Genomic DNA, 119,885 nt, shown 5'->3' on the forward strand with positions numbered 1-119,885 from the left:
GGCTACAATAGTTGCATTCTTCCTGCCCCAAAATTCATGCAAAGAACAAAACTGGAGCTCCTCCATCGTCATTGTTGTGGCCTCGAATGAAAGCCTTGTCACTAGGGCGGGGGCGGGAAGGACCTGGAGCGCAGCAGTAGTGACAGCATCTGAATTCCCTCCTCTGCCGTCGATTGGTTGAAAACTAGGAGGCAGCGGCCAGCCCCCTGCGGCTCGACTCGCTATTGGCTGGGAAGGGGTGGCAATCAAGGCGGACCGAGACCACTGCGCTCATTCCAGTTCTATGCGGCCGCTGGGGTCCTGTTGCGCTGTCGCCTCCGTAGCCTGGGTCCCTCCGGCCGTGCCTCTCCGCCGGGGCATCCTCCCCGACCCCGGGCGCAGACACCATGGTGAGTTCTCCCAGCCGGGCCAGGCTGAACCCACAAACCGCAGCCGGACCGGGCCTGGAAGCCCAAGCGAACCGAGCGCGCCACCGGAGCTTGGCGCTGGGGCCCGGGGAGCGCACCGCTTGTCGCGGGAGCACCCTCGCCTTTTGCCCGCGTCCGGAGCAGAGGGGATGGGAACGCCGGGGGTCGCGGCGGGGGGGGGGGGGGGGGCTGGGGGTCCCCCGTTCTGCACCGCGCCGTGCTTTCCCGAGCTCGGGAGGGGGACGTGCCGCCGAGACGCGGGGCTTTCCCGGCTCCGGCGGGCCCTGCGGGGGAGGGAGGCTGAGAGCCGTGGTGTGGGGGGTGCAGGGTTCGTCCCCTCGGCCGTGCTCTCCCGCTGTCCAGCCTGCCTCCTTGGCCGTGACAGGTGAGCGGGGGTAAGAAGGGGGCGCGGGTGTGGGGTGGGCGGTGATGGAGAGGATCTGCCCTCTATTGGTGGCGTGGGTGGCGACCCAGAGACCCCCCCTTTTTAGCGGCGAGTACCCCCGAATAGATTGGACCCCAAGTTAAAGCAGCCCAGGGGCAGTGCGTGCACCTCCACCCGTCCCTGACGCCCAGGCTCCCCTCTGTCCCCACAGTACGGGTTTGTGAACCACGCGCTGGAGCTGCTGGTGATCCGCAATTACGGCCCGGAGGTGTGGGAGGACATCAAGTAAGTGACTGGCCCCTCGAGCTTGGGCCCGGCTCTAGCGCCGCGCGTGGAGGGTCCCCGGGAGGGTGGGGAGGGGGGGTCCCCCCAGGAGCTGTCCCCGGCTCCTCGATTCATTCTCCGCTTCCCGCTCCTGTCGCGGACGCGCATCGCAGAGCTGCCTCCGCCCGCCGCTCCGGGCCGCAGCTGCGCTCCCACGCCCCGGAGCCGGGACCCCGAGAGGAGGGGCCGCCGGGGCGGGAGGGGCTGGGAGGGCGGGAGCCGGGGAAGGAGGGAAAGGAGCCTCTGGGTCAGCGCGGCCTCCGGATCCGCCCGAGCGTGGGAACGCGCTGCCCGCGCTGGGCGCTCCCAGGCTCCGCAGGCCCCGCGGCTCCCACGCGGACAGGGGCCCCGGGGACCACAGCGGCCTCCGCCGCGTTCAAGTTCCCAGAGGCCTTAGAACTAACGGAAGACCCGGCTCCTGTAACGCGTCCGCACCGCGCAGACATGAGCAGAGTGCACGAAGCCTTTTCACTGTGCTAGAACTTGAGACTATTTCTTGAGCAACTGCGACTCTCACGTGCATTTATTCATTTTGAAATTAAAGTGGAATTGGAATGTTTGCCCTTTCATTTTCCTCAAATACCCCCCCCCCACACACACACACACACACACACCACTCACACCCTTTCTGCTTCGACTATGGTGGAGGCTGTCAGTTGTAGGAGAGCATCCTAGTTTCGGGTTAGAGCTGTGAGCCCAGGACTCCTGATGTGACGGAAATACCAGACACCTGCGAGTTTAAACCTGTTGAAACGATGGGATGGGTGTCTCTGTGGCCTTACTGAGCATTTCAGTTTAACAGGGGCCTTTCCCTTTGTCCTAGTGAAATATGCATTTAACTTATTGCGTGGATGACCAAAACCAACTAGCTACAACAAAACCGTATTTATGGATTTTCGTATTGGAACAGCCATCTAATCTGTCACATTAAATGGAGGCGGAGGGCGTGGTTACCTGGGGGGGGGGGCAAAGGAGAACACGTTGCTATTATATACTCGTATTTTCTGTCCTCCCTGAGTTTAGTATATCAAGTAGGTGATGCGTTCATGCTATTCCCCTCCCCCCCCCAATACGTTATAGTTATTAGCAATTAGGCTTATTATACAGTTACACGGTAGGGATTTTTTTGTAAATACGTTTCCATGGAAATGACCAGGGTTAAATATGAAATACTAGAATGCAACTTTTCCTTCTCTTGGGTCTGTATCAATGAGCATTGTTTCACCATCCATAAGCCATATTTATGTTACCCAGAGAGCACACCTACATATTATAAACGGAAGTGGAGGTTTGGCAATTATGCAGTTAAATCAAATGAGAATTTTGACACTAAAGCTTATTTTGAGATTTGAATTTTCTGTGAATCCTATTAATGCCTTCAGAATTTTTATTTTGCTCAGTGGACAGGTATATAGAAGATATCTAGAGCAAGATTTTAAACAACGTAACAAGTATAGGAGTATTTTTAAGCCGTTTTCTTTGTAAATTTATGAAAACATGATGCTTTCTCATGTGTAAGTTACAAATTCCCAATTTTTCTGGTGGATATGCTATGACAATGAATATATTTAGAATTTTGAGAGCACAATAAAATATGGCTATATGGTTAAACAGTTGTTATGCATTTTAACCAGATTTAGAATGTATCCTACCCATTATCAATTTAGATTACTGTTAAATACAGAGATGGAAAATTATACATCATAGAGAAATGTATCAAACATTTTTTAAAAATTAAATAATTAAGTTATTTGCTTGTATTGCCTATGTTTTTCCCAGAGAAGGTAAAAATATCTAAAAATATACAAGTACACTGATGTGATAACTTAATTCTGCCAAATCACTAAGAATATTGGTACATTCTACTTTGAAAAACTATTAATTTTAAATTAAACATCAATAATTTAATGCCCTAAATATTTCAATGGAAATGACCAGGGTTATCTCTAAATAGCTTTAAACAGTGTTCTTAATCTATTCAAATGTTGACAATTTAAATTATTCCAATACCTTTTTATGATAAAATGAAACAAACCATATGGGTGTTTTTTTAAAACATATACTTTTATCGATTTCAGAGAGGAAGGGAGAGGGAGTGAGATAGAAACATCAATGATGAGAATCATCGGCAGCATCCTACACGCAGGATGGAGATCACCGGGTCAGGTGCCCTGATGAGCAATCTAACCGTGACCTACTGATTCATAAGTTGATGTTCAACCACTAAGCCACACCGAGCTGTTTCTTTTTTTAAATAAAATTATCTCCAGGATTATGTGCCCTTAAAAAGGAAATACCATTAGTTAAACTAGCCTTTGCAATCCAGGTGTTCATTTTGATTCTTTTTTTTCCCAAACGCACTTTTTGATGGAGCCCATCTTGTCTTGGGTACAGTTTAGTATCAGGACCAGAGCACATAGTTCAGGGCACTGAAGCAGGTCATTGGTTTCCTCAGTTAGTACCACTGAGGGATTATTACTCAGAGCTCCCCAGAAGAACATTGGCCTATCCAAACAGATTCTCACTGCCGAGGGGCAGGTGAGCAGTTGGAGGAATTTAATTTTAAAATACTCCTTGGGGAGATTCTGATTCCCTTCTCCAGACCTCACCCTCAGCTCTAAGGAGGATCACTGTAGTTAGTGGTGCAAGATACTTTCAGTTTCAACTTCTTATGAAAAACTGAATATATGAAAAAATATTGTTTTGTCTCATTAAGTACCAAACTCTTCTATCTTCATTTCTGGTCTGTGAGAAACTGTCTACATTGATGTTTATAAAATTTACATCATACTTTTTTGATTTAGTAGGAAATGGCTATCCATTCTTCATGAGAAAGGATGCCAAACATTTAATGGCAAATAAAATTCTAAGTAACAGATTCCAGACAGAAAGTTCTAAGTGGATAAGAGCCAAAAATGCTTCATTGTAAACTCAGCATCTACTTACACTCCCAACAGTGTAACCATTTCCCAAGAACTTTAAATTCCCCTTTTTAAGAAAAAGCTAAATAGTCTAGATGGCGGGTATATAGTGAAAGGTCTGATAGTAAATATTTTAGGTGCTGGAGGCCAAGAGTCAATATGGAGGATATTATGTAGATGTCTATATAACTATTAAGATGTAACCATTTAAAAATGTATAAAACATTCTTTGCTCTAAGGCTAGACAAAAACAGGTAGCGGGCTGAATTTGACCAACTGACTATAGTTTGTCCACCTCTGATCTAGACCATAAATACATGTTACAAAGCAGAAGAGATATCTGAATCTACTTCAAGTATTTTGTTGGTTTCCTTTCACTTTTCAGATGGCCCTTTTTGGAAGTCATGGTTCCTAAGGGAAGAGAAAAACCAATCTTTATTTCAGAAAAAAACATGAAGTCAAGATATACATATTAGAACAGTACCTAAATACTTGATTTAATCAGCTATGTTATCCTTTCATTAGCCCTGGCAAAACTAATCATTGGATCAAATCACTGGATTTGATTTTAGGTTTTTTAACTTCACTGGAACATAAAGATGGATTCAAATAAGAAAAAAAAATCTAGGGTAATTAAATGTCTATTAAAAACAAACAAAAACACCTTTGTAAAAATTATTTTGCCTAGAGTTGAGCAGACCAAGGAACAACTACTGACTTGAAATGCCTAAGTGCTACACAGTGTATTCATTAGCCCTTCTCTGTTTTACTGAAATATCAGAGATAAACATTGGGATCAAAATTTTGGTATGAGATTTGAAAATGATATAATGACATTGATAGTTGATAAATACTGGAGTAATTTCCTCTAGAATCTGTCCATCATCATCTTTGTATAAAGATTACATATATATTTAGTATGCTTATATCTAATTGACCTATAGTAAGACAGGCATTCATTGATTTATTCATTGATTCATTCATTCTTTCGTTCTCTAGTTAATCTTATTTTTAAAGAGCATAGTCTGTGTGTTGGACTTGGAAGGTGGAAAAGTGAATGATATAATCATGTGGGAGCACTTGGTCCTCGAACCCACACACACTTCTGAATCCTGCACACAGCGCCAAGTGTCAGAGCAAGTTTGTCCTCGAACCCTGCTCGCTGTGCTAACTGTTGGGAACTCAGTCCCTCCTTCATTCTCTGCTCGCTGTGTCGTTGTCAGGTCCACAGGACCTGATCCTGCCCAACTATGCCAACTATCGGGTCCGAGCCCCTCTGCCAGGGGCTGGACTTTCTTGGATGCCAGGTGGTAGATGAAGAAGCTGTGAGAAGTTGTTGATGTGTAAGAGAGTCTTTATTGTAGGAGCTAGTGGCCATGTAGCCATTGCTAACGAGAAGCCATTAGACAAAACAGTTCTTCAAAGTAAAGTCGCATATAGCAGGTAGCCACACACCGGCTAGGTAACAATACATCTTTCCCACATAGCAGTAGCAGCCTCTGTACACACAGCAGCAGCCTGCCTTCCATAGGAGCAGCCTCACCAAGCAGCGGCACTGGCTGGTCAGTCACAACTCTATACTATTTAGACAAAAGAGGCTTCTTTCCAAATAGTGACCTCAGTCTTTTGGGTTCTAGGAGGGCACACTTACGCAGTGTACATATAGATTACCGTGGCCTTGCTCTTGCACCTGTGTATAGTCCTTGGACACCCTGATTAAGATTCCTACACTCAGAGTGGCCTTGAACATCCGGCATACTCTGAATAGGGTCCCCACAAATCATTACCTTCAAATAAAGTCTAGAAACATCTGAATATTTTTAGTCTTATTTTTTCTTGATTTTCCTGTCTGTGACTCAAACATGGTAACATTTGACTGTTGGATAGCATATACTGATCTTCTGGTTTTGACATCATTGTATGTACTTGAGTATGCTAATGGCAAATGAGTTGTTATGGTTCATGTAAGCAAACATTTTGCTATAAGCTAATTATGTGATTTTCAAAGTTTCTTAATCTTCCCAAGCCTCAACAGTATAAGGAGTAGATAATACCTACTTTATAATGTTGTAATATGTTGAATAGTGCTAAACACAGATCTTGAAAAATAACATTGATAAATGGTACCTATTATTTTTTATTTTATCCTAGAACCAAAGTGTTTCAACTCTTCACTTCCCCAGATCACATGAAACATATGAAGCTCTCCTTTAAATAGCAGTAGCTCATTGAAATGCATATACTACACCAGTGTAAATGTTCCTTCATCACTCTAGGAAAAGTAGCAACTTCATTGTCATTTTCACTCTTTTTTATTTCCCTCAACTCCTATTTATTGTTTGAAAATGCAGCATATGTTCTCAGTATTCATTTTATCAAAACAAATGAATGAAACAAAATAGTACACTGTGTTTTAACCAGATTTTTATATTCATGAGGCTAAGTAAATTGCTATACCCTTGCACACGTAGGTTTTAATATATTAGTGGTACTTTATAGAATAAATGCTGTTCAATATTTCCAAAATTCTTTTCTCTGTCATTTCAGTTGAGTAGTACAATGCCCATTTGAAATAGGAAGGGCCTTTCTAGCACAGTCCCCCGCCCCCACCAGCTTAGTTTAAAGTGGACGATGTGTAGATTTGGTACATTTATACACTGTGAAGTGACTGCCACCATAGCATTAACTGCCACCACCATCCTGCCACAAAGTGACCATTTCCTTTTTGGGGTGGGAACATTTAAGATCTACTCTCTTAGCAACATTCAAGCATATGATACATTATTATTAGCTACTAGAAGCCCTTTTGTGCACGAAACTTGTGCTTGGGCGGGGTGGGGGGGGGGGGGCTCAGCCTGACCTGTGCCCTCTCGCAGTCCGGGAGCCCTTGAGGGATGTCCTACTGACAGCTTAGGCCTGCTCCCCGTGGGCAGTAAACATCAGCGCTGCTGCAGAGGCAGGAGAGGCTCCTGCCATCGCTGCTGAGCTCGCCAGCCATGAGCCTGGCTTCTGGCTGAGCGGCACTTCCCCTGTGGGAGTGCACTGACCACCAGGGGGCAGCTCCTGCATTGAGCATCTGCCCCCTGGTGGTCAGTGTGCATCATAGGTACCGGTTGTTCCCCAGTTCCGTCAATTTGCATATTAGCCTTTTATTATGTAGGATAATCAACTTGGTAATCTTATAACTGGTTGTCTGTACCCTTTGAGCAATAGCTGCTCATTTCTCCCACATCCAAGCCTTGGTCACTGTCACTCTCTGTTTCTCTGAGTTTATTCTTATTAGATTCCACATACAAGTGAGCTCAGTGTTTTTTATTTTATTCAATTTTATTTATTAAATGTTTATTAATTTTAGAGATAGAGGGAGGGAAAGGGATAGAGAGATAGAAACATGGATGAGAGAGAAACATCCATCAGCTGACTCCTGTACACCCCCTCCTGAGGATCAAGCCTACAACCTGGGCATGTGGGCTTGGTCCCCTGGTTTATAGGTCGACGCTCAACCACTGAACCACACTGGCCGGGCTCAATTTTATTTTTATTTTTTTAATGATAAAGTCAGCTTTATTATTGAAGTCAGTACAATCCAGCTCTTTTGGTGCCATTTACTGGTCCTTTTAAGGTAGAAATAGGAGCTAATGTAGTATACATACAAAAATGAAACCATATTAATTTTTGTACCCAGAAACTTCCTCAATACAAATAAACAAATCAATATTGAGATTTTTAAAAATAGGTAAACTGGGTAATTGTTAGGATCAAGACCTTTTTTTCCGTAAAAAGATAGGCCAGTTAGCCTGAAAGATGAAAGAAGACACAGTACATTAGCTGATAAGTACATCACCAGTACATCACTAACATTTGAAGTTATTCTTTTAGGTAAAATTAAATATCTGACTGTAAACTCTTCACATACCTGCCAGTGAGCACTTGCAGAGGACTCTCTCAGAATCTGGGCCATGTCTGGTGAGAAGTATGGAGCCCAGGTGATAAATCTGGTCTTATCTCAGGGTTTTACTTTGATGATCTGAGGCAACCATGGAATTCAAGCGGGATCTTTGTTTTCCTAGCATTCTGCAATTTTTGAGAATTAAAAAGAAAATCATAGATGCATGTTATTGGGTGGGTCATTAAAATGAGCACCAGAGGATAAATCAGAAAATCTGTATTCTCCTTAACATACCCAGACCTAATTATGGCCAACATTAACTGGACATCGGTGTAGTTTGCAAGGAACAAATGTCCTTTTGACTCTTTCCAGAGCAAATGTTTCTCTTCACGGTGTTGGAAAGTGATGGTTCTGGGTGGATACTCTGTGGACGTCAACAGGAAAACACTTAAAGAGATCTGTATAGCTGGCCCAGTTCAGAGGCTGACAACTCAGAAGACCTGAGTACTTGCAGCTTTTCCATTTGCTACTTTGCCACTTTGTTCATTAAAAAGGAAACAGTGGGGGAAATGGTGCCTTTGTTTATGCCTAGCAAAACTGAACGCTTTTTTTCTATATCAAAGAGATTGAGATTAAAGAAGTTTCTACTCCAAGTAAAGGTAAACACTCAGAAGTATTTATTACTTGTTACTGCAGCTTTGCTTTTATCGTGTAGTCTGATCTACTTGCCCATCATTATTGAATCATGAAATATGAAATTGTTGCTTTATTGAAATTATTTGTGGTCAATCTTCAAGTCACTCAAACCTTTCAGTCCTTATGTCCCAGTCACTGTCAGCACTGTAGCCTCATGGGCCAGTTCTCTGTTCCTTCTGCACACTGAGTTTTTACGTGTGTTAGGATAACAAGAGCCTGAGCTTAGATGGGTCTCCTCTTCACTCTCCCCACCCTTCCCATTAACTTAAATACGGCTCAGCTCTGAGATGGCAAAACTAATGTTATTTCTTAGGGGAAGCCTTCCTTTACCTCCAAAACTGTACTTCCGTCTCACTGTACCTGCAGCAGTATAGAATTAGGTTATTTCTACTGCTTGATTATCTCTCTTGTCTCACTAGCCTCTAGCCTCTATGAAACTATTATAACTATTGCCTAGGAGAGCGGATTTGCAACCTTTTGCATCTCATGGCACACATAAACTAATTACTAAAATTCTGAGGCACACCAGAAAACATGTTTTTTGGCGATTTTACAAAAAAATAGGTATAGTTTTGACTCATTCACACCAGATGGCTGTTGTTGTGTTGGCTGTTGTCATTTTTTATTGACAATCTAAGGGAAAAGAGGTCAATGTCCCTGATTAAATAATTGGGTGTTGCATGTTTTAAAAATTCTTGTGGTACACTGTTTGAAAATTGGTGACTTAGGGGAAAGCACCCCCCCCCCTCTCTCTCTCTCTCTCTCTCTCTCTCTATATATATATATATATATATATATATATACACACATATATGTACATATGTATATATAATGAATGTACATGTGCTCTATTCTCTGGAAATTAAAATGTGAAAGGTAATTCATATACATATATATATATATATAACACTTACCATATGGTTCTACACTTAATTCTCACAATAACCACCATATGAAATAGATGTCTATTATTCTCATTTTCTAAATAGGGGAAGTGAAGCTTCAGTACTTTAAAACTGTCTCAAACCACTCAGCTATTAATCATCAGAGAAGGAATGTGGACACAGATAGGCTTGTAATGGTCATATTATGTGCTTTCCCCCAAAGAGCAGGACCTATGACCTTCTCCTTTCCAAAGACAACCAGTTGAGCATGAAGATGGACAACAAAGATGTGTGTTGGTACCACCCGTTTTTGTTTTTGTCTCCCCTGAACTTTTCAAGAACTTGCACACGTTATTTTGTCATATTTATTTATTTATTTAATTGGTTTCAGAGAAGAAAGAGGGATAGAAACATCAATGAGAGTATATTGATCAGCTGCCTCCTGCATGCCCTCTAGTGGGGATCAAACCCACAACCCGGGCATGTGCCTTGATTGGGAATCCAACTGTGACCTCCTGATTCATAGGTCCATGTTCAACCACTGAGCCACAATATTTTTAAAAATATATATTTTATTGTTTTTTTACAGAGAGGAAGGGAGAGGAATAGAGAGTTAGAAACATCAATCAGCTGCCTCTTGCACACCTCCTACTGGGGACGTGCCCGCAACCAAGGTACATGCCCTTGACCAGAATCGAACCTGGGACCCTTCAGTCCGCAGGCCGACGCTCTATCCACTGAGCCAAACCAGTTAGGGCTGCTTATCATATTTTTAAAGGTGGTTTTATTCACCAACTGGCACATCTGCTATAGGAAATCAGAGCCTCAGAAATTTTGAGCAATTTGTTTTATTTTTAGAAGAGCTGTGACCGGATGTACTCAGGAGGCGAGTTGACAATGAAATGGGTGGCTAATAAGCAAATTCATTTGTCTGCTGAAGCTACTGAAGAGGGCTAATTTGAAATGTTTGTGCATATGGTTTCAAAAATTCAAGCCATTACTAATGAAACTCTCACGTGGTAAGCTGAACACCGTCAGAAAAAAATGCAATTATATATCAAGAGTAATGTTACTTTGCCAAAACCCATGTCACTCATGCAAGCATTTACTGTTACTGTTTACAGTCCTTGGATGAGCAAACACATTGAATCGAAAGGACTGACCTTTACCAACTGAAATAGGACCCAAGCAGGAAGCCATTGCTGCATGTGAAGGGCCTCGCTCCTTGGCAGCTCTCTCAAGCCAGAGTCCGCCCTCCAGGGATTCAGACTCACTGGGAATCATTGGATTGGGTTATTGAAAATTCAGAGCCATTAATGCTTCGCACCCACTCACAAAAAATATATATACACATTTTTAATTAAGATGTTGCATATAGTTATTATCTGTGTTTTATATTGGTAGATTTTAATTTTAATACTAGTTGGACACAAACCAGCATTCATGATGTCCTTTACAGCTTACTACAATGGAACATCCCAAGATTTATTAACAAGATGACACCTACATACAGTCTTTTGTAGGACATGCTCTGTGATAAGGGTTTTTAAAGGATCAGGACCCCTTTGAACTGTCATTGGTCAGGTTGATTGTGTGATGTCTGTTGACCTTTTCTGCCCGAGACCACACCCTGTTCTGAGACCCCTTTCTCAGATGTCTGTATTCAGGATCTCCCACTGCAGAATACTCATTTTTTTTCATACTTCCAGGGGAAATGTATTTACCTCAAAGCCAGCAATCCATGTAGAATACTAAACTTACTTGAAAAGTGTATAATAGCTGGAGCTCAGGTTCAGAATATTAATTCAGTTTTTGTACATTCACATTTTGGAGTTAAGGAATATCTCCTTAAGTAAAGAGTTGTTAGAAATGTTGCCTGGGTATTTCCAACAAATTGTATATCTTTTTAAAAAATATTTTATATGTGTTTATTGCTTTCAGAGAGAGGAAGGGAGAGGGAGAGAGAAATAGAAACATCAAGGATGAGAGAGAATCACTGACCAGCTGCCTCCTGCACCTGGGCATGTCCCTGACCAGGATCGAACTGTGATCTCCTGCTTCATGGGTTGATGCTCAACCACTGAGCTACACCAGTCAGACTATACCTTGTTATTTAAAAATAAATAAATAATAGAACAATATTTTGACAGTAATATTTGATTGTTTGAATTTTAGTAGGGACTTTGGAAACTCATGGGGGAAATATTTGTAACTAATTCATTCATTCACTTATTTTAAAACATGCATGCATTAATTGAATGCATGCATGTTCTACTCCAGGCACTTGGGTTAGGCACCAGTGATTAAAAAACCAAACATCAAAAATCATGAATCAAAATCACAAAATACTACCATACTACCACACACACACACACACACACACCCCTTTTGGGGGGAGGGTAAGTGGTGCAAATAAATGATCAGTTTAAACTAGAACAAATAACCCTCTAAAAGTAACTAGGAAATGAATTGCTACTTGGAAATATTTTCATGTATAAATAGTTTTTAAACAGTTATTGTACATACAAATGTATAGAATGCAATTATTTGCCGTTTTTCCCCTAGGTGAGAGTTTGTCTTCAATGACCACGTGGCCTGGAATTCTATTGTTTATTATTCCGTTTGCACTGTACATTCTGTTTAGTTTAATGTATTAAATCAAGTCTCACTAAACTGTTTATTATAATATCTCCAATTAGCTTTTCCTCTGATAAGGGAAAAAGATGACGAATGGGCTACGGAAAGAAGGGAAATGGGTCCTGAAAGATTATTAAGTCATAGAGGTCAATTTTACCTCCTGAAGTCTTTGCTCGGATGCTAACTTCTCCAGGCAGCCTCCATGCTGACTACATCTAGCATTGCATCCTGCCCCTTGCTCCTAGGTCCTGCTCTCACCCCTTTATCCTCATCTACTTTCTTTTGTAGCATCTATCACCTCATCATAGGTTATAAAATTTGAGCATATGTTATGCTTATTGCTTATTGCTTGTTTCTGCCAGCTAAAATGTAAGCTCTGTGAGGACAGGGAAATTCATTTTGTCCATTGGTATATTTAAAGTGCTTAGAATGGTCCCAGGGCATAATAGATGCTCAAATATCTGTGGCAAAACTCCTTTCCCTGAGGTGGAGTGTGGAGTGGGGGTGGTGGAGGGCATTGGTGGGAAAGAATAAAGAGTGACCCAAAGCTCCCAAAGATTTTAAAGATAAATATAATAAACAAGGAATCCTAAATATTTTGAATAAGTCATTGGAATTCAGTGTGAAAGTTTTAGTGGAAGTGATTATGTCCTTTCATGTCCTACTGTTTAATTTATATTTCAGCCTCCCTCCAGGGAGCATGTTGGGTTGATCAGTTCAGGAAGCAAAGCTTAAAAGATAAGGGAGCTTATTTTATTAAAACGAAAGCTAGGAAAGGAAGGGTGCCTTGACTCATGGCTAGGGGAATAGGAAGCGGCCATTCCTCTATTTTATTTAGAAGGACTTTGCATTCTGTTTGTACGTCATTTACCTAATGGGTGCTCTGGATTGGTGCTTCCAAGAAACTGAGACTGTTACAGAAATGTATGTCATTTGATTTATCCCAACTGGAAGAAACAGAATAAGGCACAGTGAGAGCATGAACTAATTTGTACTTTCTTATATATTTACTTAAAATCAATTTATATTTTATTAGGATGCCCTAAATCAGAGGCTTTGAAATTTCAGTCTGCAGAGCAGTGCTGTTTCATAACAAGATATTAGTGACAACGTGAGAAAAATTAGTCTGTCCATGTCCTTCAGATCGGCAACTCCATTTCCAGGCATTTATCCTATTTTACACAGAAATCTAAATTGTTCGCTGCAAAACATTCATCACAACATTGTTTGCACTTGTGAAAAATAAGAGCAACCTAAATATCTACTAAAACTTTAATATGTGTATAGAATACACTTTTATGCAGTCAAGGTAGAGAAATATATTTAAAAATAAACGATGTCTATCAAATAGTAAGTCAAGCAAGGGCGTTTGAAAGCAGTATTATCTAGTGTGTGTTATTTATACAAGTATATCCGAGCATGAACAAGTTGAATATAATATTAACAGTGGGAATCTCAGGATAGTGGAGGATTTTTAAAAAGTTTTTTCTTATACAAACGGACCCTGACTTACCATGGTCTGACTTAAGATTTTTTTGACTTTGTGATGGAAGGAAAGCAGTATGCATTCAGTAGCAACCACATTTCGAATTTTGAATTTTGATCTTTTCCCAGGCTAGTGATGCTGAGCAGTGGCAGTGAGCTCAGCCAGCCACGCGGTGGCGAGGGTGAACAGCTGCTACTCTACAGTGCACTGTGTTGCCAGCATTTTCCAGATGCTGTAGCCCATAAATTAAATGCGATATTCAACACTTTATTATAAAACAGGCTTTGTGTTAGATGATTTTTGTCCAAATGTAGGCTAATGTAAATGTTCTGAGCACATTTAAGGTGGGCTTAGGTTAGGTGTGTTAAATGCATTTTCAACTTAAATATTTCAACTTATAGTTTGAACTTATGATGTTTATTGGGACACAAGCCCATCATAAGTCAAGGAGCATCAGCATTTTGTATTTTTATACAAATAGAAATTAAATGCATAAGGTATATAATAGCATTTATCAAAAGATAAGTCAGTGTTTGTAGATTGTTATGATTTGCAGATATTTCACTGACTTTGAGTATTAAAAAGATTTGAGGTTTTTGAAGATGTGTTTGTGTATGTGCAGCAAAAGGGAGAAGGATTTCACATCAAATTTTTGAATATATAGATATGGGAAGTACTATGGTCATTAGTAATATATATAATTTTTCAACTGCTTAGAACATACTTTTGCACTTTATCTCTTTACACTTGTGGAAGGTGGGTTATATAATTGCTCCCATTTTATAAAAGAGGATTTTTAATGCTCAGGTGCTTTATTTGATTTGTTCAAGTTCATTTGGATGGTGGGCTCTGAAACTGAAATTTCTGTGCCTACAAAATTATGCTTTTTTGTTGTCGTTTTCCCCCCACATGCACTGCTATGCATAACTGCCAGCAAATAAATGGTATGCTCTGAAGGACACAGGGTTTTTCAAGACCATCTCCATCCCACCTGCACCTAAGACATGCCACTATTTGGAACTGTTCCCTTGAGCAGACATTGGTAAAGCCACGGGCAGCAGCTGTGATGGCATAGCTTCTGAGGAAGAGAAAGTGGTTGTGACTCCGTGTGGCCGGCCTTGGCAGCATTTAAGGAGCTATTTCGAGCTACTGTGTTGAAAGTTTACCTAATAATAGTGGCTAGTTTCTCTCGTATTCTCCTGGCAGCGTACAAGAATTTAGAAGATTTGGACTGAGAGTCAGAGATTGATATCCAAGCTTCACGTATTTTTGTGAATTTAACATTGGAAACGGTATCTGGGAAGTTGTCATTTCTCTTCTACAGCTGGCAATATTTTGGACAATAGATTTTCCTTCCCCTTTGGACACTAGTTTGAGAAAAATAATCCAAATCCTATCAAAATAGATATATGTATACACTCATGACAACTACTAACAGTTACTCTAAAGCCCTTTCATTAATACTGTGTATATTTTGAGCTACTGTATGTAATAAGCTAAGGAGATGTTAGGAGTTGTTTTGAGTACACGTGGCACTCAAACTTTAGTATGTTTAAAGCACAGCTCTTTATCTTACCCCCCTGTCCACCTCCAACAGTCTTTCCCAATTTAGCTACTCTCTGAATTGGGACAACATCTGTCCAGTTGCTCAGGCCAAAACCTCAGTGTCATCTTTGTGTCCTTTCCTTCTCTCACACCCTCCATCCAGTCTCTCAGCAGATCATGTTGAATTTGCCTTCAGAATATATCCCAACATGGACCACTTCTCACTCCCTTTTCTGCTTCTGCTCTGAACCAAGTCAGCAGCATCTCTTGCCAGAATGTTGGCAGTAGCCTTCTAACTGGTCTCCTTGCTCTGTGCTAGACCCTTTGGTCCAGTCTCAACGCAGTAGCAGGATTGACCCCTTTAACCAGGTCTGCTAGTCTCAGTGCTCATATCAGAAGTGCCAGGACCCTCCATCTCTTTCAAGTAAATGCCAGAGTCATTCCAGTGTCCAACCTCATGTTACCTCTCTGGTCCGTTCCCTTACAGCGACTCTGCCCTGCCTTGTTCCAGCCCCAGCCTCTGCTGCTCCCACAACTCCCCAGGCTGCTCCTGGCTAGCCCTTTGCATGTACGCTTCCCTCTGTCCAGAACCCACTTCCCCGCTGGCTCATGGCTCACTCCCAGAGCTCCTTCAGACTCCACTCAATTTCCGGCTACTCAGTGAGCTTCCAGTTATTGTACTTGAACCCCTTATCCCACTAGCTGGCTTTATTTTTCTCCAAACTTACCATTATATTTGTCACTTATGAATTTTATGCCCCTTCTGTCTGCCCTCCTGGGATATGAATGTTCCAGATAATCAGGTATTTTTGTTTACTTTACTAAACACTGTATTCCCAGTGCCTAGAACAATGCCTGACATATATAGGGACTAAACAAATATTTGCTAACTATTCATTAAACCAAAAGTTATTTCTTGGTTATATTTAATATCAGGTGTTGGATTGAGTGTTAAAGTACTATAGAAATGTTAGCCCTGCTAAAATATACTTACCTATGTTCTTTTAATTTGGAAAGGGGGATGTGAAATAATTTCCTCTTGACCACCAGATTTTTAAGTACAGCACATTGATTTAAACAAATTTGCCAAAAAGAAGTTATATTTCAGATATAAAACCATTATTTATACAATCATTGTAATTACAGCACCTATTCTTTTATTCCAGCTTTTTTTCCTGTCTCTCTCATTTTTGTTTTCCAGAAAAGAGGCACAGTTAGATGAAGAAGGACAGTTTCTTGTCAGAATAATATATGATGATTCTAAAACTTATGATTTGGTTGCTGCTGCAAGCAAAGTCCTCAGTAAGTTGAATATGACTTTCCTTTGGCCAAGTTACACATAACAAGTGAAAAGGAATCCATGGTCCATTGTATAGTGACTAGAGGCCTGGTGCATGAATTCGTGCACCAGTGGGGTCACTTGGCCTGGCCTGTGGGATAGGGCCGAAACCAGCTCTCTGACATCCCCTGAGGGGTACCGGATTGCGAGAGGGTGCAGGGTACATGATTGGGGTGGGGGAGAGACGTGAGAGGTTAGCCAGCTGGGAAGAACTGTGGGAGGGCTCTAGGGCATGTCTGGCCCATCTCGCTCAGTCTGGATCGGCCAGACCCCAGCAGCAAGCTAACCTATTGGTCGGAGCGTCTGCCCCCTGGTGGTCAATGCACATCATAGCGAGCAGTTGAGTGGCCTTAGCATATCATTAACATATTACATTTTGATTGGTTGAACGGCTGACCGGTCAACCGGACACTTAGCATATTAGACTTTTACTGGTATTATATAGGATGAACAGAGATGAAGGTTATGCATTGCACAACCCTGATGGGGAAGACATTTATGTATAATGTTAGGCTCAGGCTATGCTCAGTCTATTTCTCCTTTTATGAACTCTTTAGAGAATAGAGGCACTCTCTGCCCCTCCCCACAGAAAGCCATATATTGGGGAAGAAAAAGCAAATTATTGCTTCTTAATATAATAAGTTCAATAATATAATAACAGGTTACTATGTCAACAGCACAGAATTGCACAAGTGTAATAATTACATTGTGGAATGCAGAATATATGATTCCCAAATCTGTTTTATAATAAGTTTGTTAGCTATTAGCTATTGGTAAAAGAAACAGGAAATCGATCTATGTCAGACAAAACTTATGCAATGAAGGCAAAGTTAAAACAATAAATATCTTTATAAAAAAAGTCTTTCTGAAAGTAGTGTCTCTTATTCTCAGAGTACTTGGATAGAATAGAAAGAAGCCTTTAGCTTTGCCAAATATAACTAGTAGAGCAAATACTATCTATTGCAGAATATAAGAATTACAAAGAAAAATGGCAAATTGTTAATAATAAGAAAATATCCAATCTCATTTGTAATCAAAATTGAAACAAGTATGATGTTTTTCAGATAAATTTGTCAATTTTTGAAAATTAAATATCTAGTGTAGTCAAGGATAGAGTTTAAAAGTAAAACAGACGCTTAAAAATATTTAAACCCTTTAACAATTTTTCTGAAGGAAATTATTAGTGTTATTTGCATTAAGATTTATGTGCTTTCACTTCAGAGTTACTTATAGTATCAAAAATTAGAAAAACTTACATTTTGAATAAGGGGATTGATTAAATAAAATGTTGCATATCTATGTTGGGTGAGATAGTGATTGAAATTACAGAAAAAGTCTTAAATTTTTAATAAATAATAATTGGATATAAACAAAAAAGCAGGATATTAGGGTACATCCTATATGCAACCAACTTATTAATATTTGTATTTAGATAAAGAAAAATCCTTTTGTACCAAAATATTATCATGTGCATTCTGGATGATTTTCAGGATCTTCCTGTATTTTTCAGAAAAAAATAAGTTCTAAATTAAATATACATTTAAAAATGCTTAAAATTAATTAACTAGTTTGTCATGGAAGCTGAGAAACTGATTGCTTTGCTATTAAGTACAAATGTACAGTGTTAGCATAGTAATATATTGTCTTCTCAGATTTCATTGTATTGTCCTGGCCAGAAATTTTTCATGTGATGTAGATTCACTAGGCACAAAAATTGAGGATCTTTAACATTTTGTTGTTATGCACTTATCTTCCTTCTTCCCATTAATATGTTTTTATATGTCTATGTATAATATTTTTTGTTTTTATTATTCTTTCAAACCTATAAAATAGATCTCAACGCTGGAGAAATCCTCCAAATGTTTGGGAAGATGTTTTTTGTCTTTTGTCAAGAATCTGGTTATGATACAATCTTGCGCGTCCTGGGATCTAATGTCAGAGAATTCCTACAGGTAAGCGATTTGAGGTCTTGTTAAAAGCGCTGAATTCGTGATTCTTAAACATAGATTCTAGCATCCTGTTGTTCAGCCAGCTGCATGAGAGGGTCTTGCTGCTGAAATGGAATCAGTGACATTTTTTTTTCCAATTCAATAAAATAATAGTTTTTAGGTCTTGAATACATTTTTAGCATTTTTGCTTCATATTTTTTCTTTAACTTTTGATTGCTATAAATACGCAAGTTGTACATGAATGTCCTTTGAAAAACTCATCATGGCCTATTGTGGTATATCCAACTGCCTTTTAAAAAATGTTTTTATTGATTTCAGAGAGGAAAGGAGAGAGGGAGGGAGAGAGAGAGAAACATCAATGATGAGAATCATCGATGGGCTGAACCTTGCACATCTCCTACTGGGGATCGAGCTTTTAACCCGGGCAAATGCCCTGATTGGGATCAAACTGTGACCTCCTGACTTACAGGTTGACACTCAACAACTTTGCCACACTGGGCAGGCCCAACTGCCTTTTTTTTTTTTTTTTAATGGTCATATTTGATACTAGTTTTGGTTTTATGTAGGCTCTCTAACATGGTCTTATTTTTTTTGCAAAGCATTCCTAGTTTGTATAGCATTATTCAATAGTATGTCAGTATCTATGACTTCCTACCCGGAGCTTGTTGTTTAGGAAAAAACGTGCTGGCTTTCAGGTGCTCTGCCACCAAAGCAAATTTGAGAACCATAGCTCTGAGTTACATATTAATTAATCTACTAGAGAAAGGGAAGTAAGAGACCTTGCAAAGGCAATTTCAGGTGCAGGACAAGATAAAGAACGTCACCAAAGGCCTTCGTCTTATGTTCTTGCTAAAATTACCTTACAAGATTTTTACTAGTGAAGCACACATTCGATGAAAGACTATTTTTGGATTGTCTGTCCTATTTTAAGCAGAGGCCATTTGTGAGACCTTCTTCTTGATGTGTTAATGTTGAAAATTATGTGGTTGTTTGTAAAGGATATTTCCAAACTGGCTGCTGAGAGCCGCCAGATCTTGCTGGAAAATGATGTCAGTGCAATAGTAGCTGAACCGAAGCCCAGTTTTGTGGGAATGTAAACGACTTCCAGTCCAGCTGCATTATTGATTTAACAGCCAAAATAAGAACTTCGGTGCTTAATCAAAATGTCTGTTGTTTACACAGTGACATTTTTCTTATAAACTTAAAACTGCAATAAATCAAGATGGAAACTGATTTGCGATCGCCTGCCACAGGTTTACCTAACTACTGGTGTCCAAAAACGCTGCCACTTCCAAATGGAGTGGCTGCCAGGAGATGTGTAAATTAAACGGGAACAGGCTGTATTTCAATGAATTATGTTAAATGGATTCAAGGGTGATATTTGAAAGTATTTTAAGACTTTGGATTTTAGAATCCACCTTCCATTTTTTTAATACTGTCACCTTATCAACAAAGTCTGAACTTGCATTTTCCCCATCTTAATTCCATCTTGCTCTCAGTGGTCACATTTACATAGCACAACAAATGTTCCAATTGTTTTTGTTGTACTTTGGCTCCTGGTGGCCGCCTGCTCAGGTCGTCATGGTGCCATGAGAGAGCAAGCCGCCTCTGGTATGTTCCTCTCTGTTCACAAGAGGATAGCCAATAGCTACATGGAGCTGGTGTTTGGAGAGTTCTACCACTTTTCTTCATTGCCCTGTCTCTCTCATGACTCCTCCAATCTCTTCTCCATTCTATGACTTGAGTGATTTTTCTGAAATGCAAATATATCTCATCATACCATTAAAAAAAATTTTTTTTTCTTAAACTCTTCAGTGATTCCCCATTGCTCATTGGGAAATGTCAAAAATAGTTAAAATGATTGAAACTACTTACATTCCCTATACATTCTGCCTCTTCCCTTTCTGCAGCCCAGCCAAATATAACTTTTTTTTTTTAATCTTGCTCTCTTTATCTTCTGAGCTTTCGCATCTGCTCTTTCCTTCATCTGGAACACTGTTCATGCTCCTTTTCACCTCGATAAATTCTGTTTATCCTGCTGGTCAAATTACTTCTTCTGGGTCATTGGCATTTCTCATGTTTTCGTAGTATATTTATTTTCCCAGCCTAGTGGTTCGCATACTGTATTATCACTTCCTGTTTGTTGGGCTGGAATGTAAACTTCATGAAGCCAGAGACCATGTATAATCTCTTAATGATGGTATCTCCACAGATACAATCTGTCTATCTGGGAAGAAATTTCTTTTCTTTTCTTTCTTTCTTTCTTTCTTTCTTTCTTTCTTTCTTTCTTTCTTTCTTTCTTTCTTTCTTTCTTTCTTTCTTTCTTTCTTTCTTCCTTCCTTCCTTCCTTCCTTCCTTCCTTCCTTCCTTCCTTCCTTCCTTCCTTCTTCTTTCTTTCTTTCTTTCTTTCTTTCTTTCTTTCTTTCTTTCTTTCTTTCTTTCTTTCTTTCTTTCTTTCTTTTATAAAGATGCGCTCTTTGTGTAAAAATAGGAAGCAAATATGACCATAGCTCAAGATTAAATGTTTTATTAAGAATAACAAAACCCCCTTTCAGATGAAACTAAAACTTTAGTTTCTTTAGGTAACTTTATTTAGAGAAAAATCATAGATTGAATATAGAGGATTAGACAGCCACACATTAGACTGATTTCCTTGAGTCAGAAGCTTTGAGTATTGGCTATCATTGATAAGATAATATATGGCTTTTGGGAATGAAACCCAAGTCAGTCCACAGCAGTGCTACCAATTCATTTTTAGTGGTATTCCGTTATTATTCCATTATATTTTCTTTACCTACCCAGTGATTTCACAGAGGTGAAATGAAATTGAAATAAGCATCGAAGGCTGCCAATGCAATCTGAGAGAAGAGTTTAAATTATGGGCCTGTTTAAATATGCATAGAAATCTCAGTTGTATCATACTACAGATATTCTGTCAGAGTTTGCTGGGAACACGGGCTCGTTCAGTGGGCAGTTTCACCCATTTCCTCAGTTCATATATGTGGGGGTTCCTCTGGCAGGGCCTCTGTGCAGCCTGCAGTGGGATTTCCAGGTCAGGACAGCTCCAGGCTTTGGCCTCCAGAACACAAGGCCGTGGCCAGCCCACCAGGAACAATCTGGGATTGAGGACCAATCTAAAATCTTAACTGTTTGTCCGAAGTGTTATTTTGGGAAATGTGAGGATTTTCCTGAACAGCTGTGAAATTCTAATACTTCCCTAAATTATTTACAGTGCTTCTTAGAAAAAAGTGCTCCATTCATTTTATTTTTAACTTTTGGATTTCCAAAGGCCCTGTTTTTTTCAACATCCAAAATGTTAATTTCTGTAACCTGCAGTTTTTAAATGGACAAGTGAGGACTTTAAAGGAAGATAAGTATTTGAGTAGCTGGTATATATTTTCATAATATTGATTGTCAAATATAGTATTATATAAGTGGGATTTAAGAGCTATAGCATAAGTGAAATATTTTACACAGAAAATTCTATAATCACTTGCCCTTTTTCTTTAAAATATTTCTCTTGAGAAGATGGTAATTATAGCTATATGTAATTTCAAAGTGTTATTATTTAAAGAATTTTAGTAACTGGTATAATTTCTTTTTTTTTTAAATATATTCTATTGATTTTTTACAGAGAGGAAGAGAGAGGGATAGAGAGCCAGAAACATCGATGAGAGAGAAACATCGATCAGCTGCCTCTTGCACCCCCCCCCACTGGGGACGTGCCCGCAACCAAGGTACATGCCCCTGACCGGAATCGAACCTGGGACCTTCTAGTCCACAGGCCGATGCTCTATCCACTGAGCCAAACCGGTTTCGGCTATAATTTATTTTTAAAATTGGGCCTTACATTATTTCTTAAAAGAAAAAGAAAAAAGATTTTCTGTATCTTTTCAGTGGGAGGGCTATTTCTCAAGGAGCAGCTCCAAGGAGAAAAGTCAGGAACAGGAGCGTTAAAGGGTGAACTTCCTTACTCTGACCTCATGCTGCCCACACCCTGACCTTGGTGCTGACCATCCTATGGGGTTGGGTTTTCCACTTTATTTAGGTCTTGCTTGCTTAAATTTCTCATGTTCGAATTCTAAGACGACTCCTTTCTTATAAAACTTAAAATATTTGTCAAATTACATGACTCTCACAAGTAAATGTTGGTGTTGGTCTTGTTTTTTTAGAAGTGTGAGGAATAAAAAGAAAGGAAATGTTGTGTCCCATCCTTTTTCCTTAAAAAAAAAAAAAGAGGTTTGCAAGGTCTGATCTTAAGATTTCTTCCAGATCTAAACACCAGTGATGTTCTCAAATAACAGATAGCTCCTGCTTTCCCATCCTCTCAGATTCTTAGAGACTGAAACATCTCTCTGTCTCAGAACTTTCAAAGCAAGGTCTTACTCTGCCCTCTTATGTGGATTTTAGGGATTTTTTAATTAAATGCCCTGGAAGCAGGAAAAAGAAGTAGCTAAGTTCTAGAAATTTTGCCTCTGTAATTATGTATGCACTCATTTTTGCCATGCATACTACAAAGAAAATTTGCATTTAGGTAGAAACATTCCGAGATCTTCGAACATGTAGAACTTCAGTGTTTCTCAGTGGAAGGATACATTCTCTTTGGTTGCCTACATCTGTGGAATGTGCTACATGGAGAACTCCATGCAGTGTCCCGGGATGCCAGCACTCGTTTTTCATCTGCAAATGATAAGTGCTAGGTGACAAGATGAACTGGACTCATGGATCGGAGGAAAAGTACATTTATTTTGCTTGTCAAAAAACCAGTAAAATGATATCAGGGCATTAAGAAATAAAATGAAAGCCTCAGAGTAACTTTTTGGCATCGTGAGGCAAAAAAGATAGTGGGCCTGCTCTCTAGCCTTTCCCGTGTCCTAACTTCATGAAGCTGAGAAGAATGAAGGGGACGCACATTTGAGGTTTTCTTTATTGATTCTTGGGAATCTACTTGTGCTGGGATATATGTGTTCACTTTTGTTTCCTTATGTTTAATGTGTATATTTCCCTTTTAAAAATTTTATTTTTTCCATCACCATTTATCCTTCTAATCCCTCTTCCACTTCCACCCACCCTCCACCCCAGCCATCACTGTTGTTCATGTCCATGAGTTCTCTCTCTCTCTTTTTTTTTTTTCTCAATCTGCCCCCCCCCCCCAATAATGTATATACTTCTTTGTAATGTGTATAGTTTTTTCTTTACCTGTTTCCATGGTATATTTAAAAAAACAACAACAACACATGCAATACCAGTCTTAATATGAAACTTTCATTCTCCAGAATACATTGCTACAGCCATGTGGATGAACAATTAGCTTTGTATAAATCGTATTATAAAATGTAGTCAAGGTTTTATCCAGGCTATTTTGAAAATCTTTTTTTGTGGCCTTTGATGTGGCTGCAAATGATTCTAGTCTAACTATGGTGAAGATAAATTTTAAGCAATGTAAGTGTACTCAAATGAAAGTAATTTAATTTTTAATCACAAATTCCATTTCTCATGTTAGACAGGGTGTGGCAATCACTTCAATTTTGAAAGAGTAAAACCAAGTAAGGAAAGCTGTAACTTAAGAAACCCCAAGAGTGTTTTTCTGTTAGATGCTATCTAAAGAAAATCAATATTGCATTAAGTGGTGTTAAACCTTCCATGTTGCAGGAAAGCACTTCACTTGTCCATTTAATTAACAGTAAATTCAATAAAACAGTAAATCTCTGGAGGGTTGGTTACCGCAAAGACTAAGAGATGAACATTCTGATTTCAAATGTTTTGCTTTCCCACTTGTTTTGAAGCAATAAATTAATCAACATACTATTAGCAACATTTATACCTTTATTTAAATAAAAATGGCTCAGCATTTAGGCTGAAGTGCCTATCTTTTTTGTTTGTTTGTTTGTTTTGTTTTTATTTTTTTAAATGAATCTTTATTGCTCAGATTATTACAATTTTTTCTCTCCCCCCGCCCCTTAGCTCCCCTCCACCCAGTTCCCACCTCACCCTCTGCCCTTACCCACCCCCCCACTGTCCTCATCCCTAGGTGTATGATTTTTGTCCAGTCTCTTCCCCCACCCCCCACTCCCCTTTTCCCCCGAGAATTATCAGTGCACTCCCTTTCTATGCCCCTGATTCTATTATATTCACCAGTTAATACTGTTCATCGGATTTTCTTATTCACTTGATTTTTAGATTCACTTGTTGATAGATATGTATTTGTTGTTCATAATTTTTATCTTTATATTTTTCTTCTTCTTCCTCTTCTTAAAGAATACCTTTCAGCATTTCATATAATTCTGGTTTGGTGGTAATGAACTCCTTTAGCTTTTTCTTATCTGTGAAGCTCTTTATCTGACCCTGCAATTCTGAATGATAGCTTTGCTGGGTAGAGTAATCTTGGTTGTAGTTTCTTGCTATTCATTACTTTGAATATTTCTTGCCATTACCGTGTGGCCTGCATAGTTTCTGTTGAGAAATCAGCTGATAGTTGTATGGGTGCTCCCTTGTAGGTAACTAACTGTTTTTCTCTTGCTGCTTTTAATATTCTCTCTTTGTCTTTTGCTCTTGGCATTTTAATTATGATGTGTCTTGGTGTGGTCCTCTTTGGATTCCTTTTGTTTGGGGTTCTGTGCGCTTCCTGGACTTGTAAGTCTATTTCTTTCACCAGGTGGGGGAAGTTTTCAGTCACTATTTCTTCAAATAGGTTTTCAGTATCTTGCTCTCTCTCTTCTTCTGGGACCCCCATAATTCTGATGTTTGTACGCTTGAAGTTGTCCCAGAGACTCCTTACACTATCTTCATATTTTTGGATTCTTTTTTCTTTTTGCTTTTCCGGAGGAGCGTTTTTGCTTCTTTGTATTCTAAATCTTTGACTTGATTCTTGCGATCCTGTAGTCTGCTTTTAGGTCTCTGTATAATATTTTTTATTTCAGTCAGTGTATGCTTAATTTCCAGTTGATCCTTTTTCATATCCTCGAGGGTCTCATTAAATTTATTGGCCTATTCTAGGAAATTCTTGAAAAACCTTATAACCATGGTTTTGAACTCTATATCCAGTCGTTTGCTTTCCTCCATTTCTTTCATTTGTGACCTGTTTCTTTGTCTCTGCATTTTGGCTGCTTCCCTGAGTTGATGGAGTGGTTTTGTGTGCTAGGTGTCCTATAGGGTCCAGTGGCTCAGCCTCCCAGTTACCTGAGGTGGACACTCTTGGTGTGCCCCTTTATGGGCTGTGTGTGCAGTGTTGTTGTAGTTAAGCCTAGATTGTTGTTAGTATCACTGGGGGAAGTTGACCTCCAGGCCAATTGTCTGTGAGGGTCAGCTGTGTCTATGCTGGGAGAGCTTCTGTGCTCAGCTTGGATGGGGCTGAGTCTCAGAGTGGAGCAGACAGCCTTGGTTTCTCATCAGCCCCGCCCTAAGAGGCCCCTGTGTCTCAGTGTTCCGTGGCAATGGTTGCACACACCTCTGAGGGAAGGCTGCCCTCGAGTTTCGCTGCTGCCAGACAGTCCAGTTTCTCCCTGAATGAGTCTGGGTACCCAAAGTCTCACCCGGAACTGGAGTTCAGTGAAGTTGGGAGGTTTTGTTTCCCTCCTGAATGAGAAATCTAGCCGTGCGCTTGCTGCCCGCCCTCTCCACATCCCACACCTCCTCACCTCTGCCTTCCGGGGCTCCCCTGAGTCTCAGTGTGCTTTTTCCTGACAGTCCAGTTTCACCCCGTATGAGTCTGGGTTCCCCGAATATCACCTGGAAATGGAGTTCAACGCAGAGGGGAACCTTTGTCTCCCTCCTGTTCGAGTAAGCCAGCCGTGTATTCAGCCACCCGCCCTTTCCACACGTGCGGGTCTCCTCACCTCTGTCCTCCACAGCTCCTCTGAATCTCAGTGTCCTTTTCTCTTTCCTTCTAGTTGTAGAATTTCCACTCAGCCAGCTTTCCGGTGGTTCTGGATGATGTCTGCTTTGTCTTCCAGTTGCAGTGTTGAAATGTTGTGCGAGGCAGCAGTATAGGTGTTTACCTATGCCGCCATCTTGGTTTCTCCCTATCCTTTTTTTTTTAATTTAAATTTTGTAAAAATTGATTTTTGAGAGAGAGAGAGAGAGAGAGAGAGAGAGACTGAATTATTGTTCCATTCATTGATGCATTTGTTGGTTGCTTCTTGTATGTGCCCTGACAGGAGGTCAAACCTACAACCTTGGCTTCTCAGGATGATGCTCTAACCAACTGAGCGACCCAGCCAGGTCTAAAGTGTCTATCTCTTTGTGACTCGTGACGTAGCTGCATGTAGAAATGTGCTAATATAATATGAACAAGATGAAAATGGATGATTATGAAAATGATATAGGCATATTGACTTATGATATAAATACTTTAAAGAGGGAAAATTAAAAAAAATATTATTAAAATACATTTTTCAAATTATTGGTTGACTTATCTTTTTTTTTTCCTTTAAAATGAGCCACTACACAGTAGCTGAACCCGAAGACATTAAGTAATTACCTAAATGCAGCAACAAGCTCAATTTTGACTTTGTGGGAAATGGAGATAAGTAAAAACTCGGTCATTTTTTTCCCTCACCATATTTTCTCCCATAAATTTTTGTTGTTGTTGTTGTTAATCCTCCCTCGAGGATATTTTTCTATTGATTTGTAGGGAGAGTTGAAGAGAGAGGGAAAGACAGAGAGAAACATTGATTTGAGAGAAACACATTGATTGGTTACCTCGTACATTCGCCCCAACCAGGACCCAGGCCTGGGAGAAGCCTGCAACCAAGGTAGCGTCCTTGACTGGAATCCAACCCGGAACCCTTTGGTCTGCAGGCCAACGCTCTATCCACTGAGCCAAACCAGCCAGGGCTCTCATAACCTTTTTGCAACATCAGCAGATGGGATCTGGGTGGGTTATGTGTTCAGGTCTTCCCTTCTCAGAAAAGAATTACCCTGAGGAGAACTTGTCATAGGAAGAACCCTTCGTACTACTTAACCAAGTAAAATAGTTTTGGGACTCAAGAGGCTTGTAGTTTATATATTAACTTCTAATACTTAGTGTCTGTCATATTTTACATGACAATAGCAGCCCCTACAGGCAATGGTGATGAACTGATGTTTTGCTGAGGTCTTGGAGGCCTCTCTCCACACTTGCACAAAAATCTCCTACATGTCAGAACCTGGAACAGAGTATCATTCTCATGCCACCATCTCTTTGACCTTCTGTCATTACACTTCTCTGTCCCAGTAACCAGGAAAGGGTCCTGGCTTTTAAGGTCTCAGTCACTCATATGATTAGCTGAGTCCACCAGGATCATTCTTCCCAATTCAAGATCCACAACCTTAATCCCATCTGCAAAATCTCTTTTGCCAGGAGAGGTATCATATTCAAAGGGATTATTAGGGCATGGAAATTTGGGGAAGCACTATTATTTTCCTTACTGCACCTGGGATGTGTTTGTGTTTCATATACATCATTTTAGTTATCTCCATTTTATCAGAAAAAATCAAGTCGTAGAAAAATTGGGTAAGCTGCTATGTTACCATGAAATGATAGTCTCATGCGAATATAGCTGCCCCCAAACCTATAAATACGTATATCTTTGCTTTAGCCCTAACTGTGTTTCTTTTTTTTTCTGCTTCAGGCATTCTTGTTATACCCCGCTCGTTTATTTATCTTTTCTTAAAATGCATTAACTATTAATAGCCACGGATGTTTGTTTTAATTACTCTACTTGAGTTTCAAGTTCTCTGTGGTTCTTGCCTTACAGATGTCTCAGTGCAGCAAGGGAGGGGCGTGCTGTGTGAATGTTTACTCACTAAGCTCAGATTGAGCCTTCTGTCTTTATCTTGCTTTCCAGGAGTCAGCTGCCGTTGTGGGAGCATTATTTATTCATCAGCATTTCCTCTTCATTGCAGAACCTCGATGCTCTGCATGACCACCTTGCTACTATCTACCCAGGCATGCGTGCCCCTTCCTTTAGGTGCACTGATGCCGATAAGGGCAAAGGACTCATTCTGCACTACTACTCAGAGAGAGAAGGACTTCAGGATATTGTCATCGGCATCATTAAAACGGTAGCTCAACAAATACATGGCACTGAAATCGACATGAAGGTAATGATTAGCAATGGCGACACCTCTAAAGAGAGATGGCAGAATATTAAACGTGATGCTCAGTGAATTTACCTTTAATTCTTACAGCTAGTGGACCTCACAGAGGCATATATAAACCATAGCACAGGCATCACCAGAAATCTATGCTTGGCCTTGGAATGCAAGGATATACAGGAATACAGGCTATTTTTTCCCCCTTTGTCTCAGCAGATTTTTCTTTTTATACATTGCTTAATTTAGTTTGCATTCTCTGTGAGCACACAGTAGCTGAGAAGCAGGAGGATATGTGACTGGCTAAGCTGTGTTCTTCAGAATACAAAAAAAAATATATATCCTCCATAACACAGACAGTCAAATTCTATGATAATATAAAATTAGATATTATATTACTGTGCATTGTTTCCTTGTAGTCTTTTGTCTATCCCTGAAATGTCATTGGAATATCTTATTTTGTGAACTAAAAGTTTTGCTTTTAAAAAAAATTAGATTACTTGTTGAAAGAAACCAGCTTTCATACTTTAAAAAGGTGTTGCTATTGATGATACAGATTGTTAGTTTTAGGTGAGAATTTCAAGATATGAATACAACCCTATATAATAAAGAGCAAATATGCTAATTAGACTGGACGGTGGAATGACCTTCTGGATGACCTTCCAAACGACCAGTGGATGGGGCAGCAGGGCCACGAGGCAGCCGGCCTGCCAGGGCCGAGCCCCTGTCTCTCCAGTGAGCTGCTTTTTGTGTGCTCAGCATATTCAGCCCAAATAGCCATTTTTCAGTGGCCCCAAATTTGAGAAAAGTGGGGAGAGGAATACCCTATTTCAGCCTTATTTTTTAATGTATCTTAACCAACTTGGATTTGTAATTTTATATACTTGCCAATTGATGGGTAAAAAAAAAATGGCATTGCATGTATTTTTAAATATGTGCTTCTATTATTTTATTTTTGTCTGCAAATATTATTTTTAACATGTTAAATAATACTACGTGTATAGTTTGTAGGTCATCCATTATAGGAGTGTGCCAGGCTGAGAGGCTAAGCGCACCAGGATAAGAAATTGCTTTTCCTCCAATTCTACCAGAGTCTGTACAGGCTGAGAGGGGACTGGTAACAGAGTCGCAATTTTGCTGTGAATAATTATTCAGTCTTCGAATTTCATAAATAGATGTCCAGACAGTGTTTTCTATTTTAGGCATGTGTAGCATTTGCACACATTACATTTTTAAAATTAACCCTCTAAATGCAATTCCCAAAACCAGTTTCTTAGGTACGTAGGCCTTTTTAAGTAAATTGAAATGCAGACAATTAAGACCATTTTCCCCTTTGACATCCAGGTTATTCAGCAAAGAAATGAAGAATGTGATCATACTCAATTTTTAATTGAAGAAAAAGAGTCTAAAGAAGAGGATTTTTATGAAGATCTTGACAGATTTGAAGAAAACGGTACCCAGGACTCACGCATCAGCCCCTATACCTTCTGCAAAGCCTTTCCTTTCCACATCATATTTGACCGGGACCTAGTGGTCACTCAGTGTGGCAATGCCATATACAGAGTGCTTCCCCAGGTAAACGACAGCCCACTTCTTTGGGGACTGAGACAAAAGGCCATAAAGGTGCTATTGTTACATGTGAACATTCATTTATGTACCTTTCTACTGTGTCTTAGGTGATGTGCAGCACATTGTATATTACATAAATTGTTTAAATGTGAGCATAGTACATTTAAACATAATGCTACCTTTCCTACAACAGGCTTTTTCTTTTCTTTTTCTGTTAAAAGCAGGGCAAGTGCTGCCCTGGCTGGTTTTGCTCAGTGGTTAGAGCGTCAGCCATGGACTGAAGGGTGAAAGGTCTTGGGTTCAATTTCTGGTCAAGGGCATGTACCTCAGTTGCAAGTTCATCCCCACCCCAGTCAGGGCATGTGAGGGAGACAACTAAGTGATGTATCTCTCACATGAATGTTTCTCTCTCTCTCTTTCTTCCCTCTCTCTCTCCTTTCCTCCCTTCCTTCCACTCTTTCTAAAAATCAGAGGAGAAAATATCCTTACATGAGGATTAAAAAAATAAAGACAAGGCAAGTGGGAATGCTATACTTTTTAAAAATGAGATAACGGATAACTTTCTAGTAATAATCAACTTTCACTTATTTATTCATTGAATAAATATTCATTGGATGTCTACTATCTGAAAATAGTTTTCAAAATCAACCTTTGACATTTTTAGGGAAAATAAGAGAATTTAAAAAACACTAAAACGGCAGAGCTTATCATGGGACTTGGTAGAAAAAGCGTCAAAGGACAACAGTTGAGGAGATGATGAGAATCTGCGTTTGATTGGCCCATTTGTAAAATCCTTCCTTTCTACTCTACCAACTTTTGGAGTTATACATGACATATATCCAGAAATATTTTTTACTTGTAATTAAAGAGCCTTGATAGTCCAGGATTAGCCCAAACGGGATCAGGCATAAACCTATAAATCCAAAAGCCTTACTGGGCTCTTACACTGGCTCTGGCTCTCGCTCATTATGAGCTGAGGTGTTACTTGGCCTGTCTCTGCCCTTGTCCTTTAGAAGCAATCTATAACTGTTTCCTATTATTATTATGAACTATTTCTTGATAAACTGTGTTTGATGATGGTCTTTATATTTAAATTTCATTTTAAGCCATTGGCATTTAATAGGTCATGCTACATTTTCAAAGAGAAATTTCCATTCTCTGTTGAAAATACTTCTCATTTCTTTGAGCTTATATTTGAATATTAGTCATCTGAATCCATATTAGGTTTTATGTTCATGAAACTATTTGATGTCCATTTAATCACCGAGTTGCATAAGTCAAGATATGAGTCCATAGTTGGGGTAACTTTCCTACAAAATAATATATTTCTGTGCTTATATGTAATTGAGCTGATTAATCTAATATATAAAATAAACATTGTTTTAAATAAGTGTCCTTTTTCTTTTTATCTACATTTTAGCTCCAGCCTGGCACTTGCAGTCTTTTGTCTGTCTTCTCTCTGGTCCGTCCTCATATTGACATTAGTTTCCATGGGATCCTTTCACACATCAATACGGTTTTTGTATTGAGAAGCAAGGTAAGCAAGATATTGTTTTATTAAATGTGAGTAAGTAAGGTGTGTTACGTACTAGAAGTGTTCTGGGGGGGGGGGGGTGAGGGTGAGGAAGTAGCTACTATGCCATTCTAGAAGATGGAAGAGGTATAGTGAGATCAGAAGCAAACCTCAAAAGGAGTCCTATTTCAAAGGCGACACTGTTGATTTTTTATTTTCCCAAGAAGCAATGGGACTCTGTCACCTGGTCAGAATTAACAAAAGTAACTGTTGAGAATGCCTCGGTGGGACAACCCCGCTTCACATATTAAACCAACATCTTTTAGTCCCAGTATAGCTACGAAGTCCTATTTTAGAAGTCAGAAGAACTGATAAAGACTTTTTTTAAAACTTTACCCACTTCCTTAAAGTGTCTGTTATTCTTGGCTCCATTTTTGTGATGGAAATAGGAGTGATAAAATATTCATTCAGTTGATACTTTGGGATTGATAGAGCAAAGGTGTCCTGAAGTACACACTTCATCCTTCTTACAGCCTTCCCAAAGGTCCTGTGTACACATACTTTATGTATTTGGAACTATTCCCAGTTGCTCTGTGAATGCAGGGGTGAGAGGTTTTTTGTTTTTTGTGTTTTGTTTTTTTAAGACAGGGTATTATGTTGTAGCCATACTGGAAAATGAGAAATAATCATGGGAACTTTAAGTAAATATGTGAACAATAGTATACCTACTGGCTTTCTGTGCTCAGAGAGAATTAATTCAGTTTTTTGCAGTGTTTGTAAAGAAACCACTATGCTTATGCCCTGGCAGAGCTCTGGTGAAATCCCTCCTTTGTTCTAATTGGTGCACTTATTTTCCCTTAAGGTTTGGTGGGAAATGAGGTTTATGTGTCCTTCCTTTTGCTGAATTGTTAGATAGGGAGAAAGGCACTAGTTAACGGTTATGTCTTGCCTTTTCAAGGAAGGATTGTTGGATGTAGAGAAATTAGAATGTGAAGATGAACTGACTGGGACTGAGATTAGCTGCTTACGTCTCAAGGGTCAAATGATCTACTTACCTGAAGCAGACAGCATACTTTTTCTGTGTTCACCAAGGTAATGCTTTTTAGATTAATTATAATGCATATACTGGTAAGAACCCATCTTTAGCTAACAAAGGATTTCAGTAGCATTTTATTCAATCATGTCTGCATATTCTGAAGTGTAAGTCGATTTTATAGTGTACCTCTCAATAACAAAGATAATGTCATTTAACATTCGTAATAAACTCAGATGAAATCATGTATTCTATTTTATTTGCCATGTCTTAAACAATTTGCTGAGTGTTTCTGCCATTAGATCATCCTACAGCTATTCTGCAGTTAGCTAATTCTATAGCTTTGTGCCTTCCAAAGGGGCATCAAGCAGAAAAGTAATTCCAAAAGCATCTAATATTATGGCATAAATAGTTAGTATATTTGGTTCCAAAAATGCCTTTAAAATTGTTTCTGGATTTGAACTATTTATATTTAAAATATTTAGTTACTTTAATTGAGATAAACCACTGAAACTACTATGTTATTAAGTTGAAATTTATATTATTTGTAATGAACATCACAGGGAAGTAAACCTGTGGGTTGGTGTTTTCCTATTTTGATAAAGCATTTTACTAAAAGATGCATGGGAATTCAGAATACAAAGACAAATCAAAACTTGCTTTAGAATAGCAGAAAAAGAATGTGAAACTTTTCGTTAGGTTATATTCCTGTATTTATAGCTTTCCATACCCCAAGTGTATGCACATAGTTAGTAATACATTCAAGGAAGCATGTTTTGGTGGGTTGTTGGTTAAAACTTTTATTTAAAGTCTACCATGATCATTTTTTAAATTTAAAGATACTGTCAAAATTTCTGAAAATTCTAATGAATTTTGTAACAATTTATTTTAATATATTAATATGGTATTGAAGGCTATGTAAGACTAATGATGATTCCTGCCCCCCCCCCCCCACAAGAATATATACCATGAAAATAAAAAAGACTTTCCTGGCTGTGTGTCTCAGTGGTTGAGTGTCGACCCATGAACCAATAGGTCACTGGGTTCATTCCTGGTCAGGGCACATGCTCGGGTTGTGAGTTTGATCCCCAGTAGGGGGCATACGGGAGGCAACCAATTGATGTTTCTCATCCATGCTTCTATTCCTCTATCCCTTTTCCTTCCTCTCCCTAAAATTATCAATAAAAACAGATTTTAAAAAAGACAAAACTAGGGAACATAAACTTTATCTTTTTATTAACAACTTTCATTGGTCTAATTATATAGGTATCTGCTATCAATATCGTTTTTTTCTTCAGCCTCTTTCTAAGTAGAGCTTTCGTAGTCTGAGAGCTTCTCAATAGGAACAGTTTCTATTCATGGTGATAAAGGTTTCTATGGAAACAGAAGCAGACAATTTGGAGTCTATTTCCTAAGTGCCATCTGCAGAAATTGGTTGCATAGTGACACACATGCAGATTGTTATGTGGTGCCAGTCCCTGTGTGAAGAAAGACTGCTCACCTTGAACTTTAAGAAAGAGACCAACTAAGAGCAGTTCTACTTCTAAAAGAATTTCAAAAGAATTAGTTGAAATTTAGAAAAAAATGTTGATAGTTTGTCAAAATAATAAATATTTTTAAAATAAATGAGACATAATTTGATTGTTTTTAACTCAGTCTGAACATTCATAACCATTCATTTTTTAAATATATTTTTTATTGATTTCAGAGGAGAAAGGAGCGGGAGAGAGAGATAGAAACATCAATGATGAGAGAATCATTGATCGGCTGCCCCTGCACACCCCCTTACTGGGATCGAGCCCGCATCCTGGGTATGTGCCCTTGACCAGAATCGAACCTGGGACCTTTCAGTCTACAAGCTGACACTCTATCCACTGAGCCAAACCAGCTAGGGCCATAACCATTCATTTTTATTTTAAGTTTATAATCTTTTTTTTTTTCTTCTCTGCTTATGGACAGGCCTATACCAGTTATCAGATTATCTGGCCTCTTTCCAGAGAGGTCTATTTCTGCAAGTGAGTTTCACTTACATATCCATTTTAACAAAATCTAAAGTGACCATGTGCTTCATTAGTAAACTTTTTGATCATTTTATATCTCTGTGTTGGCATGCTAATTTTTGCTTTTAAATATGGACATTTTAGCAATCCTTAATTCTTCAGTAAAATCTCAATTATGTCATCTTAGAGAAATTATTATTATGAATTTCCAAAAGTAATTACTTTGCATTTAAAGAATTCATACCAATAATGTAACCCTAAGATATTTTAACCAGAAATTAAAATTTTTTAAGAAAAAATTTTTAAAAAGCTACTTCTCATTTATCAGATCTTCACTGAATCAATAAATATTATGTTGTTTCTAAAAATGACTTAAGTTGCAAAGATGCATAAAATTCAGCAATTTATATACTGATTCAAATAAATGAGAGAAATTAGTCCCAGGCTACAAAGTTTCAATTGTAGAAGGAAAATAAATTCCAGATACCAGGGCCTCCCCTTGGGTTACCAGGGGGCGTGGCCGGCCTGCAAACCACCACAGGCCCCTCGCTCAGGCCGCCCCACACCCCAAGGGAACCCCCACCCTTATCTGTGACACCCTTCAGGGCAAACCAGCTGGCCCCCACCCGTGCACCAGGCCTCTATCCTATCTAATAAAAGAGTACTATGCAGATTGATCATCACTGCAACACACAATATAGCTGCCCCCATGTGGTCAAAGATCCTGCCCCCATGTGGACGCAAGATGGCCACCACAAGATGGCCAGCAGGAGAGGGCAGTTGGGAGGCACCCGGCCTGCAAGGGAGGGCAGTTGTGAGGGACCAGGCCTGCAAGGGAGGGCAGTTGGAGGTGATCAACCCTGCAGGAGAGGGCAGTTAGGGGTGACCAGGCTGGCAGAGGAGGGAAGTTGGAGGAAAACAGGCTGGCAGGGGAGCAGTTAAGCATCAACCAGGCTGGCAGCGGAGTGGTTAGGGGGTGATCAGGCTGGCAGGCAGAAGCGGTTAGGGGCAATCAGGAAGGCAGGCAGGCAAGCAGTTGGGAGCCAGCAGTCCTGGATTGTGAGAGGGATGTCCGACTGCCCGTTTAGGCCCGATCCCACCAGGATCAGGCCTAAACGGGCAGTCGGACATCCCTCCAGGAGTCCCAGATTGGAGAGGGTACAGGCTGGGTTGAGGGACAACCCCCCGCCGTGCACGAATTTCGTGCACCGGGCTTCTAGTCTATAATAATAAAAGTGTAATATGTTAATTAGACCTGACGTTCTTCCAGATGAAGCTGCGGTGGTGGGGGCCTTGCCCCTTGCACGAATTTCGTGCATCGGGCCTCTAGTAAATACATAAAATACTTGTAGAAGATGGGTCATAAATCTGGTTGTAAACTTTTAATCATCATGTCTGAAAGGGAAAAGCAACCAGTCACAGGAGTCGCAGAATCCATAGGAAGAAATGAACAAGTTTCTCAGAAGAAGCACACATATCCCTGTTAAAGAGAGTAAGGATCAATTTTTTTCATCTCTTGATAATGAGGGAAAATGTGATAATAAATCACAGCCTTGTGTTAAATACTTGAGCAGGTTGCATAGGGCAAATGTCTACATTATCTTTCAATTTAGGCTAATAGCATTAAAACTGCAATTTGGCAAAAATGCATTTTAAATTCACTGCTCTGTGGTAGATTGTGAAATCTCTAGAAGAATGAATAATGATTCTTTGTATAATTCTCCAGTTTTTTTTTCTCTTCAACCTGAGAAGCTTTAGAATATTAGGAGATGGCAGGAGTATACTCCCTGACAGCAATCAACATTGGTATTGTCATGTGGGTGAGTTGGAATGATTGCACCTCATTTCTCTGTCTAACAGTGTGATGAATCTGGACGATTTGACGAGGAGAGGCCTGTATCTCAGTGACATCCCTCTGCACGATGCCACACGGGACCTCGTTCTTTTGGGAGAACAATTCAGAGAGGAATACAAACTGACCCAGGAGCTGGAAATTCTGACAGACAGACTGCAGCTCACGTTAAGAGCACTGGAAGATGAAAAGAAAAAGACAGACACGTAAGCCTCTAACCTTGCACGACTGCTAGGTATACTGTGACTCTATTACAGTGAAGATTAATAGTCAGACTAACAAGGCAGGAGAGCCCTTATAGCTCCAGAGCAGTAGATAAACTCTCCCACATCACTTAAAATGAAATTATGCATACAGAAATAAATCAGTCTCAACGGTGGTGGGAATATGTCTTCTATTTTTACAATTCAAGCTGAAAGAATAAATGCCAATACATCTCTCTGAAAATTATGACAATAATTCAGATGTTTAAAATCCAACTATCATGCATTCTTTCCTTTATATAAGAAATATGTTTTGAGCATCCTCTGTGTGCCAAGGGCTGGCCAAGTTCTGAGGGTTACACTGCACACGGAACTTAGAGTTGGCCATTATATTTTAAAAGATTTCTTTTCTTGGACTGAATTATTTTAGAGCTCAGTTGATATGAATCTGACAGATTGTAATGTCCTCTGTAATGACAACAATTATAGCTGTAAAGGCAAACATTATCCAAAAAAATGGAAGTATAAAGCTATAATTATTTTTCTATGAATGGTAGATGAAATTAAGAAATTTTGGGCAAGTAGCATTAAAGTAGTAGTTTGTTTTCAGTAATTCATTTAAATACACATCAGGCATACTACTTGGCCTTGCTCACATATACTAATGGAAGGCACTAAGTCACTGATGTTCATAAGATATTTTACCCAGGGCCTTGTATGTTCATTTTGAATGTTTATATAACAGGAAGATATCTTATTGGAGAATTGAACTCCTCTGTTTTACTTCTATAAGAGCTGTTCCACTCTATCTGAGCACTTAGAATCTTGGTAGCAGCATCACTTTCTATGCTTTTTTTTTGTTTTTTTTTGCATTGATAAATGTGTAGTTGCCCATGGATGGATGCTGTGCCCTCACATAAAAACATCAGTTAGCTATATTTATTCATAGCGTGGATGAAACAGAGAATGCCATTTAATGCTTGTATTTTTCCACAGCTTCCTAATTCATTGTCTTGGCCCTTGTATAATGCAGGTGAAAGCTGGGTTTATTTTTTTTTTGAGACCACTTAACATCCTCACAGTCCTAAACCGAACCCCTTAATCTATTCAGGTATTTTGAAAAATTCAGAAAATGCATGAGACAGACAGTTCACATTCCTTCCACTGCTTGAAAAACAACACAAACTATGTTTTTTTGGTCTGTGGTACAACGTTATCCATGAAAAACATCAAATTTTGTGGAGCACGTAAGACAATCCTTAGGACAAAGCTTCAAAGTCAAGTTAGCATTCTGCTCTGGCTGTTATATTAGAAAACCACCCAGGTTTAGTGTTTTTATTTTTTATAGACATTTGTTTCTCAAGGTGATTTAATTATAAACCCTTTACTATTTCTTTTCTTTAAAGCCAAGTAGTTCTATTCACATTTCATATTCAAATATAGCTTTAAAATAGTTTATGAAATTTTCTCTGTTTGAAAGTTAAAAATGAAAGACTGGGGAAATGCCACGTAAGCTAGGAAAAATAATGTGAGCTCAGCTCCATGCTGTACACTCAATGTAGCACATGATGCCCTCTGACTACAGAGAAGGAAAAGCAAGGAGGCTTCCTTTTTCCCTCTGAGCCCTCCTGCGGGAGCCCTTAGACTCCCTGGTTTCTGTTTCTTTCCCTGTGAATTCATCAGAGATCATCCTTCTCCTTTGTGTTTCCCACACTTTCCCCTCAGCAGGGTCCCTGAGGCCATTGTCGCAGGCTCCGTATTGACTAGAGAAACAAAATATTTTCTTGTCTAGACCAAGGTTCACATGTACTGCCAGTTTCTTCCACGGAAGAGTGAGGGATGAAGGCGATGGGAGAGAAATCTGCTCCTCTCAATATGGCTTGACAACAACGGAAATCAGTTTCTCATTCCAGAGAGAGAAGCTGCTCCTGGTGTTGTGCTGGTCAGACCGTGTTTTCAGGGCTGGCCGTGACAACTGCCACACGGTGACCATCCGAACAGCAGAGTCAGAACACAGGACTGGAAATGAAAACTGACTTTTCTTTGCTTGGTCTAGTGTTTGCTTGGCTTACTTTGATTTGTTTTGAATTGGTTTGACCTTGGGGAATTGTATGTACTTAAAAATCAAACAAATGATTGATACTGTCTGTATGTCTTGTTTTGACATAAAAACAGCTAACATTTGATGCTAGCTGTAGAGGTTTCCCTATAAGAATCCAGGCCTTTACAGAGCAAATGATATCAATGTTCTATGAAATGGTCAATAGAAGCACTACACCTAGTCCCAGCATTCCTTACCATGGCTTTTTCCCAATCCCACTGAACAGGTTGCTGTACTCCGTCCTTCCTCAATCTGTTGCCAATGAGCTGAGACACAAGCGTCCTGTGCCTGCTAAAAGATATGACAACGTGACCATCCTCTTCAGTGGCATCGTGGGCTTCAACGCGTTCTGTAGCAAGCATGCCTCCGGGGAAGGGGCCATGAAGATTGTCAACCTCCTCAACGACCTCTACACCAGATTTGACACACTGACTGATTCCCGGAAAAATCCGTTTGTGTATAAGGCAAGTCCTGACCTTATGGTGATGCAGTGCTGTCAGACCCTGCCCGCTAGGGGCACTCCATTCAGTTCTCGGACTAGAGCCTCCGTAGATAGGAAGCCTCCATGTGTCCCATACTTACCATTATCTTAAATAATCACCTCTTGCTATAAAGCAAGCGTGGCAAACTCAAAGGCTAACACGGGCCAAATAAACGAGGCCTGTGGCCCACGGGCCACGAGTTTGACATGCTTGCAATAAAGCATTCTCTTTCTTGTAACCAAAATGCATGGAGCAGATGATTCCCCAGTTAAAACATAATGTTCAGCAGCTTTCTGGCACTCACATGAACAAATTTGAGCACACGTGATATAAACATATATTTTCACTAGCGTTCCCGTTGCAGGAAAAATCCTGCAATAGGGTTTCCTGCTGCACTCTACCCCACCCTGCCTGCTCTCCTCCCTTGTCCCCCACCCCACGATCTCTGCCAGCCCCCCTGCTTTTCTAACTTCTCCGCCAGCCCGCTCTCCTTCCTTCTCCCCTGGCCCCGCCTCCGCTCCTCCCTTCTCCTCCCCCCGGCTTGCTTGCTTCTCTGCAGCTTTGCTCCCTTCTGCAGCTCTTGGCTTCTTTCTACTCTGTTGCGATATGCAAATTAGCCGCCATCTTTGTTGGGGTAATTTGCATATTCGTCCTGATTGGTTGGTGGGCGTGGCTTGGCTGGTGGACGTGGCTTTGGCGTAGCGATGGTGCGGTCAATTTGCATATTCGTCTATTATTAGATTAGATGCTCTGTACAAGACATTCTTGCTGAAATGTATACTAGTAAATGCTTTGTACGGTAAAGAAGTCCTGGAGCGTGAGGCATGTGCTGCAAGTTTAGACAGCATCAACCTGAAGATAAACATTCACATGGCATTTCTGCCCTTGGTTTCAATGAGAAGCAATGATAATATTGGAAAAATGAAGTCAGTGGAATATTGCTTCGTAAAGGAAAGAATGTTAACTACACCATCCACGGGCATCTGGAGTAATATAAGTGCCACGAGAACTATTTATTTTATAGTCGTTTTCTGAGCTTCAGTGTAGCAGCTGGTGAGCAAATCATACAAATAAATGGTTAAGGACCGTGATAAATCATTGAACTTCAGGCAGTGGCTCTTGTGCCATTAAACTCTCACTGCTTGGGTGTGTTTGCAGGGGAGGGGAAATAAGGCAATACGTTGTTTTACTGAATTATAAGGGTATCTGAGGTGCGACACCAGGACTTACAAGAGGAAAAATAATGCTGTGGCTACTCCTGCCGGTCATCAAAGACCTCAAATGCCATGTGTGTAAATTTCAAATAATGACAAAGTTTCAGGTTGTTGTTGTTAAAATTTTTACAGAACTAAGAGGGAGGAGAGTTTAGAGTTATGGATAGCCTTGGACAAGTAATTTTTTGTATAGGAATAGCAAGTGAAACAGTCATATTTATGCTAACCAATAAATATCTAACTGTCTGTGCTACGTTAGGTGGAGACTGTTGGCGATAAGTATATGACAGTGAGTGGTTTACCAGAGCCGTGCATCCACCATGCACGGTCCATTTGCCACCTGGCCTTGGACATGATGGAAATTGCTGGCCAGGTTCAAGTAGATGGTGAATCTGTTCAGGTTAGTAAATAAAATAAATACCACACTAGTGGTAGTGGACCTCTGTAGACAACCGATTCATATTCTTTTTTAAAAATATATATATTTTATTGATTTTTTACAGAGAGGAAGGGAGAGAGATAGAGAGTTAGAAACATCGATGGAGAGAGAAACATCGATCAGCTGCCTCCTGCATACCCACTACTGGGGATGTGCCCGCAACCAAGGTACATGCCCTTGACCGGAATCGAACCTGGGACCTTTCAGTCTGCAGGCCGACGCTCTATCCACTGAGCCAAACCAGAAAGGGCCGATTCATATTCTTGACCTGTCACAAATTATGTACAAGGATGGCTATCTTCATAGCAAAGACTGAAATATTTTAAATAAGTATATGACAGTGAGTGGTATTACATTTTTTTCATAGAGATGGCAAATCTCTCCACTTATCTGAAATTAGTCTACCCCGTGTACTGACAGTTATGAGAATGAGATAAAACCTCCTGTCCCTTCTGTTGTTGTTTTTTTTTCTTTTCTTTTGTTTTTCTTAAAATCTCTTTCTTGTGTCTCATAAGTTGCAGAGTCACATCTTTGAAATCTTAAGTCTTTAGAAAGGGAATGTTTCTCTTGGAAGACGGATTTTGTGAGGGTTTTTATTTTTGTCTGTAATACATTTGGAGTTTTTGTAGGGAATTCTTATGATTTTTGTACAGTGACTCTACATTATTCTGTAATACAAAATAAATAACTATTAGTGAGTTATTGTTTAAAGTTACTGAAGCAAAGCTTTGATTTCCGCAGATAACAATAGGGATACACACTGGAGAGGTAGTCACAGGGGTCATAGGCCAGAGGATGCCTCGCTACTGTCTTTTTGGAAATACTGTCAACCTCACCAGCAGAACAGAAACCACCGGAGAAAAAGGAAAAATCAACGTGTCTGAATATACGTACAGGTAAGAGAACGCGTCTGGGTATTTACTGATTTGAAAGGAAAATGTCTGTTTGCACGTGGGTTTCACTTTCTGAGTGAATTTTTTACCTTTAAGCAGTTATCACCTTCACTCTTAGGACTGTTTAATTTGTATTTGAGAAGATTGCGTCATTATTCTCACTTTAAATGTTTTCATATCATCTCAGAAATTCCAGATATGATCATTGCTCCTAAAATCTTGAACTACCTTTAAGCACAATTTTAGTGTGTGGTCCTTGCTGTCTCCATAACTTTGGTACATGCCACTTCCTCTCTCCATGCAACTATATTCTCTAATTCTCTCCCTACTCTCTGTCCGCTGTCTTTCAGATGTCTTATGACACCAGAAAATTCAGACCCACAGTTCCTCTTGGAGCACAGAGGCCCAGTGTCCATGAAGGGCAAGAAAGAACCAATGCAAGTTTGGTTTCTATCCAGAAAAAATACAGGGACAGAGGTATGACTAATCAGAGGCTAATTATTTTTTTTCAAGACAGTTTATAAAAATGTGGAGGTAAATCTTAATCACTGAAAACATGTTTCATTTGAAAAGAATTCTTGTTTCCAGAATTGAACTTTTAAGTAAAGTAGCCAAAATACTGCACTATCAATGAGCCAGTTAGAAAATAAACACAGCATCTCCCTCATAAATGTATACACACTTTAACAGCTGATAGCTCAATTTTGAAAATGAAATGTATTCTAATAAACACCATCTTTATCATTATTCAAAATCTGTGTATACATTTTTGGAGACACCCTATACTTCTTAAGGGATACTTTGCGGTTGCTGGCTTTTGAAATTAAAACCAAAATCACTAGATAGAGAAGACCTGTTTTTTGTTCTTCCTCTGTCATCTGGCTCAAACACAACTGAGATGAGTGGGTTGTGAGGGGAATCCCCTGGCCTTGTTTCCTCAACTCAGAGAGGAAGGGAGAGAGAGAAACATCAATGGTGAGAGAGAATCATTGATCGGCTGCCTCCTGAATGCCCCCCACTGGGGATGGAGACCGCAACCTGGGCATGTGCCCTGACGGGAAATCAAACAGTGACCTCCTGGTTCATAGGTCGATGCTCACCACTGAGCAACACCAACTGGGCAACCATGAGGTTTTAGATCCTTCTAAGGGTCAAGGACCTCCCGGTGGAGTGTTTGGGGGGAATCTTTGGCAATTCTGGTTTCTTGGGTGTTTTACCTACAGAGAAGAGTGATTTATACTTTTCCAGAATGTAAATGATTTTGTAGGGAAGCTTTAGGTTCGTGCTAGCACTGGGGTTGTCCTCCAACCGGAACCCACGTGCTGGAGTGGACCTCAGAACCCTGGCCCCAGACCTGAAATCCCATGACTGCCAGTGAGCTGCACACATGCAGGTCAAGCCCAGCCTTTCCCACTCGCAGTGTGTGGCATCAGAAACTAGTTGGACACTCTGTTCCCCTATTGATGTATTGGTTCTGTAGAAGGGGTGAGACCACTTGATTACATTTCTTTTCCTGTATGTATACATCCCCTGAAAATGCTTTTAGAGTATAACAAGTCCTGAAAGGAATGGAATGCCAAGTTTTAAAATATTTATCTTTATCCTCTTTCAGCTGTTTTTACTTTAAATAATTTACTTCTGGGGTTGGCATGCTTACTGATGTTTTCTGATAAGTTTAACTGTACCTCAAGTATTGGTCCTTGTAGCTGGGTGGCCCTCTTTCACCCAGAGTTATGGTGGGAATGCTTAGAAAAACGGTAGACAGGAATGCAGGTCCCCCACTCTTATAGAAAACGATTTTTTTGAGAGGTACTGTCAGCTTTATCATCACTGAAAATGAATCCCTTGTGTCTTCCACTTTCCAAGGAAACAAACCAGGATGACAACTGAATCTTGGACTGCGGGAGGAAGACTGGGATTAGGTTCCGGTTATCCCATAACATACGGCAAGCCTAGGAGCAGTTGTTACCTACGGATACAAATTCTTGTTTTGTCTTTTTCAATGATCCCAAGCCTTTCTCTTAGGTATGTCTTTCACTACTCATTACTCAACTTGAGCTCTGCTTTGGATTCTTTTCAAGGTTTAATACATTATCTAAAGTTCGGCTTTAGATGTGGATGATATGTGCTTCATGTGTCTAAAATCTACTACAAGTATTACTCAACATGGTAATTTGTAAATGGTAAGCACCCAATCCATATTTGTTGAATTTAGTTAAATGAAACTGAACAGTATTTGGCCTTGTGTATACAGACCATGGTTGACCAAATCTGTTTCATGCTTCATATATAAGTATATGTATATTTTAATGACTATAACATATAACAAACTTTATATCATGATGGTGTATAGCATTATAGGAATCATTTTCTAAAGGAGTGGATTGTAAGTTTTAGGGAGAAAAAAATGATTTATTTTCAGATTCCCAAAGTAAGGATTAGTATATCATGCTAAGAAAATAGGGACTATTTTGAAGTGTGTCAATTTCCCTTCAGAAATATAGAACACACATGTCTGCTGTTAAAATATTTGGTTGCTCATTCAAATCATGTGGCAATTACAATTCCTGTAAAATGCTATTGTTTGTATTGTATGTCTTGTATTAAACCTCATTAAGTACACACAGTGGTCACAGAAAGCTGCACTCTTCCCCAGCGAGCTATTACATTAGCGTGGGATACAGGACTCTAACCACTTCCAAGAATAAAGCTGGGACACTCGGTCAATCAGAGCCATTCCTGGCCTTTTATTCTCAGAAATGAACTTCTTTTTCTTAGTTTAGAAGGATGTGATTATATCGAGGGCACCATGTTCAGATAACTTAGTTTAATTGCAACATAGGATGCATTCCTATTGGAATAATTGGCCTGTTCTTAAATGTCTCCATAATTTATTAATATCTATCTTTACAAATTGTACTGCAACTACTTTTGTGTAAAAATGTTTGTCTTTAAATTTAGTATTTCATATCAACACATCGATATATGTATAGATGTTCCATGTTAATGTGTAAAAGAATCTGCAATAAATTATTTTTTCCACTTGTCTCTTGACAGTTTTTACATCAACAAACATGATATGGATGTTGTCATTTTATTAATGCTATTTTTGTACATACATTTTATGATTTTACCTATTATAAATATAAAATCAATTTAGACTCATTGCTCTTATAAAGTTTAACGCTCCTCTTAGATAGGCATATTCTAAAATGTGATTTTTCTTTAGAACTGACAAAATGACAGAAATAAGACCAGATCTGGCAAGGGGCGGGTGAAGGAGGGAAGGAATATACAGGTTAATATGCAGTGACAGCAGCTCTTGAAGTGCTCACAGTCTTTTAAGGAATGAAAGACACATATATAAATAATAAAAAATATGTGATATTCATATATTTGTAGTGATAAAACATACATACTCAAGATAAGGAAAAGACTACATAGAGAAGGAGCGAGGAGAGGGAGGACCGGGTGGGGTGAGAATAGGAGAAGATAGGGAGGCCAGTTGGATTTTATGGTGCTCTAGTTTAAAGATGAATTAGTGCCATAGAAGTAAGGACCTGCATCAGTTCGTAGCTGTGGATGAATAAGTGGCCACATACTAAACGTGACAAGCTCAGGGGAGGTATGGCAGGCCTTATAAATTCAGAGACTGAAATTAACCACATAGGATGGTATGAACATAAAAATTCCTACCTAAAGGTAGGGCATGGAGGGTAGTCACATCTTAGGCCTGTAGCTTCTTTGACAAAGGTCTGTCTTTATCTAAGTGAACCTGTATACTGTGTTTTTGCATCTAAAATAACATACCTTTGAAATGTCAGAGTAATCTTTTCCTAATGCTTGGGGCACACCCACCTCACCAGAGCAAGAGGCCACAGAACCCCTTATTGTTATCTTGTTCCCAGAATACCACCCCCATGTGCTGTAAATGTTCATTGTTAAGTATCCTATACCCACCATGTAAAAGAAGTATTTGTCTCTCCATTTTAATTTTTATCCAACCTCAGTGATTACTTTGCTTTGCTTTCTCCTGCCTCCCTAATCTACCACCAATGGATTTCATGTATCCCTCCTAAATCTCCTCCTTTGATTCTAATCCTATATAATAAAGAGGGAATATGCAAATTGACCATCACTCCATCACAAAGATGGTTGCACCCACAGCTGAGGCCAAGGTCCCATAAGGAGCCTTAACCAGCAATCAGCAGGGACCTGAGGCTATGCCCTCCCCCGCCCCTGTGGGGCTTGACAGGGAACCTCGGGACATGCCCCCTACCTGGCAGGGCTTGACAGGGGACCTCAAGGTGCGCTTCCCGTCCTGGTGCTGGGCGAGGGGACCTGAGTCTGCACCCCCCTGACTGGCAGGGGTTGAAGGGGGACTTCAGGCCATGCCTCCCACCCAGCAGGGCTTGACAGGAGATCTCAGGCCATGTCCCCCCACCTGGTGGGGCTTGATGGGGGACCTCAGGCCATGCCCCCCTGTCCTGGTGCCAGGCCAGGGGGCCTGAGGCTACGCCCCCTGCCTGGTGGGGCTTGACAAGGGTGGGACTGGCCACATCTGGATCTAGCCCAATTGGGGGGGGGGGGCAGCCGGGTCTGGGTCTCACGCGATTTTGAGGCACATGTGGGTGGGCAGGGACTTGACTCTGGGTCCCATGGTGCGCCCCAGACTCTGACAGGAGGAAGGTTTTCATATATATTTTACTAATTTTCTTTCATCTCTGACACTTCTATTATAGAGAAAGGGCAAATAGCAATATTAAATTATTTCCTCTAATTAATCCCCTTTTAATGTGCACAAACTTCGTGCACTGGGCCACTAGTGTATAAAATAAGCTGCAAATGGCCATTCTCCAGAGTGTTTTCCCAGTTCTTTGAGATTTTGCTTCCCAGCAATTGTGGTCATTTGGCTCAAATAAACTCTTGTTAAGACATTTTCTTAAACTGGATGTTCTTTGGTCCACATGGCCTACACGCAGTGTCTCTAGTTTCCTGTGTAACTCTCATATGCAGATATATTCTATGCATCAGGTTTGCTTTGCATGAAGCCGTCTTCCTAATTTCTAAGTTTAGTGAACACCAATCAGTCTGTTTCAATGGCCCCAATGACTACTGCATGCAGGCTTAAAAAAAGGTATTATTCTCTTTTTATTGTTTCTGTGAAATTCTTTCCCAAACATTTTTGTGTGTGAATATTTGAAAACAAAGAAAAGTTAAAGGAATTGCACAGGGTGCAACCATACACCTACCACTAGATTTTATAATTCTCAAAAATTCACTGTATTCTGACAATTTCATTTTCTAGCTTTCTGTAGTCTGCTGGATTCAAAATTTTTTGAGATACAGTTCAGATACTATGAAAATCTCTTTTTTTTAAGGTGTCCAATTCAATGGTTTTAGTATATTCACAGGGTCATTCAACCACCTAATTACAGAATATTTGCATTATTTCAAAATGACATCCTGTACACATTACCAGCCACTCCAAATTAACTGCTTCTCTCAGCCCCTGACACCCACTAATCTACTTTCTGTCCCTAAGAATTTGCCTTTTCTGAACATTTTATATTGTGATATTGTCACTTGTAATAAATTACAACATATTTGGTCTTCCTTTCTGTCCCAGTTTCTGACACAAGTTTCTAAAGCCCCTGGAGTTTCCTAAGTGATGAAAATGACAAAGATCTATTTTGTTATACTAATGATGACTTTGGAATGCGCCTGAGGATGGGGGCTGGTTTCCAATGGAGCCACTCTTGTATTTAGAGGGTTGGAACTTCCAGTCCTCCCAACCCCCGCCTCTGACCTCCAGGGAGGGGAGAGATGTTGGAGGTTAAAACCATTACCAATGGTCAGTGATCTAATCAATCATATCTGTGCAATAATCCTGTATAACAAAAGGCTAATATGCAAATCAAAAGGCAGAAAGACCAGTCCATATGTTGTGCACTGACCACCAGGGGGCATACGCTCAATGCAGGAGCTGCCCCCTCTCCCATCTCGCTGTTCCTGAGTTAATAGGCTTTTAAGTAAGCAAACTATTTCTCTGAGCTTGTGTGCCATTGTAGCAGATTAATCAAGCCAAAATTGGGTGTTGTGGGAATCTTAGATTTGTAGCAGGTGGGTCAGAAGCACAGGAGATGACCTACACTTGCAACTGGCCCCTGAAGTGGGGGCAGTCTTCTAGGGCTGAGCTCTTCAACTGTGGAATCTGATACTATCTCCTAGAACACTGATTTTCAACCAGTGTGCTGCAAGAATTTTAAAACATGCAATATGTCTGGCAGTGTGGCTCAGTGTTTGAACATCAACCTATGAACCAGGAGGCAATCGTTCAATTTCCGGTCAGGGCACATGCTTGAGTTTCGGGCTCGATCCCCAGTGTGGTACATGGGAGAGGCAGCCAATCAAGATCCTCTCTTATCATTGATGTTTCTCTCTCTCTTTCCCTTCTTCTCTGAGATCAATAAAAATGTAATTTAAAAAAACATGCAATACCTGACTATTTAATCAGGGACACTAACCTCTTTTCCCTTAGATTGTCAAATAAAAAAATAACAACAGCCAGCACAACAATAGCATTCCAGTGTGAATGAATAAAAATTATACCCTTTTTTGTCAGATTGGCAAAAAAAAAATATATTTTTTGGTGTGCTGCAGAATTTTAGGAATTAGTTTATGTGTTCCATGAGATGAAAAAGGTTGAAACTCGGTATCCTAGAAGATAGTGTCAAAATTGAGTTGATTTGTAGGAAACCTAGCTCATGTCATGGGAAGTGTTTGGTGGTGTGTGTGTGGCGGGGGTGGGGGGTGGGGGTGGGGGCGGGGGGAAGCCCACATTGTAAATGGGTGCAGAAAAGTCATTACTTATCTGCTTACCCCTAAGTATGTTTTTCTTCCTGCAGCCCTCACTAAAGACTCATAGAACCTCTGGGAGGCAGCAGAGAGTGCTGTTTAGAATGCACATGGAAAAGAACAGGGAAAGACACAGGGTGTCTCCTAGAAGTGCATTTCACCATCTCTGTTCCCAACTGACCAGCACTTCCTGTGCTGGTCAATCCATCTCTTCCATCAGCTCCCAGGTTCAAAGGAATGTCATAAAAATAATTATCTCTTTTGTCCATTTGTGTAACATGAAATTCATTCACACATACCTAGTTCAGAATTTCACCCAAATATTTCCTCTGAAATCTTAGGAAGCCATGTACACTTGTTAAAACGGGCACTTTGTAATAGAAACGATTTGGACAGAATAATTGTAGGCAAACTAAGTTTCATGTAGTTCATGTTAGAAGCTATACAACACAAATATGAGAGTACTGTTTATTTACAAGGAGAAAATTGAAGAACCCCTCATTTTGCATTAATAAACCAAACCAAAACAAAAAAACACAGGGCAGAGAGCAAAGGACCTGAGTCCAGTTCTGGCAAAGCCAGCCCCACAGTCCTGACAAGTCCTTTACCTTCTTAAGATTCAGTTTCTTAATCTGTATAAAAGGAGCTGGCCAAGAGGTTATCTAAACTTAATTCTTGCTTCCAAATTCCATCATTTTTTTTTTGGTAAAAATCCCAGTGAAGCAATGGTATGACTTTGGCCTGGCCTTTTTGAGAATACTTAAAAAGACAAACTAAACTCTGAACCATACTCTTTCTAATAGTCCAGGAACAATGAGCAGATCAAGTGAGGGATTTTAAAGCTAACTTCGAAGAAATAAATCTGGGTGGGGCAAGCACCTGGTGAAGACTTTTGACTCTAAGCTAAAATCACAATGACTAATCCAGATTAGCATATAAGAGCCTTAATGTATGTGTTTCTGTTAAACATTGGCCCTGTAATGTTTATTTAATTATGTTTCCTAAGTTTAAATTTCTTTATAAAGAGTTGTGTTCTTGATTCTCTAAAAATAAGGGGAGAAAATGTACCTCTATTTTAAGTAGCCATCCTTTCAAATAGAATATAACCTCTTAAAACGAAAGACAGGAAGTGTCAGTATTACAGAGATAACTTTTAAATTAGTACTAATATAATTTATTGCCCATTTTTTATTAACTTACAAAACATCACCCTTAAAAAAAAAAGAAATCCATAGTTAAGACATGGAAACAATTTAGGTGTCCATAGATGAATGGATAAAGAAAATGTGATACAAATATACAACAGGATATTAGTCAGTTTTTAAAAAGAAGGAAATCCTGTTATTTGCAACAACACAGGTGGACTTTGAGGGCATTATATTAACTGAAATAAGTCAGACGAAAAGACAAATACTGAATGATCCAAGACAGTTGAACTCTTAGAAACAGCAATTAGAAGGTGGTTATCAGGGTTGTAGGAAATGGGAAGATGTCAGTCAAAGGGTCTAAACTTTCAGTTATAAGATGAATGAGTTCTTGAGACCTAATGTACAGCAAGATGACTTTAGTTAATAATAGTGATGTGTTATACCCATGAAATTTGCTAAGAGGGTAGATCTTTAGTGTTCTCATCACTCACATAGAAAAGGTAACTATGTAAAGTGATAGATGTATGCATTAGCTTGGGTGTGGTAATCTTTTTGCAGTATATACATGTCAAAACATCACATTGCACACCTTAAAAATATGCAATTGTTGTTTGTCATTTATACCTCAAAAAAGCTGGGGAAATTATTATAACAACTTAAAAAATAAATTAGAACACCTCTGTAAACACCTTCTCTTTGGTGTTTTTCTGCATGACACAAACAACCTTCAATATAATTTATATATACCCACGAATATAATGCAATCATAAAGTTGGGCAACCACAGCACCAAAATCTGATATTGTGAGTGCACACGGTCTTGAATGCATTAGTACAAAGAATATAACCAAAGGGATTTTGGTTGTTCATGTGTAAAAATTATTACAGTGTAAGGCCCGGGCTAAGACAGCTACTGATTCTTCTGTTTCTGGGCAGTTGAGACTCTGAATGTACATGAGTAGGCTGGTCCATGAGGAGTCAGGGGTTCATATTGTGGAACCCGAGACAAGGGGAAGGCAGGGCCCGAAGGAAGTATCATCAGTCTCAGGAAGTAGGTAGAAATCAAATTTACCAACTGACAAGAAAGCCGAGTGGGCTGTCAAAACAAGCCAGTAACTGGGAGAATCAGCGGCAGGAAAGATTTGGAAGTTAAGTGTGCCTAGAGTCCAAATCCTTGTGCAGGGTGCCCGTTTGTGGGTGGAAAACATGTTTATGAAACATATTTGTGTAATGACTTTGTATCCTCAATTTTACGCATAGAATAGGATATTAAATAATGGGGTGTTTGTAATTCTTTTATGCATTAGGATAACTATGCTTTCCTCCAAAGCAATGTTTTTTAAGTCTATTTAGAAAATTGCAAGGATGGTCTATCAGCATGGTTGAATAGACATATAATGTCAGACATAAATGCAAGTCACATGTGATGTAAATCTTTAAATTTAAAAGTATCTAATAGCCAACTCTTTAAAAAGTAGAAACAGGTGAAATTGATTTTAATAATATGTTTTATTTAACCTAATGTATCTAAAATGTTGTAATTTCAACATGTAATCCATGTAAAAACTATTAGTGAATCATTTTACATTCTCCTTTCTAAAATATATTTTTATTGATTTCAGAGAGGAAGGGAGAGGGAGAGAGAGATAGCAACGTCAATGATGAGAGAGAATCATTGATCAGCTGACCTCCTAGTTCATAGGTTGATGGTCAACCACTTAGCCATGCCAGCCAGGTTTATTTTACATTCTTTATTTCGTCCCAAGACTTTGAAATCCAGTGCATGTTTTATACCTGAAGCACATCTCAATTCAGACTAATGTTATACGATAAACATTTTAAGAGTTTATTTGAGTGAAAATCCATTCCAATCAGGCAGCACCATACTGGACGTGGTTCTACCAACAGGAGCTCAAGAGAGACTTTTAGAGTGAGGAAATTATTGATTGGCTACAATTTAAAAGCCTAGGCTGTTTGTCATTGGTTATCTTGTTTCAATTTCTGAACCTTGAGGCATTTACAAGCTTAGATTTGGGGTTGTTTATGTAAGCCACACTGGCATTACAGCTACATTAGTCTAATGGCTTTTTTGTTTAATGAATTTAACACCAGCCACTTTTCTAGTGCTCAATGGTCACATGAAGCGGATGGCTATCATTGGACAGTTCAGGTCTAGATATACAGGTAACTGATTAGATCTTACATAAAAAATGAGTCATCTTAGATATTTTATTGTTTTGTTTCTTCATCAACACGTTGAATCACACCTTGCTATTTCTAAAAACAAAATAAGAAAGGTATCTGAATAGTTGAAAATGAAAGTGGTCATTGATAAAGAAATAGAAGGTATATGCTTATACTTTTTATTTGAATTTATTATGTATTAGAGGCCCAGTGCACAAAATTCATGCATGGGTAGGGTCCCTAGCTGCTGCCGGCCACCTGACAGGGCCTCCCTTCCCCAGCTGCTGGCCTCAGGCAGGGGCCTGCCTTCATTCCACGCTGCCCCCTGGTGGTCAGCGCACATCATAGCCAGCGATGGAACTCCCAATTGGTCGAACTCCAGAGGGGACAGTTTGCATATTAGGCTTTTATATATATATATATATATATATATATATATATATATATATATATATACATACATATATATATATATATATACATATATATATATATATATAGTTTTGAATAAAGCATTTATTCTAAACTTAAATATCTTGTACATATATAGATGGTGATTAAGAAGAGTAATAAAGGAAAATGAATTCTCAGGAATTTTTAGGAAAATATTTAAGGAAAGGAAATTAGCCCTTTTTAAATGTTATTAACATTAGCAACTTAATGTCTTGAGATTATAAAGGACCTTGCATTTTCACTTGACAATTCTTTTGCAAATCCTGCAAAAGAAGCAATTATGAAGCTTTAAGCAGCCCTTATTATCTTTTGACAATGCTAAGAATCTTTATAAAGATTTAACTCATCATTCAGTAACCTCCCACATTCCATTTCTCCTTTTCATTTGTATTTTTTTAAAAGGTTGTTCTTTCTCTGTCAACCCAACCTAGTATGTTTGCAGTTGACAGGAATATTAGAAAAGCATTAACTAAAAAAGAATTATGCAAAAGATGACTACTAGAGATTTTGCACGCTTGTGTACACATGAACAATTATAACTTGATTTGTGCTTAACAGAATGTCCCAGAACTTAGTGGGAGGAAATGTTCCTACCGTACAACATGCCCTTCTCTGTGAGTTTACCAAAAGTTCCTTCCAATTTATGAACTTTTAAGATTTGAAATTCCTTAATACGCTCTTTGCAGTTCTTAACATGTAAAAGCCTTTTAAAAAAAGAGTTCTTTTAAAAAAAATAATGTTAACAACACTACCATAAAAATTACAAAACTCCTTTTTAAAGTGTACATCTCTTTAAGTGTACTATATAGTAACTGCTAACCGAACTTAGTGAGCATGAAAAACTCAAGATAAAAGGTGACCAGAACTCCTGCTGCCCTTCAAACTCCCAACAAAATCTCTATCACCAGATGGCAATTGGGGAACAATACTAACATTACCCGGTGCCCCCACGTGCCCAACATTGTTTTAAACATATTGCATATGATTAATCCTTGTAGCAACCCATTTAGTAAATAAATACTCATTATCACCTCTATTTTACATAAAAGGTCAACTGCAGTACATAAGTTTGGGTAACTTGCCAGTCAAAGAGCTGGTAACTATCTATGCACACAACTAATGTCAGAGCCTGTGCTTCCAACCAGTATGATCTGATCTCTCAAATTACATGCAAGCCAGCGGTTTTCAACCCTTTTCATCTTATAGCACACGTAAGCTAATTACAAAATTCCATGGCATGCCAAAATATATATATATATATATATATATATATTTTGCCTATGTGACAAAAAAAATAGGTGTGATTTTAATTCATTCACATCGGATGGCTACTGTTGTGTTGGCTGTTGTCATTTTTTGATTTGACAATCTAAGTGCAAAGATGTCAGTGACCCTGATGAAATAGTCAGGTATTGCATGCTTTAAAAATTCTGTGGCACACCGATTGACAACCACTGATGTTGGCAAGGCAGTTGTCAAGTGTGATTTGACATTAGGTGATTGAGCTTCAGGTAACAAAATTCTAGTTAGACAAATGGTCAAGGAGTATAAAGGAGATATAACAGGAGGTTTTGGCTCTAGGTCTCATGAGGCCTGAGGTCCAAAACAGGTCTAGCAAGGAGAATATGATAAAACTTCATGTGGGTCACAAAGTGGCAATCATAAGGAGAGAACAAGAGGACCCATACAGTATTATAGTCGGGGAAATGTCTTAATAGTATTGGGCCCATCTATATATAAAAGGCTTATATGCTGCCTGAAAACCAGATTGGCCATAGCGTTACCAGATTGGCCATAGAGTTTCCAGATTGTGGGATTGGTTGATTCCAACAGAGAGCTCCGATGGGCTGCAGAAGTAGAGAAAGAACGTCATTGACTACGTAATCCTTAAGGCACCAGCTGAAAGTGCTGGCTCTCTGGATGTGGAGGAAACATAATGATTTTACTAGCTGTTTTTATTCATTTAAACCACCTAGATTTCCCCATTGGTTTCCTCTACTTTCACCACTAGCACATGTGTGTGCACATACATGAGTGTATGTATTTTAGAGAATCTGTAAGATGTTATTAACCAGATTTAAATGGTAATTGTATGGACCTAAAAAAACACACAAACAAACCTAAATCACATTTAGATATAGAGATCTGGATTTTAAAGTTTTGAAAATTTAAAGAGACTCAGTAAACTGGAATTTCTTTTACTTTTTATTTTTCCTTAGCATAGTGAAAATCAGCCTCCTATTTGTTTACTTGTCTCTGAACTCCATAATAATATCTTCACTTATTTTGCTTTTTCATAAGATTATAACAGGATATTTGGAAAATAGATGCCAAAATGTCTTGATCTCTGGGCTTTAAAAAAGAGAGAAAATGCCAGGTGAATCTCTCACTCAGGGTTGCCCAGGTGCTGGCTTTCAGTGTTAGAACTCACACGTGACACCGTCTGAAAGGCCTCATGGAAGTAAACACAGAACCCTAGCAAACACCAGGTGCTTAGTATCTGTGGGGATGCTGACTCAAAAACTTCCTCAATTTTTCTTGTTATATTTTCTCTTTTTGTTTTAAAGGTATTTTAAATTAGGTAAAATTTGTATTATATCCTAAAATTTGTATTATATCCTATATTAAACATAGGAAACAAGGGACAAAAAGGCAAAAATTTCAAAGTTTTTAAAAAACCAATAGTTTGCTAACGGATTTTTATATGTAATTAGTATGTTGCATATAAAAATATTTGCTTGTATCCAACCTTTTCTTTTTGTCCGAAGGAAAACAAAACCCTGCTGACCTTCATTCTAAAATTAAATTGTAAATTTTAGTTATCCATCATCTTCCTCAAAATTTTAAAATGTGATGACCGGAGTTTGCCAATTTACTCTTTATCTTTCCTTGGTGATTTTTGCAAATGTTTGCCATGAGCAACCACCACTGTAAATGATAATATAAAGCATATTGTCCTTCTAGTTCTCACTCAGAAAATTAAGAATTACACATTATTTACCTGGGATTGTATATCTTTATCCACATTTTAATGAATGAATTTAAATGGACTTTTAAATTATAATCTACATGATTACAATGATGTTAATCATTAAAAAACAATTTAAAAAATTTTCCCCTTTTTAAATTAAAGTACTAGTAAACTAGATAAAAACAAAGCCAAAAATATCAACATTTTAACATCACTAACATTAAATAATATTATTTTCATATTATAAAAAATTACCATTTTTTCCCAGCATAAGTTATTTATGCTGTCAATAGACTGAAAGCAAGCCCTAGATGGTTTGGCTAAGTGGATATAGCATCGGCCCTTGGACTGAAGGGTCCCGGATTCGATTCTGGTCAAGAGCATGTACCTCAGTTGCAGGTCCCACTCAGAGAGCATTATCTTATCATTCTACCATGATAAGATAATGTCAATAAAAAAATAATATGAAGGGATTAGCTACTTGGGGAGAGAAGAAAAGAATCTGCAGAGTCTGAGTAATAGATCTAAAGTAAAGTCAAACTAATTAACTAACAGATCCCTGGAATTAAACTATTCCATATTTTTAGCTCAGAGATTCCCTTTATAAAAGTACTATAAAATATAGTTGGAGTAGTATGTTACCCTCTACTTAGTATAAGCTCAGTATGATAGAAAATTTTCTCTTTCTCAAAATATGCTCAGGGGAAAACACTATATGGGTAGAATATATTTTTCCATTTACATTTTTTGTATTAAATATTACACACTTTTGCATGGTCCCCTTTGTGCTCAATATTATATGTAATCATTTCCCCATGTCCTTAACTTTTTTAATGCAGTGGATATATATTCTCTGCATGAAATTCATCTTGTGGATGTACCATGATTTTCTCAATCAGATCAGCATAGCCAGGCTTTAGCTCTTGGAAGCTGGGCGAATTGAGTAATGAGATCCAGCCCATTTTTCTGGTGTGCAGGTTACCTACCGAATGCAGCCTTGACTACGATGAACTGGGATCTGTTTATTCAGTACATGTTGACATCCCAAGATGTGCCAGGCTCTGGTGTAAGAGCATGGGTTCAATCAATGAAAAATGGGCAGACTTTGTTTTCCCCTGGGAGCCCACATTTTAGTAGGAGAGAGAAACCATATATTTAATATAAAAGTAAATGAAATGACAGAGGGTGATGCAGTCTATGGGAAAAAGATAAAGAACAGAATAAGGGGATTCAGGAGTGGAGGAATAGGGGTGGGGCTGCTTGCAATTTGAAATTAAAGTTGAAGTTGGAATCAAAGTGAGGAGAGTGAACAAATAGCACTGGAGTGATGTGAGGAAATTGTGCAAATATTTGAAGGAAGAGCAGCCCACGAGGGCATGGACAGTGTTTGGAAATGTGGTAGGTTCACGTGACATGTGTTTCAGAAACCAGAAATGTAGTACACTGGGAGCCATCAGGCCTTCTAGCACTGCCTATTTTCTTCAGCTGTGAAAAAAATGCATTTCCAAGGGACTCTGATACAGTTCATAATTATCCTTTGACCCAATGAAATAGATAGATATTTAAAAATATCCATCATGCATTGTTACCTTCAAGCATGAAAACTTTGCTTTTATGTAACTGCCTGTTCCCTGTCTCCTGGTCATGGCTTTTAATGATTATTATTTCATTAAATAGCTGATTCACAATTTATTTATAATTCTTCTCTTGTTGGATATTTGGATTAATTCTAATTTCATATGATTATAAATAATGCTACAATGGCATCTCCACTTATAAATTATTGGTTTCTTTGCTATATTTGTGGCAAATGTTTTCCCAGTTTCTTGGTTGTTATTGAAAGTTCTTTATCATATTTTTGCCATACAGAATTTTTATATTGCTAAATATATCACTTTTACTTCGACCATCTGAAAGCTGTATACATATTTCCTTATATTGTCTTTTACATTTTATTGTTACTTTTTTGCATGCATCTTAATTTATGTTGAATTTATGATGGTATATGATAAGAAGAATTGGAACTTGTAAAATCAAATAACTGCCTTCAATTCAAGTAAATATGTATATTTACTTTTGGAGATTTTTGAATATATTTTATTATAAATATAGATAATATAAATATATAATATACCTCATAATATCAAATATAAATTATATATATCCTAGAGGCCCGATGCACGAAGATTCATGCAAGAATGGGCCTTCCTTCCCCTGGCTACTGGCACTGCCTTTGCTCCTGCTGAAGCTGCCTTTCTGCCTTCCCACACTGCCCAGAGGCCCAAAGCTTCTGGGAAGGTGCAGAATGCCTGCATCATCGCCATGGTGATGCAAGAGTCCTGCCCCTGCCCCGGGCCGCTTGGCACCTGCATATGCAAATTAACCCACCATCTTTATTGGGTTAATTTTCATACTCACTCCTGATTGGCTGGTGGGCATTGCGAAGGTACGGTCAATTTGCATCTTTCTCTTTTATTAATGTAGATATGTTTATATCTCCAAGAGTAAAATTGCTGGGTCATAATTATTTAATTTGACTACATATTTGCATATTGATCTCTAGAATAGTTGTACCTGTTGATATTATTATCACCAGCACATGATTATTCCCCTATTCTGTGCCAATAGTTGGCACTGCACAGCCTGTTTTTCCTTTCTATCTCCAACCACCTTATTTAGGACACTATAGGGCTATTTCTCAATTTGCTATAGGGATTACCTTGGATAAGACTTCAAGGATTCCTATAATGTGACCAGTGTCTTTTTATCTAAAAGGATTTCCAATTCAACTTAGTTCCCTTCCACTCCCTAAAATCTCCTTAATGTTTGCAAACACACTATGCAAATTCGCACCTCTAAGACTTTGTTTCAAGCTTCTTCTATGCTAAAGGCCCAGTATTCTTCTCACTACTTATCCAACTTCTCCCAATCTGGTCTGCAAGATTCGATTCTGTTTTGATATCCCCAAGAATGTGAAGAGTTATTTCTCTTCACCATCTCTGAATTTGTATTTTGTTTAATAAACATTCTGAAACTTAATCATATGTGGCTTTTCTCACTCTCTCAAAACAAGAATGACCTAGTGTATTTTGTTGTAAGAAAGATCCCTTTGGGCTCCAGAGGATAAGAATAGCTTAGTCCTGGCCATATGTTTCTCACTGGTTAGAGCATAGGCCCACACCGAAGGGTCTCGGGTTTCAATCCCTGGTCAAGGGCATGTATCTGGGTTGCAGGTTTGATCCCTGGCCCGTGTGGAAGGCAACCAATTGATGTGTCTCTTTCACATCTCTCTCTCACTCTCTCACTCTCTCGCTCTCTCCCGCTCTCGCTCTCCCTCTCCCTTCTTCCTTCACTCCCTCCGTTCCTCCCTCTCTGAAAATCAATGGAAAAAATATCCTCTGGCAAGGATTAATGACAAAATAACAAAAGAACAACAAAAAAGAATTAGCCTAAAGGTGGTTTTGATTTGCTCTTAATAGGACAGAAATGTTGTCAGTGCATTAGAAAGATATATAAATATATTCCGGACAATTGGATGGCCACTGGTAGAAGTAATATTTAATTGAATTGTATACTGTGGTTTGTTAACAAATACAAATTTTAAATATCATTTAAAGTAGACATTTGAGTCATTTGAGCTAATCCTTTGTTTACTTACAGTCTTCTTTCTAAGGTTCTAATTAATGCAGATGTGTAAGACCTCATGAAATATTGGATTTTCATAAAAGTTGTTAGATACTTTTGTGGGAATAATCACTGATGACATTGTGGAAATTATTGAATAACTTTTGCAGTACTTAATCTTCTTTGTTATTAGCTCATAACTCCTAACTTTGGAAAAATCTGTTTCAATCAATTCTAATTGTCTTGGAGATTTAAATACTTTCTCTTCTCAAGCCACAACAAAATAACCAAAAATGTTGGCCCATACCTATATTTACTTTAATCTATCTCTGAGCCATGCAATACAAGCTCCATCATGTCAAAAAGAGATAGAGTTTAAGCAGGTCTCTCAGGACACTCTGTTGACTTTTGACATTACAATCTCCTGAGCAGCTTTAGTATTTCCTGAGTTCAATCAAAGCTACACAGATACCTGGTCATAATTTTGTAGCTTCACTTTAATTTTTCATAATTTCTTGTTGTCTAGAGAGCATCGTCACTTCCATCTGCCTCTTAATGCCCACTCAATTCTTTTTGTTTTTAAATATGTTTTTGTTTGTTTGTTTTGTTAATCCTCACCTGAGGATATTTTTCATTGATTTTTTAAAAGAAAGAATGAAAGGGAGGAGGAGAAACAGAAAGAGTGAAACATCCATGTGAGAGAGATTCATTGGTTGGTTGCCTCCTGCACATGCCCAGGGATCGATCCTGTAACTGCAGTGCATGCCATTGACTGGAATCAAACCCTTGACCCTTCAGTCTGTGGGCCCATGCTTTATCCACTGAGCCAAACTGGCTAGGGCTTACATATGTTTTTATTGATAATTTTAGAGAGAGAGGAAAGGAGAGGGAGAGAGAAAATATGGATGTGAGAAACATTAATTGTCTGCCTTCTGCATGCCCCTACCTACTGGTGATTGAGACTGAAATCCTGATGGGAATAGAAGCAGCAACTTTTGGTGCAGGGGATGCAACTCAAACAACTGAGCCACACCAGCCAGGGTGTCCACTGAATTCTTATAGAAAAAATAAGATACCTATGCATATACATAAGATTGGAAAACACACACACACACACACACACACACACACATACACCAAAACACTTAAAAGTATCACATTATAATCTAATGGAGAATATAATATAATGGGTAAATATGAATTCTCATATACTACTGTTGGCTGTATAAATGGGTACAGCTATATCAGAGAGCAATTTGGCAATATATAGTCAAGGTAAAAATGCATATATCAAAAAATTCCAGCAATTTCACTTGTAGGAACAGAACCAAAAGGAAGTGTGCACAGTTTCATTGCAAAGTCTTTGCTGTAGATAAACTATTAAAACTATGTACACGTTTATTAGTTGGGAAAAAATGAATAAATAAATGATGGAATATTCAGTATTTTGTGCAGCAAATAAACTATATCTTCATGTGTTAGCATGAATATACAAAAAACATGGGAAACAAAAAAGCAGGTTTCAGACTAATATATACAGCATGGTTCAAAATGTGTAAAAATCTGAAAAATATGGCAAAAAATCTGAATGGTCGGTATGTTATTTTATTATTTTCTCAAATTTTTCAATTTTTGAATATATTTAACAATCAAAAAGAAAAGTATCAATTGCATACCTAATTTTCTATGTTGATTTCTATATACAGTGTTCAATTTTCTTATTTAACTATTGATTTATTACAATGTTTGAGTAATTTTCAGAAAAAAATGCTATACTAATAAAATACCTTACTATATTTAGATTTCCCAAGAACTAAATAGGAATTGAAGAAGCTGGGGAAATGAAATGGAGAAGGCATAACCTTAAAGAATGGGAACGATTTAGGAATTTAGATGAAATAGAAGGATGTTGCTGTAAAAGAGGAGACCTGACAACAGTTATTGAGGAACAAATTATGATGGTAAATTTGTGGGACAGAAGAAGAACTGCGTGGGATAAACATGTTGGGACATAAGTTTAAAAATGGTGCTGAATACATGAGATGGTTAGCTTATAAAGGGCGATAAAAAATTAGAAACTGTGATATGATTTGGGATAAGAAAATTTCATGACAAAAGAAACATTTAATTATTCTGGCAATATTACTATGTAGTTAATTGTTGAGAAGAGGTCATAGCATTCCAGGTATAAAGGCATGGATTAGGGTTTTATCCACAATTGGGATTTCAGGGTCTTGAGGTACAAACATTCCTCATTTGACTGAATACAGTCAGATTACACTGGCCTCCTTCTTATGGCACTAGCACTTGCTTATAATCAAACTTGCGAACATCCAAAGATTTTCAAGAGTTATTCTCATGTTGCGGGGAAGGAAATGAGATCCAGCAATAATTGCCAGCATGAATTTAGGGTTTGAATTCTATGACTTGATTATTATTTTTTAAAATATATTTTTATTGATTTCAGAGGTGAAGAGAGAAGGACAGAGAGATAGAAACATCAATGATAACAGAGAATCATTGATTGCCTCCTGCACCGCCCTCCTCCCCCACCCCCACTGGGGATAGAGCTGGCAAACCAGGCATGTGGCCTGACCAGGAATTGAACCCTGACCTTCTGGTTCATAGGTCAATGCTCATCTACTGAGCCAGGTTGGCCGAGCTGATTATTTCTTAAATATGTTTGATAAGGCTTCTGGATAATTCACCATTGATTGAATATTCCTAGAGGCTGTAAGTTGGTTGATTGTCTGAGGGGTAATGAGGAGGACATTGCAACATTTGAATTTCCTTTCTAAATTTAATGAATACATACAGGTATTTGGAGAAAATGATAAATAATCTGTACTCCCACTATACTACAGATTTAACTTTGTTTTTTAATAGACTTATTTTAAGTATTCATCTGTATGGGAAACAGATAAAGGTCCTGCCCCTCCAAAAGTCAGTTATACAATAGAACTCTTAGGACAAAATAAATAAAATTATGTTGAATTTTAGTAAAATCAAAATTTCAAAAAATTTATACTGCACAAGTTATGTATGTTATTTCCTGAATAAAAAACATATCTTGTCTTCTCATATACAGTTTATTTATCAGTCTAATTTACATATTTAGTCATAAAGACTGTCTTTTCTATTATAAAAACATCTAATCATTTTTAGAAATTTATGAAATGCCCACTATATAATCTCTACTGTTCTAGGTGCTGGGAATTCAATGATGTATTCAGAATAAGACAGTGCCTGTTTATACATATCAATTTATATTAATACTAGGGGCCCGTTGCATGAAATTCATGCACTGGGGGAAGGGTCCCTCAGCCCAGCCTGCCCCCTCTCACATACTGGGAGCCCTCAGGGGATGTCCTACTGATGGGTTAGGCCCGTTCCCCATGGGGAGCGAGCCTAAGCCGCAGTCTGGCCTCCCTTTGTGGGAGGTGACTGGGCTGATCAGGGGAAGGCACCAGCCCCATCACCTCGCTGCTGCAGCCACTGCCAGTCACCGCAGCCACCAAGGTGTTTTCATCAACACGAACTCCAGTCCCTTCACCATGAAAAAATGACAACTTTCCTTAGGCATTTTCAAGATGTGTCTTTCATAGGATATAACATTACTTTCTTTTTTTTTTTTATCCTCACCTGAGGATATGTTTCCATTGATTTTTAGAGAATGTAGAAGAGACAGGGAAAGACAGAGAGAAAAATCAGTGAGAGGAATACTTTGATTGGTTGCCTCCTTCCTGCATGAGCCCTGACCTGGGCCCCAGCCAGGGAGGAGCCTACAACCTAGGTACATGCCTTTGATCAGAATCAAACCCAGACCCTGCTGTCTGCAGGCTGAGGCATTATCCACTGAGTCAAACCGGCTAGGGCAGGATATGACATTTCTTAGCTCTCCAGCAGAGGACCTTCGTTTTTTTCTCCAGAAGTGTGGTGGAAAAATCCTAGATCACCTTTTTGGATTCTTATACCCAAGTTATTAAGAATATTACCAGTGGCATACAGGGAGCTTAGCCAATGAGCAGTCAGAAAAAGTGTTTCCAGCCTAAGTGCCCATCAGCAGATGAGTGAATTAAAAAACTGTGGTACAACTCACAATGGAATACTACACTGTGGTAAAAAAGAAGGAGTTCTTACCATTTGCAACAACATGGATGGAGATGGAGAGCATTATGCTAAGTGAAATAAGCCAGACAGAGAAAGATAAATATCACATGATCTCACTCATTTGTGGAATATAATGAACAACATAAACTGATGAACAAGAACAGATCCAGAGACAGAGAAACATCAATCAGAACGTCAAACCTCAGGGACGGTAGGGGACAGTGGGGGTAAGTGGGAGAAATCAACCAAAGGACTTATATGCATGCATATAAGCCTAATCAATGGACACAGACAACAGGGGGGTGGGGGCATGAATAGGAGGTGGGGGGTAATGGGGGAATAAGGACACATATATGCTACCTTAATCAATAAAGAAATAAAAAAAAGAAAAAAGAAAAGAAAAGAAAAAAAAGAAAAGGTGTTTCCTCTGTAGTTCACACCGACTGCCTCCAATCATGGGCTCCGCCCCTGCCAAGGTCTAAAGCCTCAGGACCTGGGCAGGGGCCCCCCAGCTCCCTCTGATCACCGGCTCTGCTCCTGCCCAGGCCCACCAGCTCCCTCCGATCGCCGGCTCCACACCTGCCCAGGCCCAAAGCCTCTGGCCCAAGCTTGGGGCCTGGGCAGGGGATCCCCAGCTCCCTCACATTGCTGGCTTCACCCCTGCCCAGAAGCCCCCTGGCTCAGGCCCTTCCCAGGTTGCTTAGGACCCATGCGGGGCCTACCTCGGTGTGACCTGGGTGCCGAGAAAGTTCCCGGGACCCAGGCTGCTGGGCGCCTACATATGCAAATTAACTGCCATCTTTGTTGAGTTAATTTGCATACTCACTCTGATTGGCTGTAGGTGTAGTGGAGGTACAGTCAATTTACATGTTTGTCTATTATGAGGTATTACTAGAGGCCCAGCGTGCAATTGAAATCGCACAAGGAGGTGCCCCACCTCCCACCATGCGAGGAGGCACCCAGCAGGCCCACGGCAGTCAGGCTTTACTGGCACCGCAGGCGGCCGGGACCCGCCCCAGGCCCTCCCTGCCATCTTGCCTGTGTCCGCTCTGGGGCTGTCTGAGCCGGCGCGGTGGCTCAGCCAGCCCCAGGAACCCACCGGCTCCCCTGCCTGTGTCCGCTCCAGGCTGCCAGAGCCACCACGCCGGCTCGAGCAGGCCCCCCCCCACCCCCCCTCCCCCGCTCCGTCTCTGTCTCCGTCGCTACTCCTGGCCTCACCTGTGCGCATAACCTCCTCTTGTGTGGTTGTGACCTGTTACGGCATCCCAGCCTAATTTTCATATTACCTCTTTATTTATATATATAGATATACATACATATAGAGATAAAAATATGTGTAAAGAGATAGACATTTACAATGAGTTTTATTTAGTCCACAAAACTATAATAAGGTTACATAACAATGAGTTAGTCATGCATAAATCTGAAAATATTACAAAGAAGAAAGCAAAAGTTTTTGTCCTAAGTGAACATCAGCATTCTTCTATGTTATTTTTATTCCCCAGCTGATTCTGAGGTGGATGAGGCCCTGGGGTCATTTCAGGTATCTTCAGCAAAAACAAAAGGCATATCCAGTAGAAATTGGTGAATATATATTCAATAATTTCTATAATTGTAATCATACTGGCCCCACAAAATAGGCCCAGTTGGCCACCAACATCTGCTGTAATAAAACCAATAAATTGAGCCAGTCATGTTTTATTTTTAATAAAAATGAAATTAAGCATCATTAGAATTTAAATTTTTGAGGCTAATAAATTAATCATAATTATTATTGATATATGAAGATGAGTTAATTGTATTATTTTAAGTTTGGTATAAGTAAAGTCATAGCAATTAATAGTCTAGAGAATTGAATAAAATAATATTCATATAAATCTTTTCAAAAAGGAGAGAGGAAAAGCAAACATAAACCCCGTATCCAAAATATAACTCAAAGACTTTGGAGGATATTAATACAAACATAAAATATTCTCAACAATTACAAATATTTCTCCATGTGTTAAATGAAAAGCAGAAATGGGACATTCAGATGGCATTATTGGGCAATGATGTTTTCCATCAACATAAATTTCTACACAATTTGTGACTTCAAGTATCCAAATTATTTTTAAGCATTAATAATATTTATTTACACTAAAATATATTAACACAGCACTGCCATTTTATTAAAAATATTATAAATCCATGTTTGTCTTTATTGTATGTGCTTTTTTTATTGTGATAAAATCTACATTTTAATAGCATAAATTTTACTATTTTAACCATTTTTAAGTGTACAGTTCTGTGGCATTAAGTACATTCACATTGTGCCACCATCCATCTCCAGAACTCTTTCATCTGCTCAACTGAAACTCTGTACTGCTTAAACAATAAACTCTTCATCCCAATTTTGTCTCTATGAATTTGACTTCTCTTTCCTTTTCAAATAAATTACACCATTCATCTTTTCCTCATGGCCTGGGCCATTCTTAGGCTCATGCAATGTTTGTAAAGTGTGATAATGAAGTAAGTGTAGGCTCGCCCAGGAGCTTTGAGGGATTTCCTCCCTATTCAGGGGCTCTGCTGCCAGTGACTGACTGCTGTCATTTGACCTGACTCCCATAGCCTCTTTTTTCTCTTACTGACTTCCCTCTAATAGGCAGCAAGATCTAGGAAATTGGCAATTCCGTTTGTTAAGGACTGTATGATGAAGCAGAGTGAGCAGACAGTGGTGGCAACTTAAATGTTAAATTTTGCCAGCGCGGGATCTTTTCAACTCACTCTGGGTAGGGTTCTCTATGGAGGTGTGAGCTGCGTGACATTCTACCCTGATATTGGATGCTGAACACTCTACAATAGTCACTTGCTGAGGAGAGGGTGGGATATCTGAAGGGAAAGAAAGATGCTGTGTGTGACTATGAGATAATGAACACCAGCCTTTTTTCTGTGAAAGCCCAGGTGAGGTTTGCAGGAGGTGTGTCCTAGGAGTGGAAAAGTGTCGGGTTTAAATGGTAGATGAATGACAAGCACTACGGATTTTTCTCCCATTGATAAGCTAAACCTTAAATACAAAAGAAAAAAATACTGATTAAAATTTTTTTTTAAATTGAGGAGCAATTAAATAACACTTACCAAGTAATTCAGATACACTCACTGCTTTTTGTTGCTGGGTTATCTTATAATTTAGGTCACTATAGTTTATTTCAATGTTGACAAGATTCTCCCTGGGGATACAAACAGAGTTAAGCTAGCTCAAGATTGTCAACACTTATGTTAATTCCTATTTGACAAAAGGAATAACCTTTTTGGTTCAGATGCTATTTAATGTGGAATTAGACACACCATCATGGCATTTAATACTAATCATAAGACCTTCATTTGGAGATGACTCTTGTCAGGCTTGGTATTTAGGGGAAGCATTTTTCCCCAGACCCAATAGTTTTTTATGCTTCATTCCTGAGAAATTGGAAAAATACATTAAATGTAAATATTTACCAACATTTAAGTGTGTGTCTAATTTTAATTTAAATTTTGGTTCTGTCCTATGTTACTTATGTGATCCTAGAGAAACTGCATGGTTTTCCTGAGTCTTGGCTTCCTCATCTGTAGCCAAGATTTTAGGGTCAGGATTTTAGCGTTATGGAGAAGAGCAATTAAACACTGTAATGTAGTCAATAATTGACATACAGTATATTGGGTATATAGTGAATGGTAGTCATTTATTTTATCTCATTAATATGTTAGGGCAGAGACTGTGGGTTTTTGCTTTTTTTGTCTGTGTGTTTCATGGATGGACACTAAGTTGAAATAAATCAGTCAGAGATAGACAAATACCCATATGGTCACACTCATATGTGGAAACTAAAGAACAGTATAAATGAACAAACAAGGCAAGAACAGACTCATAGACACAGAGAACAGACTGATAGTTGCCAGAGGGTAGAGGGGTTAGGGGACCAGATGATAAAGATGAAAGAATTAAGAAGTACATATTTAGTTACAAAATAGTCACTGGGAGATAAAGTACAGCATAGGGAATATAGTCAATAACATTCTAATAACAATGTATGATGCCAGGTAGGTACTGGAAATATCAGGGGAAACACTTTGCAAGTATAAGTATATGATTGTCTAACCACTATGCTGTACACCTGAAACTAATATAAAATAACATTGAATATAAACTGTAATTTTAAAAAAATAAAAATTTTATATGTGACCAGACTATCTGAACACTATTTTAAAATATCACTTTATGTAATCTTAGATACTGTCACACTCTCAATCTCCAGACAAGACTTCTATCTTGAACTTCAATATGTCCAAGTGCCTCTTAGTATTTCTGTGTGGATGTTCAATTGGTGTTTCATGTTCAACATATTCCAAGTCAAATTCTTGATTTTTCCCCATTTATAATTTAATAACACTGTAAACCAATCCAACAGTGAATTTCTTTTACCTTTAACATATATTGAGAATCTAGCCACCTCTTACTCTGCTTTCTGCCATACCCACCTCCATTCTATTCTCTCCAAACTACAAGCATGCTGTTGGCTTAGAATTTTTTCCTCTGCATTTGGTTTTCCCTCCTTCCAGAATGTTCTTCTTTCATAGAGTATCAATACTAGCTCACTTTGGAAGGTGTGGCTCAGTTGGTTAGGCATTACCCCAGCTCTGAAAGGTCAAAGGTTCAATTCCTGGTCAGGTTGTGAGCTTGATCCCCAATAGGGGGCATGTAGAAGGCAGCCAATCAATGTTGTGCTCTCACATCAATGTTTCTGTCTCTCTCTAAAAATCAATAAAAATCTTAAAAAAAAAAAAAGACTAGCTTTTGTATCTCCTTGAGGTCAGCAGTTTTCAAAGTGTGGTCACAGATCCATTGGGGTCCCCAATATCTTTTTTGGAGCTTCATGAGGCCAAAATTATCTTCATAGTATGTTAACATATTATTTGACATTTTCACTCTGTTATTTCAAGAGAACTACAGTAGCCAATTTATACATGAAACATCATTTTTATTTAAAAAAATTACTGATACACTATGACTATTCAGACTATGATATTTCACAGGCATTTTCACAAAAATGAATAAAATGAGCCTTTCTCTTCAGGAAAAATAATTTAAGAAGATCTGCAGGCAATAAATAAAGATTTTTCTGACGAGGTAAGTAATAACACTAAAATGAAATGTATATTATATAATAAAATAAATCAATATTTGGAAGATCTGCATAACTCAAGAGAATTTTCCTAATGACCAATAAGTGATGTTCAAAATCATGCATGGGTAAAAATATCAGTTCAAATCGTAGGTATATGGTCGATAGATAGTAATATAATTGAGTATGAAAATTTCATTGACATGTTTTGATATTGCACTGCTGATAGCTTTCAAATGTCACCATTCCCTCTTCTTGTCCCATGAGAGCTAAGCTAATTAAAAATCCCATGCAGTCCTTCCATTGGCACCTGGGAAGGTTAAACCACATGAACCCTGGCCCACTTTTGGGATCTCATCCTAGTCCTACCTCCTAACCACAATGAAAGGCAACGTCAGTTCTTTTTATAAGCGCAAACGGACTTGAGACCAAGAAGTTTGAGAAGCACTGCTTTGCTCAACTTTCACTTTCCCAGGAAGATCTTATTTGATCACAGTCCTCAACCCTAAGAACAACCTTTCCTGACTCTGCTTTTCCAAGCCCCCTTTGCTGCTTCCTTTTCCTCCACAGCACAGCATCATCTGAGATGAATATTTGTGTTTATTGTCCATCTCCACCTCAATGGAAATAAATGCACCAATGCGGGAATTTTGTCTTTTGTACATAGAGTATCCCTAATATCTAGAACATCCCTGACTCTTGACACTCTATAGGTTTCATTAAATGGACAAATAAGGAGACAAATTAAAAAAGAAACCAATGAATGGATAAATATTAACCTGTCTGTCTTATAAGATAAGGTGGAAACCAACCACCTGGTGATTATCAGTTGGCAATAATAATTGTCATTAAGAATGGATTCTATTAGCGTTGCTTCCTGGGATTATATGGTGTTCTTTAATATATCTAAGAAAGATAACTATAAATTACTCTCCCTATTGTGTACAGTTTTAGAAATCAATGTTCACAAATATACTTAATTCAAAATATATCACTAATATGTTTACTTAATTTCCATTGGTTTAGCCCTGGGTAACTGGACAATGCACTATGTTTAAATCAATAATCAGGGATATTGTAATATTTACAAATAATAAAATAATTTTCAAATTGAAGGAAATAGTAAAGTTGTCTTGGAAGTCTAGAAATTTTAGTAATATTGCAATTGTTTTGTCCTCTATTGTGCTCCTAATTTGCATGTACACTGATAATAATGTTTAATTTCCCAAGCACAAGACTTGTAACCATTTCCAAACATTATTCATTCTGTGCTTTGAGAGAAGATAAATTAATTCCCTTGAAAAATATTGTGATATTTACTCAACTTCACTCAGGTAGGTGAGTTGCCCAGTAATTTGATTCTCTTTGAACTTATGTCACATGATGATCATAAAATTGTTTGGGATTTAAGTCTAGGAATATTTGTTTATGTCACTAGATGCATGATTATAAAACAAAATCTGGATTTTAATAAGAATGAGGAAATCAAGAAAATTTGAGGATTTCTATTTAAAAAGCACTAAAGAATGCTTCCAGGTACTTAAGTATGAGTACTGTAGTAAGGGGAATAAAATGGTTTTGAACAAAGCAAACTATTTTATACAATATTTCCTTAAAAAGCTGTTAAATTACAAAGTTCACTTGTTTTACTAACAGAATTGGCCTAAATTCAGCCATCATATACCCTTATATTCACTTCCACATTTCAGTCAGGATCAGCTTTTTATTATCTTCTCAATAGGGTTCATCAACTGCCACAGGAGGCCCATGGATGGGTCCAAGGCTGGGATTGGTTTTTGCCCCAAGAGGAAGCATTTACAGGGTTCATGATTAAGTCAGGGCTTGCTATTTTCTCCTCCTCCTCCTCCTCCTCCTCCTCCTCCTCCTCCTCCTCCTCCTCCTCCTCCTCCTCTTCCTCCTCCTCCTCCTCCATCTTCTCTCTCTTTTTTTTAAATATTGCTGCTAAGGTTTCACATCTGCTCTCCTAACAAACTGCATTTCTGTATTCTGATGTATTACTCTTTGATTTCTGGTACCTGTTCACAAACCAATTTCTTTTATATGTGACTTCTAACCACCAGCTCTAGAATTTGGATACCCAAGTTCAGCTGCATTTGTTCAGCTACTTGCCTTAGTCTTCGTGGTAATGGCCTCCGATATTCACAACAATGTAAGGTCCTTACATGTCAATTATGTGATCAGATTAATTATAGAACTACTTGTAATGAAGGGGAGCAGAATATGCCACCCCAAATATGCCATTTCAGCATATTGATTACTTTGAATTAAAGTTACTAAAGAAGGAGCCAGGGCAAGAGAACATTCTGACCTTTATTTGACCCCTTGAAAGCAAAAAATAAATGTTTCCTATGAAAGGTACCCTCCCTGTAACAGGAGGGTAAAAGGTCTCCTTATCAGAGATAGGGAATTTAGGGCAAGAAGGTGGTATAAACAAACCTTATTACTTCTTCACTACTACTACTCCAGGCTCAAATCCCCTTGTCTTGTCAATTTTCACAAATGTATTATTTCTTTATCTAAAAGGTATAGAAGCTGCCTGCATTGGTCACTTCTTTGAGTCTTATATTTTCATGGGCACCCAAGTGTATAAAATTGAATTATTTTTCTTCTTTTAATCTGTGTTATATCAATTTAAAGTTAGACTAGCCAAATAACCTAGAAGGGAAGAAGGGGAACGTTTTATTTTTTCCGCCTACAACAATAATGTAATTATAATGTGATAATTTAGACAAAACAAAACATGCCCTGTAGGATCATCTTGTTGATCCATGGGCTTCTTTTCTGATTCACCAATGTGTCCCCAAAGTCATGCCTACATTCTCTGTATATTAAATAATTTTGAAACTCAGATCTCTATCAGCCCAAAGTGCTCTTTTCAGTCATGTTTAAGTATATGAGAGGAATAATACTGAGTAAGTCAGTTTCCCATATTAAAATGGCATAGAGACATCTTTAGGAGACAGAAGCGCTAAAAATATAGTTGCAAATTTCTAGCTTTTCATTTATTTCTCTGCTAAATGTTTGAAGTCATACCTTGCCAACCCTGTCTTGATGAAAATACTACTTCTGCCTGATTTGCAAAGATCACTTGATTATCTAGGCATTTACATGGGTAGAGCTTTTCTTATTATTCAAGCTAAAACTAGAATTTAAGAATGCTTTCAAAGTTTGGTACTTGGCTGTGCAAGAGTAAATCAGCTTTTAAATAGTTAATATGTTTTTATTATAAAAATGTAAATATAAATACCAATGAACTATATTGCCATTTCAGGTCGTCTGTTTATAAATATAAACAAAAACAAAGACAAATGGAATGCTATATCTCTGTGGAAAAATATATAGAGACCAAAACCATAGGTCTTGGGTGTAATTCCTTTCTGTACCATTGAAAGAAATTTCTTTCAGAGGACAGTTACCTGAAATACAGTGCTTCAGTTTTCTCATTGATAAGATAAGAATAATGACTTGTGCTCCATATACTTTATATAGTTACTAGAAGCCCGTTGCACGAAGTTTCGTGCAATAGACTTTTCCTTCACCTGGCTGCCAGCACCAGTTTTCCGCCAGCAGCAGTTTTCCTCTGGCCACCCGCCGATCAGAGCGCCTCCAGCCAGCACGATCGGCCACCCCGAGAGGAACTCCGATCTGGAGGCGCTCTGATCGGCGGGTGGCCAGAGGAAAACTGCTGCTGGCGGAAAACTGGTGCCGGCAGCCACGCTATCGGCCACCCCGAGTTCCGCCACCAGCGTCTTCCGCCGGCCCCATGGGTCCTTCCGCAGCACCGGCCATTTAGGCCGGCGGGAGGAGTGGGGGTCGGGGACTCGCGAGTCCCCCCCCCCTCCTACCGCCAGCCAATCGGCCACCCTGAGTCCCGCCCCCCACGCCTCCAGCCGGCACAATCGTGGGCGTAGCGGAGTGATGCAATTTGCATATTACCTTTTTATTATGTAGGATTAGAAGACTCAAACTATATAATATACAGGTAAAGGATTTCTATATCTTAAAGCATTAACTGATATGATTAACGGATATGAAAGCATTATTATTTTTCCAAGTTGGGCCAATAACAGTAAGGTCATGAGCAGATTAGTTAAGCAGGCCAAATTTTACTTTTCATACAATTAAATGAAGGAATTGAAATTCTAGTGTGTCATGGTTAATTCACTGATGGAAGCCATTACCCCCGATTGATCAGAATTTCACTTCCAGAGTCTTTGAAAGTTATGAGAAAAGAAAATATTCATGTTAATAACAAATCCTTTATAAGACTAAAATATTACCTGATGTATTTTTGGCTTTGTTTCAACTTCTTGGAAAGATGTCTCAAAGCTTTTCGACTTGGAAAAGTGGAATAAGAAATAGTAGCAGGGTATTCTGTTTCTTCACAAGGAACAGGGCAGCTAGAATTATGCGTCCCCATTGTACATAATCCCTTCATTTCGATGTGGTCTGAAACAAAAATCAGGACAGGGCATTCAGAAAAGAGGACAGAGCTTTAAAAAAATTATCATTTTACTTTTAATGCTTAAAAAAATGGTTTACAAGTCCTATCACTACTTTCTTTTTTGTTGTTAATCCTTACCAGAGGATATTTTTCCATTGATTTTTAGAGAGAGTAGGAGGGGGAGTGACAAAGAGAGAGAAACATTGATGTGAGAAAGACACATCGATTGGTTGCCCTCTGCACCCCTGACCAGGACCAGGGATCAAGTCTGCAACCTAGGTACGTGCCCTTGACCTGAATCAAACTCAGGACACTTAAGTCTGTGGGCCAACGCCCTATCAACTGAGCCAAACTGGCTAGGGCTATCTACTTTCTTAACAAAAGCTATTTATATTTTATTTATTTTTTCATATAAATAAAGCAAAGGACACAAGAAATAAAACATAGAAGTTGTTACCCTTGAGTTAATTGAATAACTAAATTCAGATATGCTTTAGGGAAAAAAAATAACTTATTTCCAGAAAGTCTCTGGGCTTATTTTAATAAAATATCAGACATCTGGACAGGAGAAAAATAGAAAAGGTGTTGCTGTCACCTTGTGTCACTATTAGAGGAACTTTCCAATGTAATCCTAAAAATCTGGTTAACTCTAAAATTATCCTTGGGCTTGTCGCAGCTTTTGTGAAATATGCTGCCAGGTATTGAGACTCTTATGTCCGTGGACCCAGTGACTTCTGAATTAGCCACTGAGCTTCTCTGCTACTCACTCTTGGTAGATATTCCAGTTGTTGTTTTTTCTGTGGTTTTGTTATTGAAACTCTCTCTCCCGTTTATTTTTATTTTTAGGAATGCTTTGTTCCCAAGACCTCTTGATTAATGACCAACTTTTGGCTTGTTTTCCAGACTCCAACTTTGATACTCCTTTATGGTATGATTTCATTTGCATTGTTTATTTTTTTTAAGAATACTAGTAATAACCACCATTTTTTCTCTACAGTCACTCAGATACATGCAGCCTCTCTCTCTCTCTCTCTCTCTCTCTCTCTCTCTCTCTCTCTCTCTCTCTCTTTTGATATTATCCCACAACACTCCCACAACTTATTAGCCCACAGAACTGCATGCACAATTTGTTGCCCCAAGCTTTCCCTCCAGCTTTTACTAGGGACAGAATGTCACAAGAAATTAGGCAACTTAACTTCAACTCCATTGGTCCTTTCTACCCATACCCATTCCATGAAATATTTTACAATCATTAAAAAGAACATGCTAATCTATTCCTGTTGTTCTGGATATGTTTTTCCACAACGGATTAGAAAAGCAAGTTACATAAACAGAAGAGTATGTAATGTGATTTCATTTATTAATAAAACAATCAACGACTTAAAGACATTAATGTAAGGCTATATATGTGAAGAAAATTATGGTGGAATATACTAGAGTGTTAACATTGGTTGGGGGTTAAGATAAGAAATATGTAAGCAAAATTTGTGCTGTTTAATGAGAAATTGTCCTCAATAAATATCACATGTATGGTTGTGATTACATTTAGATAGAAATTTAACCCATGCATTTATATATAATGTATATATAATGAAATTAATAAATGAAAGGATGGTCACCTGCATTATGATGATGATTTTCAGAGTGCTGCAACTTCTACTAATATTGACATGGTTTTTTTTCTATTCTATAATGTTTGAACGAGTCCCAACAAGTATGCTTTCTTTATGTAATGAGAAAAAAACAAATTTACTTTGATTATAAGGAAGTATAAAATTTAAAAACATACAAATTTAGGAATAACAATCAGAATCCTCTTACTGTTATTTTGTCACTGCATCTTTAATTCAGATGTATCTTGAAATCAGAGGATTTTTTGTTTTGTTTTACTATGTCTGTGTAAGCTAGTAATGTTCATTTTAAGAACATTAAGAGCTCCCTTTTATAGTCTCTCTTGTTTCACTTATGGACTATTAATAGTATAATTTAAAGTTTTGTGTTACTTTATATACAACTTTTATATATATTTAAAGTTTTGTGTTACTTTTATGTACAACTTTTATATAAATCATGAAAATGAGAGAATATATTAAGCCACTTACCAAGTGTAGGAGAAACACAATTGTAAAACTTTTGTAGGTCACACTCTATCCCTTTTCCTTAAAAAGAATAAATATAAATATAGAGACTTTATATTTTATGCAATAAATGACATAACAAAACTATCTTTTTTCCATCTATCCATCAAACAATTTATCCATCTGTCTATACCATTATAAAATTAGTTAAATGAATAATAATTTTAAAATTGCTTTCACATTTATTGTTTCATTTGTTCCAACTCTCCTCCGGTGGTGTGGGAATCCTCATTTTACCAATGAAGATATTAAGGTTCAGAATGTATCTTTCGCAAGCAGTTGGTGGGCAGGTCATGACTGGTTCTCTTTACCTTCTGTCCTGCTCCCTTTATCCACTGATTTATATGTGTTGTGTGTGTGGGGGGGGGGTTATGTGTGTGTGATCAAACCAAATATATATGTATATATACAGAGAAACACAAACAAATGCCTTACGCTGCCTTTCAAGTAGTAGGATGGGACAAGTGAGTACCAATATTTGTTAAGCATGTGCTATGGACCTTGAAACAAATGGTTAAATTAGTATGAATCAGAGCTGGGTATAATCTCAGGCTGATTCTCAAACCTTAATATTTGCACCTTAGTACAATACTAGAGGCCCAGTGCACAAAATTTGTGCACTCAAGGGGGTCCCTCAGCCTGTCCTGTACCTTCTCACAGTCCAGGAGCTCTCAGGGGATGTCTGACTGACAGCTTAGGCCCACTATCCATGGGCCTAACATCCTTAGCACTGCTATGGAGGCGGGAAAGGCTTCTGGCTAAGCGGCACTCCCCCTGTGGGAGCACACTGACCAGCAGGGGGGCAGCTTCTGTGTTGAGCATCTGCCCCCGGTGGTCAGTGTGTGTCATAGTGACCGGTTTTTCTGCCGTTCGGTCAATTTGCATATTAGCCTTTTATTATATAGGATTTGTCTATTTACTAAAACTCATGTGGTCTCTGAAATATTCAATGTTTAGTCAGTAGTCCTGAAAATAACCAAAAGATATTGTACAACTACAATTTGTGGATAAGTTCAGGGCTAACCATTAGGAAGTATGCTTTGTGAAGAAACTAAAATAATTTTAAAAAGCTACCTCCAACATTAAGTAAAATACCACTTTCCAAAGTATCTTACTTCTTGCAATAATAGTTCTCATATTACAAAGAACAATGAAATTTTAGAAACAACCAATATCTGAAAAGCAGATTTTGAGGACTGTCTGGAAGTACTTTAGCTATTTCATTTAATGTCTATATATTTTTCATCATTTATATGTAGACATGGAGCCTATGTGAAGATCAAACCAAATACAAACATTATCCCCAAAGCACTTGGTATATCCTAAAGTTTGTGCAGATTCATGCTCCGTGTTTTATATTTCACCTTGCCTAGTTTCTGGCTCATATTAGTTATTCAGTTTGTAAGAAGTAATACATTTTAAAATTACAAATATTCTTTTTCATTTATCAATTCAGACATTTTCCAGTAACTCTGAAAAGATAATTAATAATGATAAATCAGAGACAGAGCTAGAAGTTTTATAGAACTATTTTTGGAGAGGTCAGAGACCAGTAATCAGAATTCTAGAAAGAAGGAAGTGATGATTCTCAAAATTACTAAGAAGTAGTTTGCCAAGTAGAAACAATTGTTATAAGAGCAGAGGTAGTAATAATATATCTCTGTGTGAGAAGTAGAGTGTGTGTGTTTGTGTGCGTGTGTGTGTGCGTGTGATGAGCCATAGTGGCAAACTCATAGAGCTGAAATGGTTTTGCCTTTAATACACCTGACATTTCTTTAAAATATGCTTGGAGAAGGGGGATGAAGGACATCTGAATAAAAATAGCCAACACTTATATAGAATGCATTCGGTGCCACCTGCATACTTGTTTCATCCTATTACAAACCTAGAAGGTAGGACACTATTATTCTCAGAAAGGTTAAGTCCAAGGTCACATCGATGAGAGGTTGTGGAGCTGAGAGGAGCAGCCTGGGTCAGAGTCCTGCTCTTATCCACCCTGCTCCTCTCCCTCGTTCAGTGCTTGCCTCAGATATCCGTGGCTCTGGAAATGTTTCCAATTGTGTGCAAAGGGAGCACGGAGTTTCCTTTCTAGCTACAAAGGTTTTCCTGGAGTGAAATATTCAGTGTCAGTATATAAATGATCTATTTTTTCTTTGAAATTGAGAAAACTGTAATGAGCAATTTTAGATACATGAGAGCACCCAATTTTATATTTTGAAAATAAGAATTGGTCACTGTCCCTGATAACGCTTTTTTTTTTTCTTTTTTCCAGAAAACTCTGCTGTGATTCCTTGAGTTAAAATCTGTCCTTTGAGGTTGTATTTGTCAAGTGGATGACTTTCCAGCACAGCATTTTACAAGAATGGAAAGCAATTTTATGACATGTTGATTTCTCATGTTTCAAATTAAGTAAATAAAATCAAACAAGGGAAAATTTTACCGGGAAGAAGAAAAGGTAAACATCCACATTGCTTTTCTATGTGCCGTGCTTTGCATTCCTTTAAGCAACCAGAAGTGCTGTAGGTACTAAAAGTCTGCAGCTTGATGTTAGGGTTGCATTCTCCCCATGGGTATTCTTGGTGAACTGTCTTGAGATAAAATAAATAACTGGTTCAGGAGATTTTCCTGAGCCAGTCCACCCCTTTCTACCCCAACAAGAGAGACTGATATACATTTTTTACTTTTACTTTTTACCTTGTTATTGCATTTATTGGGGTGACACTGGTTAACAAAATCTTTTATTTTTCTTTCATATCTCTTTGATTTGTTTTAGTTGACTACATTAGCCAATTTTGCCTATTCTATTAACCTGAAAAAATATCTGAAGGTAAGTATAATAGTGGTCCTTTAACAGTATCCCAAATGCTCTGTACCTATGGTGAATTAATAAAATCAGATTCGGACAGTCTGATGGCTCTAAACATTGAGTCATATAAAAATATTATCATTTATGGAAAGTATATGTTAGCATATTAATCAGCTCACTCACAAAACAGAACCAAAATCACACCCAAAAAAATCTTTTATTGAGCACCTATTATGTACCAGGCAATATGGTAAGTGCTTACATTAAGTGATTCCACTTAAACTTCATAATAACTGTGAAAAGGAAATGTTATTCACACACATTCCCCCAGTGTACAGAGAGGAGAGGGAAATTCAGGGAGTTGATTAAAGAAGCTACAGAGTAAGTATCTGGCAAGTGGAAACCTGGCAGACATGTCTGACTCCAACATTTTGCTTTTCCCACTTATTTTTCTCCTTCACAGAACGTCCCATTGAGAAAGTGTACAGTTCAGCAACTTACGTGTCTCCTCATACTTACTGAGCCTTCCATCTCTAATGAGATTAAAAGTTACCTTGCATTTGCTAGGATTGCTAGCTTTCACTTACATTGTAAATGTGAATTCACTGTTTTTCCTATGGGTGTCTACTAGTAAAGTATTTGAAATGAAACTGGAATTTTCATTTCAAATACTTTCCTTTACTAGGGGTGTTCTAATGTCATGGAAGAAAGGGGTTTTTAGTGAAAAATGTTGTTTATGCATATATGCATTCACTACCCCCCTGATTCATGTTACACATTTTGCCAATATTTACCTTCACTTGGCGGATGGTTACCCGTGCGTGCATTCCCACGGGTGATGACAAGCCTAAACCATCAAACTGTGGCACCTTCTTTGGTGAATGGATGACAAAGATGATTCCAGCATCAGCAAAACCAAGAGTGGGGTCATCAGTGAATTCCTCCTGAAACAAAAATATACCCTCTCCCCAATTACAAATTGATATCAATTCTATACAAGTTTGAGATTTAGTTTTAACATGACGGAATTTGATTTACTTAAAATAAAATATTTCTGATCAGTCTTTAATCTCTTAGTAAGCTATGAAAATTAAACACCTAGCACATCCTTTCTAGGGTGGAATCGCATTTCAAGGCTTCGACAGTTTTGTGTGGATCACTTTTCCCTAGGATGAAGGCTATGGACATATTTGAATCATCTAATTTCTGCCTCTCTCTTCACCCAGTGGCCTTTTAGTTGCTTTGTCTTTGGCTGTTCTCTTTGTTTCATTTGTTTTAGAAAATTATTTGGCATTCTTCTTCTCTTTGTCAATAAAATCTCTGGCTTTATTTAAAATTCAAATTCATTTTCCTGTAAGAGTGAAGACATACTCTTTCTCTAACCTCAGGACTCTTCTTTTATCAACCTTTATCAGATAAATACATTCAACACACTACATTTCTGGGAACTTGGCTATTAGTTTCAGGCTACAGGGAGAAGGAATGGACTTGGGAATATAATGATTTTTCTTGTGAATGGGTCAACTATACTATGGAATTACATTTAATAAACATGCTTAATATTCCATTTATAACTCAGAACCCCATTTCTCTGTGGCCTGTTATAACACTGTATGAAACACTTAACTGGCTCATATGAAGAAGTATTTCAGTGTCATTTACTTATGGAATATATATTTTTTAAATTTATTGATTAAGGTGTTACATATGTGTCCTTATTCCCCCATCCCCCCCCCCCCGACTCATTCCCTCACTCCCCTGTTGTCTATGTCCATTGGTTAGGCTTATATGCATGCATACAAGTCCTTTGGTTGATCTCTCCTCCTTACCCCCACCTTACTCTACCTTCCCTCTGAGGTTTGATGGTCTGATCGATGTTTCTCTGTCTCTGTTTTGTATTGAATATTCAGATTTTAATTGCATTTTAAAGTAGTTAGGCAATTCTAGCTTGTAAAATTTGTAATACAGAGTTTGAAATGACCATATGGTTTACATTTGAATGACTTAAAAATATCAATCAGATAGATATACAAGCATGGGTTCATGCATTGAACTGTATAGTACTGTGTTTAAACATAAAAAATGGGATACAAGAGGAAGTTATCCTATATAATAAAAGGCTAATATGCAAATCGACTGAACAGCAGAATGGCTAGTCGCTATGATGTGTACTGACCACCAGGGGGCAGACGCTCAACGCAGGACCTGCTCCCTGGTGGTCAGTGTGCTCCACAGGGGGAGTACCACTCAGCCAGAAGCCCTGAGCCAGGCTCATGGCTAGTAAGAGCAGCGGCAGTAGTGGGAGCCTCTCCCGCCTCCGCAGAGCACTAAGGATGTCCGGCAGTTGGACATCCCTCTCACAGTCTGGGACCCCTCGCTCCTTACTGCCTGCCTGCTCGCTGCTCCTTACCACTTGGCTCGCTGCTCCTTAGCACTGCCATGGAGGTGGGAGAGGCTCCCGCCACCACCGCTGCGCTCGCCAGCAGTGAGCCCGGCTTCTGGCTGAGCAGTGCTCCCCCTGTGGGAGTGCACTGACCACCAGGGGGCAGCTCCTGCATTGAGTGTCTACTTCCTGGTGATCAGTGAGCATCATAGTGACTGGTCATTCTGGTTGTTCTGCTGTAATGGTCGCTTAGGCTTTTATTATATAGATTAGTTGAGCAAGATGGCAGGTGAAGGAATTAACCTTGGGTGAGAGCTCTATCCAGAACTCTCGAAGGTAACACTACTGCATTTCTAAGGTGTCTGGACATTAAAACCTAAATAATTAGAACTGTTTAGACAATTTACACATTTATGGAAACTAGGCTTAGTCAAAGTCCACTTATACAATTTTCTGTATATAGAAATTATTTTTATCACCTTTATAGATCATAGATGCAATGCTTTGTGAAATATCTATATATGGCTTCTTTCTAAAACACGTTGCCTTATTTACATGTAAATCTAAAGTTTATTTTTTAAATGCTCAGCATCATCTTAAATTAACCATACATCATGAGTTAGAATTGTTTGGTTTTCTTATTTTGTGGTACAACCATTTTCTGGAGTCACAGTAATGGTAGTCAGTGATGTAGCTACAAATGTCCAGGTTATTGCCTCTAAAGTTTGTCTTTTAATCTCCAACTCAATAGTCGCATTCATAGGACTCTAAACTAAATTAACAAAAAATAAAATAATATTCAACTTGTAGGAACAGTTTGACAGAGCAAAACATTTTGATCAGATCTTATAAAACCCATGCTTGTCATTATTAGCCTTAAGCTCTGGCTCGGTTTAAGAAAATGCAGTACCTGATTGACATTGAAGAGCAAGCTTAAGCCTCTTCCAGAGACACTCACTTTTTCCCTTGCTTCGATATTTTCACCATGATTAAAAGTAAAGCAATTTCCGTATTCAGTGAAGACATGTGCAAAATCCTCCAATATGAAAATGAACAAAATAAGACAAAATCGGTTGGTATGTTGGTCATTTCTAAACTTCAAATTGCTATAACGTTTTTATCTTAAAATGCAGGTATCTCTAAATGAGTATACAGAAAGAATAGACAGTCTAATAATTTATACTTATATTCAATGAGAGTTTTCATTTTTTGGATACGTACTAGTCAATGTGTATGTGATTCATTGAGACATTTTCATATGTAATTTAGTATAGTTTAAAAAACATTTAAAAAGTCATTTGTTTTATATTTGCTAAGGATTCATGGAAACATATATTTTACTTATGGAGAACTCCCTCAGCATCCTTTTTAAAGAGCCAACCCTCCCCCATTGTGCAGGGTCCCAGTGGGGCAGCCATCACACTTGGCTCCTTTGCTCTTCCTCCTCCAACCACCTTTTCTATGGAGATGCATGTGATACTGGCAGGGCCAATCTTAATACCCCACTGGTTTGTATTAGAGATTGTTTCAATAATGGACATGTGTCGTAAGTAGAGCTAATTAGCATCTTCCATAGGATTAGTAAGTGGATACAAGAGTGGATAACATAAGCAACTATTTTAATATGATGCTAGAGTTGTCAGCAGCCTTCTTGGCTCTGTGTGAGGAGTACTGTTGTAGAAAGAAGCCAACTGGAGTCGTGAGATGGAAATTGAAACAAAATGTTAATGATGGTCTCAGAGTCCTTTGGCTGAGCTCCCACTTAATTAACTCAATTCATTCCTTTTACTCTTAAGCTTATCAGAGTTGGGTTCCTGTAATTTGTACCTGAAAATGTCTACTACAAAATTCCTTGGTGATAATTTTAAATACGTTTGTAAATAAAAAGCAACATAGAAGAGCTTCTTCTCTAAATTAAGAGTTTAGAGCAGGGCTTCATCTCTGTCAGATGTCTCTCAGGCACTTCTTTTCTGTTTACTGTGGGCTAAGGAAGGCTACTGAAAAGGTTAGAAATTGTGTCCTAGGATCATGAATTTGTGAATCATCTAGCAACACATGTTACAGAATGGCTGATACAGGAACTAAGGGGTCAAATTGCCTGTATATACTTTTGCTAGCAGATTCCAGATATGTCAACAATTTGATCTTAAATGTAAGTTAATCATATAAATAAAAACAAGATGTTATGAGTGATTAGAGAAATATAAATAATTTTATAGTCAAATGCTGGGCCCTTCTCATTTTCTATAACCTCTGATATAATACCACATGCATAAAAACAGCATAATCTTGCTTAATGATAATAAAATGCTGCATTGGAACATATTATTCACTGATGAACGGGAAAATTAAAATACCATCTTGTGTTAAATTTGTGTTTCTTTTGGAAGGACTATTATCCTTCAAGAAAGGTAACCAAAGATTTATGTTTTCTACCTTTTCTTATCTAATTACTTGAAAAAGGAAAAATTTCTCTTACGTAACTATACCCTCTGACATCATAAGGCTGAGCTAATGAAACATAATCATTAAGCAAATTTACATTGCCCATGGGAATAAACTTTATCTCAATGTGAAACAGTATGATAAAGTAGCTTATTATATTGATGATATTCAAAGAAACAAATCATTACCTGTGAGCCACATGGCTTTCCAAAAAAGTCACATTTCAACAAAGTGCTGTTGTTGAGATAAAAACCATTTTTCTTAACAAACTCTGCAATGCTGAAGTTTTGTTGACTTTCAAGAAAATCAATAGCCTCTTTAAAACCAGTAGAATTGGCACTGATTTCCTGGAGATGGAGGACTTTGGATACAATATTCCATAAGAAAAAAATAACACCAAATTTGGCTACAGCTTCAGTTTGGAACCTATCAGTAGGAATACAGGCATTATTTAGAATAAGGAAAACTTGTTTTCATTTAGAGGACAGAGCCCAAATATCTAGATCATACCAGATTCTCCTGCTTCTCTCCTACACTCCCCCTCATTCATAATACATTCAAGCAAAACTGGACTCCTAAGAGGTCTTTATCACATCCTGCAATTTACCTCGTGTTTGTACATATAGTTTAATTTACCTAGAATACCTTCTAGACCTTGATATGGATACACCTGGTGGATCTTTCAAGACTCAACATAAAGGGAGAGGTGGAAATGTTTAGCTGTTAGAAATAGAGACTTTGGAGCCAGATTTCCTTTGCCATTGTGGTGGCTTTGTACTGTGTTGGCATGGCTATGTTGAAACTGTATTTTTCAACATCCCCTTCCTTCTATGTATCTGGTTACAACCTGAAGCTCATTGTTGGGCAGAAGCTATGGTTACTCACTGTCATTGGGTTCATGACCTGACTCCACTTGTGGTATGGGACAGTAGCCAGGATGACACTTCCTCCAAGTCCTGGCCAATCTCCTCTTTCAATTTCTTCAAACCCTGGGTCAGTGAGAGTACAATCTGGAAAATGTGCCAACTTATGCTGCAGGTCACCATGAAGATGGGTGGTAGTAAAAAAGAGTCACACACCTCCAGCTTGTGTCCATGCCCTTTACTTCATATCGATCTGTCTTTCTGGCTGCTGGTCTTGCTGCCTTCAGACCCAGCCCCTGAGATTCAGTGGGAGCTTTATACCTCTAACATATCCCTTATTTTATATCACTCATGCTGGTTCTGTTTCTGTCATGGACCATGATTGTTACAGCCACTTAAGAGTATGATTTAGCAAATTTCATCTCACTGTGACTGTTTTCTCACTTCTAAAGTTGGTATGTTAATATCACCTATCCCAGACTGTTATTTCTGTGATTGAATTATCTTTTCTAAACCATTGAGAAGAATGCATGAAATGTAGTGAATGCTAGGTAAATATTCATTAAATAAATATTTCATATTACAAAGTGTTTTCCTGGCAATCAAAGCAGAAGTAACCTATTTGATCTCACTACTGTAAGTGATTTGCAATTCTCTTATTTTGTTGAGCAATTTCTACCTTGCATTATGTATTGTTCTTTATTTGCAGACCTTACATTCCTTTCAAAGGTGATTAGTATTTCGATACTATAAATCTTGAAACTGAACCAACTTTCGTTAAATTGACTGCTAGAAAGCATGGAATGAAATGTGTGATCCGCTCTTGATATGTGTAAGGGACCATGTGGCTTCTGTATAACCTCACTCCTGGGCTTTCTTTATGTCCCAGGTTTTATATTTTATTTTCACTTCCCTTTATATTATTTTTATGTATTTTTTCTTTCTCATACAAGCCACATTAAACCCTTTCTCAGTTAAAGTAGGGCATATACAAAACAAAAATTGGGGAAAAAATCTCAGACAAATATCATATAGTCTTTTAGAGATAAGAAACTGCTTTTATGAGCAGTCTGTAATATAACACCTTACTTAACCAGCTTTGAGTTTTGCAAGGACTATCTTAAAACCAGCAGCCTAAGCCTTGGCCGGTGTGGCTCAGTTGGTTGCGCCTTGGCCCATGCATTGAAAGGCCATGGGTTTGATTCCTGGGCAGGGCACATACCCGGGATTTTGGGCTCTATCCCCAGTAGAGGGTATGCAGGAGACAGACAATTGGTGTTTTGCTCTCACATCAAGGTTTCTTTTTTCCTCTCCCTTCGTCTCTCTCTCTCTCTAAAATCAATTTTAAAAATCTCTCACACATTTATTTTACAAACCCCCAACAAAAAACCCAGCAGCCCAGATTCCGAAACCTTATACCTATCCTCTTCTGACTGTCTTTTTTCAAATTATGTTTTTATTGATTTCAGAGAGATAGGGAAAGGGAGAGAGAGAAAGAATCATTGATCGGCTGCCTCCTTTAGGCTCCACACTGGGGATCAAGCCGGCAATCTGGGCATGTGCCCGACAGGGAATCAAACCTTGACCTCCTGGTTCATAGGTCGATGCTCAACTACTGAGCGTGGTAGCCGGGCTGACTCTGCCTTTCTTTAGAGACACTCTCAAGCCTCCATCTTAGGGATAGTCTAACTACTGAATATCTAACAACCTTGCTTTTCTTTTCAGAAGTGTTTCTACTCACCCTTTGAGGCATTAAGTCTACATTAGCAACAGATTTGGGGTTGAAGAACAGTGTGAGCCCTAAATTGAGTGATGGGCCTTTAATTTGCTTCAGCTTTCTAACTTTGAATGACTCACAGGATCTGCTCCCCAGTCCTGTAACTTTGGAGTCCCACACAGGCTGAGTCAATACTGCCTCACGCAATGTTCACTGAATTCTTTTTAGGATAATTATGCAGAGAAATGAAGGAATTTCCACACATGTAGAAGGTTTGACTACAATAGATTAAAAGGTTAAAGGGGAGGCGGTGCATTTAAAAATATTTTTAAATGTTTTTTATTATTCTAATAATAGTTGAGATCATGAGGGTAATTTAGGTAGATGAATTAACCTTAATGAATAAAATCTAATCTTAATTTGGAACAAAGGAAGTAAAAAGCTTTGTAAGGCGTATTCTTCAGCATAAAACCAAAATGTGCTGCTGAATTTATTTTCAACTTCATTTCAAACTTCAAAATTCTTTCAAAAGTATTCTTTTAAAAACCTTGCTTAGTTATAGTTTACCTGACTCTTTTATTTAACATACTGGTAAGAAGCTAGTAATGGAAAATAATAATAAAAGTACATTGATTTGTTTGAACAATTTAATAACTAACAACCAATTACTAAAGAAGTCCTTCTTGTGTATATTAATATCTCTAACTACACTTCCCCAAATTATATGACCCAAATGAATGTTTTATCTGGTGTCCAAGTTGATACCTAATTCAGTCCTTCATTGAGTCTCCCTAAAATCTTAGCATATAATGCCTACTGGTATTTAACAATCTTAGGGCTCTTAACAGAGGCATAATCAAATTGTAGCTTACTTCAGGGGAACCTTAGAACTAATTCTAAGAATTAGTTCTTAGAATTAATTCTAAGGCTCCTTCAACTTTTTCTTAGCCTGTCATGAACATATTTCTGATTCGGGTAAAAGTTAAGGTTAAACACTGGGTATTTGGGCCTTTGAAAATCTAAATCTACCATGTATTAGCAGGAAGTTAATATTTTATAAGTCATTTTGTGGAGATGAAAAATGTACAAGAATGTCTTCTTTTTGAGCTCTCCTATTAATTAAATTTAACACATTAGAGTTCTCTCACTAATTAATAAAATCTTTGACATGTGTTCATTTCATATTTGTATGAAAGTCATGATATTGGTTTTTATGTAAAATGCTTTAACACAATTTTTTGCATTTAAACCTAGATTTGGAATAAAGAAGTACAGTGATTATTGTAAAGATGAAGAAACAGAACTCGAGTTACTTGTTTAAAAACAATGGACAAAATAACTTCACTATTTACTACATCTAGTCATTTTCTATATTGATAAAAGAAAACGAGTTTCAGAAGTTATTTTTAGCAAATATAATGGAAATGTATGATACATTTTATAGTCAAGATATTTTAGTGAAAAATTTTAACATAGAAACATTTGAAAATCACTCCAAATGCTAAATGTTTATTTTCTTTCAATTTTATTTTGAATTGGCATTTTTGCATTACGTTTATTAATTTTAACATTTTATTGGCATTAAAACATTAGTTCATTATTATCATTTGTTTATTTTCATGATTGTTACTGGAAAGGATTTTGTCGTATAGAGTAGGGGACTATTAAAACCGATCCACTCTGAGCTGGATAGGTCCCTGGTCCCATGGCAAAAGGTAAACCTTCCTAATATTCAGAAGTCCCTTGGCAAAGTTCCCTCACCTCGGGGATATATTCCTACTGTCAGACTATATCAGCACAAGTGTTTGATTAGGGATCTGTCAACAGATCTTTTCCAGTTTCTGGAATGGTCTTCAAATTGGGATGGGCATGTGCTCAAGGGTACTCAGGAATAAATTTCTAGATCCTGTACTCTTAAAAAAGAGCCTGCATTCACAATATTTATTCTGTCATTCATGAAAGAAGTTTTACCCTTCAACTATCACAAATCTTAGCATATAATGCCTACTGGTATTTAACAATCTTAGGGCTCTTAACAGAGGCATAATCAAATTGTAGCTTACTTCAGGGGAACCTTAGAACTAATTCTAAGAATTAGTTCTTAGAATTAATTCTAAGGCTCCTTCAACTTTTTCTTAGCCTGTCATGAACATATTTCTGATTCGGGTAAAAGTTAAGGTTAAACACTGGGTATTTGGGCCTTTACTAGGACCCTGTAAATTGAGAAAAGCTGAAGTAGTACAATAAAATTTGTTACTGTAAATATAATTTGGTTATTTTGTTAGTCTTCCAGATTATTGTGATATTTAATTAAAGTCTAGATAAAAATATACACAATGCATATCAATGTACTTTATTTAATAAAGTTTTATGGATTCATGAAATACAGGGTGTCCCCCAAAAAATGTATACACACTTTGAATAATTATTAATTCAAATGAGTTAAATCTGTAAAGAAACATCAATTGAACTACCAGCTGTTAAAGTGTGTATACATTTTTGGGGGACACCCTGTATTTATTCTCATTACAGTTAATCCTTATCCTATTTTATATCACAAAGTTTATAATATTTTTGATATCCTAAACTTAAGACATAAACATTTAAACTTGTGGTTAAAAATCAATTTCCAATATGTACATCAAATATATAGTTATTCTAAGTTCCTTTATATGACACATGAGCTAAAAAGTTTGAAGATCATTTGCTTTGAGAACTAGACAGTAGGCAGCTTGAGTTCTTTACCTGATCTGTTAATAATTGGCCAAACAATGTTGTATAAAATCCTCATGCATGAGTATCAGAAGAATCCGTCAAATTAACCTTTGGGAGCTAAGGATGTCTCTTATCCCTATAGTATTGATGATGTCTTAGTTCTTTGCCATCTAAGGAAGAATAAGTCTCTTATAATTAAGAATTTGCCTATTCCACAATTATAGTGCCTAGAATATTGAATCTATTTTTTTCTTTGACTTCCAATATTTCCACAATGATGTTCCTGACTGTTAATCTCTTTGTATTTATTCTATTGAAGTTCATTGAACTTTTTGGCTGTGTAGATTAATGCTTTTCTGCAAACTTGGGGAGTTTGGGGCTCAAGTTTTCTGCAAACTTCTGGAGTTTGGGACTCAATGTTTGAAAAATATTTTTCTACTATGTTCACTCGCTTCTTCTTCTTTACTCCCATTTTGCATGTGTTTTTATATTTAATACTAGAGGCCTGGTGCATGAAATTCCTGCACGGGGACGGGGCGGGGAGGTCTTTCAGCCCAGCCTGTACTCTCTTGCAATCTGGGACTGCTGGCTCTAACCTATCACCTGCTTGCCTGCCTAATCACCCCTAACCACTCACCTGCCTGCCTGATCACCCCTAATCACTCTCCTGCCTGCCTGATTGCCCCTAACCAGGCGAGTGGTTAGGCCCAGTCCGCAATGACATCAGGAAGGTCATTTGTCCAGTCTAATTAGCATGTTATGCTTTTATTATTATAGATTGTTCTTCATTTTTCTGAGACTCTGTTACTTTTTATTCATTAGCTTTTCTCTTTGTTCTTTGGATTGCATGCTCTATCAATCTATCTTCAAGTTTATTGAATTTTTCCTTTGGCCAGTTCAAGTTCATCGTGGAACCTCTCTAATGAATCTAGTAAATTTTCCATCTCAGTAATTGTACATATATGTTCATTCCAAGAGATGTGCATTGATATCTTATTGGGTATTAATTTGCCTTCCCTTGATAACACATCATGTGGAGCAGTTTTTCACATACTTATTTGCCATCTGTATATTTTCTTTGGTGAGAGTGTTTATGGTTTTTGGCTCTTTTTTTAACCAGGTTGTTTAGTTCCTAATTTTTAAGTTTTTTTGTTGTTGTTGTTTTTTGTTTTTAAATATTTTATTGATTTTTTACAGAGAGGAAGAGAGAGGGATAGAGAGTTAGAAACATCGATGAGAGAGAAACATCGATCAGCTGCCTCTTGCACACCCCCTACTGGGGATGTGCCCGCAATCAAGGTACATGCCCTTGACCGGAATCGAACCTGGGACCCTTGAGTCCGCAGGCCTATGCTCTATCCACTGAGCCAAACCGGTTTCAGCAAATTTTTAAGTTTTAATAGTTCTTTGTATATCTGTGTAACAATCTTGTATCAGATATGTCTTTTGCCTTGTCTTTTCATTTTCTTAAGCTTTATTGTTTTTAATAATACACCAAGGTAGCCCTACCAGTTTTGCTCAATGGTTAGATCATTGGCCCGAGGTCTGAAGGGTCCTGGGTTTGATTCCGGTCAAGGGCACGTACTCAATTGCAGGCTCCATCCCAGCCTGGTCAGGATACGTGTGGGAGGCAACCAATTGATGTGTCTCTCACATAGAAGTTTCTGTTTCTCTGTCTCTCCCCCTCCCTACCACTCTCTAAAAATCAATGGGGAAAAAAGAAAACCTTGAATGAGGATTAACAACAACAACAACAACAACAAAGAAATAATATACCAGGGTACAAATTGCTCCACAGTCTGACCCAATTAAATCTGGCCACTTAAGAATTAATTGTGAGGTCAGTAGAGAGTACTTCTGACCCCAGGACTCTTCTTGTGTGTGTCTCTCTCCTGGATTTTCATTAGAAAAGTAGCTGGCCTACCAGATCTACTAGCCTTGTCTTAACTGTCTTAATTGCTTATCACCAAAATCTGTGTTTTTTTTTTCTGAAAGTTGCTTTAGTCTTCAACTTCACCACACAATGATAAGCAGAGTTCCCTTGGGGAGAGTTTCAGAGTTCTTGTCCTCAGTGCCTGCCTCTTCCACCGGGCAAAGTCTTTACAAGCAGGGTTCTGGGCAGGCAGTGGTTTCTAGTCTTCGGACCTTGTCTCAATGTGGAACCTCCACCCTATGAGCAGCTGGGGTGAGGGTGGTTGAGTATCGCAGTCTAATATGCCTGGGGTAGAGCTTTCTCTCTTTGTAACTTGAAAGTGCAAGGATCAAGACTTTTACACCCATTTTATGACAGGGTTTGGTGCAATGCCTTACAAATAATTACAGAAGGTAGAAAGGAAAAAAGAAAAATAAGTGAAAGAAGAAATCAATAAGCTTTTTTGCTCCCTAAATGAGTGTGTGTAAGTACAACTGAAGAACTTAGGTTGTTTCCCATGTGTTAAATAATGCATAATAAAACTCGATTTCAGTCATCCAAGAAAGGTTATGCTACCAAAGTTATAGAGACCTATTAAGAGAGTAATTGTTACCTGTTCAAATTACAAAACGTCACCGCCGGGAACTCTATCTTTTCCACATACTGAACCTCTACAGACGTTGTGGTCGGCCATGTGAAGTAGTTGACCAAGCGACTGTAGATCTGCCATACCACCAGTGAGACTGAGCCCAAGACCACCACCAACCAGATCACCTTGCGGATTTTGCTCCGGTTCCGAACAATATTATGTAGCCCGTGAAAGGAAGTGGAGATGGCAAAGTCATGGTCAAACTTCTTTCGGTCAGTGGGAGAGGGCAGTGGTTTCTTTGAAAGCCAGAGCTTTATCTTTTCCAAGAGTCCTGAAGGTTTTGCCCATGCAATAATTAAATAACAACAACAACAACAAAAGGAATGAGGTAGGAAACCTTGATGTTATCTGTAAAAAATACAACTTAGATAAATGTAAACAGGTTACTCTTACAATGTGTGATATATACAATTTCTTCTTGAATTGCATGGTCCATTCAGAAATCAAGAAGTAGCAGTGTTGGCTACATGTGTCTAAGGAGAATATGCTAAAGCAATTCCTAGAATGTTTCTTGTGAAGGCAAATGCACACGTGCCATCATATTTATATGTGGTTACTTTCTATTTCAAAATCAACTCACTTTTGAATAGGTTGCTTACAACACATAATCTTTAACAACGTGTCACTAATTTTTAAAATTCTTCTCTGAAGAATCACGAAGTCTCTTAGATGCCATAAACAAAATCAGGCTGATTCTTCTGCGAGTCATAAGTGTGGCTCTGCTGGGGTATTGTAGGTTCATAGGCTCTGATATACAACTACTTTGCTTCAGTTGGTTACTTAATTAAAATGTGCAATGTTGCCTTGTTAGTTAAGTAATATATTTTCTACCTCCTTAGAAAGGGAATTCATGTTTTTAAGATGATCAATAATCAATCAAATCATGTTTATTGATATTGATTACAAAGGACCCAGTAAAGGTGGCCCTAAAATATTTATGGTAACATAACACATTCAAAATTTCCCTTTGGTTTAATTTGTTTTTAACTTTCTATAAAAGATGTAGAGAATTCTTTTGCTGAGAGAAATCTTCCATATAATTAGGAGGATGAGATTGCCTTTGGAATAGAAAGATCTGGTTTCTGGGCCAGATCTCACTCTTTTCGTCTGCGAGACGTTAGCCAAATTTCTTAATCTGATACTTTGTTCCTGGGCTGTCACATGGGAGCAATAGTCTCTGCCACATGAGTTTGTTGTGAGTATTAAATAAGAACAGCTTGACACATGACCTGGACCATGATAATCTTAGCTATTTTTGTTATTCTGTAAATTTAGTGGTGTTGTGGTAAATGAGAACATTTTCATTTAAGAAAGGACTTCTTAATGGTCATAAATGCTTATAATTAGGTCGACTTAATTTTTATATGTTTTGCTTTAATTGAGGAAGTATTTTTTGTAAACTAATCAGCATTAATATACTTCTAAAGGTTTTAAGTGTTAAAATTAAATTATTATATAATACTTCATAACTCTCCAATCAATTACCTAAGATTAAGTCATGAATATATGATAATACATAGCTGAACATTTTCTAAGGGACTCAAATTGATTGCAAAATGTTAGGACACAATTACAAAATATATTATGATTATTTTACAGAGACCATACACTGAGCAGCTTGAATTTTGACTAAAACTTAGAAGTAGCCTCACTTACTGTTCTTAATATCAAATTAGGTTATATATGTATGCATTAATTGGCACAGTCCCAAGGAAAAATCAGAAATATGAGAAAACTATTATTATTATTCATTAGCAGAATAAATTGAATAATGCCTTTTGGTGTATTATTTAGCCACTAGTTACAAACACATATGAAGAATCAACTCTGATAGAAGGACAACTATCTCTGGGCACCTAGTCTTCCTACCGCAGGGACCAAAGCTGTTAAAAGGGAAGATTAAGTATTGCTGGGTGCAAGCATTATCTTAAAAAATATGTTTTAACTTTATCTGTCAAAAATTAGCTCATTTACTATAGATCTACTATTGGACATTTGTTTTGGCTATACTGGGGTATTCTGTTATTTGCTAGGGTTTTAAATGAGCTTTTAAAAGTATTATTTGAGATGAAGAGTGAAGAAACAAGATGATGTGTCACTGTGAGGAAAATCAGAATTGGTTTAGTAAATGGCCCATTAGCCTACAAAGCAGGAACCAGCCTATTTTCCTGACTGAAATACACACTGTAATTATGGCGAATGGCCCGTGCAGTGAATACTGATCTTATGGAAACATTTTGAGGATCATCAAATAAAAATATTTTAAAACTGGTAGACACTTGATAAGTAGAGAAAACAAAACAACAAAAACCAACAAAATAAAACAACAATAAAGGTTCTTTCTAGTATATAATAATATTTTAAAACTATTTTTGACTTCCTCATTCAAAGTATCCCTAAATAACCCAAACTGTATTGCTTGTATTATATTCAAGTAAATATTGGAAAGCAAATTTCCTAAATGAAAAAAAAAATTCCCTTTTCCATTTGCTAATTTCTAACCTTAAAATGAAAATTAACTTTTCTCACGATTTTACTCTTTACCCACCTTTCTCAGCATAGACTTTTGATTTCTCCGTCTGCTCCATTTCTCATCTCAGTAAGCAGGAGTCCGTGGGGTATAGCCAGTTTTCATTAATAACCATGTTCCTTTTGTGGGCTTTATATTAAATACAGCAGTTGAGGTTGTAAAAACCGTGGGGACAATTTAAATGTTTGTGTTGCTATGTTTTGCCTCAGAAAGCATATAATTTGCAAACCAAAAAATGCTGGCAGAAGCAGCTATGTGCATTTATGGACTGATGAGAAGCTGTCATAGAGTGAAACAAACAAACGAAAAGAATTAGGGAACAAATTTTCCCATAATTGGAGACAATCTTTACAAACACCTGTGGTTTTAAAATATCCCTGACCGGGCAGCCCCCTTAGCCTTTAGTTCCACCTCTCTGTGTATACAAGTTTGAATCAAAATGCAGTTGGAATTGAAATCTTGGGGGTACAGATGTCTTGGTGAAAGTTTTCTCAGTATCAGACCAAGCAGTTTCAAAACAGAAATAGTAATCAATAAAAATGACAAAATAAAATACCAGAAAACATCTCCACAAGAAGAAATGATTGCTAAAAGCATATAAATTCAATAAAGCACAAAGGCCAATTAGGTGTTCATATTAACACTTTTGAGAAATTATGATAATTTTTATGTTAAATTATCAACTGGAAAATATGCATTATTGTGTATTAACAACTCCATCTCCTGGCCAAACTGAGGAATTGCATGCATTTCTGTTTCAGCCTCTTAGAGTTAACCACGGTAGTATTTTATCCACTAACCAGTCATATGACTACCTATAGTTTATGTACATTTCCTTGGAAATTCAGTATTGTAAGTTGAAACTAATATTGTAGAGAGGCAAATTAAGGAATTTCAAGGGGTCTAAATGAAAGAATAGTTGAATCCAAACTGTGTTCCTGGCAGATGGAATAAATTAAGGTTACCTGCTTAGGTGGCTTCAGCCTTTTCTTATTAATATTTATAGAGAAGACAATATTATGGAAAGTATGCCTAGTTTGGGGTAAGAGTGCTTCTATAAACACAACAACTTGTTTTTCCTCTTTTTTCCACTTCAGTCTTAGGAGTTGAGGATAGTAAAGATAGGAGGGCTTTGAATGGCTCTGACAGCTGCATTTCTGGTTTTGCAAAGATTTGAAACATAAGGACATAACTCTGAATTCCTCAAATGATATCACACGCTGACCTACCTGTTCAGCTACTTTTATCCCTAATTTGCTTCTTCCCCTCTAGGTACATAGTTTTATTTTAGGTACCTCTTATTTTCTTATTTTTTAATAGCTGTTTGCTACAAATCTTTCAATGAAGCTATAAAAAATGTATGTTCTTCAGAATATCTAATTGATATTGTTAAAAGAGTGGATATATATGCCTTCTATTTTACAATATTAGGTATGGAGTGTTCCACAGCGAGGCCATTTGCTTCATAGAAAGCCTGTTCAAAGTACACCAATTTGCCTATGAACTTTTAACTTCATTCTATCAACTCTTCCATTCCTATCTATAATCTCTGATAGAAATTTATCAACAGGTTTTGGTTTTACAATTTTGGGTAGAAGAATTGTTCTAGGTCCAACATAATATCCATTCTCATAAAACATTCAGGTACACGTAACATAGCCTCTTTACATGAAGCTTGTTCCATATTTGTATCAATCCTTATATGTTTACATATATTTTTCATGATTGTATCAATCCTTACATTTATATGTGTGTGTGTATATATATATATATATATATATATATATATATATATATATTTTTTTTTTTTTTTTAAATCTAATTGTCAGGTCTTCATCAATGCATTTCAGTACCACAGTTCATGGAATTCCCATGTCAAAAAGTTCTGGACAATTCTCTTTTTCTATTCCCAGACCCTTTTACCCCCTTGTGCAAAACAAACACACAAACAGAAAAGGAGTTTGGCTCTCCAGTGAGGGTTCATCCAGGGACCCAAGCTCTTTGTCAACCTTTAACTTCATAAACTGGCCTGCCCTAAGAGCTTGCTGATCAGGTTTCTCATTGGAATCCCTGCTTTTCAATTTCTCCAGGCCAGCCTACGTAGAACAGACTTGTCTGGGATCCTTTAAGGCTGGGGGATCAACAGAGGGTCATTTTGGCCCATCCAGCCTTTGCTAGTGCTATTAAAACGTTTGTTTTAACTGCATCAATGACTGATTTATTTACCACCACCACCCCTTTTTTTAAAATAACCATCTAAGGATTTTGACTCTGCTGGGACGAGTCCTGTGACTTTTCTTTCTGCTTCCTCTTGGTTTCACCTTGTTTAAAAATAAGTATCTGATTCTGTTTATTTAATTTGGAAAACCTTGCTTTTGAGTGAACTTTTATTATATTTTTGTTGTTGCTAATCCTCACCTGAGGATATTTTTTCTGTTGCTTTTCAGAGAGAGTGAAAGGAAAGGAGGGAGGGGGAGAGAGACAGAGAAAGACAGAAACATTGATGACAGATCGATGTGGGGGAGGGGCAGAAGGAGGTAGGTACAGGAATGAACCCAGGTATGTGCCCTTGACCAGGAATCGAACTACAGACCCTTCAGGTGTTCAGGACGATGCTCTAACTACTGAGAATCACTAGCCAGGGCTTGAGTGCACTTTAAATGATTGAATCCTCATAATAGCCATTGGGATGTTAGGTTATAATTTCCTTGATGGCTGGCCACATTTTGGTAGGACTTCAGCAGTAAATGGAGTTTAGCCCACATTTCTGTCTGGCGGTATTTTGGAGCGTCCAACCTGATGGTTACCAAGCTGAGTGCTTAGGCATAACACTTTTAGGTTGTCTTTTAGGAAGATTTCACCATTCTTTTTCTTTTTCTCCTTACATGCAAGACAATTGTACTTCTGATGTCCTAATCTTTTACAAAATCTGCCAATGTTTGAAGAAAAATAAGAAAAAATCTGAGTGGACTTTGATTTTTGTTCTAATTACTGTCTTTCCATCTTACTAAGGTAATCTAAATGACTAGCCATTATAATAATACCAGTGACCCGGTGCACGGATTCGTGCACATTGAAAGGAAATTAATTAGAAGAAAGATTTGTGCAATAATTATGTTACTGCAAAAAATTACATGTCAAAATAGTATATATAATATCTATATATATAAAAGGCCAAGTGACCGACTGTACATCCATCTGACCATCTGACTGACTGACCGGCCGGTACATATGACGCGCACTGGAATTATAAAAATAGATGTTGACTCGTGCATGCGTGATACATATAAAGCTCTCACTGGCTCCAATTGCAAGCATGTTTTAATTTTATAATACTATATTATATCTCTCATCATTGATGTTTCTATCTCTCTCTCCCTCTCCCTTCCTCTCTGAAAAAAAAAAAAAAAAGAATGTATTGTCTCTCTTTAATAAGTGACTCAAACCAATAAGTCTTTTTATGATTTAACTTTGGAAGCCAGAGGCATCCCCAAAGGATAGTGCTCAAAGATACAACCTTCACAAGATAAAATTTACTCTGATTTACAAATTGCCAGTGAAAACCATAGGAAAATCACATGTCCTTTTGAATGGGCTATTTATATTCCCTAAGCTCAAATTTACAACCTATTGGATGCCTGCAAGATGCATATGCATCCTCTGACTGGCAGAAAACAAGAATGAGGGTGCTGTTTTTGCCATCTCCGGGAGGAAATGGACAGATACTGAAAACTCCCTTGAGAGTTTGGCACAGGCAGACAGAGACCAAGGTGCCCCGTAAGTGCCCCCTGTGGCTGGTGAAGGCCAGAGAGAAAATATTCTCACTGGTCATGAGGCTAAATTCTTAGGACATATCCTATATAATAAAAGGCTAATATGCAAATAGACTGAACAGCGGAACGACTGGTCACTATGACATGTGCTGACCACCAGGGGGAAGATGCTCAAGGCAGGAGCTGCCCCCTGGTGGTCAGTGCACACCCACAGGGGGAGCGCCGTTCAGCCAGAAGCCAGGCTCACGGCTGGCAAGCACAGCGGCGGTGGCGGGAGGCTCTCTCGCCTCTGCGGCAGCGCTAAGCCGGCAGTCGTACATCCCCCGAAGGCTCCTGGACTGCACGAGGGTGCAGGCTGGGCTGAGGGATCCCCACCCTGAGTGCACTAATTTTGTGCACCAGACCTCTAGTAACAAGATAAAAGGAGAGACACCAGCAAATAAGCCAAAGTTGCTAAGCCCAAGAACATCATTTCATAAATATTTTATTCTTTTAATCTAAATTAAGGAAGAGGGCAGGGGGAAGACTCTCACCACTGTGCTTCCACCAAATTCTGCAGGTAGAGATCTGGGAGTCTGGCTTGGCAAGAATTCTTGCTTTTGCCACCTCATGCTAGAGGTCTTAGGGTCTTTCTACTGTAGCAGCTTTGAGGTGAGCAGTACCTGGCTGGTAAGCTATCCTCCTCACAACAACAACAACTGTAGGAGTGGAAGACATTCCTCTACCCTCAAGGTTGTCTCAGTTGATCTAATAGTCAAATAGACATGAAACAGATTAACAAGAGAAAATTATCAAATTCAATTACATGCATATGTATGGGAACCCCATATACATGTGATAGTCAGAGTTCCCACATGCATAAGAGATCCAGAGACAGAAAAGGAAAATGAGGTATTGATGACATTCTGAGCTAAGGATGAGGTAAGATGCCTTGGGGCTTCAGAGTGGAGGAAGGCCATTTCAAGATAAGGGCAAGGCCCCTAATTTAAATTCTTTAAGGGAGAGGTAGAAGTTTCTCACAAACCCAGGGTATGGATTCCCTCCAGCTCAAAATAATTCACATGCCAAAGTGACACACCGTCTGAACCCCTGTACTGGAAAATGCTGCACATCTGTGACATCATCATTAAGAAATGTTTATTCAATATACATGAATATATCCTAATTACTTGTGTATTCTGAAAACCCATCCCCAATCTGCTAATGAGTTTTTTACTCCAGTTCTCTGCCACGATCTGTGACTGGCTCAGTCTGTGGGAGGTTTCTGTTTGTCACTCAGCTCCAGTCATGTCATCAGCAAAACACAGTATCGAAACTGTTCCTGACATTGGTAAAGGTAGGGGGAAGGGCTCCACTAATGCTTAACTTGGAGGCACGGAAGGTTACAAAATTATGTGCCCATATAGCACATGACATCATGAGTCAAGGTTACCTGGGCAGGAACACATTATCCAAACATTCCATTTGCAATTTTATGACTGTGTCTGTGTTCTCAACTCAGATCTCTTATCTTGTAGTGCAATAGATCATTTGTGAGAAATTTACCCGCCTTCCAATTACTAAGAACAAAAATATCGATTTGCTATTATCTTCATACATTTGGGGATATTCTATAGGAAGGCTATAACTTAGGTGCTTAGTGCCTCTTACAATAAAGAAAGCAAAAGAAATAAACAAGCAAACAAACAACTCAAAGATAGCAACATTTCTTTTTAAAAATATTTAAAAGATAAATATCCTCTGACTGATAAATATATATCTTTTTTAAAAAAATATATTTTTATTTATTTCAGAGAGAGGAAGAGAGAGAGAGAAAGATAGAAACATCAATGATGAGAGAGAATCATTGATTGGCTGCCTCCTGCATGCCCCTTTACTGGGATCAAGTCCGAAACCCAGACATGTGCCCTGATTGAAAATTGAACGGTGACCTCTGGGTTCATAGGTTGATGCTCAACTGCGGAGCCAGGCCATCTAGGCAAAGACAGCAAAATTTCAAATGTGAACATTCGAGACACAAATCATGAGGGGTAATATAATATAATTTATTTTAAAAATTTCCATGTGGATTTTAGACTCTTCAGGGGGATAAAAAGTGTTCTCCAAAATGCATGTCCACTCAGAACCTAAATGTTACCTTATTTAAAATAGAGTCTTTGGAGGTGTAATTATTTGAGGATCTCAAAATGAAATCAGTCTGGATTTATAAAGACTGCTGTCCTTATAGAGAAAAAAGGAGATTTGGACACAGAGACATTCAGAGAGAAAAGCTGAGTACAGAAGGAGGCAGAGATTGGAGTTACATGTCTACAAACCAAGAAACAGGCACCACCAAAAGCTAGTAGAAGCAAGGAAGGATTCCTCCCTAGAACCTTCGGTGGATATGGTCCTGGTAGCACCTTGATTTAAGACTCCTGGAGAACTGTGAGAGAATAAATTTTCATTGTTTTAAGCCAGCACACTTGTGGTAAGTTGTGATAGCAGTCCTAGGAACCTAGTACACACACTGAAGAAAAACCAGGAGGATTTTAACCGAGGATTCCTAACAAGTTGTGGGGTTCAATGGCAGGTACAAAACTTTAAGCCTGGTGATATAGCCCAGCTTTTCTGTGTTGCAAAGGTGACCACTGAGGTTATATGTGAGGTGAAACTCTTTTGCAGCTCTATGGAAAAGCAAATGGAGCAATCCGGATGAATGCCAGGAATATGTAGAATATTTTAAATAAGCATGATTACAATGGCTAGAAATAATTCATCAGCATCTATGTCACAGCACAAGGTCAAAATCTTTGTAATGTGTTCAATAAATAAAAACCAACAGGGAATATTTTTTACATTGTACTTGAGTTTTGCATTAAATTGCCAGAAATAAGTATTTTTATTCAATGAAGATAGAATACCTAATGCTGTCCAAATGCTGCTTCCAAATGTGTAAAATGCATCGAGTAAAACAAAGATCCCTATTTTCATGAAACTTCTATTTAGTAGGAGATGACAGTAAACCTAATCAATAAGTTACCTAATTCATTAGGAAATAAACTGTGCCAGGGAAAACAAAGGAGTAAAACATGGCAAGAAAGATCAATGATCCTCATTTTGATGAGATGGCGGGGATTAGGGTAATCAATGGGGTAATCAGTGTAGGCATACTTGGAAAGATGAAATTTGAGCAAATTTTTTAAAAAAATATTTATTTATTTCAGAGAGGAAGGGAGAGGGAGAGAGAGAAACATCACTGATGAGAGAGAATCATGGATTGGCTGCCTCCTGCACATCCCCTATTGGGGATCGAGCCCGCAAACCTGGACATGTGCCCTTGACCGGAATCGAACCTGGGACCCTTCAGTCCGCAGGTCAACGCTCTATCCACTGAGCCAAACCGGCTAGGGCATGAGCAAATTTTTGAAAGCAGTGAAGAAATTACTCAAGAGTAATCCTAGGCACTCTGCATAGCTAGAGCCACGGTCCTGAGTGGAAGCCACTTGCTTTGGAGGAGGAACAAATAATCCAGTGTAGTTGCACTGTAGTAATAGAGAGAGAGAGAGAGTAGAAAAGATCAGAAGGATCATTGGACTTATAATACTGGGCTTTGTAGACCATTGCAAGGATTTTGTCTTTTATTTTAATTAAGTGGACATTTTTTGCATCTTTGTTTAAGAGGAAATGACATGATCTAATTTACTCTTGCTTAAGGTATTGAAAATAATATATGTATGAGTGTGTGTATGTTTTGGAGGGGATGAGTGGGTGGTGGGAAAGATTGCAAGAAGTTGTTGGATTCTTCTTACATTTTAAAGGCAGATTTCCAAGTGGGTTACATATGGGTTGTGAGAAAGAAAGCAGTCAAGGATAATTCTAGGATTTTTGACCTGAGCAACCAGATGGATGGAATTGCTTTCAAATGAGGTAAAGATGGCTTTCTGTAAAGTAGTAGATTTTGTGGAGGGGGGAAGATTAGCTCAGGTCTACACCTGTCACCTGTCAAGTTTACAATGTTTATTAGCCATCAGGTGGAGTTGTTGAGTAGACACCTGGAGATATGAGTCTGGAGTTCAGGAAGGAGGTCTGGACTGGAGATGAGCATTTGGGAAATAGTGGTAAATTGATTGCATTTAAGACAATTAGAATTATTCAAAAAGACAGGGAGCATAGCTAGAGAAGATGACAAAAGATTGACCCCTGAATCTTTAATTTTAAAAGCTGTGGTAAAAGATAAAAACGTATGGAATGACCAATAAAAGTGAGATAGAAAAATCAAGAGAGTGAGATATTCTTGACTATAAATGAAGAAAATTAATTATAGAGGAAAAGTGATAAACTGTTAAATATTGCTGAGAAAGAGTGGTGTTCAAGGTTCTCGGAGGAGGAGAGTTCAAGAAATTGAATAACCAAGTTGTTACTAGAATTACATATACATATATTGAAAATTCTAAGAACTAACAAAAGAGAAATTCTGAAGGGAATGACAGCAAGCAGGTAGGTACAATTATTTAGGAATATGGGCGGAAAAAGCAAGAATCAGTAGATAACCACAATGAGGATTAATGTTTTTAGGGAAAAAGAAAAAAAAAGAATAGTCCAAAAACAAAATTAAGAAGTGAGTAGAATTTCTAACCATTCTCATGGTATAAGGGCTGAGGAGGAAAAAGACAATAGTCACTGGAGAGGTCTTTTTTAGGAATCAGCATCTTTAAAGAGGGTCTTTCTTTCTTCCTTCCTTCCTTCCTTCCTTCCTTCCTTCCTTCCTTCCTTCCTTCCTTCCTTCCTTCCTTCCTTCCTTCCTTCCTTTCTTTTTCTTTCTTTCTTTCTTTCTTTCTTTCTTTCTTTCTTTCTTTCTTTCTTTCTTTCTTTCTTTCTTTCTTTCTTTCTTTCTTTCATCTTTCTTTCTTTCTTTCTTTCTTTCTTTCTTTCTTTCTTTCTTTCTTTCTTTCTTTCTTTCTTTCTTCTTTCAATCTTTATTGTTGAAAGTATTACTTACATATGTCCCTTTTTTTCTCCCATTGACCCATTATAGCCTGACCCCACCCCAGGCCTTCACCACCTATTGTCTGTGTCCATGGCTTATGCATATATCCATACAAGTTCTTTGGTTGACCTTTTCCCACCCACTAGAGAAGGTTTTCAGTAGAGAAATAATAACTGGCATATGGATTTGCTTACAACTCCAGATGAGAATGTCTATGCTGAGGTTGAAGAATTACATAATAAGGATGGTCAAATATATACATATTTACCCTATTCAACATAAGTAAAGAAAACTTTGCCTAAAATTATAATATTAAATACAACTTTTTTTCTAGACATGGGAGATTTTGGGGAGCATATGATTTAAATTAGTGATTAAAATTTCTGGGAGGTGGAACCCTGGCAACTTTCATTTTTGACTTGGTGTATTTTGTATTGACATTTTGTTACAATATGTATACTTTTGTTTGAATAAAGAAAAATTCTTCACAAATTTATCGTTTCTTGGTCAAAAATGTATTGAGGCTTCCTGCTCTGGTCACTTCAGGTCTTCATGTTCTTGTGAAGTCTTCTCTGTACAGCTACAAATTTAATAAAACTTGTATGCTTTCTCCTGTTCATCTGTCTTTGTCAATTTAATCTTCAGACACAGTCAAGGACCCTAAAAGGGTCAAATTAAACATTTTTTTTCTCTTCTACGCTAATAATTCTGACTATTTACTATATACACAGCAAACTCCAAACTTCTCCAGGAAAAACAGTTTTCTCAAACTAGACATCAAGGCAGATGGCTGAAAGAAATCTGGGATTCATTGGTGTAAGCGTATTTGTAGAGCTGATGCGAAATTGCTATTGATGTGTGAGGTGGATTTAACAATCAATGAGACACCAATAGTTCTTTCCCTTCTGTAAAATGATATCTGCTGCTTGGTTGGTGACAGCAGGTTTTTTAAAGTCAAAATTGTTTTTAAAAACAGGTTAACATTATAATTCACTTCCAATATCTGAAATGGGATGGATAATTAAAAAAGGAATTGAAAAATTGCATCATTATTCTTCTGCCTTTTACATTCTTCTGAAAATAGCATGTTAAAGGGTTGGAAAAATACATATTAAAATACATTTTTTTATTCCCATTCAACAGGAATATTTTTGCATTATTTCGTTTGGCAAGTTTCGCTGACTGCATTGCACATACTCATGGCAAGCGTGTTCAACCATTCCTCCCAGGCTTGAGGATGTTTTCTACCAGCCAGAGGAAAGCTTTGGTTGTATTTAATCAGTAACACAAGGAGCTATGTTTATATTAATGTCATAACTCAAAACTTCTGGAACTGTCTCAGGCAAATGGGACAAGAATACAGGTGAGCTTAATAGGTATATGGCTGTTCACACTATGCAAAGCCGGGATGTTCTGTGTTTCCTTAGAACGGATGTTTTGCAACTATATAAATAGACAAACAAGCTCAGAGAATTGAGGTATCACATGGCCCTGCCCTTGTAGGCAAGCAAAATTCAGAAAGACCTGCATTTAAAAAAAGTGTAAACAGTTATATTGGATGACCACACAGTTTCAACAGACCATTAAATTAGGTTTATGAATTCATGTTTATTAGATATATAGCTTTATTTTTATGTTTTTGTTTGTTTTTTTGTAAATGTGCTTCCAGTTACAATTCTATACAAGGGGCAAACCTCCTTATATCTGATACTAAATTCACCTAAATCTGAATCTGGCCAACTCCTCACTCTTGGGGCTCAGTGAGTGTCATCTTCACAGAGGGGCTTTTCCTTATCAATTGGGCCCTCCCACTCTGTTATTCCCTGTCTCATTATCTCCTTTTATTTTATTCATAGCTCTTATTGTGATCTGAAATCATCATCTTTTTTCTTAATTTGTCATAATTTTTATGGTCATTTCCCTCTCCTGGGCAACAGCATTATGAAGGAATGGATATTCTCCAACCTGCTCATCATTTTAACTCTAGGGCCTAGAACGCTGCTTTTAAGTCATCATGCTCAGTAGTCTGAGTGAGTGAATGTTTTTAAGTACAAATTTAAATAGCCTTATAATAAATGTAATTTAAATCAACACTTAAGATTGTTTATAATTCGGCACACTATTTTAAAGGGTCTTTATTATTAGGCAGATGATGGAACTAGATGACTTCTAAAACCTAGGCTTTATTTATTTATTGTAATTACCTTTTTATATTAATTGAATTTATTGGGTAGTATTGGTTGGTAAAACCATAAAGGTTTCAAGTGAACAACGCAATAAAACATCATCTGTATACCACATTGTGTGCCCATCTCCCAAAGTAAAGTCTCTTTCTACCTCCATTTCTCTTCCTTTGCCCACCTCCACCTAGCACCCATCCCCCTGTTCCTCTGGCTATCACCACACTGTTGTCCCTTATCTAATCCCTTCACCTTCTTTCATCCAGTCCCCCAATCCTCTTTCCCTCTAACAGCTGTCACTGTGTTCCATGTATCCATGTCTCTGTTTCTATTTTGTTCATTAGTTTATTTCATTCATTACATTCCACATACTAGTATAAGTGAGATCATGTGATAATTGTCTTTCTCTGACTAGCTTCTTTCACTTAGCATAATAATCTCCAGGTCCATCTATGCTATCACAAAAGGTAAGATTTTCTTCTCTTTTAACAGCTAAGTAGTATTCCATGGTGTAAATGTACCACAGCTTTTTTATCCGCTCACCTACTGATGGGCACTAGGGCTGTTTCCAGATCTTGGCTATTGTAAATAATTCTGCAATGAATATAGGGGTGCATATATTCTGTCAAGGTGGTGTTCTGGAAATCTTAACATATAATATTCCTAGAATTAGAAGTACTGGGTCAAAAGGCAGTTCCACTTAAAAAATTTTTTTTTAATTTTTAAAAATTAAAAATACTGTTTTCCACTGTGGCCATACCAGTCTGCATGCCTACCAACAGTGCATGAGTGTTCCCTTTTCTCCACATCCTCCCCAACGCTTTTTGTTAGAGGATTTATTGATGGCAGCCTTTCTTTCTTTCTTTTTTTTTTTAAAATTTCTTTATTGATTAAGGTATCACATATTTGTCCTCATCCCCTCATTCCCATTCCACCCCCCTCCCCACACATGCCCCCACCCCCCTGTTGTCCTTAACCGCTGGTTAGGCTCATATGCTTGCACACAAGTCCTTTGGTTGATCTCTCCCCTTTACCCCCACCCTTCCCTACCCTCCCTCTGAGGCCCGACAGTCTGATCCATGCCTCCTTGTTTCTGGGTCTGTTCTTGTTCATCAGTCTATGTTGTTCATTATTTCCCCTAGTAAAGTGATATCTCATTGTGCTTTTTATTTGCTTCTCTCTGATTATTACTGACGCTGATCATTTTTTTCATATGTCTGTTAGCCATTTGTATGTCCTCTTTGGAGAAATGTCTATTCAGGTCTTCTGCCAATTTTTAAAATTGGGTTGTTTGTCTTCCTGGTGTTGAGTTATATACGTTTTTTATTTATTTTGAAAATTAACTCCTTATCAGATGTATCATTGGCAAATATGTTCTCCCATATAGTGGGTTTCATTTCATTTTGTTGATGTTTTTCATTGCTGTGCAGAGTCTTTTTAGTTTGACACCCATTTGTTTATTTTTTCCCTTGCCTGATGAGATATATTGACAAAAATATTGCTACAAGAGATGTTTGAGATTTTACTCCCTATGTTTTCTTCTAGGATTTTTATGGTTTTGTGACTTATATTTAAGTGTTTTATCCATTTTGAGGTTATTCTTGTGTATGGTGCAAGTTGGTGATTTAGTTTCATTTTCTTTGCATGTACCTGTCCAATTTTCCCAACACCATTTATTGAAGAGACTGTCTTTTCTCCAATGTATGCTCTTGCCTCCTTTGTAAAATATCAATTGACCATGGAGACATGGGCTGATTTCTGGGCTCTCTGGTCTGTTCCATTGATGTACATGTCTGTTCTTATGTAAGTACCAGGATGTGTTGATTACAATGGCCTTGCAGTATAGTTTGATATCTGGTATTGTGATATCACCAACTTTGTTCTTTCTCAACATTGCTGTGGCTTCAGGGTCCTTTTTTTGTTCCATATACATTTTTGGAATATTTGTTCTATATCTGTGAAATGCCATTGGTATTTTAATAAGAATTGCATTGAATCTACATATTGCTTTGGGTAGTATGGACATTTTAATGGTGTTAATTCTTCCAATCCATGAACATGGTATATGCTTGCACTTATTTGAATCTTCCTCAATTTCTTTCTTCAGTGTCCTACAGTTTTCCAAGTACACTTATTTCATTTCCTTGGTTAAATTTTTTTTCTAGGTGCTTTGTGTTTTTGTTGTTGCAATAATAATAGGACTGTTTCTTTAATTTCTCTTTCTGATTATTGGTGTATAAAAATGCCACCAATTTCTTGGTATTAATTTTGTATCCTGCCACTTTGCCAAATTCATTTATTAGATCTAGTAGGTTTTTGGTGGAGTCTTTAAGTTTTTCTATGTACAATATCAGGTCATCTGTGAATAATGACTTTTTACTTCCTTCTTTCCAATTTGGATGCCTTTTATTTCTTCCTCTTATCTTGTCCCTGTGGCTAGGACTTCCAGTACTATATTGAATAAGAGTGGTGAAAGCGGACATCCCTGTCTTGTTCCTGATCTAAGGGAAACACTTTTAGTTTTTGCCCATTGAATATGAGGTAGGCTGTGAATTTGTATAGGTCTTTATTATGTTGAGGTATGTTATCCCTATTCCCAGTTTGCTGAGAGTTTTCATCATAAATGAGCAATGGATTTTATTGAATGCTTTATCTGCCTCTATTGATATGATCATGTGATTTTTATCCTTCATTTTGTTTATGTGATGTATCAAAGTTTATTTATTTGTGAATATTGTACCAACTTGCATCCATGATATAAATGCCACTTGGTCATGGTATATGACCTTTGTAATGTGTTGTCAGATCAGATTTATTAATATTTTGTTGAGGATCTTAGTATTTATGTTCACCAGGGATATTTGCCTATAATTTTTTTTCTCTTTGTAGTGTATTTATATGGTTTTTGGAGTAAGATATGCTGACCTCATAAAAAGAGCTTGAAAGTCCTCCTCCCTCCTCTTGAATTTTTTTGAATATTTTGAGGAGGATAGGTATTAGTTCTTCTTTGAATGTTGGTAAAATGTGCCTGTGAAGGCATATATCTGGTCCAGGACTTTGGTTTGTTGGGAGTTTCTTTTTTAAATTACTGCTTCAATTTCATTAGTTGTTATCAGTCTATTCAGATTTTCTGATTCTTCCTGGTTAAGTTTTAGAAGATTGCATGTTCCTAGAAATGTGTCCATTTCATCCAGGTTGTCCAATTTGTTGGCACATAGTTGTTCATAGTATTTTATTTTTAACAATCCTTTGTATTTTTGTAGAATCAGTTGTTACTTCATTTCGGATTTATTTATTTGGGTCCTCTCTCTTTTTTTCATGATGGGTCTGGTTAAAGTTCATCAACTTTTTTTACCTTTTCAAAGAACTGGTGTTTTTTTGTTTGTTTGTTTGTTTCATTGATCTTTTTTATTGTATTTTAACCTCTATGTCATTTGTTTCCACTCTAATATTTATTATTTCCTTCCTTCTGTTTACTCTGGACTTTGCTGTCCTTTCTCTAGTTCTTTCAGGTGGAGGGTTAGATTGTTTAAGGTTGTTGTTGCTTTTTGACATTGGCCTGTAATGCTATGAACTTCCCTCTCAGGATTGCTTTTGCTGTGTCTTATAGATTTTGAGTTGTGTTTTGAGTTGTGTATTCACTTTCATTTGCTTCCAGGTAATTTTTTATTTCTTCCTTGATCTCATTGGTAGCCCATTCATTGTTTAATAATGCTATTTAGCCTCCATGTGTTGGAATGCTTTTGAGTGTTTTTATTATAGTTGATTTCTAATTTTATGCCATTGTGATCTAAGAAGACACTTGATATGATTTCAGTCTTCTTGAATTTTTTAGGACTTAGTTTGTGTCCCAACATGTGGTCTATCTTTGAGAATGATTTATGTGCACTTGGGAAGAGTGTACCGTATTTACCGGCGTATAAGACAACTGGGAGTATTTTCCTGGGTTAAAAAGTCATCTTATATGCCGGAAAATATGGTATATTCTTTTGCTTTGTTTGTATGAAGTATTCTATATATATCAATTATATCCATCTGATCTAATGTGCCATTTAAGATCGCTGTTTCTTTATTGATTTTTTTGTCTGAAAGACTTGTCCACTGATGACAGTGGGGTGTTAAATTTCCTTACTATGACAGTATTTCTGTTGATCTCTCCCTTAAAGTCCAACAAGAGTTTTAAATATATATTTAGTTGCTCCTATATTGCGTACATGTATATTTACAGGGGTTATTTCTTGTTGGATCAGTTCCACTGCATAGTATTATGCAGTGACCTTTTTAATCTCTTCTTATGGCCTATGTTTTGAAATCTATTTTTTCAAAGATATGTGCTGCTACCCTAGATGTTTTTGTTGTTGTTTCCATTTGCATGGAGTTTTTTTTTTCTTCTTCCCTTCACTTTCAGCCTGTGAGTCTTTTGTTCCAAAGTGGGTCTCTTATAGATAGCATATACAGTATATATATATATATATATATATATATATATATATATATGACCTATTTCTTTGAATTAGAACATTTAATTTATTTACATTTAATATTGTTATTGATAGGTACTTATTTTTTGCCAGTTTTTTCTTTATACCTTTGTTTCTCTCTGTCTCTCAATTTCTTCCTCTTCTTAAATCAGACCCTTTCCCTAACCCAGTATGGGCCAAAGGCTCCAGTCCTGAGCTTTTCCCCTGAGCCAATATAACCAGTAGGATGGGGCAGGTCAAACAGCTCAATAAGTATGGAAGGGGCACTAACCATGCACTTGAGGTGGGAGAGACCATTTTTCCCCAACAAGCCACTCATTGACTGGGTCTTTGCCCAAAGCCTTTCCAGAGAAGAGAGGACCCTTCAACATCATTGCTGGGTGTAGCCAGCAGATCCTACCACAGGACCGGTGTATGGCAGAGTGAGCTCTCCAGCAGTCAGAGAATGAAGCAAGCTCTCCAGTCTGTTGCTGTGACAATGGGAGCTCTCTTCCCTGGGATGGTTCTGTTACAGTCTCCCAGGCAGACAGGATCCGCACTGATTCCCATTGCCCAATGCTACATGGGCTCCTCTTCCAGGCTCTGTTCCTCTGGGTTGGAGATGTCTGCATGGGATTGAGACCCCATAACCATAGGGGGAGGAACTTTTGCAGCTGCAATATTCTTCAAGCTTCTCAGCTGCCCCGATGAGGGGGCTCTCCATTTCTGTATCTCCACCCCTCTGCTCCTTGGTTATAATATTTTGGATCAGCCATACTTCAATTTGTTTTTTAAGTTGATTGTTCTGTAATTTAGCTGTTAAATCTGTTTTGAAGCTGGGAGCAAGTAGAGGCAGCTTCCAGCCACTCTGCAGCCATCTTGCAACCTATGCTTCCACTCTTTTGTATCTTCCTCCAGTTCTTTCTTCAATGTCCTATAATTCCTGAGTACAGGTCTTTTACCTCCTTAGTTAAATTTATTCCTTGTTTTTTTATAATAGTTAATGGAATTATTTTCATAATTTCTTTTTCTGATAGTTCATTATTGGTGTATAAAAATGTCAGCAACTTCTGAATAGTAATTTTGTTTCCTGCTACTTTGCCAAATTCATTTATTAGATATAGTAGCTTTTTGGTGGAGTCTCTAGGATTTTCTATGTACAATATCATGTTATCTGTGAATAATGACAGTTTTACTTCCTCCTTTTCAATTTGATGCCTTTATTATTTCTTCCTGTCTAATCCTTGTGGCTAGGATTTCCATTGCTATGTTGATTAAGAGTGGGGAAAGCAGATATCCCTGTGGTGTTCCTGATATTAAAGGAAATGCTTTTATTTTTTGTCCATTGAGTATGATGTTGACTATACATTTTTCATATATGGCCTTTATTTTGTTGAGGTATGTTCCCACTTTGCTGAGAATTTTTAGCAGTAATGCATGCTAAATTTTATCAAATGCTTTTGCTGTATCTATTGATATGATCATGTAATTTTTATCCTTATTTTGTTTATATTATGTATCACATTTATTGATTTGCCAATAATGTACCAACCTTGTATCCCCAGAATAAATCCAATTTGATCATGGTATATGATCTTTTTAATGTATTGCTAATCTGGTTTGCTGATAACCTAGGCTGGATTTAAAATATGTTGTATATTATGAAATAAAAAATGCTATGTAGAAAATGCTAAACCCTTGTTCTTATACCAGAGATATGAATTTCAGGGTTCCTCTTGATACTTTATCCTATTAACTTTGGATACATTTTCTCCCATTTGTCTATTTAAACATACCTAAACCTTTAAGCAAATTGGGAGCTTTCCAGTCCCTCACAAGTGCCTTACTTCCTGGAGACACTGGTGTATTTGCCATATGGGTCCGTTTCTGGATATTGTAACTTTGTCATGCAATAAAATAAAAGTTATATTTAAACTCAATTTAACAAATCATCATTATAAAAATCAATTTCTTTATTGCATAAGGTAATTAAAGGTATTCCTGAATTTACAGCAATTCAAAACTTGAACCTTAGTCCTTGTACAGAGGAGAATCAGTAAAGGTATGCAAAAAGGAAAAAACTCAGTTTTTTACCTATTGTGTCACTTTTAGTTGTACACAGAACACCTTACTTCTAGTTACAAAATGCATGGAGTTTTCCCCTACACCAAGCGATACTCTCTCTCTTTTTCAGAATTACTGATAACTGTCATTAAAATCCCACCTCCAGGTAAAATCCCACTTCCAGGTAAAATCCCACCTCCAGGTGAGTAGGCAGCAAATTAACCTGCAACCCAGCCGGCATGGCTCAGTGGTTGAGCGTTGAGGTATGAACCAGGATGTCATGGTTCGATTCCCAGTCAGGGCACATGCCCTGGTTGTGGGCTCGATCCCCAGTGTGGGGGGTGTAGGAGGCAACTGATCAATGATTATCTCTCATCATTGATGTTTCTTTCTCTCTCTCCCTCTTCCTTAACCTCTGAAACTAATAAAATATATTTTAAAAAATTAATCTGCAGATAAAGAAGCAGATGGGAGGCTGACAAGTCTGTGGCCACTCATGTTTCCACCAGACAATGGCTGCTGGAAGGGGAAAAATTGGCCCCCACAGACAGGGACTCTGCCCCAGAGCAACAGGGTACAGAGGCCACCAAGCACTCCCAACCAAACATATGGGAGTGTCAAGAACATAAAACATCCAAAAGGAAGGAAAAGAAAGCTGGACACAAACTGGGTTTCCTATAATTGAACTCAATTCTGACATAATCCATCTGGTGTCAGTCCCACATGCTTGTTCCCACCGCACTTCAGATGTCAGTCTCGAGTAGGGTTTATCCACAAGTTATGTCAAGTTTGATTACAAATCACAGTTTCTCACAACCCCCTCCTCAAGTTAGATCCATTTTCTAGAATGGCTCACAAAACTCTGAGAAACGCTTATATTTATCCATCTATTAAAAGATGTGATAAAGGATACAGATGAACAATCAGACGAAGGGATACTTAGGTTAAGGTGTGTAGGGAGGCTAGTGGAGCTTCCAGGACCTCGCTGGATGTACTCCTCTCCCCCCACCTCCATATGATCACTAACTTGGAACCGCTCTGAAATCCAATAAGTGTTGGGATTTTTATGGAGGCTTCATCCAACAGGTGTGATCAGTCACTAGCTCCATTTCCAGCCCTTCTACCTTCTCAAGAGAAGGGAGGGGGCCCTAAAAATTCTAAGCTACTAATCATGGCTTGTTTTTTCCAGTATCCACCTTTTATCTGGAAGTCATCCAGGAGTCCACCCAAAGTTGCCTAATTAGAACAAAACACACCCCTAGCACCTAGGAAATTACAAGGGTTTCAGGAGCTCTGTGTCAAGAACTGGGGACAGGTATATTTTCTATTATCTTACAGTATGCTATTGAAGTCTAACAGTTGGGAATTATAAGGCAGCCTGTGTAGGAGAAAGAGCAAGGACTTCCAAATGAAAGTCCTTGGTTTATATTCTGGCTCTGTCAATTACCAGTATTGGTGCCCAAGGCAGGCAACCCCAAGATCTCCCACAATGGCATATTGATGATTTGGAATTAAAATCACTTGAGAAGCAGCAGGAGTGGGATGAAATCTCTGACTCTCCTCTATCTCTCTAAATGCAGGAAATAAATCTTTATGTGGTAGATGCCTTCCCTGCTCCTAAAGGCCAAGAGACAACCTTATCAGGAGAGTTATAAAATCCAGAGTTGAAAAGTCTGTATAAACAAACTTTGTAATGCCTTTACTAATTTATTACCCAAGCCCAAACCTTGCTTACTTGCCTATCTCATGAGCATTAACTTTCTTTGTTTTGTCAAATTTTCACAAACATATTCTTTGTCTGAAAAGTGTAAAAAGATGCCTAGATTGATCATTTTTTGAGCTCATTTTATGATCTGAGAATCATTGTGATTCTCCAATGTGCCTGTGTTACATTTTTTTCTCCTGTTAATCTAGTCTGTGTCACTTTTATTATTTTACAAGAGGCCAGGTACACAAAATTTGTGTGCGGGTACAGTCCCTAGGCCTGGCCTGCGATCAGGGCCATCTTCCCCAGCTGCCCACAGCCAGCCCCGTCCCCCGTCGCCAACCACCCGCAATTCCCCCTTAGCCATTGGGTGATCGGTGCCTGATGTCTGGGGGGAAGGGACTGAGAGGTCGGCTGTTCCAGCCCTCTTGCCGGCCCTGCCCCTGCCGCAAGTGGCCATCAGGCAAGCAATCAGAGCCTGCGGGCCTGGGGAAGGGACCAAGAGGTGGTCAATGCTCCTCATAGTGACTGGTCCAGTGGTTGTTCTGGTCATTCTGCCATTAGGGTCAATTTGCATATTCCCCTTTTATTATATAGGATTATTGGTCCAGACATAAGAACTAATGAAGGGTAGGGGGGCATTCTCCCCCTCCCAACACCAGCAGACTTAGTTGCTTCATTTCTCAGAGCACCCAATACACAAACATATAGAAACAGCCTTAGTTAGCATAGTGTCTGACATGTAGTAGGCATTACAAAAAGGCAGTGTTTTTTTCCCCCTCCTTCTCTCTATTGAATTTTCTCCTTCCATTTGTGCAAATCATTTCACACACATTGTTCAATTATTTGGAAGTGATCAATGGTAATCTTAAACTCATGGGAATTCAAAATGCAGAAGATAGCTAACTGCACCAGAACAACCATCACTGAGAAGCTGACTTGCCTGTGTGTACAGATCAGGTATAAAGATACAATCCACAGTACCTGCAGTCCTAATTTTCAAACAATGCTCAATGACTTTCTGCATGGGGTGTTCAGGTTCATTCCTTCCCATTTTCCTAAATACTATCAATCTGCTATGTCTCTGCCAGAAACCTAAACATTCACATTTATCTCTCACTTGGTTGAACAAAGGGTGACAGAAAGGTGAGGTTCACCTTTGTTGAAAATTGTTTCTTTTGTCCTTATTTAGCTAGTTTGATGATAGATGGGAAGGATTCATGTGTTAAGAACTTAAATTAAAAGCCTTGTAAAACCACCGAAGAGGAAGAAAGGCCTCCAGCTGAAGGTACATAGAAAGCATGCCAGAGAGGAAGTGCTGATTGAAATGTGTGTTAAAGAAGGAGTGCACTGTGGTTTTATTCATAGAGTATCTGGTTCCTGGAATTTTCTTTTCTTTCTTTCTTTTTTTTGTTTATAATATATTTTATTGATTTTCCACAGAGAGGAAGGGAGAGGGACAGAGAGCTAGAAACATCGATGAGAGAGAAACATCGACCAGCTGCCTCCTACACACCCACTACCGGGGATGTGTCCGCAACCAAGGTACATGCCCTTGACTGGAATCGAACCTGGGACCTTTCAGTCCGCAGACCGACGCTCTATCCATTGAGCCAAACCGGTTTCAGCATGTTTCCTGAAATTTTCATAATACAGTTCCCACATTGGAACTATAGCTCCTTTTCTTGAGAGAGAGAGAGAGAGAGAGCAAGCAAGCTAGTAGGTGGGAGGTAGGGAGATCATTGTAAGCACATGAGAATTTAGGAGATCCCAGCTCTTAGTCTTGATGCTCTGGATTTATTACACGATGTTTGGTAGAAGATGATGAGAAATATGAAACATGAAATTTACACAATCTGTTGTAAGAGCGTGAAGTCTTGCGTTACCTGGTAATAAGTTCAGGCATTACTCAGGTTTGGTTGATATTTAAAGGTATGCATTTATCTTGGTAAGCGGCAGAGTTTGGGTCCTTATTCCTTTCTAAAGAACAGGCTTGTCTATCACTGGGGAGTCTGTGCTTGTTCTTCAAAAAATTTCCCCCTTTGCTATATGACCCTCTGTCCATGGATTCCTTCTCCGACCCTGGCGGACAAAGAATCCGGGTTCCAGTCCAAAAATTCAATTTCAGTAAGCATCAGAGTTTGCGTCCTTCTTCCTTTCTAAAGAACAGGCTTGTCTATTTGAACATTTTGTAAACTTTCCTGACTGGAAAGCCCCTTTAATAGGATGTTTTGTTTGGCACTATTACTTTAATAGTCATAAGATGGGCCACGTGAAATTGCTGATATTCAACCATTCTGACTTACAAAAGCAATAATTTCACAGTCAAGGGTTCTTCATTTGCCAGAGGAAGGCTGTGGTCCGGAGACTAGGATCCTGACTCCAGGTGAAGGGTGCCAAAGGCATTTTCATTTCATGAGGAAGCCCCAGGGCTTGACAAGGTAGGTGGAAACCAGGAAGGAATACAGTACTCTCTTCTCCCTCTCCTGCCCATGGGCTTGGCAGCAGGTCTGTAGCCACAAACCAGGAAGTGAGAGGCACCATAGTCCTCTCTGGCCCCTGGGATCTGTAGGCCCTTTTCTGGGCCACCTGGCACCTATCTCAAAGGCAATGATCAGTCCTAAATATTTCCACTTTTTTTCTCCCCAGGGAGAGACAGAAGAGTAAACCTCAAGAGGAAAAGGGGAGATAGAAAAACAACTATACAGAGATGCAGATGATTTAGACTCAGAAATGACTGAGCCTGTGATGCATGGCTCTGTCCTACCTCGCTGGCTTGTGCAGAGTGGTAAAGAAAATGAAATAAGACAATGCATATAAAATAGCTGTTACAGTGTCTGGCATATAGTATAGGTTTAATAAGGGGCAACTATTATTATTATTATTCCCAAGTGGATTTAAAGTGAGAACATTTAAAAGCAATGCATACAGCTATTAGGCTAAAATAAAATAAAAATAGTGACATTTCTGCATGTTGGCAAGGATGCAAATTATTCATACATTGCTGGTAGAAATATAAAAGAGTACAGTCATTCGGGAAAAGCTTGGCAGTTTCTTATGACACTAAACATGCAAATACCATACAATCCAGTGATCAATTGTAGCATTGGGAATTTATTTCAGAGAAATGGAAACTTAAATTTGCCCAAAAACTTGTTCAGGAGTGTTTATAGTGGCTTTATTCTTAATTGCCAACCACTGGAAGCAACCCAGATATTTTTCAATGAGTGAATAGTTAAAACAAACTGTGGTACATCTACACAATGGAATGCTATTAAACAATGAAAAAAGCAAAAAGCTATTGATGGCTTCTTAAAGGGATTATGCTGATTTTTAAAAAGCCAGTTCCAAAAAGTATAATATACACTATGATTCTATTTATACTAGAAACCCGTTGCACGAAGTTTCGTGCAATAGACTTTCACCTGGCTGCCGGCAGCAGTTTTCCGCCAGCACCAGTTTTCCTCTGGCCACCCGCCGATCAGAGCGCCTCCCGCCAGCGCGATCGGCTACCCCGAGAGGAACTCCGATCCGGGAGGCGCTCCGATCGGCGGGTGGCCAGAGGAAAACTGGTGCTGGCGGAAAACTGCTGCCAGCAGCCACGCAATCGGCCACCACCAGCGTCTTCCGCTGGCCCCATGGGTCCTTCCGCAGCATTGGCCTAACGGCCGGTGGGAGGAGCGGGAGTCGGGGACTCGCGAGTCCCCGCCCCCCGCTCCTACCGCCAGCCAATCGGCCACCCTGAGTCCCGCCCCCCGCGCCTCCAGCCGGCCCAATCATGGGCGTAGCGGAGTGATGCAATTTGCATATTGCCTTTTTATTATGTAGGATAACATGTTGAAATGACAAAAGTAGAAACTATTGATACGGAATTTTTGGACTGGAACCTGGATTCTTTGTCCACTGGAATCGAAGAATGAATCCACGGACAGAGGGTAGTATAGCAAAGGTGGAGATTTATTGAAGAACAAGTACAGACTCTCACGTGGGGAGAGGGAAAGAGCCCCACAGAATGGACTCCCACTTGGGGAATGGGAAAGGGTCCCACTGGGTTCCTCTTCCCAAAAGCTTATATAGGCTACAGATCCTGGTGCCTTGATATCCCCTCTGATGGGTCACTATTCCCCTAGACTGGTTACTATAGTAACTCCTGGGCTCAAAGGTCAAACCTCACATGGCACATGTGAGGTTCTTCCCGCTCCTTCCTCATTGTTTCCCTATTCCCTTTGGGCTTTCTTCTTCTCCTTCTGAATGAAAGGCTTCCTGCTCTTTATTTTGCAAATATAGTCCTTTCTTGGCTACTTTCAGTTCCCTTGTCTTATGGAAATATTAGAGGTCCATTCCAAGAAATTTGTGCAAGAGTAGGCCTTCCTTCCCCCTGGCTGCCGGCACCTGTTTCCCTCTGGCCACCGGCAGGCACCCGGGACCCAGGTTTCCCTCCCAGCCCCAGCTTTGTCTGGAAGGATGTCTGTTCTAATTAGCATATTATGCTTTTATTATTATAGATACCTGTTGCTGCCTCCTTGTCTTATGGAATGTAACTGCACCTGGCTTCCTTGCGTTATGGAAACGTACCTTCTCCCAGTCTGTGGTCCTGTGTTTCTTTCCATGGATCCCAATTCTAAAAAATCCCTAAACCTGCCTATATTCCCCCCAAATTCCAGCTTCAGTCCCCCCTCCAATTAGGAAAACCCAACTGCCGTTGAGGACAGAGGACGCTACGTCTTTCTGGCTGTTTCTTGCTGGCAAAGGGATCATAGTTGGGGGCGGCAGTCAGGGTCCCATCAGAAGTGGGCTACTAAGGGTCCATGGAAGATGGATGTAGTGGCCTTCGTTTGCTGTTTCATGCGGAGAACCAGTTGCTTTAGGGCTTCTAAATGGGAGAATATGAAAAATAACAAGCAATGGTTAAAGATGAGCAATAATGAAACAGTATAAACCAAGGCCTGAGGAAGTGGTTTTGGTTGGTGGTAGTGGTAGCGTAGGTTGTCCTATAAACCAAGACTTAACACATTTTACTCTGAATTGGGCTGCTTATAATATACTTAGTAGTTAGGGATTTGGGGAGCCGGTATGGCTTAAGAAATTTACTGTACCAGGGTTACAGAGAGGGGCTATAAGTAGGAGTATCTTAGCCTTCAAATTCTTTTTCAATGACCTTCAAAAGCGCATAACCACACCTTAAACCTTTTTTAAGTATTTCCACTCTCAGATTCTCTCTTGCTGTCATTAACCCGCACAGACCTTCAGCAACTTACAAGGACCTTCTTTTTTCTTCAAACACACTTTGGTTTCAAAATAACAGAGTAAAAAGACATTTCACAGTTCCAGATTCATTTCACAGAGATCACAACAAAGAAGCGACCTAGCAATCAACGGGCTAACACAACTGTAGTGCTGGATTCTCTGAAAGGTTGAAACTTCTACAGGGGTAGAAAACAATTAGCTGGCTCTTCCATTCTTAACTCTTCCCTAGAACTTTTCTCCAGGAACCTTACTATAAAGGCCCGCACAAATGGAGGCTTAGGATTTTAAGCTTAGTGGGTCCTGGACCGTGGAGGCAGCGGTCTTGGCTGCATACTATTTGACCTGACTGAGAAAGAAAGCAGAAGAAAAGGAAGATGGTTCTCCAATTAAAACCTTCTTAGGATCTGGGCCAGGGGAGTGAATGTATGTAGTGGGTCAGAGATGTGCTGTTCTTGGAACCGTGTCTCAGTTTCTCTCCGAGCTGTCTAAGACAACTGCGAGGACCCGGGATGCTGGGTGACCAACCCTTGTATGCATCCCCTGGACGGGTCAGAATTTAATTACATGCGTTGTTAAAACCCTAATGAGGCGGTCTACACGTCATGGAGAGATTCTCGCCCAGCACCTCCGCTGTGGCTCTTACTCACGTAAGAACATCCAAGAATCCCGGACCGGAGGGAGAATTGCCTCTTAGGTCTTCGGAGCTGGGCAGGGACCCAAGCACTCATTTAGTCGATGGCTGGGCTTTGACTAGCAACTGGTGGAAGCCTACTGCTCTAATCCGACCCAGCACCCGTTTATCCTTCCATGGGAGACTTTCTTCTTGCGGCAGTCGCCCTAGTGGCTTTTACTTGACTGACGCATGCCCGCTTTGGTTTTGGCCCTGGAGAATACATCCAGAAAGGAGCAGTGAGAGAGAGAGAGAGAGAGAGAGAGAGAGAGAGAGAGAGAGAGATGCTCGCTTTTTAGACGGCGGCAGCCAAGTTTAAGTGACTGGCGGGCGGCCGTCTGCCTCCAAAATCATACAAGAGCCAGAAAAGAGACAGAATCTGTGGCTACTCACCATTTGAAATGAAGAGGATTGCATTGACTGACTTATGGAGAAATTCTCGGCCAATGCACCATCTGATACCAAATTTTTGGACTGGAACCCGGATTCTTTTTCCGCCGGAATCGAAGAATGAATCCACGGACAGAAAATGGTATAGCAATGGTGGAGATTTATTGAAGAACAAGTACAGACTCTCATGTGGGGAGAGGCTAAGAGTCCCACAGAACTGACTCCCACGTAGGGAGAGGGAAAAGGGTCCCACAGAATGGACTCCCATGTAGCAAGTGGGAAAAGAGTCCTACAGAATAGACTCCCATGTGGGGAGGGGAAAAGGGTCCCACTGATTTCTCTTCCCAAAGGCTTATATAGGCTGCAGATCCTGGTGCCTTGATATCCCTCTGATTGGTCACTATTCCCTTAGACTGGTTACTATAGTAACTCCTGGACTCAAAGGTGGAACCTCATAAGGCACATGTGAGGTTCTCCCCCCTCCTTCCTTATTGTTTTCCTATTCCCTTTGGGCTTTCTTCTTCTCCTTCTGAATGAAGGGCTTCCTTCTCTTTATTTTGTAAATATAGACCTTTCTTGGCTACTTCCAGTTCCCTTGTCTTATGGAAATATACCTGTTGCTGCTTCCTTGTCTTATGGAGATGTAACTGCACCTGGCTTCCTTGTGTTATGGAAACGTACCTTCTCCCAGTCTGCAGCCCCATGCTTTTCCATGGACCTCAATTCTAAAAAAAAACCCTAACCCTGCCTCTATTCCCCCAAAATTCCTGCTTCACTATGAGAACAGATGGCCAAAAGTTGCCCAATAGTGAAGAGCACTTCTTAGCCAAAAAGGTTTAAGAGAGTAGAGTAAATTACTTAGCTACATTCGTTGTAAAAATATGCTTAGTTGGACAACCAAGTGGAGGAAAAAAGGACAATTAAACATTCTCTGCTTTCCAAACACCTCAGACCAGGGAATTAGTAAAAAAAAATATTTTTTCCTCTCCTGCAGACAAACCCCTATCCAGTGTGTAATGTTGGGTAAAGCCCCCACAGTCTAAATTGGTTTGGAAGAACTGACACATAGCCTTCTTTAAATCTTCAAGAGCTTTAATAGGAGAAGCATAGGCACAGGCAAAGGTGCTGCCTCCCGTGGTGGTGGGCCAGGAAGAACCCACAGCCCGCCCAGGACAGAGCTCCTTTTTAAAGGGGGTTAAGAGCAGGAGTTAATGGCAAAACCAAATGGTGGCTAGCGGCATAGACCTCTTGAGAAAAGAAAAGGTAGAAGGTAACATTAGGCAATTACTGCATTTTCTATATTCATTAACTTCCTTCCTGGGAATAGGACAGTTATTTTTAGGAGGCATTTTGGTTTTCTCGGTAGTCAGCCAAGAGCGAGGTTACAGGGAGCTAAAAAGTCACAAAATGTTCAACAATCACAGAGAGTTCCTCTCTCCCTAACACCTTTGTTTTTGGAGCCATATTGCATCTCTAAAGTTAGT

At 38.6% G+C, this 119,885-nt stretch overlaps 2 protein-coding genes across 2 annotated transcripts; one reads left to right on the forward strand and one right to left on the reverse strand.

Moving 5' to 3' along the window:
- The first annotated feature begins 251 nt into the window (after window positions 1–251).
- On the forward strand, window positions 252–44,881 carry GUCY1B1 (guanylate cyclase 1 soluble subunit beta 1). The gene is made up of 14 exons (XM_079772062.1): window positions 252–389; window positions 1,004–1,077; window positions 16,376–16,476; window positions 18,347–18,465; window positions 28,348–28,545; window positions 29,881–30,111; window positions 31,526–31,642; window positions 32,577–32,710; window positions 36,512–36,709; window positions 39,034–39,271; window positions 40,763–40,903; window positions 41,684–41,838; window positions 42,186–42,312; window positions 43,702–44,881. The coding sequence occupies exons 1-14, from the start codon at window positions 387–389 to the stop codon at window positions 43,723–43,725; spliced, it is 1,860 nt and encodes a 619-aa protein (XP_079628188.1). The 5' UTR covers window positions 252–386; the 3' UTR covers window positions 43,726–44,881.
- A 19,773-nt stretch (window positions 44,882–64,654) lies between these two features.
- Window positions 64,655–93,086, reverse strand: ASIC5 (acid sensing ion channel subunit family member 5; the record flags this gene model as incomplete). The annotated part of the gene is made up of 10 exons (XM_079772063.1): window positions 92,965–93,086; window positions 90,381–90,687; window positions 82,749–82,986; window positions 81,026–81,151; window positions 78,527–78,676; window positions 77,367–77,514; window positions 74,891–74,947; window positions 72,625–72,793; window positions 66,297–66,388; window positions 64,655–64,845 (listed from the first exon to the last, which is right to left on the reverse strand). Exons 1-10 carry the CDS (start codon window positions 93,002–93,004, stop codon window positions 64,655–64,657), a joined length of 1,518 nt encoding a protein of 505 aa, XP_079628189.1. The 5' UTR covers window positions 93,005–93,086.
- Window positions 93,087–119,885: the final 26,799 nt, after the last annotated feature.

The sequence above is a fragment of the Cnephaeus nilssonii genome (assembly GCF_951640355.1).
Source record: "Cnephaeus nilssonii genome assembly, chromosome: 5".
Taxonomy (NCBI): Eukaryota; Metazoa; Chordata; class Mammalia; order Chiroptera; family Vespertilionidae; genus Cnephaeus; species Cnephaeus nilssonii.

What these genes read in the sequence shown, in the direction of transcription:
- GUCY1B1 (XM_079772062.1), top strand. An exon ending in TGCTGCAAGCAAAGTCCTCA is followed by an intron (nt 16,477 to 18,346) that starts GTAAGTTGAATA and finishes CCTATAAAATAG; the next exon opens with ATCTCAACGCTGGAGAAATC. An exon ending in AAAATCCGTTTGTGTATAAG is followed by an intron (nt 39,272 to 40,762) that starts GCAAGTCCTGAC and finishes GTGCTACGTTAG; the next exon opens with GTGGAGACTGTTGGCGATAA.